At 35.7% G+C, this 144,179-nt stretch overlaps 2 protein-coding genes and 1 pseudogene across 6 annotated transcripts in view; 2 read left to right on the top strand and 1 right to left on the bottom strand.

Annotated features, from left to right (window-relative positions):
* AsnRS (asparagine--tRNA ligase) overlaps positions 1-19,061 on the top strand; it is a 30,618-nt gene extending 11,557 nt beyond the window's left edge. For all 4 annotated transcript variants that reach the window (XM_069841160.1, XM_069841157.1, XM_069841159.1 and 1 more), the window contains exons 7-12: positions 5,911-6,059; positions 8,571-8,699; positions 8,780-8,915; positions 15,134-15,247; positions 16,355-16,618; positions 18,344-19,061. In XM_069841160.1, the coding sequence (XP_069697261.1) occupies positions 5,911-6,059; positions 8,571-8,699; positions 8,780-8,915; positions 15,134-15,247; positions 16,355-16,618; positions 18,344-18,475 (924 nt within the window). In that variant the 3' untranslated portion in view covers positions 18,476-19,061. The remainder of the gene's footprint in view (positions 1-5,910; positions 6,060-8,570; positions 8,700-8,779; positions 8,916-15,133; positions 15,248-16,354; positions 16,619-18,343) is intronic.
* Positions 19,062-32,020: 12,959 nt separating this feature from the next.
* Mat89Ba (nucleolar protein 6 Mat89Ba) lies at positions 32,021-122,328 on the top strand. 2 transcript variants are annotated; one of them, XM_069841155.1, is made up of 21 exons: positions 32,021-32,208; positions 39,603-39,854; positions 42,622-42,759; positions 48,717-48,836; positions 51,016-51,198; positions 62,582-62,888; positions 72,318-72,478; positions 79,217-79,337; positions 82,409-82,551; positions 84,762-84,877; positions 86,338-86,632; positions 89,628-89,858; positions 98,248-98,530; positions 106,767-106,921; positions 109,202-109,365; positions 113,732-113,985; positions 114,663-114,874; positions 117,493-117,690; positions 119,939-120,040; positions 121,082-121,221; positions 122,224-122,328. In XM_069841155.1, exons 1-20 carry the CDS (start codon positions 32,164-32,166, stop codon positions 121,211-121,213), a joined length of 3,612 nt encoding a protein of 1,203 aa, XP_069697256.1. In that variant the 5' UTR covers positions 32,021-32,163; the 3' UTR covers positions 121,214-121,221; positions 122,224-122,328. The 2 variants fall into 2 exon arrangements, with proteins under 2 accessions (XP_069697256.1, XP_069697257.1); XM_069841156.1 differs by lacking the exons at positions 32,021-32,208; positions 39,603-39,854; positions 42,622-42,759; positions 48,717-48,836 and adding an exon at positions 49,106-49,117.
* Positions 122,329-126,594: 4,266 nt separating this feature from the next.
* LOC138709953 (SRSF protein kinase 1 pseudogene) lies at positions 126,595-137,904 on the bottom strand (annotated as a pseudogene).
* Positions 137,905-144,179: the final 6,275 nt, after the last annotated feature.

The raw sequence follows: 144,179 nt of genomic DNA, 5'->3' as shown, positions 1-144,179 counted from the left end.
GGATTGAATTGTATATGTGAACTGATTTTGAAATTAAGGTGAATTTATTTTCACTTTATTTCTTTTGACGAATATAGTCCACACCTGTGGAGTAATGGTTAGCATGGCTGGCCGCGAAACCAGGTGGCCCGGGTTCGAATCCTGGTTGGGGTAAGTTACTTGGTTGAGGTTTTTTCCGGGGTTTTCCCTCAACTCCAATTGAACAAATGCTGGGTAACTTTCAGTGCTGGACCCCGGACTCATTTCACCGGCATTATAACCTTCATATCATTCAGATGCTAAATAACCTAAGATGTTGATACAGGGTTTGGAATTGAAGGGATTACATCAGCTTCTTGTCTATGCAGATGACGTGAATATGTTAGGAGAAAATTCACAAACGATTAGGGAAAACTCGGAAATTCTACTTGAAGCAAGTTGGAAGTAAATCCCGAAAAGACTAAGTACAGTGGAACCTCGATTTATTGTTCCCGGATGTATCATTTTCCCGGATCCATCATTCAAATTCGTTGGTCCCTGAACAAATGCTATTTAAACTACGAATATAAAGCCCGCATCTATCGTTCCTCGATTTATCGTTTTCCCGCATCTATTGGCCAGATTTTTTAGCCCTGAAGTGTGTAAATCCCGGATTGATCAGTTTTAAGAAATTGCAACAAGCTTACAAATGCTTGTAGCAGTTGATGTCTTCAGAATGTTGTGCTGCAAGCTCCAATTGTAAAGTTTTATGGTTATTGGCCTGCTTACGCACCGACCTTCCTCACAGCTTGCCTGGCAAGACAATGTAGAAGGGTCCATGTGTCCTATCGATCGTTTTCTATTGTAAACCATTCCAGTCCGCGCTTCTACCAAGTTGTGTACGCAGTCTATCACACGTGTTCGATTCTCGACAGTTCTTATTTTTAACTTGGCAGTTTCTAATCTGATTTTCTTAGATATGGCATTTCCTTGTAAAGAAGTTCGGACTTTAGAAGAACGACTTCGTATTATAGAAGATGTGAAGAAAAATCCAACGGAGAAGAGGACTGACATAGCTAAGCGTCTTGGCCTGCCACCTTCAACTCTAAATTGCATTATGGCAAAGAAAATAGAAATCAGACAGCAGGCTGATAAATGTGGTACAGCAGCCAAAAAGAGGAAGACAAGCAAGGAGTCAATTTACAGCGAGCTAGAAAAGTCCTCTTTTCCTGGTATCAACAGGCACGAGCATCAGGCATTCCCATTGATGGAACCATCTTGAAGGAGAAATCTCCGAAAATAGCTGAAACAATGGGGATTGAGAACTTTTCTGCATCGAACGGCTGGATCTCTCGTTTCAAACAACACCATGGCTTGGTGTTTAAGAAACTGGCTGGGGAAAGTGCTGCTGTGGACACCAACGCCACGGATCCCTGGTTCCAAAGACTCCCGGAGCTGCTGGAAGAGTACGAGCCTCGGGACATCTATAATGCAGATGAAACAGGCCTCTTCTTCAGCTGTCTTCCAGACTGTACGCTGGCACTTAAAGGAGAATCCTGCCACGGAGACAAAAGTGCGAAGGAGCGACTGACTGTACTGCTGTGCACAAACTCCGATGGCTCAGACAAACAAGTTCCCATCGTTATTGGCAAGTCTGCAAAACCACAGTGTTTCAAAAACGTGAAAAAACTACCTTTGAAATACTATGCTAATTCCAAAGTATGGATGACATCGGAGATTTTCAGAGACATTCTTCACGCTCTTGATAAATTCTTTGGTGCAAAAGGCAGGAAAATCCTCCTTTTTATTGATAATTGTGCTGCACATTCTCCAGACACATCCTCGTTGAAGAATGTGAAGGTGATATTTTATCCCCCAAACTGCACCAGTGTTGTACAGCCACTTGATTAGGAGTTATAAAGAACTTCAAGCAGGTGTATAGGAAGCAGCTAGTACAGAGGGCTTTATGTTTGATGGATGAAAGGAAAGAGGTAAAAATAAAGATAGACGTACTACAGGCCATTCACTTTATTGTTTCGGCATGGCAACAAGTGACTCAGTTCACAATTCAGAACTGTTTCGTAAAATGTGGTTATGGGAACAGAAATGAAGAGTCAGACATGTCGGAAGTGAACAGAAATGATGAAGACGAAGACTGGACTCAGCTGGAGACAGGAATCGCTGGCGTTGATTTCGACGCTTATGTGTCTGTGGACCAAGAACTCGCGACATGTGGCGTGCTGTCTGTGGAAGAAATGTGTGAGGAAGTGGCGAGTGGAAGTCCCATGGAGGAGGGACAAGTCGACAGTCACGATAATGATGAAGTTGATCCCAAACCAGTGCCGAGTTTTCAAGAAGCACTAAGTGCGTTCGAGACCATGAGAGCGTTCATACATGCTCACGAGATCGCCGACAGAGACCAAGTGAACATTATTAATATTGAGAAGCTACTGTTTAGCTTAAAAAGTAAAGATGCAAGTAAGCAAATGAAAATTAGTGACTTTTTCAACAAGAAATGAAGTGAGTTAATCAAAAAATCATTCATATACGACACATTCTTTAGTATATGAATACATAACATTATCTTGTCAAGATAAAATTATTCATATGAATAATTTTCTATCCCACAAATAATAATGTGTGTACTATAAGGAAATTTGACTGCTTATATTCATTTTAGACAGGTTCCCGTGTCAATCGTTTTCCCGTTTCCACCGTTTTTTTCAGAAGTCCAGAACAAAACGATGAATCGAGGTTTCACTGTATATGATTATATCTCGTGACCAGAATATTGTACGAAATGGAGCTATAAAAATTGGAGATTTATCCTTCGAAGAGGTGAAAAAATTCAAATATCTTGGAGCAACAGTAACAAATGTAAATAAGACTGGGGAGGAAATTAAACGCAGAATAAATATGGGAAATACATGTTATTATTCAGTTGAGAAGCTTTTGTCATCTAGTCTGCTGTGAAAAAATCTGAACGTTAGAATTTATAAAACAGTTATATTACCGGTTGTTCTGTATGGTTGTGAAAAACTTAGACTCTCACTTTGAGAGAGGAACAGAGATTAAGGGTGTTAGAGAATAACGTTCTTAGGAAATATTTGGGTCTAAAAGGGATGAAGTTACAGGAGAATGGAGAAAGTTACACAATGCAGAGCTGCACGCATTGTATTCTTCATCTGACATAATTAGGAATATTAAATCCAGACGTTTGAGATGGGCAGGGCATGTAGCACGTATGGGCGAATCCAGAAATGCATATAGAGTGTTAGTTGGGAGGCCGGAGGGAAAGAGACCTTTGGGGAGGCCGAGACGTAAATGGGGAGATAATATTAAAATGGATTTGAGGGAGGTGGGATATGATGGTAGAGACTGGATTAATCTTGCTCAGGATAGGGACCGATGGCGGGCTTATGTGAGGGCGGCAATGAACCTCCGGGTTCCTTAAAAGCCAGTAAGCAAGTAAGTATTATAACTATGGCTAAAAACATAACATTTACAGATATTATTGGGTACATAATGAAAACATATTATTTACAGGAAGGAATATTTTAAAAGATTCATGTAAAATAAATGACATAATATACTTAATTCTTTTTTTAAATTTGTTATTGATGAATTTCATTAGTTCACGTTTTTTAATAAATGAATTTAATAACTTAGGATAAAACTTGAGCTGTTCTTTAAACCAGCAGTTGTAAAACATTAGGTTCAATTAATGGATTTTTCTACGGTTTCTCACATAAATTTTTTTCTTATTCGTAAATTAAAATATTTAAAAAAATGAGGAAGACAGTTAAAAGAAGGGAATGTAAAATGTTGAGCATGAGAAGCGCTATTCTTACATATGTAGTCATGTGAAATATTTAAATTTGATTTAATGCTAATATTCCAAAATTTGTTCTGGACGAATGTAGTTTAATAAAGTTAGTAAGAACAGAGTAAAAAACATACAAAAAATCACTTTATCCCAATAGTAAAATTTCAGAAAATTTTACTTTCAAATGCACCTTTTCTGGAGAATGACCCATATGCAAAGGTGCAGCTACATGGTTCAACTTTAAGCAGTCAACCAATGCATGCAAGAGTGAACGAAACATATTCAATTTTGCATGCTTTTTTTGCACTAAAAATGAGGGCGCATGCAGTATTTGAAAGCTACCCATTCCCGGTGGGTATCTCGTTCAACAGTAGCATGTAGCGAGCAGCTGATTGTTTTAGGTGGCTGTGAATCACTGAAAATTCTTTTGTTTAGTGATGGTGGACCTTTTAAGCTGAAAATGGCGGAAAGTATGATTGGCTTTATTGAAGATTATTGCAAATATGAGTGCCTATGGAGTGTTCATCCACAATTTTGCAACTCAAGTAGGCCTAAGTATTGGATTGATATTTAATATTTATTAATTAATATATATACAGGGTGATTCAGACCACCCGTAACAGTCATTTATTTCGGAAACTAGAGCATGAAAATTTTCGAGACTAAAATATTTATAACTAAACCACATGTGAACTTTCACTTGAGCTTGATTTCATCAATTAGCCCTAACAGGAAGTAGGGTCAGTGGCGTATCACTTTAAAATTTCAAATGGGAGTCAGGTCAAATAGGGTACCATTTGATAGAGCTTTTCAAAACAAACAACTTTCATGGGAAACGTTTCAGTAATTCCTACTCTGCCAGTCACTTGACCACGCTGAAGTATTAGGAGTCACTGACAGTGTTAGAAGAAAAGTACAGGTGTGTGCTGCTCAGAACGGCAGATAGTTTGAAAATTTATAAAAAGTTAATGGAATTGTCAAGCCTTTCAGTAACATGTCAACATTAATTGTCTTTTTTACATTTTCGTCTTGTAACATTTCTCAATATTGGTGGCATTATCTTTTTGTACATTTTCTCATTTAAAGAGTAAGAATTGGTAAAAACGTTTCCTATGAAAGTTGTTTGTTTTGAAGAGCTCTATCAAATGGTACGGTACCTTATTTGAGCCGGACTCCCATTTGAAATTTTAAAGTGATACGCCACTGACCCTACTTCCTGTTAAGGCTGATTGATGAAATCAAGCTCAAGTGAAAGTTCACATGTGGTTCAGTTATAAATATTTTTGTCTCGAAAATTTTCATGCACTATTTTCCGAAATAAATGACTGTTACGGGTGGTCTGAATCACCCTGTATGTAGTGAAGATGAAGTTCAACGTAGTGCACCATGTAGACACAAAATCTGCATGCATCTTAATTGAATATTCGTTTTCAACTGGATTCTTTCAATATTCTCCCCAGATTGCATGCATAAACGCATGGAAAATTGAACCGTCTAGATACACTTTAAGTATATAAGCAGCACTAGCTACAAACTTGGACAACATCTCCATGTGAGCTAACTTCGAATGTTTGGGATTTGGTTGTTTGCAGCCAGTTAATTGATGACACTTAGTGAGACATTCTGCTTAAATGTTGTTGTTATTTTCTAATGCCAGGCGTTTGACAGCAAAGTCATTTGACCTCTTGCACTCCAATATTTTTCAAAGATATTATCATGGTCAGCCACTGAAGCACAGATTTTGAGGTGTTCCGAATCCATTTCTTGGTGTGAGTTGCACAATGGGCAGTTAGGGGACTGATATGTTCCAATTTTATGCAGGTGTTTGGCCAAACAATCATGGCCTGTTGCCAATCTAAATGCAGCTCAGACGATTTTCGTGGTAAATCGGGAATTAACTGTGGATTATAATGCTGAGAGTTCCATTTTTTCCCTTGAGATTGTGTTATCAAATTTTGTTTGTTGAAGTCTAATATTTAGATTTAATAAATCTTTTCACAGAATAATACGTGTTCAAATGTGGTCACCATTATATTACATGATACAGCGTGGTAATGAAAACAATGCCTTAATGTCTGTTGGGACATACTGCCATGCAAAATAATGGTAATGTTGAATGCACACAGACTTCCAAAATCCTGAGGATGAGATCCATAGTAATGCAAGCATTCCGTGACCACTATTTCTCCAGAGGGTACTCTGAGGTCACCCCACCAACTCTCGTACAGACCCAAGTTGAAGGAGGCTCAACACTTTTCAAATTAGATTACTTTGGGTAAGATGTTACACCATCATGTTTATTTTATTACGTTTCATATAATTATATACTAAATGGAATGGACTTAGAAGTCAATCTTTTGTCAGTATATATTATACATTTTTATTTTTGTTAATGGAAATGTGATGGCAGTTTTAATAAGTAATGCCAAGAAATGTGACATCTAAAATACTTTGGTTCTTTTTTTCAAACATATTTCAAATCACTTTAACGTTCACTTGTCATGCATTACAAAAAGAAGATTTAGCCTATATCACATGTTTTTTGTATTTACACAGGATAAATTATTTTGACAATTATACTGTATGTAACAATTGCTTACCCTTACAGTTAAAATCTGTAAAAGTGTGTGGTGATATTAAGAGTGTCAGGTCATAAGGGATAGATACAGATATTTGTGTTTGAAAAATTCTCTCTGTAGTCGTTTTTATTATGGCATCATCATCATAATCATTGTTATCGTTTGTTACTCTTCATAATGATAATAATCGCCACCCATTTTATGCATTAAGCCAGTGGTTGTCAGCACTCGCTGAAATGGGTAAAGGGTAAGCGGAGTCATCCTGTGTGCCCCGTTGTGCAGCAGGAAGAGGTAGAGAGCAAACCTGCTAGCAGCTATGAATGTACCATAGGCAGTGTGTTCTCGGTGGATAAGAGACACTAGCCCCAGGGTGCTCTGTGCTGGTGACCGCTGTATTAAGCCTCTGTCGGTCTTCATACTGAAACTGTGACAATCAAATATTGTTGTATGTTTTCTTCTCTTCAGTTCCATCATTGAACTGTATATATTAAATGGTACTTTATTTACCTTCAAATAGTCATCCTCTGTTGCCTACTGGCTAATGCAGCGTTTCTCAAACTATGGTCTGCGGACCTGCGGTCCCCGAGGTCTGCCCTTGTGGTCCTTCAAAAAAGGCAGAAGGAAAAAATAAAATTCAAACGAATTATATATCTCTGTATAGCTGAAAATCTCAGAGTTTAGAAATGACACGTGGCAATCACCTTTCACTTTTTCTCTCAGTACTGATATTTTATGAAATTTATTACCCTATCCGTCTACTGACTTCCACTTTACTTTCAACAACAAAAGAGGGATTTAAAGCTCTATGAACGTGGTGTTTATCGCCATCTTTTCCCTGCACATCTGGCACTGCCCCTGTAGCCCACCCAGGGACGACCCAAATTCATAACAGAGGACCGAACCTTTTCATGTATTGATGACTTTCTTAATAGTTTTGCCGACATCCACATACTATACGTCGTACACCAATAATACAGCTCTGAGGTCACAATTTGAAACTTATTTTCCAAGTAAGTATGACGAATTTTCATGGGTTCGTGATCACTTTCATTGCGATCTTGAAACTAACAGACTTTGATTGAGTGAAAGAGAACAGTTAATTGAACTCTCAAATGAGACCGGACTTAAAATGAAATTCCAAGCGGAAGGTACGGTTAATTTCTGGACCGCATCATAAGTGAAAAGAGAATACAGTGAACTGTACAATGATGTTTTACATATTATAATTCAGTTTGTTTCTACATATCTGTGTGAGAAAGAGTTTTTATCAATAACTCTAATAAAAAAAAAACAAAGTAGGCTACCAAAATCGACTCGATGTGACAATCTCCGACTTAAGCTTACCAGTATATGTCCAAATATAGAACAACTGTGTAAGAATCGGCAGGCTTATCCATCTCATTAATGTCAGTACCAACCTTTAATTTTTTTTTAGTAAATAAGTTAAAGATTATCCAAACTCTAATAGCATTATTAAAGAAACAAAAATGAATTGTCTTCTATTAACATCAGCTTAATTAGTTAATATTAATATAAAATTAATTTAATTAAATTGATTTTACTTAATTAATTCTATTTTAAAATATAGGCCTAAGTATATTGGGATTAAAATGTACTACAAAAATGATAAATTTGCTTTTGAAGGGAAAAAGAGTAAGGTGGTCTGCGGAACTGTTCTGACTTAGAAAAGTGGTCCCCACTTCAAAAAAGTTTGAGAAATGCTGGGCTAATGTATATATATCTTGTTTTAACAGTCACAGATTCAAATCCAGAAAAATAATGGTGGAATTTTTAACATGTGATAATTCTTGGTTTGATTCCCTTTGGAAAAGAAATTCTTAGCTTGATTTCCTTTGCAAAAGCAAGTATAACTAGAGGTTTTATGTTGGAGATTAACAGTATATAAAAGAATCCCAAGTCATTCAGACAAGATTACAAACCAACTGTTTCTCACCCTTACTTTGCAGGACAGTATCTACAGGACAGTGCCTCGTGTAACCTCAGAGATTTTTGTCGGGCACAGGAGGAAATTAAAGAAGAAAAAATGACGGCACTAGGTCTTCACTATGTCACAGTATTAAAGGAACCAAAAATGGAGGCTACTATTATAATTTATTTAAATTTTTTATCTCAGTTCCAGATAGAACTCTTTGTAAGATTTATTTGATTGCAATTGTAATGAAAACTGCCGTGAAATGTATTTTCAGAGAGGAAGCGTACTTAACCCAGAGCTCTCAGCTATACTTGGAAACCTGCCTGCCTGCCTTGGGTGACGTCTTCTGTGTGGCACAGAGTTACAGAGCGGAACAGAGTCGTACACGCAGACATCTGGCAGAGTGAGTGACTAACTGTACTGTTTATGATTGAACATGTACGTAAGAATTTTCGTGCTAACAAAGTCGTTTTGTATGTGAAGGTACACCCACGTGGAGGCAGAGTGCCCGTTCATCTCATTTGATGACCTTCTTGATAGACTGGAGGACCTGGTTTGTGATGTGGTGCAGAGGGTTCTTGATTCACCATGTGGTTATATTGTGAAGGAGCTGAACCCAGTAAGAATATTACTATTTCTTTGACTTAATATCAGGATTGCCACATTTCATTTTTTAGAAATGGGGACAAAATTTAGGGATTTTTTTACCCATAAGTTCCATGTTTTTTTCAATAGCTGCCTACTTTTTAAACAGAACATTAGATAACATCTTGTCTTAGTACTGTAACATTTTCAAAATGTCTGAACATATCTATCATACGAGGCGTGTTCTTAAAGTAAGTTCCAAAAGGGTGTAGTAAGTAAACGGGAAGATATTTACAAACCATTTTTGTTGCATTGTATTCCCCACACTTCAATTACTGCTCAACAGAATTTCCATCATTATTGAGGCACTTATAGAGTCGTGGCACAAGGCTTTCTATCCCCTCATTGTAGAATTCGCCCGCTTGCAATGCGAACCACTCCCGCACTGCTGTTTTTACTTCATCGTCGCCATCAAAACGTTGATCACCAAGGAACTGCTTGAGGCGCAGGAAGAGATGAAAGTCACTCGGAGCCAAATCCGGGCTGTAGGGGGGATGGTCAATTTGCTCCCAGCCAAATTTCGAGATAAGATTTTGGGTGTCAAGAGCTGTGTGTAGTCGAGCATTGTCATGAAGCAACACAACTACGTCGGTCAGCATCCCATGTCTCTTGTTCTGAATTGCGCGATGGAGCTTCTTCAAGGTCTGACAATAGGTTTCTCTATTAATGGTTTCACCCCGAGGCAAGAATTCGATAAGTAGGACTCCTTTTCTGTCCCAAAAACAGTGCACATGATCTTGCGTGTTGACATAGTTTGTTTGAATTTCTTTTTCCTTGGCGGTGCAGTGTGCCTCCATTCCATGGACTGCTGCTTCGATTCAGGTGTCATGTGAGACACTCAAGTCTCGTCACCTGTCACGATATGGTCAAGAAACTCATCGCCTTGCTCACTGTAACGTGTGAGAAAGCTCAATGCACTGGAAGCTCATTTGATTCTGTGTTCCTCGGTGAGCATCTTGGGTTCCCATCGTGAGCACAATTTTCGATATCGTAATCGATCTGTCACAATTTGGTAGAGAACACTCCGCGACATTTGTGGAAAATTCAAGGAAAGCAAAGAAATTGTGAACTTCCTGTCTTCTTGAACTTTTTCATCGACAGCAATCACCAAATCGTCATTGATCAAAGGTGGTCGTCCGATACGCTGCTCGTTATGCACAGAGACGCGGTCCTCGTTGAACTTCCTAACTCATCTCCTGACCATTCCATCACTAATGGCATCATCACCATACACCTCACAAAGTTGATGATGAATGTCAGCTGGTTTGATGTTTCTCGCATTCAAGAAACGGATAACAGACCGCATCTCACAGTCGGCGGGGTGCTCAATCACTTTAAACATTTCAACTGATCACAACTAACCCCACACACGGACTGAAGCTCTGAAACTGCATGCACAGCTTGCCTGAGGACTGGAGAAGAAATCACGCATGCGCAAAATGATTGCGACGGCTATAATTGAAAACGGAACTTACTTTAAGTACACAACTCTTACAAAGAAATGAACAGCATTGAGTAATTTTATTCACATTAGAGTATTGGATTTCAAATAATGATCTTACCTTCTGAATACAAAGTCATTGAGAAGCCTTCCATTCACATCAACGAATTGTATTTTTAAGGCTGTTAATGTCAGGAAGGGCGTAAGAAAAAATTTCGGCCTTCAAGTGCCCCCATAAAAAATCTGTTGGAGAAACGTTGGGGGATCTGGAAGGCCACTAAATGTCATTGTAGAGAATGCCCAGGCAAAGCAGCAATGTTTTCTGATGAACACTGTGTTAATCTTGTGATTATTATTATTTCTCCTAAAGGTGCAACTCCAACATTGCTGATTACTCATGCAGGACAGATGCAATCGACTTACTTGACAGATATTGTTCAACACAGAAAATGAGTTGCTGCATAGACCAATGTTCCATTTCTAACTGAATTCAAGGCCACCCTAGACCCAGTCATTGTTCAGAACACAGTATTATGTGAAAATATAAAATGTTAAATGCCCACCCTGTACATATACCTAACCCAACTAACCTTGTAGCAGCATGAATGAATTATTGAAATAAAACTAATGTAGTAGATCCCAAAATAATTCTGAATACAGCAGATAATACAGAGAACTTTGATATATTAATATTACATTCATTTAAGATGCTTCCATATATACTTTCTATTGCTTCTAGCAGATTCTAGTAATTGTTTCATTTTAAAATTTATATATAATTCTGAACAAGTCATATGAATGCTCATATTAATAAGTTCTGCTTTGATCAAATCAACAGAACATTTGTTCCTAACGTAAGCACAATTTAAAGTCATATGAGAGAAAACCCTCTTTACATAGGTATCACCTCTGCCACCAGCAGGCTGACTGCACTGCTTAAAATTTCCACCCACAGTCTAATTGCCCTCTTCGCCTTCTAAAATTTCTGGCAGTTTGTTTTTTAAGACAGTATAATCTACAGAGCATCCAAATTGACACTAACTCCCAGTGCAGTAGTTGCTTCTTGAATGCTTTTGAAAGAAATTTGACTGTTTTCTTTAAATGATAATAATTGAAGTTTCTGTAGAGAGTTGTTTTCAGATAATTGAAGTTCTTTTGCAAGTAAACAGTAGCATTTTTATATATATTATGAGTTTTAAAAAATCACTTTCTGATGATTTTTGGAGACAGCTTTGCTTTTGCTCATGAGTACATGTATCCCATAAAGAATAATATTCAAATGTTAAACTAAATTAGATGTAATAAAACGAGGAAAATTACTTTAGTGAATTAAATTGTAACAATTCCCAAAAATCGGAATAATTAGCATTCCCACTGATATCATGGCAGGACAGCGAAGTCGAAATCAGTACTCTTCCGCGAAAATCGGGATGAATGGCAACCCTGCTTAATACATTATAGTGAAAGTACGTTCTACACCAGGGAGCGTCAAGTGACTACACTCTCGTGCGTATGTACAAACCCTCAAGCCCTGACGTACGGCTGCGGGCAAGGGTAGCTGCTTCCACAGTGGCGGAGCTAACAACTTGTATATGAACCAAATTTGTGATAAGAATGTAAATTAATTTCAGCTTTTAACTGAAGCACACTTTCACTGTTAATTGCACTCTACTGAAAACAGTACTGTATACAATTTGGTACAGTTAACCAACTACATCTATATCTATATTAATAATAAATCTGTAGCCGAAATTTTTCTGGTAATTTTCGATTTTCCAAAAATAATTGGTCCTAACATATATAATTAATCACCCTGAAACCGAAAATCGCTTTTTTGAAATTTTTGTTTGTATGTCTGCCTGTCTGTATGTTTGTTACCTTTTCACGCGATAATGGATGAACGGATTTCGATGAAAATTGGAATATAAATTAAATTCGTTGTAACTTAGATTTTAGGCTATATGGCATTCAAAATACATTATTTAAAAGGAGGGTTATAAGGGGGCCTGAATTAAATAAATCGAAATATCTGCTTATTATTGATTTTTGTGAAAAATGTTACATAACAAAGGTTTCTTTAAAAATAATTTGCGATAAGTTTTATTCCTTGAAAAATTTTGATAGGACTGATACTTAATGAGATAAATGAGTTTTAAAATTAAAATAACTGCCATCTAAGGCCATATAATGAAATAAAAAACAAATGACTTCGTCTATAAGGGGCCTTGGACACAACAATCGAAAGCTATGAAAGATAGCCTACAGAGAATGTTTCTGTGTTTGTATGAAGTAATATCGGAAGCTAAATTAACCGATTTGTATAATTAATTATTATTTCACCATTGGAAAGTGTAGTTTCTCTAGATGGACATAATGCTATAATGTTATTACAGTAACTTCTAATATAATATAATGTAATATAATATAATATATAATATAATATAATATATGTAATATAATATTATATAATATAATATAAGTTAGTTGAAGGATTCAGAACCATAGTGGGCCAAACGCCATTTACTGAATACGTAGAAAACAAGGGTTAAAATTAAGTCATTACCATAATTCAATGGAAAGCTATAACAAGTAAAATAATGTATACACATTAAATCTAAATGGTGTCAATGTTCATTAAAGTATGGATGCATGTAATAAAAATTAAGAAACATGTTGAAGGCATTGTCATTGCACCAATGAGTGGTCTCTGGACCAAAATGATCGCATTTCAATTATTTGGATGCAATTTAAATTAAGTAACATATTAAACGATTTATCCTTCTATCAAACACGAATGTTCCCTAGATCAAATGTCCTATTTTAATTATGTAATTACTTTATATTTATTTCTAACCGGTGCAGCGGAGCGCACGGGTACGGCTAGTACGAAATAAATTTTTGCATGTTTGCACAACAATGAAACAAAACAAAATACTGTATACACTTTTATACAGATTAACATACTACGAAATAAAACTCTTCACTGTTTGTCTTCTTCTCATTGCTATACAATTCAATTAACAAAATAAAACAACAGCACAAACGTTGTTATTCAAATATCTAGTAATAGTAGGTCTACTTTTTCTTATACATCAGAGATCTGCGGTGATTTTTGCAGTTTTCTGTTAGTAAGCAGCTTTTCAATTCGTGGAGCTATTGTTTTAGTATCACCCAATCGCAAACATGCTTTGAAGTGTTCATCATTTAATTGGCTTCTGTGACGTGACTTTGTAAACTTCATTAAATAAAACAGTGTTTCGCATACGTAGGTTGTCCCGAACATGCACAACGTTCATGCAGCGAGATTGTGCAGTTTAGGAAACCTTTCTCGTGGAAAACAAGTATAGAAATGGTTAATACTTTTTCTGTTTCGATACCTATCCTTTAGCTCAATATCACTTTATAAATCAAGTATTTCTAATTGTAGTTCAGCAGGAATATCCAGGACACTCACTGAAAAAGGTGTTGCAGATATCTTAAATTGTTGTTCAAGTTCTCTAATTTCCTGATATCTACGTTCGAAGTCTTCGCACAATTGTTGCATTATTCTTATATATTCTTCCATACCCAAGGCTTCTAACAGGTTTCCCATGTACATCCATAAATAAGGCAATTTCATTCCTAAGTGGGAGAAAACGTTCCAGAATGTTTGCTCGACTTAACCACCTTACCTCGGTATGGTAGAGTAAATCCCCATACTCACTGTTAATATCATCAAGCAGTGCCCTGAACTCCCTGTGATTAAGTCCTTTAGACCTTATGAAATTAATTGTTCGCACAACAACATCCATTTCATTGCTAAGGTTCATGTTTTTAGCACATAATTTTCCTGGTGCAAAATGCAGTGCACCGGTGCCCCCAAGCGACCTCGATAGGCTCCACCACTGATAGACTGCAGTGTACAACTGTACTGCCCGCAGTGGAAGTCGTAAGCAGGCCTGTACGCCCTCTCGCAATCTTGAGTCGACCTGGCGGAGCCTGTTCTACACACTCCAGAATTTCCAGAAATTAGTTGTGTGATTTTCGATTTGTATTATGTGGTACCTATTCATTAAAAATTTGTTTTATGATGCAGAGAAAGAAAGACCCAAATCACAGCTGATGGTTTTGATTCCCAACAGATCTCTTTGAATTTTGTGGTTGACAAGTAGCTATAGATAGGTTCCTTTTGTTTCAGTTCCCACATCATCTTTATTGCTATCTTGTGATGTCATTGACTCTTGTAGTGTGGAGTAAATGATTAGATATGGAAAATGTTAAATCAATCACACTTGAATGAAAATGGTGACTAAACTTAGTAATCATTGTGGTATCTTATTTAATTTTTATAGTCTCAACCAGGTTCACCATTAGCCAAATGGATAGAATATGGCCTTTCCACACTTGTAACCTGGGTTCGAGTCCTAATGGGATCAAGTGGAATTTGTGGTGGACAAAGATGGCGCTCAGTGGTAGATTTTTATGGGGCTCTTTCTGTTTCCCCTACTGGCATTTGCCATTGTTTCTTCAATTATTATCATCCCATCACAGTTATCTGGAACTGTGTAGATCAGCTGCTATGGTGCATCAAGGGCAACACTACATCAGCAAAAAGATATACAATTATAGCATGTCACTTCTATACAGCAGAACATTGAGGCCAGTGATGGTAGATTATTACCTGTCATTTGAAGAAAATATATATTTATATTTATCCCTTTCCTCTCCCCTCCCCCCCACCAAAAAAAGTAAATATACTGTGATTGTTTCAGGACTTCAAGGCACCAGAGAAACCATTCTTGCGTATGAACTACAGTGATGCAATTACATATCTCAGAGAGCACAAAATTTGCAAAGACGATGGATCTTTTTACGAATTTGGAGAGGTAAGACACATGTAGAATTGTATGTAATGACTTCTTGGCTGTACATCTGATCTATGTTTGCATAACATTTCCAGATTATGACTTACTAGGTTATGGGTATTGATGTAAAGCCTGAGCATTAGCTGACGGTATTTGGTTTCTTTTGTGTTCATTATGGTTTGTTTTTAAGTAGTGTATATTGTGTACGATTGCTATATTGATTGTGACAGTTGTAAAATATTGCAGTTCAACTGAAAACACAAAAAGCAATTAAAGATCTTTTTAAGAAAATGTACGCTAACAGCACTTGAGTAGTATATGCTAGTTACAAACGAGAGACCCTGTATTTACACTGTAATAGCAGTGTTTGCTAGCCCCTGACACTTTCTGTTTACCTTTCAATAGTTTTCAACAATTTTAGAATTGAAATCTGGAATTAAACTTAGGCGATAGTTCTGTTTGCATGGATATGATCTGTTCATTCCATATAGCAGACAGCTGTCCTATGTTTTATAAAATTATGCTTTTATCTTTTTAACTATGGAATGAGAGCTCACAATAATTTAGAGATTTGTTTGTACCACTCCCCATCTAAGGTTGGTTCCCTACCTCCCTATCAGTTGTATAACATCTTGTCTAAGTGAGCAAGTTAAAGCACCATTAGACATTGTTAACTGTTTTAAAGTGGCCTGTTCTTGCAGTTGCACAGTCGTTGGTTAATTTCTATTCTGACATACTACACCATTGCATTTACTTCATTGTAACTGGTTAAATTATATTGTTTATAATATACATTTCAGGGCTCTGACATTGTTACTCCACGTTCCAACCTTTATAACCTACCAATTAACTGCTTTTGTTTGTATGTTGAATTCTTTAAGATAGTTTTCAATATAAAAAAAATAATATCTCATTATTGAAGAGGCTGTTTGCATTGTTGTAAAAGGTCTGGGGGGGGGGGGGAGCAATTATGGAGGTTACTGCTCCAGTTAATCCATAGCCGATCATTTTTTTGTTAAAATAAATTCATATTCTGAACCATGAACATATTTTTTACTAGAATGGAAATAGACCTAAAGAAAACGTCTCTTGAATGACAAAATTAATTATCCCTCCTTTGCGTTGCAGGATATTCCTGAGATGCCAGAGAGGAAGATGACTGATAAAATCAACAAACCAATAATGCTATGCCGTTTTCCTCTTGCAATCAAGTCATTTTACATGACAACATGTCCAGAAGACGATCGTCTGACAGAATCTGTTGATGTTCTGCTTCCGGGTGTGGGAGAGATTGTGGGAGGATCTATGCGTGTTTGGAACCATGATGAGTTGATGGAAAGATATAAGAAAGAAGGTATCAACCCAGCCACTTATTATTGGTACACAGATCAGGTGAGTAACATTATTTTGATTGTAAGGCATTACTCTTAGGCTCAGGTTTGATTTTATTCTCATGTACTCTTATTACGGATGAGACATAGTTCCAGTTAAAGCAGTGTAAATTAGAATGCTTTGCCAGTGGAAGACAGGAAGAGGAGGAGAAGCAAAGAAGAGTAATAATAATGAATTTATTAAAAATATACCTTATTTCTTCCCGTAATTTCCCCTCTCGAGGTTTTTAGGACATGTTTTTCAGAGTGTTATTTTCTTCTCATAATATCTCCCTCTTACTTTGGACAAAACTGGACACTCTTTTTTCCTTCAAGAGTGTCTTTCATGAAGATTCCAAGTATGGATGGGAAGCCCAAGAAATGATAAACGTCTATGACGACAAGGAAGATGACTTGGATTTGTTGTCTCTTGAAAGTAATATAGTGTAAAAATACATGTACATTTATTTTCTTTGCGCAATTAAAGAAATTAATTTTGATTCTAATATTTTACTTACCATGATCTTAGATTAGTTAAGGTCAGGCTAAATGCATTAGAACTGACGTATAGCAGTACAAAAGAAAAGTCATAAAATTGTCCATAATTGTAGTGAGGGTTACATAAGAACAGTTCCTAAACGCAAATATTGCCGTCTTGTCAGTGTTGCCAACTGGTACCAGCTATGACATGATCCTTCGTACTAAATGACTTAGTTACCTAGCGTACTTTAGGCTGGAAGGTTATTCTAAATAATTCAATAATTTGTAACATATTTTCGTAGGCAAACTATACGAGAAAGGGATCAACATGTCAAGTATTTTGTCTGGCAATACAAAATTATTGGTTTGATAAAACAATTAACTCACGAGACCTAACCTAAAAATGTATTTTGACCACATGAAATTATTAGTACTAACTCTGAAAACTTACCTGACTATAGTCTTGAATTATAACCACAACGCAACACATAAAATAACTATTATGTAATAATATTAATACTGATATTAATTAATTATTAGTATGTTGAAATTTCACTAGTGTCCAGTAACAGGCTCAGATATCTAATACAATTTCAATTTCATGGAACTCCAGTACCGACAAATATTGTCAAAATTTATCTCGGTTGCCAACATACTAATTACAAAATCACTACCATTTGTAGTATTTGTCAGTATCGAAATTCGAAACGAAGTTGGCAAAAGAAAATTCAACCTGCAAACTAGAAATTATGCAGTTTTTAAGCTAACTATCAAAATTGCAGACTTTGCTGGTGCACACCTTTACCAGCCTTAATTTGATAGTTTACATGCGAAGTTTGGCCTCCAATGACTTCCATCTCTTTCCTTCATTGAAGGAAGGCTTGAAAAGTCTCCATTGTTGGAGCAATGACACTAGCTAAAGAAGCAGTATGACCTGTATGACTTTATTTGTACTGTCAGAGTTCTGCTTTCTTTACAGCAGGTTTTAAAAAAAATTATGTGGAGGTGGGACATGTGTTGTAAGATTAAAAATTATTATGTGGAGAATTAGGCTAAGAATGCTGACGTGGCATTCACTGTAGAGATGTCATATTTAAATAAATCATTATTGATTTATCAGATCCAGGAATCTAACTTATTGTATTTGCTATTGACAAAAGGATTCTGGAGAATTTTGGAGATATTTTTCTATGCCATAATTTCACTTAGAATATGTTGTGCATATTGTATATAGAATATAGAAAAAATACTATCTGTTTTGTTTCAGCGTAAATATGGTACATGTCCTCATGGCGGATATGGCCTGGGTCTCGAACGGTTCCTCTGTTGGCTTCTGAACCGCTACCACATCAGAGAAGTCTGTCTATATCCTAGATTTCTGGAGCGATGTCGTCCATAAAGTTGTTAAATTTCTGTTTTCACCTTAACTTTTGACCTCAAGGACAGCTTTGTAGGTCTAGTTACCTGATTCCTATTTTGCTTGTATAATAATGTATACAAAAAAAAAATTAGGAATATTCAACAATGTCTTGTCTGTATATTCTGCATTACTCCACCTTAACTTGCTTGTTTATCACATTTTAATTTTAAAATAGCAATTGCTTGGTATGCTATCCAAAATTTGAGTTCCTTGATGACTCTTTGCAGGAAATAAAATTTGTAGAAGTTATGAAAAAGATCTAGTGTTTATCAACAATTTGTTGCAAGAGTTTGGATTACACTTTTGCCATTGCTGATGTAATAAAAGAATAACAACATTACAAAAATTGACTCTGCTTTCATTTGCTTCTTCCACTTGAAGAAGGTAGATATTTTATCACCCATGGAAAAAAGTGCAGTCCAACTCCTCGCCTAAGCCATCATTCCTTCCTCATTAAAAGTGATGAAGTACAATTTGTTTTGTAAAATTTTTAGTGATGTACAATAAAGTTGTATTATATGGAAATGTAATATATAGGGCATAAAATATATAGTTTATTATTGCATTGGTTAGGTATAAGAGATTATAATATCATACAGTCCTAAATGAAGAAAATATGAACCAAAATATAGTAGCAGGCAAAAATATTAAAAACAAAACTTCACAATTGGTACTTAATGCATCCACACATATTCAGATATTGCTTTCGTAAAGTTGTTTGAATGGACAAACTTGACACAGATATTGTAATGTAATTTAATTTTTTGCTTGTCGTACTTTATCTGTACAATGAGATAATGTACTTGGAAGACATTTCTTGGATTATTTGTATTGTCTTATGTACTGTATGTGTAAAAATAATTCTTTTGAAAACAGGATCTACTTTCGTTATCAGGCAAAGAGAAGGTATTAAACTTTCTAACCCAGCGTGGATAATGCATCGACATAACACATTTCTTTTGGGGGATGGGAGGGACAATAAATGATATATCCAACATCTACGAAATCAAACTGAGATAACTTTCACGCAACTGAAAACCAATTCACTTCTACATTACAAGCCATATTTGAAGTAAGGACATCAGTGGCTTGAACTGCAAATAGGCCTTGGAATTAATGTGCTGCAACTCATTTTTCAGAGACAGGGATGTATTTTCTTTCTTTCAGTGAAATATTTTCCCTCCCCTGGAAATTTTAATATCTATGATAAATATTAGGGCATAATTATTTTATGACATATATAAACTGAGTATATAACATAGGATGGGTAGTGGCAGAATACCCAAACAACTCCTAAAGAGAAAAGTATTTGACGACTGAATAAATGACTGATTTGAGACTGAACAGGCCGTGAAGCCTAAAATGGGAGAGGAAGAGGAAGATTATACCATATTGGCCCGAATCTAGTACGACCTCGAATATAATATGACCCCAAGTTTTCAGATGTTCTTTTTAGGAAAATAAAAATATTACATTATATACAATGTACACATTAAAAAATATTGTAGGATGAACGAAAACTAATAAACTGTACTTTAATACGATTAAATAACAGGATCTGCAACCAGAAGTTACCACTATGTTTTTTACAACAATGTCAGTTTTTATAACAAATTTTTAAAATTGGGATGACTGTGGAAGAAAGTGCTCCTAACGAAATAAGAATATTTTTATTAAAGTGAAAGTTAAGTTTAGGCCTAGAGATAACAAAAATAATTTGAAGAGGAAGGAACAACATTAAAATTAAAAGTAATACTATATATATATATATATATATATATATATATATATATAGAGGGAGAGAGGGGGGGAAGGGGAGGGGGGATATGTATATATCAGATTAAACGTGTGACCATAACAGTCCTGTATGCGTCACGGAAGAAGAAGACATTGTGCGATACATTGATGGTACAGTCTGCAGAACATATAAGTAGACTTCTTTTACACTTGAAATGGCTTAGGCCTCGATTATAGCCCGGTTTTCACGGATATGTTTTTATGCAAAAAACGTCATATTAGATTTGGGTCAGTACAGTAATTGTTTGCATGAGCGTGAAGGGGAGGGATATGAACTTATTCTTGTGATTCTTTCAAGAAAATAGCACCCTCAAAGTGAAGTTGTCATAACTTGAATTAACTGCTTTTGACCCTGCCATGCATAACAAGCAACTGTCATTATCAGTAGGAGGATAAGGACTAGAGAATGAATAAAATTAACAAACACAGTAAGTGTATGATGGCTGTGGTGAATTAGTTCTCTGCTGGCAAGTTTTGTGTTGGATATATCCTCCTTGCACTCATGAGTACTTCTAATGTCAAGCAGTGTTGTCACATTTTCGTTGTAAAGATTATCCCAAGTTACAGTAATTTTAATACTGACATCAATACATTGATTTCTACTGTCATCATCCAAAGTGAATAAATTTGAAGCAATAGGATGGCTTTTAATTACGATTAACCTTCTTAGTCATCCTCAGTTAACTAGAGATATGACAGTGTTGTTCTATACTTCGTGTGAATTTGACATGAGCATATCATTTGGTAACCTCTTCTTGTGATTGAAGCTGTATTTGAGAAGGCCTAATCAATAAACACACTCTCTATCTTGTCTCTTCAAAGGAAACGGTCTGCTTTGAGTATTAATATTGATCTAGGATATATATTAAATGTGATATACAAGCCTTAATATGCGGTCAGTTTTATACATTCTCTTAATTTTGCAATTTACTTTATGTATTTGTGACATGATCTACACAGTGGTTTCCAAATTTCTGAATTTTGTGGACTACATGTCTTCCATTACATTAACCCATATTGTGGGGCAGCTTTAAAATCTCATGTACACTGTACATGTACATTTACACTGGAAAGAAATAGAAAATACCAATTATTTGTTTGAAATATACAGCTGATTCTGATATTTTCGGAATATGATATTCAGCCAAAAATTTGTGTTAAAAGACACTTGCTAGTAAATAGTTTCTGTAAAGCCTTTATTTAATATTTTAGAACATTGAAGACTTGTTAAGAACCACTGCACTGTTTTGTAGGAGGTAGTCAGTCACTGATATTGTGTCTGTTGTTCCATTGGCATTGGATATGGATCATTTGCTGGCAAATGAGCAATGAGCTTCCTATAAGGAAATCGATCATTGGAAATCAGTGCCAGTTGTCAGTGGAATATTCTATATAATATTTTAAGAATTTGTCAGAACCCATTTTCGACGAAACAGAGGCATTGTTTTTTCTTCAGTTAAAATAATTTATTACATGTGTTGTATCTTATATATGTAAAGAATTGACATAGTGTTATGATATATTTGTGATCCAATACATAATTGGCAGGATTAACATTTGTATTTTGTAAAAAGAGCATAAAATTAAGTTTCTAAAAATTCTGTTGTAAGAGCTATTGTAAATGTATTCGGAGACCTCACAATCTTTTTTGGTTATGTATTTGCCTGATACCAGTATGGTGTAAAACACAGACTTTTACTGTGAGTGTGACATATTTCTATGTAATATGTATTATTACACGCATATTTTCAAAAGAAATGTGTACCAAGAGGATAGTGTGCAATTTAATCACATCAAGTTTGCATTCTTAAGTAAAGTGTGTGTATTTTTGAGGGAATACATGTTCTTGGTATTCACGTAGAGATGGGTAAAAAAAGCTGGAACAGTATATTTAAAACTGTTTCACAATTGAAACTGTTTTGTATCGAAACAGTTTCGTGATATAACCTGTTTCAACTGTTCCAAAGAGTGTTACACTGCTCCAGTGATCACTTCAGTGTTCCACATGGTTCCAACAGATAAACAGTTCAGTTTCTAAACAGTTTTCCTCTTCTTTGTTGTCTGCAAAGGCCATGTGTAGCGCTATCATTGACCTCCAATCGAAAGTAGATATATTATCAATGTTCCACACAGCCTTTGTGCAACAGTAGCCTATGTAGGATTGTGCAATTTAAATGTACGAATCAAATTCCCTAATAATTATTAGCTGTCTATCAATGGAGAATATGTTCATGGTGCCCTAACATAGTGTTAATTATTAATATACTGCAAAAAATATCATCGGCTAATGTCATCGTTATTAAACTCTCCTAGGGTATTATGCGTAATTTTTACTAAAAGTGATTTATTTTGAATTGTAATTATTTACTGTACCCTTAACAGTAACCTACGAAAAACTATCTTTCGTTGTCATACACTGAACAGCTGATTTAAAGACGATTCAAGGGCCTTGAAACATGTTCCCGAAGCAGATGAGAGGTTGGAAACACTTGGCACTGATGTTGTAAACATATCCTCATGAAACTGTTCCTCTGAAACTGTTATTTTGGAACAGTTTCGTTCATGAAACAGTTACAGTCGAAACTGTTTCTTAAAAAGAACAGGTTATCCCATCTCTAGTATCCAGTATGTGAAACATGCTCTCTTTGTCATGATAGAAATACATGTTTTACATCATAATATATTTTAATATTTATTGTATTCAGTAGAATCTGATGGGTGATTTGAGTGTATAATTTGCAATTTCTGATGTAAATTAATTTTAAAGGCTATGAAGTCTTCTTGTGATGTCCTGTAACTGAGCTTGATCTGTTTCGTTATGGGTTAAATAAAATATTATGAATGAGAAGAACATTATGAACTCTTTACTTGATATATCTCAGAATACTGCTCTTGATACCCAAACCTCTTCTGAAAAAATTGTATTTCATCACAGAGCATTAATTGTGGCAACAGCATATTATACTGTGGAAGAGTCTTAACTTACACATTGTATGCGTTTTCAGTAATGTAATCAATTGCAATGGAATATAATGTGGAGAGTGCACTTCTTATTTTCAACTTGTCATTGACCATCATCTTAGCATACAAAATAATGTAGTACTGAATCTGCAGGCCATACAGATTACTAACACGTTTGATCTCCACAGAAACTTACATGCTTTTTCTACCATTATATAAGTTTAAAGGCACTTGGTGGAAAGTGCTTACCATGTTTGCAAGTTCAAATCTTGCCAAGGGTAATAAAAATCATTAGCATGACTGCGTTTGGAATAGAAATAAAACTAAAAGGTCCTTGCAAATGTACAGCACATGACGAAAAACCAAGCAAAATTTATCACCTATTTTCTACCCATGTTGAAATTCAACTGTCCCGATAACTAACAACAACCTATTCCTTTTTATGAATGCTCTTGGCACTTAATTTTCCAGTTTCAACCCTTTAAATTCAGCTTAATACAATATTTATCTGTGCAGTGCCACTGAATTCAACTGAAAACAGTACATAAAGTATGTTGAGTAACCAGTAAATTGTAACTGTAATTAATTAAAAATATATCTAAGAAATGTTTATTGGTTCCTATAAATTAAAGACTTAAATTTGTACTCCATGTATGTATGTATGCAAACGAAGCATTAATACTCTGAAATACATTAAAGGTGATATGTTACAGTTGTATGAACACTAATAGTGTTAGTGTTCATACAATTGTAACATATCACCTTTAATGTATTTCATAAGATCAATGAACACTCTATTATTGACCTAACATGTGTTTTATCATTAAACATTAATACTCTATTGCATGATATAACATGCAAAGCAAATAGGAATGTTTATTAGAGGAGGAGAGAGATTTTTATGAATTGACATCATATAATTCACAGAACCTGTTACATTAAAGCTATTCACTAAAGTTATTACTGTTATTACAGAATGGGTCAGCCAGGAAATTGTAAAGCTTTCCTTTGTTCTGTTACACAATTTCTTTTTCTGTATGTACAGTAATGGCAAAAAAAAAAACTAGACCGACTCTTGTAGCTGATTTCAGAGCCTTGTTCACTCCAGAGTACGATAGACTGGTAACTAAGACCTTCGTGGTTCGAATCCTGTCTGGGAAGGAAACTTTTTTTTGTTCCTTACTCAAATTTATTCCCAATACTTTTCAATTGCCGGTAAAATTCATGTTCTGGGAATAATAAGTTAAGTAGTAAAATATCGCTGCATTCGAAAAGTACTGGGAATAAATTTGAATAAGGAACAAAAAAATGTTTCCTTCCCACGCAGGATTCGAACCACGAAAGTCTTAGTTACCAGTCTATTGTGCTCTGGAGTTAAGAAGGCTCTGAAATCAGCTACAAGGGTCGGTCCGGTTTTTCTTGCCACTACTGTATGTTTTCAAAATTGGGCATCCCTGTTGTGTATCTAACCACTAAAGATGTGAGTTTGACTATCCTTGCTAGTTCGTCTCTGCTTATCTAAATGGCTGGTGAATCACCTAATGCTTATCTTATTTTATCACTCCTGACTGGTGTTTGTATTCTGTATTTTCCTGTAGGCATTAGCTCTTTCTGTGTGTGTGCCAAGAGAGAGGGAATGAGAGAGAGAAAAGAGAGATCACGTAAAAGGTACATGGTTGGTGAATCCCCATTCCTCAAAATTAACTGTGCCAGTCTCTAGTGTGTCCTTGACAACTAGTAGAGACACACAGTGACTCAGCTAAGAATAAGTGCAGTTTATTACATTGTGTTGTGTTTTGCAATAGTTACGTGTTCAATGTGTGAGCATGTACATATGGAAAAAGAAATCATGTGGCAGACAAAGGAAACTTCAGACATAAATTTCCTGTCTGCCCAATTCCATGTTGAAAAACAACACAGAAACATGATGTACCCAGCAGTAAGGGAACTGCATTGTAGGTCTACATTCAAATCATATTAGATTTGTGGGAGATTGTGAATTTAAAAACCCCAGGTAAGAGCAAGAGTTAAATAATGTCTTTAGTGTTCTGTTACAGGGGAAAATGATGAACACATCCAATACTTGAATACATTTTTGAGTTGGCTGTGTTAATGGAACAAAATGAATACAGTATTGTGGGATCATTGTCAAATGAATCCATGAATGCTGTAATAATTACAACAGATGGTTTGAATAATTTCTAGGGAAAAATTCTTCCGGGGCCGGGTATCGATCCCGGGACCTCTGGTTGAACGTACCAGCGCTCTGCCAACTGAACTACCCGGGAACTCCACCTGACACCATCTCAACTTTTCTCTTTATATCCACACAACTCGCATGGGCTGACGAAACGCCAGAGATCCACATCGAGTGCACACAAACTCTGTGTGACTTGAAATTGTGGTTTTCTGTTAACGTACACAGTGACGTATATATTATCAAATCTAATCTTTCAGGTAAGCTTCCTGTAAAGCAGATTTGAATAATTTCAAGGGAAAAATTGTTCTGGGATCGATACCCAGCCCCGGAACAATTTTTCTCTTGAAATTATTCAAATCTGCTTTACAGGAAGCTTACCTGAAAGATTTGATTTGCAACAGATGGTTTATTGAAGATCTTAAATTTAAATATGTTTTGCTTGGGAAGTTTCAGACAGACTCGCAAAGGTGTAGGTTCAGCCAGTATAGACAATTTAGTGGTTCCTAGTACAATGTTTCTATAAGACAAATATTTGAAGTGGAAAAGATAAAAATAATACAATCCTCAATGTCATTGAAATTAAAATCAAATACATTTGGTGAGATTAAAACTGCTGAGTTTTCCAAGCCTCTTTTACAACCTTGCAATGATGTTGCTGATGACATAGAAGTAGAAATGTAGATGATATAGACTTGTATGAAGATTAACATGCCCATATTGTTTTATTTATCAGGATATTGCCATCATTCCATTCTTAACTAATTACACAGTTTTGATTAGTGATGAATTTATCGATGTTGATAATGAGGATATATAGGTAGTTGATAGCTGTCCCAACCAGGGTTTAATAATAGGCCTCCTAATCAATTCTAAATGAATATTTATATTGAATTCAATTGTTTCTTTAATAGAAACCCTAGTTAGGTAGGCTATCATTGAAAAATTTATTGGAAATGCAACAAACAATGATGATATAGATGATATAGACTTGTATGAAGATTAACATGCCCATATTGTTTTATTTATCAGGATATTGCCATCATTCCATTCTTAACTAATTACACAGTTTTGATTAGTGATGAATTTATCGATGTTGATAATGGGATATATAGATAGTTGATAGCCGTCCCAACCAGGGTTTAATAATCGGCCTCCTAATCAATTCTAAATGAATATTTATATTGAATTCAATTTTTTCTTTAATAGAAACCCTAGTTAGGTAGGCTATCATTGAGAAATTTATTGGAAATGCAACAAACGATTTAGGCTACAAGACAAATTACATTTTATAAAGAATATAAATGATGATTAATTATGCTAATCGATGACTTCAGTGCAGTGGAGGATATGTCCAGGGTGCTGTACAGGAACTTTTCATTTTCGGAAGACTTCTAGGACTCCCGTGGGATTGTGCCTCTAGCCCCAATCATAATTCTTATAACATTCCATGTCTTGATGTTGTATTTGGTCCCCAAATCACTGCAGCATGGCAGATAAATTGCCCGTTTTTCTTTGCAGACTTCTCTAGGTTGTTCCTCGCTGTTCTCAAAACGGACTGTGGGATCGAGAATGAGTCCACAATTTTTTTATTGGTCTATAATAATGATGTCTGCTCTTCGAGTTGAACCGTCAGCAGAAAGGCATCCAATTTCCTCGTACACCTCATACTTATCACCCCGGCGCAGTTCATTGGCAATCATGGAGCGAATTTTATTATGACAGTCAATTATGAGTAATTCTCCCTTCTGGCAAAAACGCAGTACATGGGCTAAGGTTTCTTGCTCATCGCATCTTCTGCAATGGGTAGTACCAAGGCTTCTGCCTGGGAAGGTTCTGACTGGAATAACGTTGCAGCTCAGTTTGATCGCTTCAGTCCATTGGCTGCAGGAGAGACCCTTCTTGTTGGAAATCCATACATTTTCTTTCTTCCAGTCAAAAGTAGAGGTAGTTTATTGCATTGCATCCTCAGTTACCAGTTGTCAACATTATAGTGCACAACTTACAGTAGTTTCCAAACTTTGTACTGTATTAGGGTACGTACATGTTGGAACGACAATAAACGATAAAAGAAGTAGCGATGCTATATCAGAGAGAATTGAAGCATGCATTGTTATTGAGGTGTGCATATTGGAGTAACGATAAAAGTGACGAAAAAGCAAAGTTCCATTTCCTTCGCTCTTGTCATTCATATGATCTCTAATTAAGATAATATTAATCTGTATAAATACCGGTGATTATCAATATATCCGAATATTAATCGATTTATTATTATTTCGGCTTATTAAATTAATTATTGTAGATATTGACAAATTGAACAGTTGTGTATTTATTCGTCCTATGTTATGTGATCACAAGAACCAATCACAACACAACGAATTTATACTATATTTGGGATGAGAAACGGGTTTAATTTTGTACGTATTTAAGTTATATTAACCTTGAACTTGGCAGCTGATACTTTCTATATATCTTCTCTCATTAAGTGGATGCATAGAATATCCTCTATTGATAAATCAAAATGTTCGCTTCCCGCGTTCTCATTGCTCTGATATGAACACTTGATTCTTTGATAATACCAAAGCGCCGCTAGATCATTTCTCTTATCATTTATCGTGGCTCCAACGTGTACGTACCCTTAGAATCCATATTTCTTAAAATGAGAACTCAAAGAGAGGTTCCATTTAATATGACAATACTTATGGCTTTTAAGGAACCCAGAGGTTCATTGCCGCCCTCACATAAGCCCACCATTGGTCCCTATCCTGAGCAAGATTAATCCAGTCTCTACCATCATATCCCACCTCCCTCAAATTAATTTTAATATTATCCTACCATCTACGTCTCGGCCTTCCCAAAGCTCTTTTTCCCCTCCTGCCTCCCAACTAACACACTATATACATTTCTGGATTCGCCCACATGTGCTACATGGCCTGCTCATCTCAAACATCTGAATTTAATGTTCCTAATTATGTCAGGTGAAGAATACAATGAGTGCAGTTCTGCGTTGTCTAATATTTTTTATTTTATTGGGTTATTTTACGATGCTGTATCAACATCTCAGGTTATTTAGTGTCCGAATGAAATAAAGGTGATAATGCCGGTGAAATGAATCCGGGGTCCAGCACCGAAAGTTACCCAGCATTTGCTCGTATTGGGTTGAGGGAAAACCCCGGAAAAAACCTCAACCAGGTAACTTGCCCCGACCGGGATTCGAACCTGGGCCACCTGGTTTCGCGACCAGACGCGCTGACTGTTACTCCAAAGGTGTGGACTTTGTCTAATATGACAGTGCAGATAATAAATAAGAAGGAAATTCCATGGGAACGAGAAGTATGAGCAAATGGACACAGTGCAGAGGATGTGTGTAAAAGAATGGTTTGGATATGAACCAACATTTCCTTGCAAGAAAGAAAATGTGTCTACCAAAATTTCATCTGTGAAAAAGCCAGAGCAGGTTCAAATCCTGGTGCTGGAGAGAATTTTTCTCCGTTCCACTCATCTTTCATCATATGATGATGCAGAATATCTGCATGGAAAATAATATCATATATACTTCGGTACATCATAATAATAATATTACTTTATAAAGATTTTTTGTATTAAACAATTATATTTTTTGAGGGGGACAGAAGTTATCCCTGGCAGGGATGTTAATATGAATTTATGAGTGGGGGATAACTTTCCAACAGGGAGGGAAATCCCTCCCACTCATCCCCATTAATTCGCACCCTGGAAAAAGCACTCTGTTTTCTGTAACAGGCAATAATGTTAATTTCAATTCCTCATAGTCACCATCCATTTTGTTATATATAAAAGAATATCTTGTTCCTGTTAAACTGTACATAATCCAGATGCTTGCCACTCTCCTGTCTAACACTTTTTATTTGATAAAACTGGAAAAAGTGAATTAAAATTATTTTTGTTTTGATCCCCTAATGTAATTAAAGTCTGTGTGATGTATGTTGTCTCACTGTGAAAAGAGAGAGAAAGGAGATATGTCTTACTTCGTCTGTATTGTTATGGTGATGAGGGAGTGGAGCGATGCCGTCCATCCATCCAGTGTCAGAAGGGACCAGTTGATACATTCTGTAGCGCAAAATAAAATTACAAAATATCTCTCTTTGTACTGTGTAGTTCCGTCACTGAGCTTGTCTTTCAAGAAATTGAGTTCCGGTAGCCTGTACAATAACAAGGTTTTGAAAGGAATCCTGAAAATTTACAACCCTCCTATAATCTCCACCCTCATTTGAAGGGACTTGGTTTTATTGCTACTGAGACAAGATAAACCTTACCGAGTGGCATATACTGGTTAAAGGGTTTGGGCTACCGCTGACCCTATTATTACACAAAATATATCTAACAATTACTTTAATTTTAATTACTATGGTAAAACTAATAATACAAAATTATTACATTATGTTATATTATAAACTTTTTCTTTCGTAATTTCCTTGGGCTACCGCCGGTAGCCCGCAAAATACACCCCTGACCTTACCAGGTATAATTAGCCTTTATAAATTTCTAACGTATTAATAAAAGATTTATTAAAAATATTTAATCATTTATCCATAATAATTGTCATGTATGTGTTTATGTTTAAATTTTGATGTTTAAAACAGTTTTTTTTAATTTAATAAAGTTAGTTATACTGTATTATGAATAATTTATTTTAAATTGTTAAATTATGATTCTTTCAGCCACTGAAATGTTTTATTGCAGACAAGTTTATGGTGTGTACAAGTAGAAGCTGTTCCACTGTGACTGAAGCATGACCTTGAATGCGCTGTGGATGAAAAAGTAAGTCTTCCACGTGCTGCTACCCACATAACCTGCGGGAGATGACTAGGCCATGCTTCAACCAGAGCGTTTAGAATAGAAAGTGTTGTAACTCGACAAGGATCTAATGGGACTTTTTCTCGTCTAAAAGCTGTCAAGTCGGAAGTAGTTTTGATCATAGACAAATAAATAGAGGTTTTGATCGTCAACAACAATGTTGCCAATGGGACGGAAATTCCGTCAAAACAGCGGAATTTCAATGTAGTGGACAAGAAAAGAATGGTTTTGACGGCTGACGGATTTTCTGGCGGAATCGTCTTTTGACTTTTTTACCTGCTGTCATTTTTAATTGTTTAATTTTTGGGGGAACGTAGATCTACCTAGCACATTAACTGCAGAACTATACTTTTTTTTTGAAAGATGGGACGTGACAGTTACGCGGCCGAGATTAGGCTAATTCACACGGAGATAGTTTACAGGAGTCAAGTGCTTGGAGCAAGCCGACTTTCCTTCAACTTTCCCCGTGTGATATGGTCGAGACAGTCAAGTCGTGACTTGGCGGTCAAGCAGAATTTGAGTTGACAATCCATCAACTTTTGTGTCCACTTTCCCGTCACGTGACCAACTTGACTCCACCACTTCCCGCGTGTGAATGCGAACTTGTAGCAACTTGGTAAGTAGAAAGTTTGTAGTTTTAGGCCTATTGTCGAAGTAAATTAATAATTATTAATAATGAGCGCTCCTAAGTGGAATTCCAACGATATCATAAAGTTTTTGGAAGTGTATGAGAAGTATGAACTTCTATAGAATATACGTGACAAATAAAAACAAGCGGGAATTATTATTCCAGAAACTAGTCAGTGAACTCATGAAACAAGGTTTCGAAAACATAGACGTAGAAGTGGTTCAAAAAAAGTTAAAAACCCTTAAAACAGGACTCATTCTAAGATGTTTCCTGTATTCTGCAGGACCTTCTTCAGCTAATTCTTTCAACAAGGTATTACAGTTTCACCAAACTAAAAATGCCAGTTCACTATTGATTTTTATTAACTATAACAATACAAGAATTCAAACTCCACTACGAATACAACATTCAGCGCGCGTTTTTTTTCAAGCATGGTTTCAAGTTTAATATGTCTCCGTGTGATCACAAATATAGCAACAAGTTTAGAGGCTTCAAGCACTTGACTCCTGTAAACTATCCCCGTGTGACTCGGGTTATAGGAACTACAGTGCCATGTTGCCAATATGGACTACCACGCTGCCAGCGATGGAAGCTAGCAATTATCGTTAAGATGGCTGACGTTAAAACATTCATTGACAATTGACGCGAAAGTAAGAAAACAATACAAAAGTCGACAGAGAATCAACGACGAAACGTACATGCTAACATTGTGTGCACAACAAATGTCGTCAAGAGAGCTATTAAGCACTCACCACGTGGGAACTGTAAGTTTGGCAACTCAACCGTTGTTACCATAGCACCCAACGAGTTAGATACTAGTATCTAACTCGTTGATAGCACCAGACCTGAGAGGATAAAAAGACCTACCACGCTATGTGACATTCAGTTGTTTTTCTAATCGCAACGCTCCTGTCATGTCCCATCTTAAAAAAAAAACTAGTTCAATGAAGATTGGTAAGGAAGTTCGATTTTGATTTTATTTGTATATTATTTATTGTGTGGATCATTTTTTTTATCTTGACGAATTCTGACTGATTTTCAGGTAGACTGACGGGAATACAATTTTGTGTTGGCAACACTGGTTAACAACGAGACGTTTGGCGAGGGAATCCAGACAGCGGTGGGTGATACCACGTGATACATTGGACTGCGCGGGAGTGAGTTAGATGTCACGTTTGTGCTGAAGTTGTTTTATAACCGACTTTGATTAGTTTTTATTAAATATTTTTGTACACATTAATATCAGTAATGAAATTAAGAAAGTCAGGAGCTAACTTCAGTCGCAAGAAAGAGGTAACTATAGTTGTTAAGGTATCAGTGTGCCAAATTGAATGACAAAAAACACGTGTAGACTGTAGAAGCGTATCTTCAAAATTAAATGACGGAAAGGCTATATTCATGACAGACAGTTGTATAAAGTGTCACAGGCAGTAAAACAAACATTCTCCAGAAATGTTGTGAGGAACCTAACATTAATAGTACAGGACACTTGTTCCTATTCCTCTCATTGTATGGGAAGAAAGGGGTAATGGGTCTGATATTCACTTGCTGTAATTTTTGCGCGAAACAGTTATCATTGTTTCTTAATCATACACTCTACCTTTATCACTGATAGTGGGACTACTTGTCACTAATATTCTCCTCAAAGCCTACTTAACCTTATCACTGACACTAGGGTTACCATGAGAAGAAATTCTATAGGAGGACATGGAATCTAAAGTAAGAGAACATTGCAGAAAAAAGGAGGACTTTAAAAAAATTGATATAAACAAAATTAAAGATAAAAACAATGGCTCACCTTAGTCAGTTTTCTCACTAGTTGCTGAATCAGTATTATATCTACCCTACTTATTTGTGGAGCCCACTTTGTGCACAAGAGCCTGAAGGGGCCGACATATCTTGTAACAAATAACTATGGAACTGTTCACAGGACATGTCCTTGAAATTATATTTCACCATGATGATATCTCTGACTTTCCATTAGCATGCGATTTCGATCTTTTGTCAATTGAGTTGATATTAGGGAAAATACTGTCTCAGAACTTCCATTGTGATTTGGGATACTCCGTTGCTAGGGAAACGTGGACAGCAAATAAGCGATAATTTCAGTACTGTTTGTTTTGGCGCATACTGTATATCAAAGTCAGGAATTCAAAATCTCATTTCAATGCAAGACAAAAAAATTAACACCTGTTAATGTAGGGACAGTATAAAATCAACATTTATTAACTGGTTTACTTCCACTGCATTTTTTCTGAAGCTACTTATAGTTAAAAATGCTTTTTGGTGCTTGTAATAAAGTTGCAATCTATAGATCCAAAGTTGGCTTTATTCGACATATAAATGTAGCTACTTGGTTACTTAAACAAATACTACCTTGGAGACATAAACAAAAGAAAACAGAAGAATCGATCATTATGGATATGGTCGATTTAACTATAAAACTCATTACATTCTCCCCCAGATCAGTATTGAATATAGTCCTGTAAGTAACTTGGGGGTTTCACTACTCTGCCACGACGAGATACATTGTTCTCGTTTGACTTAGTCTTGCTGTTTCTTCCATAAGACTCATTCAGATTGGAATCATCCCTTTCTGTCATTCTCTGGCTCTCTGTTGGTTTAGAAATAAGTTAGCTGTATTCTGATTGTCATCATTTTCAAAGTCTTCCATTTGAGTTTCATCCCGTTCCTCAAAAATAGGCGTCTGTTCCTTCAGAGCAAGTTGTCGTTTGGATAAAGTCATCCCCCTTCCATTAGATGTTCGGACATAAGAATAGGTAGGGTTTGCCTGTATCAACTGAACTTCCTCAACTAACGGATCAAACTTGCTTGCACAAACGTTTCTTCTCATGAATATAGTGCCTGGTGTTGTCAACCATGTCAGTAGCATTGATCTACAGTAGCGTGCAAATTAATCCGAATACGACATATTTTTACATTTTCTGTCATTGTTGGCCTCACAGCTGCTCATACCACTTTGACATCTGTAGTACGTGTAATTCCATTGTTGAAGGTCTGTCGTTATTATTTTTTTTTATAATATGTGACATTTTGCCTGTCATTTTGTACTTATAAGCATTTCAGTTGTATTGAAGACTTAATACTGCAATCCTGTATAAGCATTTCAGTTGTATTGAAGACTTAATACTGCAATCCTGTGTACATTCTGTCGTCTTCACAAATGGATACAACTCCACGAAAACAGTCTAAAATTATAACATTAGCAGAGCATTCTTCTATGACACAGAGGCAAATTGCTGCAGAATGTCACATCGGTTTGGTTACTGTTAATTCGATCATAAAACGATACAGGGAGACTGGATCCATCACACCCCAGAAAAAAGGAAACTGTGGCCGGAAAAGGAAGACTTCACCTGCAGATGATCGTTTAATTGTCAGGAAAAGTAAATTAAATCCTAGACTAACTGCTGTCGACTTAACCCGCGAGTTAATGGCTACCACTGGGGCGAATATTCACATCACAACAGTGCGGCGTAGGCTTTTGGAAGCCGGACGAAGGGCTCGTAAGCCTATTAAGAAGCAACTGCTAACCCCTGTTATGTGCAAAAAACGCTTAATGTGGGCAAAATTACATCAACACTGGACAGTGAATGACTGGAAGAATATACTTTTTTCCGATGAGTCTTATTTTGAGGTCCATGGCCACCGTGTTTCTTACGTACGGAAAGGATCCGAAAAAGTAACAGCAGCTCATCTCCAACAAGCACCCAAATACCCCCCTAAAGTAATGTTTTGGGGTTGTTTTACACATGAAGGGGCTGGAGCATTAATACCTATCAAGGGAATGATGAATTCTGACAAATATATTCACTTATTGGAAACCAGAATCGTACCCCAGCTGCAAAAATCATTTCCGGATGGCGGAGGTGTGTTCCAATAAGACCTGGCACCATGCCATACGTCTCGAAAAACTACAGAATTCTTCAACAAGAAGAATATTCAGGTACTCCCCTGGCCAGGCAACTCACCCGACATCAACCCCATTGAGAACTTGTGGCCAATTTGCAAAAGAAGAATGCAAAAAATGGATTGTTCTACAAAGGAGAAGATGATTTCTGCCCTCATTGGTGTATAGTTTCGCGATGAAGAAATGAAGAATATTTGTGGGAAGTTAGTGGAATCCATGCCAAATCGTCTCAGAGCTGTTATTAGGAACAAGGGAGGCCACATAGATTACTGTGTTATGTCTTAGAGCCTTTTTTTATCCCGTTTGAGTGTTTTTGCATAAGTAATTACGTTGTTCAGATTAATTTGCACGCTACTGTATTCTCAGAGTATCTAGCAGAGGTCTGCATCTAAAGTTTTAGCTCGATTGCCAAGTACAGTAAAACCTCAACAAGATGCGCCCGCTTATTACGCCATCCCGTGTAATACGCTTTTTTTTTGTCCAGTCTCTGCACATTTCATATATAACGCCTTTATAAAATACCCCGTTTGTTGTGCTCAAGTCCCGCATAATACGCTGTTTTTGTGGAATATTTTCGATGTAATTTTCAGCAATGTACTGTAACAGCAATGAAACACCTTGGTCATTGAACTCACTGGTGCCATTAACCTGAAAAGTATTGGTATTCACCCTTTACCTGCACATTTAAACCTTCATACCTTAGTATACCCCACCCTTTGTTATGCTCTCTTATTCCACTCTTTACCTGTGTGGTTAAAGCCTACATACAGTTACAATACCTCACCCTCTTGCTAACCCTCTCTCTCAAACAGCATTCCTCACTCGGCCGTAATAAAATTCTGGAAATTGTTGCTGGTCAGTTTGTTGTCCTTTAGTGTATTGAAGTGTCTGTGAATGTAATTACAATGAGTGTTAAACGAAAAGTGCTTTCTGTGTCGGAAAAATTGGAAATCTTACGAAAGTACGATGAGAACAGTACTCTTACTCAGAAACAACTCTCTGATTCATTAGGAATCCCATCATCGATATTAAGAACAATAATAAAAAAATCGCGACTCAGTCACTACAGCTGTGACGTCGGGAGGATGTAATCGCAGAAACTGAAGTGTGGTAAACATGAGGACTTGGAGAACACACACACAGCAAACAACTATAAATGGTTTTTTTTTTTTTTCGAAAGAATTTAGTACAGTTCATTTTGTAAATGTCTTTGACGTACAGTACAGTAATTACATAATGGTGTAATACTGTATTACCTTTCATTAATCATGAATTTCAATAAAGAAAAATGCTAACAGATATTGTATATAAGTCAAAATTAATATACCTGCCTAATACGTGGTCCTGGTTAGTACGTGTTTTACACCCGGTCCCTTGAACAGCGTCTTATCAGGGTTTTACTATAGTTCATAGCATAATCCAATAGGTAGCGCACATACATGATGGGTAAAATGCTCGCAAGCGATAAATTCTTGAATGTTACAAGCCGAGCGTTAGGCATTCGTTATTGTTACTGGCAAGTAGTACATTGTCAAAATTGGAGCGCAAACTAAAAGGTGTGGTGAAGTTGAAACTACTCAATAGCCATTCCATGCGAAACTGAGCCTGGACATTATTTTTTAAAGTTTAGTATTTCTTTCTGGAGACTAATAATAATAAACCCTTATTATTTATATTTTACAGTAGAAATAAGTTCATCGACTTAGTTCACTATATTTGTGTCTATTTTATGAACAAATGTGAAGTGTTCACATGCTGAACTTCAGTGTGAAAAGTGATCTATGTTGAGAGTCCTTGAATTGTTCCCTCTTTTCATCAATCAGCTGATTTGGTGTTATTTATAGCAGTAGTTTTCTTTCTTATTTTAGGAATTCATTCTAAAAGCAGGTGAGGTAGATAACGGGTTTTACTTTCATTAATGGTAACAGTTGTGTATGTCACACCCATCTCAAAAATTACTCTGAAGTTTTTTTATTTAGGCTATTAATAATAAACTGTAAAAGAAATAAAAGTTTACAGAAGTAAGGTTTAGTCACTGGTCAATACAATCTCAATATTACTCAATCAGAATTAAGACATAATAAAACTCTGGTTAATGTCTGCCACACCCGTCCTACAGAGTATCCCTGAAGTTATTAAACTTTATTTACTATTACCTATGGAAAAGTGAATTAAATTAAATTAAGTTGAATTTTATAAGAGACTTCTTTGGTTGTATGTGTTCATGTCGTATAGACTTATTCTCACAAATAAGGATAATTAATAAAAAAAAAAAAAAAATTGAATGAATTTTGTTGTTGCTCCAAAACATAAGACATTTCAAATGTTTTTATTCTTATTATTATTCTTCGTATATGAATACAGAAAAGTGGAGAACATCGAAACAAAATTGGAGAAAGAAACTGAATGAAAATGAAGAAGCCAAAAAAGTTCACTTGTTGAAGGAAAGGGAGAGGTGAGCAAGTGCAAAGAAATGTTTACCTGCAGACATGAACAAACTGAAGGCCTGTGGACGTAAGGATGCTGAAAGGCAGAAGAGAGCAGCAGGCAAAGGCTGGAAATGGAACTCTTGAGCTTGGTTCTTACAAGTGTGTCCGGTCACTTCGTTTGTAAGGCAGTTAAAAGAGTGAAGAAGGTGCTTCCTACAAGCCCGAGTAAAAAACAGCAGTTATTGAAAAAGTTTTGGAAGCAAATCCAGATGTTCCAAGTACATTATTAAAAAAAAGGAAGAAATCTTGGAACGAGATTCTGGCAGCTGAAGAAGCTGGTGAAGTTAAAATTATATGCTTGAGAGTGTGTGACGGAGAAAACACATTTTCAAAATCGATTAAAATGATATGTCTTAGGTTTATTTTTATTTTATGAGGTAAATTTTTATGTAACTATGTCTTGATCTCATTATGTACCTAAATCGTATCAGTATGTAATTACTTAATTCCGATCCAGTTGTATGTTCAACTATGTAAGCAAGTTTGAATCCTGGTTGAGTGTAAGAGAAGACCTTATGGCCTTAATCTGCCAGGTTAAATAAAGCCATTATTATTATTATTATTATTATTATTATTATTATTATTATTATTATTATTATTATTATGTTTCATATGAACAACTGATAGGTATTCTTTCGAACCAACTATAAAGATTACAGTACAGGAAACAAGACTCTATTATGTATTTTCTAGAACTATTGATGTTCTTGAACAATCTAAGTACTACTTCAGTTGAAAAAAATTATGTTTTGTTTAACGACGCTCGCAACTGCAGAGGTTATATCAGCATCGCCAGTGTGCCGGAATTTTTGTCCCGCAGGAGTTCTTTTACATGCCAGTAAGTTTACTGACATGAGCCTGTCGCATTTAAACTCACTTAAATGCCATCGATCTCGGCCGGGATCGAACCCGCAACCTCGAGAATGGAAGGCCAGCGCTATACCAACTGCGCTACCGAGGGCGACACTTCAGTTGATTTCTATGTTTATGTTTGTTGTAATGTTGTTAAAACATTTGATTACAATTACTGCTATTTAATTTAGTGCTCCCTAAGATCATATGGGTCATTTTTAGTTTTAAATGTTAACTATTTTGATATACAACACATAGGTCAAATATAACTTCACAGTGTCACACCCGTCCACCAGAAAAGTGTCACGCCCGTCCTGTGCATAATTATTTTTAAAATGTTAAGATCCAGGTATAAATGTGGAATTATTACAGGAAACATCTATAACATTAAAGAATTTTTAGTAGAAAAGTTCTCAAGATATTTGTTCTATTAAGTTCACAGAATTTTCTTGTTTTCATTAGAGGTGTTCACTGCAAGTGCATTTTTTTGTCACACCCGTCCTCGGACATTTACAATGCTGCTATCTTAAGTATAATTAGAGTTCTGAGACAATAATTACACAGTAGGTGCAAGGTTTAATGTATTACACTGTGATCCATGTATGAGAGTGAGATTCGAACTCGAACTGTCTGCATAGAAGTTAAGTAGCATAACCACTGCTCCACGCCAAGCATGCTGTGGAGGTATTAAAATGCTGAGTTAATTATTTTATTAATCCCTGCTGCTTTACACTCTATTGCCTAAGGAACATTCAGTAAATAATATGTTGACGGTTAAATAATTGGCAATAATTAATTTGCAAGTTGTGCTACAGGGAATTTGATTATTATACTAATCTAAATCCGTCATCATCAAGGCCTAAACGTAGTAATTGTAACAAGAAGGAAAACCATAATTCTGATGACAAAATATATTGTGATTTCCTGGAATTATAACCACAAATTTTCACCAATTTTGTAATTATCTGTAAGTAACATGAATTAATATAAACAAAATTATTTTACTATATTACACTAAAAGGAGTTGTAAAAAATAAAAGAAAGGAAAAAACAAAAAATTCAGTATGGAGATTTGAAGCATGCTGTGGAGGTAGCCCAAATCAGCGCCTTGTATTATGGAGTTAACTAAAGTTATGCAGTGAGGTTTACAGTAGTGAACTGCATGCTCATCTGAAGAGACCGGCCACTTTCATTTTGACCAAGTGTACATATTTTACCGAGTTTCAGTACATAACTATCCGGGCCCTGGTTATGAAGTATGAAACATTTTATGATGTTAATTGCTTTCTACATAGTAGAATTGTGAAAATCCTTGTTCATATACTTCTAGCAGGAAAAGATTAAAATGTTAAATTTTTGCTTGTCTCTATAACACGTTAGATGTATAGATATTAATATATTTATTCTTTTTACAGTGTCCATCATCAGAAGAAAGTAAGTTTGATAATGATGACCTTGTAGGAGAAGACGTGAATTCTGGTGATAGTTATGAGTCAGGTGATAGTGGCAGTGAGCATAATGATGATATAGTCAGTGAAGAGGACCTTGATGACGATGTTGATGAAGCTGAAGGAGCAGAAGAAGAAGAAGAAGAAGAAAATTGTGATGGAAGAGAAGGAGATGTAAACAAAGATAACAGAATATCACTTAAAAGGAAGCAAGTGGGGGTATGTTGAAAGCTGTGATCTTCCAATTTGTATAGTGTTTTCATTAATGTGGAAGCTTTAAGTGAATTTACTTGATTCATTTCTTGATTATAAGATAAAGGAATCGAACATAATTTTCAATGAATGTGAATTAATTGAAGAGTTGAACAGTCAAACTAAGTAAATCTCTTACGATTTTTAATTTTGCACAACAAATTTCTTGGTCGTAATGACAAAAAAAAAATCACTGAAGTTTCTTATCTTCTAGTTTAAATTAATTCAATGTGTACAAGGAATATTAACATAAACTATGTTTAAATTTATGAAGAAGACAAATGACAGCTGTTGAACTGCATATGTCCGTCTTATTTACATTTGTCACCAATTGACTTATTGGTTGTTCTAATTTATATTTAATTAATTTCTGTATTACCATTCTGTAAAATAATTATTGTTTCATGCTTTGTACATATTGCACATTGGCTTCCTCTATTCTGCTAACTTTAAGAGGGAGGTCTCCATATTTCGCATATGCATCACAGGACAGCCATATGATTTCCCCACCTGTAATTTCTGGGCTTTTGACCTTTTCAACCACACAAAATTTGCAACATATTGCTAATCACTTGCTGATATATTTTCAAGATGAGCTATATGAGTCTATACATACAGAGTTTCTCTGACTTATTAATAACTAAAATCTGGAACTGTAGGTACACTGAGTGTAGTTAAACAGATGCGGTGTGCATTAGATCAGTTTTTAAGCCTAGTTCACAAGAGTGCGATATGTAATAATAGAGAACTGAGTCATACCGTATGCAAATTTGTAACAGGCGGTTAGGAGCATTAAAGACCATTAACCCCTTACCGCATAGGACAGTTTTGCACACACCGGTTTTATATTCCAATAACTTAAGTAGTTCTATCTTTCTCAACTGATGTCACGTATGGTCAAATCCAGTTATTGACAGTGTGCCATATCTGTCCCAGTATGCAGTTTCAAATATTATAAGTTACATGAAAACTGGTATGTGCCATATCTGTCGCAGAATGCGGTAAGGGGTTAAAAGTACCAAAGGGAAATACTGAAAGACGAGAATGGCATCTAAAGGGAGTGGGAACAAGGCTTGTATATTTATTTTTGTGTCCTATAAATCCAAGCTCTATTCATAACATTATCAATTGATTAACACAAAATAAATTTCATCATTTTGGTAAATGATTTTCAAGATATTAAATGTTGTGGAATATATTTAATTTATTAATATTTACGAAATAAAATAACGTTATACAGTGATAGATGACAATAAGAATGACAAGAACAGAAAGAAAATTTCAGGATGACTCCATGTAACTTGCTTTCTTTTATAAACAGCCTAAAGGTACGGTCACACGTCGCTACTTTTGCTGCACAACTTTTGTACTGCTGCTCAACCCGAGTGCAGCAAAAGTTGCACCTGGAGGTTGTGAGTCTGTTCATACACAAGGCGCTACTTTTGCAGCCGCAGTCATGCTGCAGGTTCCCATCTCCGTGTTGACTTCTCAATATACATTTTGTGGTTATGTTCGCATTATTAATAAACTCATGCGAAAGCTTCCTTATCTATTATTTACTTTTCTGTCGTATCTAGTATTCAGAAATTGACATTATTTTTACTATAAAGCTTTTAAAAATGCCTATATATTTAAATGATAACCAACAGCATATTCACGTAATCAATGTTGGCAACCCTCCTGTTTGAAACTTCGCTACAGAAAACAAAAAAAGTGAATTATATCGTCAGCAAATATGCTCAGACTGTATTGTGCATTTAATAATTGTTACAAATAATTTATTTTCATCATATCTAATATTAAAATACATCCAAACAATAAAAGTATCATTGGCACATTTGGGTGGCAACACTGGTCGCAACCGCAGCAAAAGTTTCAACAAAACCGATATCAAAAATGCTGCGTCTGCAACCCTGAGAACCCTGTTCACACATCGCTACTTTTAAGCTGCACGCAGCATGGAAAAGTAGTGGGCAGCAGGTTTGGCAGCCACTACTTTTCGAGTTGCACCGTTGTTCACATGTCACAGTTTTTTGTACTGCATTGCTGCAAAAGTAGTGACGTGTGACCGTACCTTAAATAAAATTTGAGAAAAATTCACTTAAAGAGATGACATCATCAGATTTCGAACTAAGTTCTTTGCAAGCATTTATTTTTAACATCATGTTAAACATTTGCATTAAATGTGCGTTTTTCATTTATTGCTTTGAATTTTCAATATATGAAAAATTGACATCTGATGTGAGTTGTTCCATGATAGCTGGAAACTGACAATTCGTGCTCACTAGTGCACATGCGTAGGGTTTTTGTATAGTTGTCAGTTTCTGAAGGACAGCCTATTCCTTTTTGTACAGATTAATAATAGCTTTTTCAAGAAAGTTATGAGTGAATGTACATGGAATTGAGGGATGATTATACTAATAATATAGTGAACCACTGGCATAACTCAGGTGGTAAGTGCATTTGCTTGCTGATCTGAAGCTGCACTCGGACGTGGGTTCGATTCCCACTTGGTCTGATCACCTGGTTGAGTTTTTTCTGAGGGTTTTCCCAACCATGAGACAAATGTCAGATAATCTGTGGCAAATTCTCGGCCTCATCTCACTGTCACATATTCCATCAATGCTAAATTATTTGGTAATTGATACAATGTTACTGAATAACCAACTAAAAAAAATCGTATAATGTTGTCATATGGTGTACTGCAGTAAATGACTGTGATCTCATTTCACAGGAAGAAAATGGAGATTCGAATAAGAAACAAAAGGTGAAATCAAGAGACGCAAATTTGTATAGACCTCCAACTGTGAAGGAACTGAATCAGCTCAGAGAAACAGAGAACTTGTTCCATTCAAATCTTTTCAGAATGCAGGTAGGAGCTCAAGTTGTGAGTTACAACTGTGAATCAGGTTGCAGCTCCCTGATTCCTTCTGAAAACTAGTGCACACATTCTTAATACTTAGCAAAATAGTTGTGTTTTCTGCCATCTTTTTCACAGGTATTTGTATATTTTACGTGGGACAGTCAGAATGTAATGCCTCCTATTTTTTATTCTCTTTTAATTTACAAGAAAATTAAATGAAATTTACATAGCATAATAGCCACAACTACACTTTTCAATATAATTTCAGTCTTTTTCCACAGTTTTTGTCCACCTTGAAACATCATCATCATCATCATCATCATCTTCTTCAAGGTTTAGCCTTTCGGCCTGTTCCACCTCCATTAAAATTGATCTCGCCAACGTTTTACTGGTCTTCCTAATGATCTCCTTCCTGATGGATTATAATTCATGGCTGCTGTCGTTATACATGTTGTTGGCATTCTATTTACATGTTCTTTCCAACTATGTTGATATTCTTTAATAAGTTTAATTGTACTGTCTATTTTTAACTCTTCTAATATCTTCATTTCTTTTTTTTGCCCAATAGTGTATAACCCGCAACATATCTAAGAAATTTCATTTCACCTGCTTCAATTTTTCTTTCTTCATTTTTCTTTAGAACCCGAGATTCGCAGCTGTATAGAAGGGACGGAATTGCCATTACTTTGTAATATTTGAGTGATGTTTCCTTTCTCACTTTCTTTCCCAGTGTTCTACATATTGCGCCACAGAAATAATTGAATTTATTTAATTTTTCCTCGATTTCACATTTTTTGCCATATGTTATTGAACAACCTAATTATGTAAAAGTGTTGATTTGTTCTATTATTTTGTTCTCTATAACCAGTTTCACTCTTATTGGTTGAGATCCAATAAATGCCATTGCTTTTGTATAGGTAGCAGATGTGGACCCTGATACAGGTAGCCCTATCAAAGGGGATGGCGTCCCTTCCTTTGCTAGCCCCAGGTCACAGTGACCTGCTGTGTAGTACCTGGTCTAAGGGCCCCATGTACAGGGTTACGTACAAAGTCAATGGTCTAGATAGATAACTTCTAGAGCAGAAGAGGCACCCCTCTCTCTCTGGGGTAATGCACATGAGAGCTCATGCCCAGAGTTAATAGGCAAAGTCCTTAACTGTGCAACATAATGCAGTGGAGGAGGCACCCCCCCTCACGGGGATGATATGTGAGTGGAGCTAGATCATAAGCTCTAAGATGACAGCCTCATCATTGATCTTACCCTGCAAGAGGTTGGTAGCCTCTCCAGGGGACATTTAAATTACTCGAATCCTCCGAATTAATTCTCGTCGGACCTTGAAACAAGAGCATGTATTCCAATGCTGTAAAAATCACGATCCTTCTTCCTCAGCCATTGGCACATGTAATATTTCATGGTCTCGTCATCTTCAAAGTGGTGCCCACAATGAGCTTCCTTTACTGGACTGAACAGATGGAAGTCAGATGGTGATAGGTCAGGACTGTATGGTGGATGAGGCAAGACTTCCCAACCAATTTTCGCAATCTCGCCAGTGGTGTGTTGACTGGTGTGTGGTCTTGCATTGTTGTGCAAAAGAAGAGTATCCGTTGTAGCTTTTGATAAGCAAAGTCGTTGAAGATGTGCTTTAAACTTCTCGAGCATTTCGACATAGTGGACAGAATTTATTGTGTGCTCCTGATTAAGAAAGTCAACCAGAATTCTACCCTTTGCATCCCAAAAGAGTGTTGCTATAACTTTCCTTGCAGATTGCACTGTTTTGAACTTTTTTCTTCTTTGGCGACATAGTGTGATGTAATTCCATAGACTGCCTTTTGGACTCAGGTTAAAAAAAAATGAACCCAACTCTCAGCTCCAGTCACAATTTTCACCAAGAACTCCTCCCCTCCACATTGAAGCACTGCAACAGATCGGAGGCTATTGTTTTCCTTGCCTCTTCATTCTGGTCAGTCAACATTTTTGGTACTCAGCATGCACAAATTGTAAAGTAGCCTAGTTTATCAATAATGACCATCACACTGCCTTTACTGATGGAGAACATGCGACAATTAATTTGTTAGGTGTTGCATGGAGTCACTGCAGTCACTGGCTGGCCACTTCACTTTTCATTAGTCCATGGTGTTTCCATTTCAGCTTCTTTACAGTGACGAACCCATCATTTAACAGTGCTGACATCTACGTTGTATCTCCATAAACCTTCTTCAGCTTTTCTTGAATGTGAATGGGCATTTCACCTTCCGCATTCTATCACAGCACACTGTCTTATAAGTGTGTCAATATCAGCCATTTTCTAAACTGATGCAGTACTGCCATCTGTTGACTTAGAAAGCTGTTACTGCTGTGGACTGTAGAAGGAGGTTTGAGGAATCACGTCAAATTCAGATTTTTCACATTTAAGGAGGAAAAAAAAGGCATTACTTTCTGACTGACCCTCGTATATTATTTTATGGGCTCTGCCTATATTTTTTTCATTTCATACTATGCTATTAAATGCTCCTTTAAATGGATAATATAAAACTTCTGAAAACCAGCCAAGTTGAAGTTCAAAGTAGATGGTTAACACTTATGGAATTGATTATGTCGTGATTTTTGTTAGGGCTACTTTATCAGATTCCAGACAATGTATTCTAACAGTCACTTTTTATATGTTGATAAAGGTTTAGCAAACTTTAAAGTCGTCAGTTTTTTAGAAGTTGTCGCTGCTTTGATAACAGCAGACTATGTACTACGTCAAAAAAAGTACTAATTTTATCACAAAATACTGGAAGTGAAGATAGCTCGATTGGTAGAACAACTGGTGGAAGTTGTAATGAAATAAAAGTTTCTATTAAATAAATAATACAAAAAACAATGGACCAACAATAAATAATAAAATCAAAAACAAAAGAGAAATAAAATAAAAATTGAAGTATCAAAGCTTTAGTTCTTCTGTATCTTATATAGAAATTTTTTTTTTTTTTTTTTTTTATCCAATGCCACCAGGTTGTCTTTTCGACATTTCTGGTTTTCTCTCCTGGCCGTGGCTTAATTGTAACCCACTTCTGAGGTTGGGGTGCCTGGAAGGCGGAGTTACATTACCCCGATGATGTGATAGGATGATTATGATAATGTGGTGCCAGGAGAGGTCTTAAATCTAAACTAAACCTAAATTCCAGACCATGGACGAACACAGGAATAATCCCCTTTAACCCATTAATGCCCAGCGTATGATTAAAAATATGGGGTGAAAAACATTTTTTCATTAATTTCCCTTTGACATCAAGTTAACAATTTTTTTCGTGTAGGGAGGACATGGATGTGGTTTAAGATTCAGGCATTGTTGAATGCTCTGTGATCGTTTCTCTTGTTGGTATGAGGTTTCTAGTTTGGATCTTAAAGAAAAGAAAACATTGATTGGAATAAAGGTACTTATTTTCAATATAAATTATATCATGAATTATGAAACGAGTTCTAATATTACTTGTTAGGTATTCGTGAATAATTCAGGCCATTTGGTGTACATGTATCTTTGTATAGAAGCATAGCAATTTCAGTTTCTAAATATGGTATGATATATCATACGCTGAGCAGTAACGATATCAATTTCTGTATATTCTGTTAGATGAATTCTCCTTGGAGCATATGTAAAATGGACGGCAAAAAACTTACAAACTATAAGCCTAGAGCAGAGGTGTTCAAAAGTGGAGTTTTAACTCCAACCTCCTGGAAAGAGGTCAAAGGGGTATACTACGGAATACTGACGTATTATCTCTTCCGCGCAGGATGAGTGAGTAGGCTACTCGAGACAGTGGTGGCATTTAGCTTACTGTTGTTTATTACACAATTCGAGAAACTGTGATATATGCCGTAATGAAAGATTATCCATATATCATAAGGTCTATGGAAGACATGTATCAATACCTTGGCATTTTGCTTTTGTCTGGATATCTCTAATTGCCTTCGCAAAAAATGTACTGGGAGATTCGTCCTGATAGCCATAACATTCTAGTTGCAAACTGTATCACCAGAAACAAATTTGAAACAGTTCATCATTTCATTCATTTCAATCACAATAACACAGTTGACAAGAATGATAAAATATACAAACTTAGGCCACTCTTCAATCGTCTAAATGAAATGTTCCGGAACATGGTTGACATTGATCCAAATTCATATTCAGTTGATGAAGCAATGAAACCATATTTTTGTCATCATAGCATCAAGCAATTCATACGATGAAAAGCAATCAGATTTGGGTATAAACCTTCGTGCTTGACGATGCCTGCAGTGTACCTTATAAAGTTCGAACCGTATACAGGGAGAGTCGAACGAGCACCAGGGATGACTCTAGGAAATGCTATTACATAGATGCTTTGTGTTGGATTGCTACCTGATGACAGTAAACTGTTTATAGATAATTATTTCACTTCCTTTGGGTTATTGTAAAAATTTTCAGCAGTAAATATCACGTGCTTTGGAATTATAACAGCTGATGGAATTGAAAAAGCACCTCCAAAGAATCTGAAAAAAAATCCGTTAGAGGTACTTGCCATGCCATCAAAGACACATAAAGTAATTTGACAATGGAATGACAATGCTCAGGTCACTATAGCAACAAATGTAGCAACACTAGATGTAGTTTCTTTAGGCTTATGCTCATGGTGGAGAACTAAGGATAAGAGGAAAATCATTGTTCAACAACCGAAAGTTATAAAAATGTATAATGCGTGTATGGGTGGTGTGGACATGTTTGGCAAATTGAGAGGACTCTATCGACTTCCACTATGGTCCAAGAAATGGTACTGGCCCCTTATCAGATTTTATATCAATGGATCATTAGTCAACTTGTTGATGCTGTACAGACAATATCAGAAGGCAGTATCTTTGCTGGAATTCACAAGACAAATTGTAAAGTCATTGCTTGCAACACCACTAATGGGCATTTCTAAGACTGTAACACCTAAAGAGAGAAACCAAGTTCTCAATGAAACACATTATAGACTTGATCATCTAGTTGTCTGGTAAAGCACTTGGCGCAGATGAGCTTACCGTGGGAAATGTGCTAAATTTTGTTGCGTTAAATGTAATGTTGATCATCTTGATACTTGTCTTCTAAAATATCATATAAAATGAAGGAAACCGAAAAAAAAAAAATGTTGTTGAAGTATCTAAAATAATAATTAAAGTGATTAGACAAGGATGTATTGTTCAAATATTAGTTCAAAATTCCTTTCTTACATTGTAGGGGCCTAATAAGTATTTGTATGAAACTGATACTGTAACTGCCCAGCGTATGTTATATCATACAGGTCATATCTACCATACCGGAAGAGAAAAAATTGTAATTTTTGTGTATTTGTACTCAGTAAGGTGTAACAATTATAATATTATAAAATTATATGATTATGAATTCCTTTTTTTATCTGGGCATTAATGGGTTAAGGAAAAATTCCTGTGCTCTAACCGGGAATCGAACCCGGGACCTCATGAACTATAGCCAGAAGCTCTGACCACTAGACCATGAGGCTGGTCACACTTTTAAATATTGTGATCAATCTAGGTGGCTCCATTTTGAATTGTACTGGGTAAACAATCCTTCGTGCGCCTGTGCTTTCATGGCTTACAGGTAGTCCGGAGAACCAGTGTTATTGGTGGTTTAATAACTGTAAGATATTAAGGATTCTGTGGATCTTATATCAGCTTGTAGCAGAGTACTAGTGAAGGTTATGATTAAATAAAAGTTAATTTCCCTTCATACCAGTCTATGATCACTTCTGCCACCTAACAGAGCATTAATAGAAGTTGTGAAATATAAAATCTTTGTCCATTCATACTAGCCTTTGGTGACTTTTGCCAGTGTAACTAATTTTGCTAATTAAACTGTACAGCAGAAAAATGCAGAAGATTTCAACTGTGGGTTCTTTAGTGTAAGTTATCAGATGTCTTATTTATGCTTGTTTGATGTTTCCAGATACAAGAAATGTTAAAAGAAGTTACTATAAAAACGAAGTATTCGACTTTGTTCCTGAAGTGGCTAGAGGAGTTTAAGAATTTCCTTGTAAGCTTGCCTAAGACAAAGAAGCTTGATGATGTAAGTAAAGTTGTCATACCTAAAAGGAGTTGATTTGTTAACTATACACAATGAAGCGAAAAGTCATCAGTGAAAGATAGGGGGGAGAGCAAATATGGCTTGCTCTGGATATTGAAAGACAGTTGAAACTGATGGTCATGTATTATGTGACTGTGGGGCTTTAGCACAGCTAAGAGCTCATATTTATGGAACTTATTTTGTGAAAATAATTGATTCTCTCTTAAACCCAATTAACAGTGTTGTATTTTTTCCTAAAGATGACCGGCTGTTCAGGGATTAAGGTAAGTGATGCCCATATTTTTCCTAGTCACAGTACAGAAGTTAAATTTTTGGCTTTCCCTTCCTGCATTTTACAGCAAAGTGAATTAAAGATGATTGTTGTTGCACTGAAGGCCATAGAAGTTATGTTTGTGAAATGAACAAGGAATATATGTATCTGTAGGTTTCTTGTGTTTCATCCTTAAACATAAAATTGTTCAGTGTAGGTACTCTTGTGCAAAAAAATTTATGTTTGATTACGTATTATGTGTTAAAATAGCTGATGTATGATTATGAAGCTCAAAGATGGTTTCAAGAAATATTCATGGTATTAATGTATCAGAACACAAAATTGTTCATGACTTTATGAATACTATACATTTCTAGAGACAAGAATTATCAAAAATAAATACAGACGACAGCTTGGAATCTCCATTGAGGAAAATTCGGATGACATTACATATTGCATGTAAAATTTTCCTAAAATCACTTTGTTCATCTGAAACAGCTGTGTCATGATTCAGTACAAAATGCTGCTAAGTTATTGAAGCTAAAATTATACAAAATTATTTTAAGAGACAGAGCGTATGCTAGGTAAATAGATGAATAGAAAAAATAAAACCCATCATTGCCCCCATTTCTCAGAGGGAAGTGCAGGAAGTGTTGGGTAAGTTCGTAAATGCATACGAAAAATATTTGAGAAATGAATGCAGGCCGTTTCAGCATCTCCTTAACTTGGGTTAGTAAATGACGTTTTAATAGGTTGTATTTATTGATATTAAATTTTAGATGTACAGTTTTATGTTCTGTTCGATTAAGGCTGGTTCACAATAAACCGGGAACGAGAACCAGAATGAAAACAAGAAGCAGAGGACGTGAATATGAAAATTTTTGATTCACAATAAATCGAGAATGCAGACGACTATGCATATCGATATGCATGTCAATGACGATATGTAAAGTCGATATTACGCATTCTGATGTTATTTGTGTATAATTGACCAATGGCGTTCTCTCATGAGTACAAGGTAGCCACAATAAACACAGGTTAACCAACTTCGAAATTTCAACTGAAACATTTCATTAGGTACGGTACTATAAATATGCCCATGCATCTTTATTATCACAACCTATTTTAAGTCTACCATTACGTAAAATAATTAGAGAAGAAACATTTGTAATAGAATAAAAATGAACACAACAGTAGTTATTGAATTGAAGCATGAATATGTAGTGTGTAATACGACCAACCAATACAGTAATAAAATATGTTTCGCTTCCGATCGCTGTTCAAAGACACAGCTATTGAAAGCCACGTATTCTCCTTCATTTTCTCATCTTTATACGAGGCGCGCCGCTTATCTTAAACGTGAGGATTTTCCTCAACACTCAATATTAGAATGTCATCAAATAAAACTTGCTCCATGATGATGCACAACACAGAACAAAATAATGCATAGGTTATATCACGATCTTCTTGCTACAAAATATACGACGACAAAATAGCTTTTAGAAGGCAATAGAATGAATCTAGTAGGCTGTGATCGGAAACGTGAACGCCAAAGTTGAAACTTGGCCAACTCTCCGTTCCCGATCCTGGGCTCCGGCAAGCTTTTCGTTAATTGTGAATGCTCACATTTAAATGTACACATTTTAACAATTTTACCGTTTTCATTTTTGTTCTGATTCTCGTTTCCGGTTTATTGTGAACCAGGCTTTTACTGATGCCAAATTTTCCTTGTAACCAGTGTCCATTGATGCTGACTTAATGGATAAGTAACAGCTAGGAAATTGTTGACATAGCTTGCCCTGTATAGTCCACTGTAATCTTTCTTTGCGTTATTTTATTTTTATTTTAAACATAAAGCAACCTTATCATTTAATCTGTGTCATATTTAATTTCACTGTAACTCCTTTACAGGTGATGGACAAAAAGTGGCTGAAGAAATTGGGTGTACAAAAAATTCCACTCCGTCCTTTGCCTCTTGTGACAGGGGGCTTTCACTTCGAGGCTCCCTCATCAGTCTCATTGGCTGGATCATATCAAGTCGGCTGTTGTCTTGGCCCCAATGTAAAGATTGATGTGAAAGTTGAAATACCTGAAGTAAGTGAATGCCTATCTGTTGAAAATAGAACAAAAAGGTAAACATTGTGAAAGTTGCTGTTAAAACTTGCATAAAATGAAAACATTATGAAATTTCTTCTTAGTCATAACATACAAATTGAAGCATTACGAAAATGGTTCATAAAAGTACCTGTAGCATTAAACCTGACGCATTACGAGAGTAACTCTTAAAAATAGCATAATAATTTAAGCATTGCGAAAATGACTCATAAAAGTAGCATTAAACCTCAAGCATTATGAGAGTAACTCTTAAAAATAGCATAATAATTTAAGCATTGCGAAAATGACTCATAAAAGTAGCATTAAACCTGAAGCATTACGAGAGTAACTCTTAAAAATAGCATAATAATTTAAGCATTGCGAAAATGACTCATAAAAGTAGCATTAAACCTGAAGCATTATGAGAGTAACTCTTAAAAATAGCATAATAATTTAAGCATTGCGAAAATGACTCATAAAAGTAGCATTAAACCTGAAGCGTTACGAGAGTAACTCTTAAAATAGCATAATAATTTAAGCATTGCGAAAATGACTCATAAAAGTAGCATTAAACCTGAAGCATTATTAGAGTAACTCTTAAAAATAGCATAATAATTTAAGCATTACGAAAATGACTCATAAAAGTAGCATTAAACCTGAAGCATTATGAGAGTAACTCTTAAAAATAGCATAATAATTTAAGCATTACGAAAATGACTCATAGAAGTAGCATTAAACCTGAAGCATTATGAGAGTAACTCTTAAAAATAGCATAATAATTTAAGCATTACGAAAATGACTCATAAAAGTAGCATTAAACCTGAAGCATTATGAGAGTAACTCTTAAAAATAGCATAATAATTTAAGCATTACGAAAATGACTCATAAAAGTAGCATTAAACCTGAAGCGTTACGAGAGTAACTCTTAAAATAGCATAATAATTTAAGCATTGCGAAAATGACTCATAAAAGTAGCATTAAACCTGAAGCATTATGAGAGTAACTCTTAAAAATAGCATAATAATTTAAGCATTACGAAAATGACTCATAAAAGTAGCGTTAAACCTGAAGCATTATGAGAGTAACTCTTAAAAATAGCATAATAATTTAAGCATTACGAAAATGACTCATAAACCTGACGCATTATGAGAGTAACTCTTAAAAATAGCATAATAATTTAAGCATTGCGAAAATGACTCATAAAAGTAGCATTAAACCTGAAGCATTATGAGAGTAACTCTTAAAAATAGCATAATAATTTAAGCATTACGAAAATGACTCATAAAAGTAGCATTAAACCTGAAGCGTTATGAGAGTAATTCTTAAAAATAGCATAATAATTTAACCATTGCGAAAATGACTCATAAAAGTAGCATTAAACCTGAAGCTTTACGAGAGTAACCTTAAAAATAGCATAATAATTTAAGCATTACGAAAATGACTCATAAAAGTAGCATTAAACCTGAAGCATTACGAGAGTAACTCTTAAAAATAGCATAATAATTTAAGCATTACGAAAATGACTCATAAACCTGATGCATTACGAGAGTAACTCTTAAAAATAGCATAATAATTTAAGCATTACGAAAATGACTCATAAAAGTAGCATTAAACCTGAAGCATTACGAGAGTAACTCTTAAAAATAGCATAATAATTTAAGCATTGCGAAAATAGTTCTTAAATGAATGAATTAAAATGGGTTGGGCCCTTTCGGCCCCAAATAACTGCATAGTTTATCAAAGTCCTGAAGCCTCCTTGAATGCCAGGATTGCTCTTGGGTCTGCTTTCCTTATATCTGGTCCCAGCCTATCTAGCCCAAGAGGACATATCTGTTTGTGGACAAAGGATTACAATCCCATAATATGTGGAAAAAAGATTCTACTTCTCTTCCACATTTTCAGCATGTGGGGTCCATAGTCAGTCCCATCGCATGCAGGTGTTTTCTTAGTGTTGTGTTCTGTTAATAGGCCCACTAAACTTCTCAGCTGTGCGCGGTTAAAGGATAAGAGTATCCTTCCGATCTTTCTGCTAGGACCCTCTATCTATGTTCGAGCTTTCCTAGCGTTTGTGAGATTTCTGATAGTGTGCCATGTGTGATTTCCCATCTGGCCCTGTGTTGAGTGATACCAAGGACGTGTTCCGGTCCCCGATGTAGCCCTCCCTCGCCAACCTATTGGCAATTTCATTACCTCTGATCCCTGTGTGTCCTGGTACCTAACATAGCCTTACAGGGCATTAGGAACAGAGAAGATCCAGTGTCCTCTGGTATTACCATACCAATTTGGACATTGCTGCACTTTATGCACCTAAAGCTGCCTGGCTATCGGAGTAGATACAAATCCGGCCCGTAATCCAAGGCATTTCTAATAAATGATATGTAGAGGCCAAAATAGCAAATATTTCAGCCTGAAACACCGTAGTGACACAACCAAGAGAATGAGATAGCCTTTTCTTAGGCCCATGAATGCCAGTCCTGATCCCCTCATCAGTCTTGGAGCCATCTGTATACCAGACCAGCTGCTTGACATGATTAGGAGCCCATGGACCATGAGTCCACTCTTCTCTTGGTGGAAAAACAACCATACATAACGGCTCAAATTTATATTTAGGCCCCATAAGGTCACTTCCCATTGCAAGAATTGGTTGCAACTCCTTAAGATCTGTGAGGACTGCCAAATGACCTTTTAATGGATGTTTAAAGAACCAACAGCCCAAACTTAAAAGTCGATGTGTAGCCATTCTGGCCTCTCCCTGAACTATCAAAGAGATGGGTCCAATAATGCCTCAAGGACTCTAAGTGGAGTAGAGTGTATTGCCCCTATTATTCCCAAACACGCCAAGCATTGGATTTTATTTAGCTTATTTTTGGCAGCCTGTGTCAACACACCAGGCCACCATACTAAAGATGGATAAGTGATAAAAGATCTGATAGGGATATAGAGTCAGTAAACCACTTTGGGCCTTAGTCCCCAGTCCCCCTCTCTTACCAAAGACTCTTCCACAAGCTAACAAAGAATTGTAAACTTTAGTCTCTCCAATTTAGCCGAGATTCCAGAATAACTCCAAGGTACTTGACCGACATTGAGCAGTGCAATTTCTCCCCGAAGAAGAGAGACTCGTACAAACCATCCAGCCTTCTCTTTTTTGTAAAAATAACAAGGTCAGGATTGACTGACAGTTCCTCTTCATGATACAAATTCTCTACAATCTTAAGAGAACTTTGGAGAAGTTCTGATACTGTATCAGGAAATTTGCCAATGATCATAATGCATAATTATATCATCTACATAGCCTTGGGCATACACCCCGCTTTCATTGAGCCTGGCAAGCAGTTCAACTACTAGGCACCATAGAAATGGACATAAAACTTCCCCTCCTGGACACAGTAAAGATCAGTGAACACTGATTAAGTGATACTGTTGCCTGATGGCCCTCTAGAGAAGCCATCATCTATTGGATCACCGTTTGGTTGACTCCTTGTTTTATAAGTCCTCTATAGATGGAGCCATAAGATTTAAAGTTGAGGATTCCCTCTGTATCCAAGATGACAACCATAGCTAGCCAGCCCTCAGTGCGCATCACAAGCTGATGAAGTGCCATCTCAACAGTTTTGTCAGCCTGGTGGACATGCTAATTGGGATGCAGAACCTTGATTCCTGATATGTCTATCCACCAACCTTTCCAAAGCTTTCAAAAGGAAAGAGGTCAGGCTGACAGGTCGATAATCCTTTGGCCTAAGATAGGCATTTGTACCAGGCTTAGGATTAAACAGCACTCTAGCCTGTCACAATCAGATAAATGAACCCTATAGCTAGGCAGGATCGGAAAATTCTTATCAGAAGTGGAATAAGTATATCCTGTTCCTGCTGTAGCATAGCCATGCACTGGGATCCTTCATCAAGTTCCCCCCCCCCCCCCCCCGAACTGTCACAGATGACCTTAAGATAAATGTCAAAAGAGTTGTTATTGTTTTCTAATGCCAAGCATTTGACAATAAAGTCATTTGACCTCTTGCACTCCAATATTTTTCAAAGATATTATCATGGCCAGCCACTGAAGAACAGACTTTGAGGTGTTCCGAATCCATTTCTTGGTTTGAGTTGCACAATGGGCAGTTAGGGGACTGATATATTCCAATTCTATGCAGGTGTTTGGCCAAACAGTCATGGCCTGTTGCCAATCTAAATACAGCTACAGACGATTTGCATGGTAAATCTGGAATTAACTGTGGATTATGATGCAGAGAGTTCCATTTTTTCCCTTGAGATTGTGTTATCAAATTTTGTTTGTTGAAGTCTAAGTATGTAGATTTAATAAATCTTTTCACAGAGTAATACGTAGATTTAGTAACAGGTCTGTAAGTAGCAGTGCTGCCCTTCTTTGCTAAAGCATCCGCATTCTCGTTTCCCAGGATTCCACAATGGGATGGTATCCATTGGAATACAATTCTTTTATTGAGTGATATTGAGAGAGCATTTTAGTTATTTCTGCTGTTCGAGATGAAGGTGTGTGTTTAGAGACTATTGATAGAATAGCTGCTTTGGAGTCTGACAATATAACTGCGTTCCTAAATTTATTGATGTGGCATAGAAGATTCCTGAGACTTTCACTTATTGCAATGATTTCTCTATCAAAACTTGTTGTTCCATATCCAAGAGATCTATAAAGTGAGAAGAGACAGCACGTAACATCTGCACCGGCACCTTGTTCTCTGGAGATCAAGGATCCGTCAGTGTATAAATGAAGCCAGTTTTGTGGAGGGTATCTAATATTAATTGTCTCTAAAGACAATTGTTTCATTATTTCAGTGTTTACTTCTGATTTCAGTATTTCTTCTGTTAAATTTAGATTATATTCTATATTTAATAGAGTTAAAGGGTTTGGTTTAATTTGTAAGTTTTCTTTTAAAGTCGGGATATTGATTTTCTGTTTTAATTCTTGAACAATGGATTTAAGTTTTCAATCTACAGAGAGGACTGTATGGATGCCAATTGTTTCCTGGTAATCTGATAAGTTTTTCATATTGAATCAGTGCTTTTCATCTATTGTCATTTTGATGCTGTTAATATTAGTGAGGAATCTCATAGAATCTATTGGAGTTGTTTTGATTCCACCAGTAATGGTTATGAACATATTCTATTTCGTTTATGAAAGGTGAAATAATTAAAATTTCTCAGCAGTATGTCAGCACTGGTTGTATAAACATTTTGTATGTAGTGTTCAAAGTATTCCTAGAGCATCCCCATTTCTTTCCTGCTAGTCTTTTTAGATGGGAGAATCATTTACGAGCTTTTTCAGAAATGTATTTCAAATGGTTGTTCCATGTTAACTTACTATTGAAAATAACTCCAAGATATTTGGATTCATAAGTCCTAGGAAGGTGATGGCCATTGTATTGGATATTGAATTCTCTTTCTTTTTTACCAAGTGAAAATATTTGGTAGTTACGTTTGTTTAAATTGAGTGTCATGAAATTTGATGTATTCCATTCATGTAGTTGATTTAGAGCTTTAAGAGCAGAATTTTGAATTTTGTCTCTATGTCTGTAAGATCCGGAAGTCCACAAGACTATATCTTCTGCAAATAATGCTGTTTTCATGTTTGATTCCTCTAATAGGGAGGGTAAGTCATTTATATAAATATTGAATAAAGTTGTGCTGAGGACAGCGACCTGAGATAGACCTCGATATGTTTGTCTGTAACTAGAAAGTGAGTTATTGAATTTAGTGGCAATGAATCTTTGACTAAGGAATTCTGATATCCATCTGAACATATTGCTGGAGATACCTAAATTCTGGAGTTTTAGTAATAATTTATTTCTCCAAACGGAGTCATATGCTAACTGAAAGTCAATAAATATTACCAAGGTATCTTCTTTCTTGTTAAAACTGTCTTTTATTTCTTGGCCAAGACTTGTTCATTGGTAGAGTGTAGTTGTCGAAAGCCAGCTTGTCTTGGTGATGAAAGATTTTGGGATTCTAAATACCAAGTTAATCTGTAGGAGATCATGGACTCCATGGTTTTTGCTATCATGCTTAATAGTGCTATTGGTCGATAACTATTAACATCATGAACAGGTTTCCCTTTTTTGTGAATTGGTACAATGATTGCTTTTTTCCAAGCTGCAGGAATTGAGATGTCAAAAGAGTTAAACAAGGGATCAGGTGCAATCTAGAAGCTGCTGGAATAACCCCGAGGCCCAATAAAACAGTCAAGTTTCTCTAAGATAAAGTTTATTAATAAGAAGAAAGATTAATTCCATAACAAGAACTGAATACATTAGGTCTCAGAGAATATCACAGTGATTTCATTTTTTCTAGTATAATAGTACAAATAACATGTGATCGAATCTGATAGTAGATGAAACAGTATTTACGTAAGTTCAATACACATAATGAAATCTAATATTAAAGCAGAATGAACTCAATCTGATTGGCCCAGTTTAACTTCACTGTCAGACAACATTGAGGAAAGACAAGGCCTGCAATGAACTCAATCTAATTGGCCCAATTTAACTTTACTGTCAGACAACATTGAGGAAAGACAAGGCCTGCAATGAACTCATTCTGATTGGCCCAGTTTAACTTCACTGTCAGACAACATTGAGGAAAGACGAGGCCCGCAATGAACTCATTCTGATTGGCCCAATTTAACTTCACTGTCAGACAACATTGAGGAAAGACAAGGCCTGCAATGAACTCAATCTGATTGGTCCAATTTAACTTCACTGTCACACAACATTGAGGAAAGACAAGGCCTGCAATGAACTCAATCTGATTGGCCCAATTTAACTTTACTGTCAGACAACATTGAGGAAAGACATTGCCTGCAATGAACTCATTCTGATTGGCCCAATTTAACTTCACTGTCAGACAACATTGAGGAAGGACAAGGCCTGCAATGAACTCAATCTGATTGGCCCAATTTAACTTCACTGTCAGACAACATTGAGGAAAAACAAGGCCAGCAATGAACTCAATCTGATTGGCCCAATTTAACTTTACTGTCAGACAACATTGAAGAAAGACAAGGCCCGCAATGAACTCAATCTCATTGGCCCCATTTAATTTTACTGTCAGACAACATTGAGGAAAGACAAGGCCCGCAATGAACTCATTCTGATTGGCCCAATTTAACTTCACTGTCAGACAACATTGAGGAAAGACAAGGCCTGCAATGAACTCAATCTGATTGGTCCAATTTAACTTCACTGTCACACAACATTGAGGAAAGACAAGGCCTGCAATGAACTCAATCTGATTGGCCCAATTTAACTTCACTGTCACACAACATTTAGGAAAGATACAGCCCGCAATGAACTCAATCTGATTGGCCCAATTTAACTTCACTGTCAGACAACATTGAGGTAAGACAGGCCAGCAATGAACTCAATCTGATTGGCCCAATTTAACTTCACTGTCAGACAACATTGAGGAAAGACAAGGCCTGCAATGAACTCAATCTGATTGGCCCAATTTAACTTCACTGTCAGACAACATTGAGGAAAGACAAGGCCTGCAATGAACTCAATCTGATTGGCCCAATTTAACTTCGCTGTATCAAATGCATGCCGAAAGAATGAAGTGAAACAAGCTTGGTGCAATGGCTCTTGGACAATTTAGTCTGATCAAACACAAGTAAATATTTCAGTAAATACCGCTATTACGCTCCTTAGAGCCAAACTAAATCATAATACAGGAAACATATCACCTGATTTCCCATTGCTGAGCAACTAGCCCAGCCAAGGCTAACTCCCGAGTGTAAGTTTTCCCTTGAACTGGTCTTGTGTACAATACTAACTCCACACAACTAGCTTCATAATGGATGCATGCATGTGCAACAGAGAAATAGATCGTTGGGTCGACCATAAAGATATCGCCAATGTAAGTATGCAAATATACTGTTACAACCATTCATTCCTGGACTCTTAAAGGGGCAAATGAATTAATAGTCCACTTAATCTTCCTGAAGGTGACAATATCAACTGCAGTCTGCCTATCAAGCTTAGGTGGTTGGCAGGCCTGACTGGATACTGCCTTCTCTTCAGTTACCTGGGATCCAGGAAAATGCGTCCTAAGCAAGAGCCTTAACACATTGAATGCCACTTGACGCGTATACACGTCACACGGTCCTAGCGCCGTATGCCAATGACGCATATGCACGTCATAGTTTTCTTCCTTTCCCGCGCATTATTCCTTCAGTATTTTGGTTATCCTATATTGTTATGTAGTATTACTTACTGGAAGGGTGCTGCTACTTATTATCATTCTTGGTTATTACCTTCTGCTCATTTAAGTAGAAGAATCATGGATGACAAACTAGATGATAATTTTGAGACGCCTCCAGGTCCTTCAAATGCAAAAAGTCGTAAAAGTGCGCCAGATAAACTTGCAAGAATGACGAAATCGGGCGTCTAGTGAATACTTCAGTGCCTGATTCGGACAGTGACAGTGATTTCAATTCAAATGAAAGCCAAAGTGAAAGTGAAAATGAAAGTGAAAGTAAGAGTGATAGTGAAAGTGAAACTGATTTTGAAACATCTAATAATTCAAGTACTACTCCAGTTGCCACTCCAGTTCAAAATGTGGATATTTCGACGTCTTATTTATCTCGACTGAATTTGAAGATAGTATTGTTGAAACAAAAGAGGGCAAAAAGTACAAAAGCCGCATGCAATTGAAAAATATAATAACCACATGTCAGGCATCGATCGGCAAGATCAAATGGTTTCATATTACCCATGTGAAAGAAAAACAGTTCGGTGGTATAAAAAAAATTGACATCCACCTCTTCCAAATAATGTTACTGAACGCACATAATTTGCATCCTCGGTACACCACAAGGAGTAGGATTTCGTTATATGATTTCAGACTTTCAGTAACACGATATTTGCTATCGTATGCAACACTCAGCAGTCCAACAATCAAACTGGTATCACCAGCTGTGAAACACCTGTCAGCAAAACAACGCGCTAATGAGGGGGGGGGGAAGGAGGAAACGCTGCAAAGTGTGTCACGACAATGGCAGAAAAAAAGAATCAACATTCTACTGTTCTGATTGCTTTGGTCAACCTGGATTGTGTGTCGATACCTGCTTCGGAATCTACCACAAATGAAGTAAGATAGGCCTAATTTGTTTTTCTCTAACAATATTTCAGTATACAGTCACATAAAAACAAAAATAAGGGTGATGTGTAAACGCGTCAAATGGCACTGATAATGGAATTATTAACGTGGTGCCGGTGACGCTTAAATGCATCATCAAGATTTCAATCATTGTCTGTACTCGAAAATTGTATACGAGGCTAAAAATTATTCATAGACACTATTACATGATAAATAAACACAAAAAACTAATCTGCTCCTGGGGATAGATTTTGCAACAATACAGTCGGCAGCGAACGTGTTAAAGCAGCATTATGAGAGTTTTTTTTTTTTTAATTTGAAGCATTACAACAGTTGCTTACAAAATTAACTTACAAGTAGAAGTATAACTAGAATCACTCTTAAAATGACATACAAATTTAAGCTTTACTAGTTGTTTTTAAAATAGAAAAAGAAATGTAAGTTTGATGAGATTGTAATGAAGGCTTTAACCTCCTTTTTTTTAGGAATAGAACCACTTTCTACAACCGCTAGTTAAGGGCTCTGTCATTAGACAGAAAAAAATTGTTACATACATTGAACAGTCACAAGCTACTATTATTATTTTAATATCGTTTTCTTGTAATGTAGCAGTGTGTCTGTAAACTGTTAAGATGTTGCACTATAGTTTTGATATTGTATCTGTTATGAATATTGTAATTGGATTTTGAATGCTTCATGTTTCAAATCTTCCATATTTCTTTCACCAAATCTACATATTTATTAATTTTTTTCACTACAGCTGCTGCTGGTGCAATTATCAAAATACAGCTTTTGTGAGAGATTTTAAATTGTAGGAAAAGGTTATATGTTGTGAAACATCAAAATCATTGAAAATAAATATCAAAGGTCCTTCAATAACTGTCTATTTTTTAAAACCTAATGCATAATACAAAAGATTACAATAGGTTACATATATAAAACACATATGCGACTAGCGCTTTCGCTATTAAGATAGCATCTTCAGGTCTGGCTTGCACATTATTAAGCTTTCTACATAAAGACATAGATGGAAAAGTAACATAATGAAATATAATAAGGTACACGACGTGAGAGAATTACAATATTAAAATAACAGTGCAAAAAAGCAAAGTAAAATATGACTTGAAAACAAGCAAATATTTGTAATAATTCAAACCTCTATAAGGTCTAGACATTAAAATCATAGAAAGTATGCCTTGAGATAAAAGACTGCAAAACATATATGCAGCTTATAAAATGTGACAAAGACAGTTAAAAGAGTAAAAAATTAAACATATTATTTACATCAGTCAGCACGACGTATGAAAAGGCAGCGCGTAGTGAAATCTGCAAAAATCAATAAGAAAAGTTTTAATAAAGGAACCTATGCGGATCAAAAACCCATCAATAACGGAAACATTAATTTAGTTGCAGAAGAATTTTACATAGCCAAATCGCTTAATAATAGCATTTCGTTACTTAATGAACAATTACCCAATTCTAATAACCCTTTATTCAAATTAGCCAATGGAAACTCTTCTCGCTGCAACATGTACCCCCCTCCACTTGCATCATGACGTGTTTCTTTTATACTGTTTGTCATTGCACCAATCACCACCACGTAACCAGCCAGACAACATCGCCTCTTACCACTACTTCAAATATCTCGTAAGTGGTTTTTCGTTACATTATATTTTTGATCTGCATAAGTTCCTTTATTAAAACTTTTCTCATTGATTTTTGCAGATTTCACTACGCGCTGCCTCTTCATACGTCGTGCTGACTGATGTAAATAATATGTTTAATTTTTTACTCTTTTAACTGTCTTTGTCACATTTTATAAGCTGCACATATGTTTTGAAGACTTCTATCTCAAGGCATACTTTTTATGATTTTAATGTCTAGACCTTATAGAGGTTTGAATTATTACAAATATTTGCTTGTTTTCAAGTCATTTTTTACTTTGCTTTTTTGCACTGTTATTTTAATATTGTAATTCTCTCACGTCGTGCACCTTATTATGTTTCATTATGTTCCTTTTCCATCTGTGTCTTTATGTGAAAAGCTTAATAATGTGCAAGCCAGACCTGAAGATTCTATCTTAATAGCGAAAGCGCTCGTCGCATATGTGTTTTATGTAACTTAATGTAATCTTTTGTACTATGCATTAGGTTTTAAAAAATAGACAGTTATTGAAGGACCTTTGATATTTATTTTCATTTACTTGTTAACTTGTCGGACCAACATGCCTTTCAAATCAAAATCATTGTTTTTACAGGGCTGCCTTGATGTGAAGGACTACCTGAACCACCAGTACCACCGAAAGCGAGCAATGTACCTTGGTCACATTGCTTTCAAACTAAAGAGCAGCGAGTTTGTGGAGGAAATGCAATACTTCCAATGCTGTGGAGATCCTATGAAGCCAGTACTACAAATAAAGCCAGCAGGGAAGCTGGGAAAGCATGTTTTGGTAGTGCTGCATCTAACAGCTCCATCTGGAATCTTCAAACTGGCTCGTTTCTCACCAGAGAAGAATAATGTCAGGCCCAACTGGTTTTTCAGTGAGAATGAGAAGGTGGAAGAAAGTAAGTAGTCCCCCTCTTCCTCTCCTTCCCCCCCTCTCTCTCTCTCATCCAGTCACTTTTTCATTCTCTCTCTCTCTCTGCATTTTCAATAACCATAGATATAAAATATAAGATTTTTTTATATAAAATTAACAATGGTTTATTTATTTAAAGCCAATAGTTTACAATGAACAATAACAAAATTTGATATACCGGAAAAAAATTTGTAGACTAATTAAACTTATGTATGAAAATTATACTCATAATGTCATACATAAAGGTATTACTTACTTACTTAAAAATGGCTTTTAAGGAACCCGAAGGCTCATCGCCGCCCTCACATAAGCCCGCCAGCGGTCCCTATCCTGTGCAAGATTAATCCAGTCTCTATCATCATACCCCACCTCCCTCAAATCCATTTTAATATTATCCGCCCATCTACGTCTCGGCCTCCCTAAAGGTCTTTTTCCCTCCGGTCTCCCAACTAACACTCTATATGCATTTCTGGATTCGCCCATACGTGCTACATGCCCTGCCCATCTCAAACGTCTGGATTTAATGTTCCTAATTATGTCAGGTGAAGAATACAATGCGTGCAGTTCTATGTTGTGTAACTTTCTCCATTCTCCTGTAACTTCATCCCGCTTAGCCCCAAATATTTTCCTAAGCACCTTATTCTCAAACACCCTGAACCTATGTTCCTCTCTCAGAGTGAGAGTCCAAGTTTCACAACCATACAGAACAACCGGTAATATAACTGTTTTATAAATTCTAACTTTCAGATTTTTGGACAGCAGACTGGATGATAAGAGCTTCTCAACCGAATAATAACACGCTTTTCCCATATTTATTCTGCCTTTAATTTCCTCCCGAGTGTCATTTATATTTGTTCCTGTTGCTCCAAGATATTTGAATTTTTCCACCTCTTCGAAGGATAAATCTCCAATTTTTATATTTCCATTTCGTACAATATTCTGGTCACGAGACATAATCATATACTTTGTCTTTTCGGGATTTACTTCCAAACCGATCGCTCTACTTGCTTCAAGTAAAATTTCTCCTAACATATTCACGTCATCCGCATAGACAAGAAGCTGATGTAACCCGTTCAGTTCCAAACCCTGTCTGTTATCCTGAACTTTCCTAATGGCATATTCTAGCGCGAAGTTAAAAAGTAAAGGTGATAGTGCATCTCCCTGCTTTAGTTTGCTGTCAGAAAATATAACAACTACATGCGGAGTGAAACAGGGTTGTATTCTCTCTCCGATCATATTTCTGATTATTATGAATGAAATTATGGAAAGGTCTGTTGGCAATGTTAGAAAAGATATAAGATGGGGATTAAATGATACCTTGGAAGATCTGGATTTCGCTGATGATATCTGTTTGCTCTCCATAGTTTTGGTGATATGCAGAATAAAATTAATACTTTATTAGAAGTAATAAAAGGGGCTCATATGAAAATAAACGTAAAGAAAACTAAAGAAATGAGATTAAATAGTAAAAAGACAGATAAAGTTAAAATAGGCCTAAATAATAATAACAATGATACTGTTCAAGAATTTAAATATTTGGGTAGTATAATTGACAAGGATGGTGGAGCCTTTGTGGCTGTAAAGAACCGAATAAAAAAAATGCAAATAGTGCATTTGTCCAGTTGTACCCAATATGGAAATCTTATATTATACCTAGATTTACAAAAATTAATATCTTTAACAGTAATGTGAAATCAATCAGTCTTATTATATGGCCGTGAGACATGGAAAACAAGTAAAATTATACAAAATAAACTGCAAACATTTGTTAATAGATGTTTACGGAGAATTTTAAAAATTAGATGGCCAGATATAATCACAAACTCAGAACTATGGAAGATAACAAATCAGAAAGAAATCACAATAGAAATCAAAAGACGAAAGTGGAATTGGATAGGGCATACAATCAGGAAAGAAGATGGAGCAGTAGAAAGAATGGCTTTGGATTGGAACCCCCAGATAGTAGAACAAGAGGAAGGCCAAAAAATACATGGAAGAGAACAGTTTTGGAGGAAATTGCTAGGGAGGGGAAAACATGGAGCAAAGTGAAGAAGTTGGCTACAAATAGGGTCCGATAGAGGCTCCTCATGAGGAGATACAGGAGTTTGATTGATTGATTGATTGATTGTTTGATTGATTGATTGAATAGTTTACAATGACGATTTACTTAAAATTCACCTTGCGATTCTGTTCTTCTTGAGCGTTCATACACATACATATGCACAAAGTTAGGTATTTGAAATACAGGATGAACTGAACTTTGTCATACCAAACCTGTAATATTCCTGTCAAGATACACACATAAGAAACATGCAGTCACGTACTAGTGAACAAAGAAAATGTGCTGCATAATAGTAAAGCAAACTTCAGTTCACTCTGCAACATAAATGGCATGTTCCTCAAGATGTTCGTCTTCAGTTCAGTGTAGTAATTGATTAATGCATAATTACATTTTCAATCGAAAATTATTACTACTGCTACTGCTGCTGCTATTGTTTCCGAATTTCTTATCGTAGTTCCCAAATTCATCACTGTGCTGAGTAGGCATTGGTCTCTTACACTGCCCGAAATTTCATGAGAAAATTTCTTCTCCCATGAAGAGTAGTCCCCCAGCTCTTGTTCTTTATTGCTAGTCCAAAGCATGTCGCATATCACCTCCCCCCCCACCCCACCCCTCATTAGGCAATGCAAAGCACGGGATTTTTAGTCAGTCTACTTCTCTTCATGTTTTGTATCCTTTCACATTCTTTATTCTGCACAACTTGTTTTTCCTCTTTTCTGGTGTTATTAAAAAGGCTTTAATGTTGTTTCATTCAGCAGTACTGTATGTTAAGGTCTAGCAAAAGTATGTGTAGCATTCTTGTCAAATAGATCTTCTGTTTAGGAAACGCAACATATAAATTATTTGAAGAAATTAATGTGAAGGTATATAAAGATTAACATAAGTGCTTCAGGTTATTTTGAATAGACTCTTCCACCCATTACTTAATCAGGTAGCAGAAGTACTACATTTAATCTTTTTTACGAACCTTTATACATTTTCTTTTGCCACAAACATCCAAACATTGACCATTTAATGCATAGCTGTAATTTGAAAACATATTTGGATGTAGCAGTGAAATACTTTGGTTGAATTAAAATAGTATACTTTCACTGAAAACAGTAGTTACATTGCAATTTATTAACCTCTACTTGTTTCTATAAAAATTAAAATAGAATACTTTCACTGAAAACAGTAGTTACATTGCAATTTGTTAACTTCTACTTGTTTCTATAAATATTAATAATAATAATAATAATAATAATAATAATAACAACACATATGAGCAAGTTGCACATAGGAGTCAGTAGCAGTCCATCACTCGCTTGTACGCATTCCACTGATACCAAGAGCACCTGACGAGGAAAAGACTACTAACCAAGGGTGTACATGGAAGGAGAGAAGTGTAAATCTTCAAACCGTTTAACTATGACTGGTGGGGGGTGATATTTCTGTTTAGGAATGCAAAATGAGAAAATGCTTAATGTATAATATGCAGGAAGCACATGATATGCAGAGAACATAATTTAAAACAACACTATGTAAATTTGCAGGCTATGTAATGTCCATGTTTGGTAGTACATATGCTTGTGAAAAGTTCTCCTCTACAATGAAGCGTATGAAGCCAAGGCTGAGAGCAAACATAAGGGTACTAAATTAAAAGCTGTTTTGTGGCTTGCAGCATTAAAATATCTTAATCCAGATATTGCGACAATAAATTAAGGAACAAAGAAAGCCTATTCTTAAAAAAAATAAGTTCTGAAGATACACAGGCCTTGTTATTATACTGTCCGAAGAGACAAAAAAAAAATTGTTTTTTCCATGAAATTAGAAGTCACTGTGATGGCAGCCAAAATCAAAACGAATAGAAAATAATTTCACCATTTTTTTTAATTACACAAATGTGTTATTTTTAATCCTGTTGTTTTAGTACATTTCAACTTAAGCATTGTGCAAACCATATTAAACATCTGTTTATTGTGATTGAATAAGAATTATTGGTCTTGTTATATTATGTTGGTAAAATGCTGTCAGTTGTAGTTTCCCAATTTTGTGTGCCAGAAAGATTTAATTAATTTTCCTTAAGGAACATGCTTTGGGTACTGTATATTTTTCGATATAAAATATATGTTTCTAAGAATAAATTCTCTGTGACGTGCAGACAGATTTATTTCTACTACTACTATACTGCAAATAAATAAGATGGGACACAATTTGTTTATTTGTTGAGATTCTTTCAATAATAAAGTTATTTCTGAATCCTGACACGTATGGTGCACTGCCACAACAATTGTTCAACCCTTGCTCAGTACATTCGTCCTCAGTAGCATGCTTTGCGAGGTCGCTTGTGTGCACGAGAGTTTTTGCCGCTCTTGATCTACACCAAATATTTTCCATAATTCGTTGCAGAAAACAGCATCAGTTGCTCGGATTTCTGCAGTGACATTGAGTGTGCATGGTTTGTTAGCATACAGTACAGACTTCTTGTATTTCTATAGTAAGTAATTGACAGCCATTACATCAGTGGATTTTGGCAATCTGATAGTGTCTCTAAATTTGAAAATGGAAAACATAGCTCATACATAGATTCACTTGCAAAGAATTTGCTCTGTATACCATTCTTTTGCAACAAAATATTAGCATATACTTTCATAAACGAAATAGAATAAGTTCAAAACCAAGCTCTAAGGGCTCATTACTGGTGAAATCAAAACAACTCCAATAGATTCTATGAGATTCCTCACTAATATTAACAGCGTCAAAATGACAATAGAAGAAAAAGCACTGATTCAGTATGAAAAACTTATCAGATTACCAGGAAACAGTTGGCATTCATACAGTCCTCTCTGTAGATTGAAAACTCAAAAAAGTTTCATATCCATGGTTCAAGAATTAAAACAGAAAATCAATATCTCAAATTTAAAAGAAAACTTAGAAATTAAACCAAACCCTTTAACTCTATTAAATATAGAATATAATCTAAATTTAACAGAAGAAATACTGAAATCAGAAGTAAACACTAAAATAATGAAACAATTGTCTTTAGAGATAATTAATATTAGATACCCTCCACAAAACTGGCTTCATTTATACACCGATGGATCCTTGATCTCCAGAGAACAAGGTGCCGGTGCAGGTGTTACGTGCTATTTCTTCTCACTTTCTAGATCTCTTGGATATGGAACAACGAGTTTTGATGGAGAAATCATTGCAATAAGTGAAAGTCTCAGGAATCTTCTATGCCACATCAATAAATTTAAGAATGTAGTTATATTGTCAGACTCCAAAGCAGCTATTCTATCAATAGTCTCTAAACACACACCTTCATCTCAAACAGCAGAAATAACTAAAATGCTCTCTCAATTAATATCACTCAATAAAAGAATTGTATTCCAATGGATACCATCCCATTGTGGAATCCTGGGAAACGAGAATGCGGATGCTTTAGCAAAGAAGGGCAGCACTGCTACTTAAGACCTGTTACTAAATCTATGTATTACTCTGTGAAAAGATTTATTAAATTTACATACTTAGACTTCAACAAACAAAATTTGATAACACAATCTCAAGGGAAGAACTCTCTATGCATCATAATCCACAGTTAATTCCCCATTTACCACGAAAATCGTCTGTAGCTGCATTTAGATTGACAACAGGCCATGACTGTTTGGCCAAACACTTGCATAGAATTGGAATATGTCAATCCCCTAACTGCCCATTGTGCAACTCAAACCAAGAAATGGATTCGGAACACCTCAAAATCTGTGCTTCAGTGGCTGGCCATGATAATATCTTTGAAAAATATTGGAGTACAAGAGGTCAAATGACTTTATTGTCAAATACCTGGCATTAGAAAACAACAACTTTTATGATGGATTTTTCGAACATTAATATTAGATGACATTAGATTGGATCTTTATTTACCATTAGAATTACAAGTGTCATCAGTGCACAAGAAAAATTACATAATATAAAATGTAATATTGGATTGGTGCATAAGTTCTTAGTGTTTTTCGGTATTTTCGTTCATCTGCTGTCCATGTTTCCATAGCAACCAAGTATTTATTTACACTATGAATTTATGCACCAGTCCACTACAATGCAAACTTAATTCTAAGTGAGCTTAGCATGAAAAACTACAATTCATTTAATTGAAGACCTGAATTGACAAATATCCCAACCACTTCGTGGGATCAGTTGAAGACATTCTTCAGGCAGTAGATCGCTCTCTTTGCATTGTCGACAGATTAAGCAGTGCCAATGGCATCCGACAGCATCTGCATCATTGGTGCCACATTCTACACAATGCTGGTGACTACATTGAAGGCCTTTAAAACTTAGAACCATGGGAACAGATCACTGCCATCGTGATCTAATACAGGCCGTAAGGCAGACCACGTGACTCGCTTAACAGCTGATCGCGAAGGGCGGTCTTTCAACCATATGAATTAGTTTAGTGCATGAAGAATAACATATATTTCTCTGAAATGCAGTGTAATTGCGCCAGTAAAATTTTAAACAGTGATTGTGAGACACATGAGACACAATTTACTTGCAATTTAAGGTATAATATTATTTTTGGTGTAAAAATTACGTTGTTGCAGGCAAAGTTCGTATGTGTAATACCTGCCTTTATTTCGATTAAATATTGCGCCCTTATGTGGTTAAGTGAAATTTTGGTCTTATAAACAGTAGGCTAAATATGTGTAATAATATATACGTGAAAGTGAAACATTGACTGGCATATGAAGTAAGTTGTGATTAGGCCTAAGTGCAGTGTTACCGATGTTACTCTTGTCTAATCCATTATTGCTAGTTTACCATATTTGTCTTATTAAATTTAAATTATTGCGCCCTATTTATTTGTGAATAACCTACATTATACGAGTAAATAATACGACGTTTGATAATATACACAATTTGAACTAAAAACGAGATACATATAGTATATTACGAAAAATTATACCCTATAGTTTTCATTACTGTTACAGTATTTAGAATTGTAATTAGTTGAAATAAAGCACTCATGCTTCATTACGAAATTCTTGCACATTCATTTATGCACGTTTCAACAATTTTCAGTTGCATCGCACGCATATTTTAATGTGTTGAAGTTATAGGTTATGTTTATTCTATCAGTACTTGCCTTATTTCCATATTCGCAATTATGCGTTATAATTAAGCATAACGCTACGTATAACTTACAAATGCAATTTGTCTACACTTCAATTGTATTTATTCGTTTCAGACGGTACTCCAGTCTGAAGTCTGATTAGTTTAATATGTTACTAGGGTTAAACTAGCGCTGAGGTAGTTCCCTTCGTATTCATACATCTTGCATATACAAATTAGTTTGGTTCGGTCACGATTTTAATATGCCTTGCTTATAGGATCAAATGCATCTCCACAAAAAATAAATTCAAATGTTTTCAGTTCAGAAATTACCGGAACTATACCTCAGCGCTACTAAGTAATATAACGTATGTACATTTCATAGGAAGGACTGTGGTGAATTTTCTACCTATAAGTAAGGACGGTAACCGTGTTCTGAAGTTTATCCTAAAAATATATTATTCTTTATTAAATCTCAAAACAGTTTTCGTTCTCAACTTTAGCCTAAAATGTTGACGCAGATAGGTTATGTTAACATGGTAAATTCTCTTCACATAAAAATAACACAGTTTTATTTATTATTCCTGCCACATTATGCAACACATAAATGGAACTTATGCACATATTACATTGAATAAAAATTTAATTGTAGTATTTATTTGTTCCCTACTATATTGGGTTGTAATGAATTGTATTTATCTAATCTACCAGATTAACACACAACTGTACATACACTAATTTCATAGGCGGGACTGTGGTAAATGTTGTACCTACAAGTAAGGAAGGTAGATGTGCTACATTAAAATCACAATATAAATAATTCTTCTTTATTAAATCTCAAAATAGCTTCCATTCCAAACTTAAAATGTTGATGCAACCAGGTTATGTTAACATGTAAAACTCCGTTCACATTAAAATAACACAGTTTTGTAATTATTTCTGCAACATATTATGCAATAAGAAGTGTGAAGGGGTCTTATACACACATTACACTAAATAAAATTGAGCGCCGACACGCTATAAAGTAATATATTTCACTCAGCTCCGTATACTCTAACAGAAAAGCCCGACTCATCGAGTGACGTCACACAACCTGCATTACGGCCTGGTCTAGATCACGATGGCAGTGGAACAGATGCATTATAGGACCCACCCTGAGTATTCCATAGTATTGATTATATATTGTAATTTTCGATTATTATATCAAGTATGCCATCTTAACAATACTAAATACATAGTACCATAAACATGTATAATGTAATAAAACCAACAATAATGGTATTAAGCTCATATTAGTCACCTTTGTTATACAATATTTTAAATTTTATTCAAAATAAAGTTAAAGAAACAAACCAAAGCTGAACTTAAAACACAGAAACATTAAACTTTCAAACAATACAACATTGGTATTAATACAACAGTAAAATTAATTTCATATTACTCATCTTTATAATGTATTATAAAATACTAATTCTACTCAATTTGTACTGCATTTTTGGTCCAGGGAAAATACTGGTCTTTCACAAAAACACATTTTTACTAGTGTTTTCCCTGGACCAAAGAATTAAAAACAAAATTGATGTAAAATTAGCATTTTACCATGAACTTCACTGGAGATGTTCCGTTTCATCTTCTCCGTTATCTGAGTGATGTCACAAAGTGCTATGATACGGCATTCCTGTGTCTATCATTTAATACCTTGTAATTTCCAATGACATCTCCACAGGAGTTCTTCTCGTTTACTTTTAAATTTCTTTAGTCTCATCCCAGGATTGCATGTTTTGCAAAACACTTCACTCCTAAGTAAACCACAATCACTAAAAAAAAACCATAAACATAGCCTACATGTTTTTATTCATGGATAAAGCTACTGAAAGTTTACAACTTATTTATAATTCCATAATTTCCATTTCGAGGCCTACATTTTAAATCAAGAGGGAGAATTTGATCCACTTTTTTTTTATATTTAACTATAGCATTCAATATTGCCGCCATGATTATGATCAAACTAATTTACAACAATATTGATTGGTTAGCAACATAATGAAAACAATATATATCGATCATTTAATTGATCGAAACGCAACTTCCGTTGACCTTTTTTTGTGGCTTAGCATATTTTTATATTGGGGGTGGGTCCTATAACGCATCTGTTCTGAACCATGTATGTATGCTATGTCTCTAGAAAATGAATAGTTGTCACTACTAAAAAATCATCCCTTGTAGAAGCTGCCAATTTGAATAGTGAATGTTGCATTGCAGGCTCACTTACGCCCACTCCACACTACAGCAGCAGCATTCTTCAAGACCTCGTGATGGTTGCAAATGAGGAGTACCGAACATCTGTGCTGAACAGCCATCCCAATCTTAAGGACGGAATTCTGCTCCTCAAGGTCTGGCTAAGACAAAGGGGTTTGGATCAGGTGAGACCAACAAAGGTTTTGTAGGCCTGTGAAGGGTCTTATGGAGTTCGTCGGTTTTTACTAGCTAGGGCACTGGAGTAGAGAAGATACAACTCTGCAGATGTAGATTTATTGGTGCATAAGTGAGATAGCAATGTATTTGTAACATTGCAATGGAAACAACAACCCAAAGTTGTCCATGTCTGTGGTAGCTTTTCGTAGATTATTGTGTTTCTCAGGTGATCTGCTTTCATTAAGCTGCTTGTACATGATCAAATTTTTCTTTCAATTCAGTAATTTACAAAAAAAGAACTTGTCAAAGAGTGGTCAGTGTTGAAGATTTGTGAAAGATTGATCAGTATTAAAAATGATTTGTTAAATAATTTTTCATATTGCTAAAGATTTGACAAGATTTTGAAACATGTGCTTCAATTTCATTGTAACCTATGTTTTGTTTTACAACGAATTAGAAAAATAACAGGAATAGAAACTGTTACACGATTGTACTTTGCTTATTTTCAGTCAATTTTAAGGTGTGGTATAATTTTTAGGGGAAATTCGACAAACACTAAACTAACTTTCAAAATGCAAAAGAGAGCAGGTCCATAGAAGTATTAGTTGGAAACAACTTTTTAAAATCCTACATATATTACCTTTCCTGTGCATGTATATTTATGAAACTTTATTATACGTAAAAACAAATTTAAGCCTTTATACCACTAATGCATATATGCATACAAGAAATAAGGAGAATTTATTTGTTGCTCCCTGTAATACAACTTCATACAAAAATAGCTTCATTCACACTGGACTGCTTATGTATAACCATCTACCAAAGTATCTTAGAAAAATATCTACTGTATATAAATTAAAAAAAAAAATACTTCATACTATCTATTTGAACAGTGGTAATGTTAATGTTTTGTTTTATACATGTAAATTATTTTATATAAAAATTCTTAATTTTGACAAGTCAAGTAACATCTTTGATGTTCCAATGGATGATAATAAATGAATGCATGTAGGCCTACCTATCAAATATTACAATATAAATATATAAATCCTTTGGAGAATAACTAGGCTATAATAAAACAATATTTGCATGTATTACTTAACTGTATAATACTGTAAAATTAATATTACGATTGCATATTGTTTTAAAACAAAACATTTGCGATAGTATGTGCCTAGATTATAGGGTGAGATCTTCTTTATTAAAAAAAATGCTTGTATTGGTACTTAACTCGAGATAATTCCTTACAATTTCCTATTATATAGTGTGTCCACCATGAACCTGACACATTTTATTTGGCTGCCAAAAATCAATGAATGGAAATAAGTTGGTAACATGCATCGCAGTATGTAGAGAAACTGTGGAAATTTTGTTGGCTATTTTTAAAAACTCGCGCGAGAGGTTGTACGTGGTGCTGCGGTAGCTTAAGTCAAAATGGCGACAGCGCAAGAGCAAGCACAAGCGATCTGGTGGTATGCTGAAACAAATTCGGTGATTCAAGTGCAACGCAACTTTTGGCGCGTGTTCCAGAAGGACCCACCATCACGGAACACCATTAAGACACGGAAACAGCACTTTTTGGCAACGGGAAGTGTGGTGAAATTGCATGGTGGCGGTAATGTGCGCGTATCAGAGGAGCGTGTAGCAGCAGTGAGACAGGCGTATGAACGAAGTCCACGCAAGTCAGTTCGACAAGCGGGACGAGAACTGCAGATGCCGAAGTCCACGGTACATAAGATACTGCATCGCTCTCTTGGGTTTCATGCATACAAATTGCAGTTGGTTCATGAACTGAAACCAGATGACGGTAATAAGAGGCAGGCATTTGCTATCGACATGTTACAGCACATTGATGAAGACCCAACATTTTTAACTTTCATTGCTTTTTCTGAAGAGGCCACTTTTCATTTATCGGGCAAAGTCAACACACATAATGCGCGTATTTGGGGGTCAGAAAACCCACGCTGCATTGTGGAACACATTCGTGACAGCCCGAAATTAAATGTGTGGTGCGGATTGATGCACAATTTGATCATCACCCCCTTTTTCTTTGCAGAACAAACAGTTACGCGCAATACTTACCTCGACATGTTGGCTCAATTTGTTGTGCCTCAGTTAATGCATTTGCAGCCGAACGTCATCTTTCAACAGGATGGCGTCCCACCACATTGGAGCCTGATCATTCGAGAATTTCTCGACACACAATTTCCCGGTCGCTGGATTGGGCGTGATGGACCGACAAGATAGCCACCTCGATCACTGGATATTACCCCTCTAGACTTTTTCTTGTGGGGATATGTCAAGAACAAATTGTATACAGGCCACAAAATTCGTGATCTTCAACAGCTACGCGGCCGCATAAGAGATGCCGTCAATTCCGTTACGCCCGAGATGCTTCAGAAGACCTGGCAGGAAATTGAATTCAGGCTAGATGTTCTTCGTGTAATGAGAGGATCTCATGTTGAGGTGTACTGATTTTTTTAAGAAAACTTGGTGAGTTACTCTTGATATTGCATGCATTCTTTTCTTTTTACCCCAAGCAGTATGAATTATACAGCAATTTCAAATGTGGACACCCTGTACTTTATTTTTCGTTTTATTGTGGTATTCCACAGAACCCATGGTGTACAGGCATGAGCTTAAATTCATATAATTGTATTAACTCCAAAATAACTTTCGGCCAGGATACTATTTTTTTGTTGTTTGTTTTTGTGTGTTTTTTTTTTTTCCCCATAAAATGTTTGAATTCCATTATTGGTCAATTCCTTCAAAGATTTGTCAAATGTTTGATCAATTGGAATATGTTCTTATTTACTTTCAGGTAATCAAAGACTCATTGTTTATTTTACATAGTCATCTTTACTATGTCTAAATTATTGTAGTAAGTTGTGACACTTTTATACTATTTTATTTTTATCATTATTAAATTGCATATTTTTAAATGCTTTTAAAATATTATGTAAACCCATGTTCAAATTTCCAGTGTTCACTGTCTTCTGGAATTCATGGTCCTTGTGGCCACCTGCATTTTGTAGGCTGATGTTTATTCTTTTGAATAAATTATATATGAGGTGCTCAGTGCACAAATGGCCCAACACGCAAAATTTGCTTATTGAGTTCATTGCTTTAAGCTCCTAATATTGTTCTCTTCAAAGTGTATATCGGCCTAATCATCATTCCCAGTTTATCTATGAGATTTCAGCACAATTTTCGTTTGTGCATTGCATTTCACACACTGTTACAAAGAGGTGAAGTGGAAATATGGTTGTGTGGGTTGGCCCATTTGTGTGCAGAGCACCTCGTATATAAAGTATTGTAAGTGATTTGACAATAAAACTTGTGATTAATTGGAAAATCTTTAAATTCTTGCGAAACTCTGAATTTTACGAAAATTTGATCGTGTACAAGCAGCATAAACATAAGTTCTAGCTTCTCTTGCAATTTTTCGTATTATGTAAAGCTTGGTTCTACAAAGGAACTGTGTGCAGAACTCCTGTCCAGGGGTTCTACACACCATAAAATTCCTTTGTCAAAGTATGTTACTGTGAAAGAGCTTCTAGTGGGACCACAGAAGCCTCTTAACAGATAAGGTAGGGAAGTTATCTTGGTAGCTGAGTTACGAACATTCAGTACAGTCCAGTTGAAAGCAAAAAACGTGGCTGTATCTGTTGCCTTTTATCGAGGCACTTGCAAGCATTATTGGCTGTTATTTCAGCACAATTCTCAATCACTGCTTTCTCCTTTTCTCACTTTGTTAGTTTTTCTGACTCACTTGCACCTCTAAATTTCATTAAGAAAACATGCCAACCAAGGGCATACGAAAGGATGGGTTACTGGGTTTGAACCCTCTCCCCTTGAACTTAAAAAAAAAAAAACCATCTACTTGTATATATTTGATCATTTCCATTGATTTTCCTGTTATGTAAAGTAAAGTGTCTTACCTATCATTTGTTGAATATATATATATATGATTATTGTGTAAATGTAATAATGACACAGCATTTTTTACATGAGTCATTCAATATAATTAGTGGCAACATTTGAATTAACAACAAAGAAAACATTTTTGGAACAGTCACATTGTTGCAGTGCTCAGAAGTAATCTCCTCCAACATGAAGAACCCGCCTCCACACCTCAGGGACACAACGGATGTCTTGTTGTACTAATCTTCGAACAGACTGCTCTACTGCTGCTATAATTGCGTGTCTGGTTCTAAAGCGAACTCCTCTGAGTGGTAATTTCATTTTCGGGAAAAGGTCAAAATAACATGGGCTTATATCTGGGGAGTATGGAGGATGCTTCAGAATTTCCCAGTTCCATCTGCGAAGTACATTAACCACAGGGGCAGCTACTGTATGCGAGAGTGAGCACCATTATGTAGGACAATAAGATGAGATTTCAGGAGATTCAGACGTTTATGGCACACAGCTGGTCGTAAATGGTGTTCCAGAAAGTAACTGTAATATGCACCATTTACACGATTTTCGACAGGAACTGAATGAGTGACAAGGACGCCGTCAAAATCATAAGCAGCAATGAACATGACTTTAAGTGGATCTTGCCGATACTTTTTTGGCCATGGGGAATCATTGTGCCGCCACTCATTTGATCGTCTCTTCAATTTTGGTTGGTAGCATCGAACCCAGGTTTCTTCTAAAGTTATGTTACGTTGAAGGAAACGCTCGCCTTCACATCCATAGTATTCAAAGTGCAATCTCGCTGTTTCCATTCTCTGCCACATGTTTTTTGTGTGGAACCCACTGAGCGCAGATTATCCTCATCTTTAACTTCTTCTTAAGTATGTGAAGAATCGTACTAGGAGCAATTCCAGCTTCCCTTGCTAGTTCAATACAAGTCTAACAACGGTGTTCTTTCAGCAGTGCTCTTACAGCGTTCACATGTACATCACCACTTGTCGATTGCTGTCTGCCAGCTCCACTTTTTTTTATGGTCATATTTCCTCCCGTTGCGAAATGCATGTGCCCACCTAGCCACGGTACGATATGGTGAAGTCTCTATACCCCAAGCTTCCAGTAATGCTGTATGGCATTGTCGAGCATTCTTGCCTCTTGTAATCTGAATTTTAATGAAGCATCTTTGTTTGTATTTGGTAAACATTTTAGAGCACTACAGATAACAGTCTACAAATTAAACTCACTACAAATATCTTATAAATGAGATTATTGTCTCCAAACTCACAGATAACACAGATCAGATGCTCTTCATTCTCATTGTTATCAGCTTGCATTATTTACCGCTGATAGCACCGTATATAAATATTATTGTCACTAATTAATTATTGAATGACTCATGTACTGTATTATACAAAATTAAACACATGTTATAATTTGTTAAAAATTGGATGGCTGTGAAAAAATTACGTTTCAAAGATTTTATAAGTATGTTCATGAATATGTTCTATTAGAACATAGTATAATATTAATAAATATACCGTAAAATAATAATATTAGTAGTAATAATAATAATAATAATAATAATAATAATAATAATGATAATAATGATACATAAAATTTAAAATACCGATAATGTACATTGTAAACCATTTTTATAATATCTCCTCCCCCTCTCCCCCTTGATAAAATTCTGCGTACACCAATGATGCCAACACAATATATTTGGAACAGATTTAAACATGATTAATATTGTGGCAACAATGCTGGAAAACCCTCGCTGACTGGGAGTCGAGCATGTGTCGGGCAGAAGGGAGGGTGCTCTGGGGTGCGGCATGGGGAAAGGAGATGCTGGCAGCCGCGCGGTTTGTGGAGGGAAGGAGAAAACCGACTGAGGCGTGACATGAGGGTAAAGCAGCGAGAAACGGAAGTCTCCAAAAACAGAAACTTCGAGGACCGAAGAGACGAGAATGTGTAATGTAGAAATAAAAGCGCGAGCAGTTCAGAAGACCAGTCAGTTTGTTTTTGTGAAGCAGCCGTGAGCGAGCAAGGAAGCCAGCCTTCGAGACCGGGGTTCGACATGAAGCCAGTTTAGTTTGGACAGCGAGTTCAGCTTGTGAATCAGCAGTGCCCAGGTGGAAGCAACGCGTCCAGGAGTCCTGGGTTCTCGAGCAGTGAGCTGAGTAACTGTGGAAGCATCCTGGCGAAAGCAACGCGTCTGGAAGTCTTTGGTTCGGCGTGCAGTGTACTTTATCTGAAAGTCTTGAGTTCGAAGTTCAGTGGACTGTCTTTGGAAGTCTTGGGTTCGATATACTGTGAACTTGAGTGAATGAGCTAGAAGAACTAGCCAAGGCAAACGAACTGTGAACTGAGAACTGACAGTTTTGTTTTGTAAATAGTGCTTTGTGAACATTAGTTGAGATTAGGAGTACATTGTTGTTCTCAATAATCCAAGTGAATTGTCATTGTCGTCTGTGGAGTGTTGCTGTGTGGAGTGGAATACCCATTGTTGATGGGAGTGTTTAAATTCAGTTATAGAAAGTCATTATTGTTGTGAATAAAAGTAACATTATTGTTGAAATATAAAAGTCACAATATTCATACACATTAAGTTCTCTCTTGCTCTCTACCCCTTCACTGAGAACTGCCAAGATAACTGACTGATCCTTTCAGCATACAATATTGGACGTAATAAGCCACAGCACTGAAGGGCTATAAAATGAAGACCTCTGCTGTAAATGATTTGGAATCTATGCTATGCTCCCAAAGTTTTACCAAAATATTTAATCATTGTATATTTTCCTGAAGATGGAATTCTTGTTTTGTGGTTATAGGGTTACGGCTGCTTCAGTGGCTTCATCATGTCCATGTATGTGCTGTACCTGCTGCAGTGCCGACGTGTTAATAGTGCCATGAGCAGTTACCAGGTCGCCAGAAACACGTGGAGCAATCTGGGTAAGATGAGAAAGCTCATATGCACCTATTAATTTCTTGGCTTAAAAATCGATAATGTGTTAAATTGGAAAAATCATATTAAAGAAATTACCCCCAAACTAAATTCAGCTTGTTTTGCTATTAGATCTATGCAAAAGATAGTAAATATCAATACCTTAAAAACAATATACTTTGCATACTTCCACTCTGTAATGAGTTTTGGAATAATATTCTGGTTAAATTCCACAGATAGTAACAGTATATTTCTATTACAAAAAAGAGTAATTAGAATAATAGTAGGTGCCAAATCTAGGAAATCGTGTAGGACTATTTAAAAAAACTACAAATAATGCCCATGGCTTGTCAGTATATCTTTTCATTAATAATCTTCCTCGTGTGTAATCGTGAAAACTTTGTAACTAATTCAACAGTTCATAGCATAAATACACGTCAAAAATGACTTTCATACTCCATCGGCAAGTCTATCGTGCTATCAAAAAGGAGTGCGTTATATGGCAGTAAAAATTTTTAACAGCCTCCTTATCTATATAAAAAATTTAACTCAAAACATAAAATTATTGAGAGCCAAATTGAAGAAGTACCTAATTTCTCATGCCTTCCATTCTGTAGGTGAATTCATGACATTCAATAACGCTTCATGAAATTGATACTAAAACTTTGTGTTGTACTAGTAGACTATATTGTAAATCTCATCTGTATATATTTCATCTAGACTGTGACTATGAATTAAGACTTTATAATAGTATTAAGTTTTTTGACTTGTTCCATATTCTAGCTGTAAGCAATGTATGAATACCATGGAATGTTAATAAATACAATACAATACAATAAAGCTGCTTGTACAAATTTTTCTTCCAATTCAATAGAGTACAAGAAAACGTGTTGAAGATTGTTCAGTATTAAAAAAAGATTTGTCAAAGACTTTTTCATATTGCTAGCATGTGTTAAGTTCATTGCAATTTATCATTTACCTTAATTCCAAAACCTTGTAACTCGCTCGGATGTCATTGTTCGCTTCTTGTGCATTATTGAAAGTATATCCACAATTTCATCTACTGACAAAGCAGTGAAGCTTAATTGAGAATACTAGCGCTAATATTGGGCTATTACGAAACCACTTAAATTCTCTCTCTGGGGATATACTTTCAAAAACGCGCAAAAAGTGAGGCCGTGTCTCAAAGCTCAAGTCTATACTACATGCTAATAACTAGCAACTAGCTGACTTGTAAACTACACACTAGGGAGCTTTGAACACGTATGCTGCCTTCTTCATAGACTATTTTTCTGAAAACCATGAAAGTACGGTATAGCACTAAATTAAGAATGCAGTGTCCTAATGCAGTTTCATTACGAGTTATCAGCTGTTATTTTTTGGAAATTCGAATTCTTTGTTTATAAACAGTTTTCCAGTAAACAGTTCAAGAAACTTAATTCTCAGGTTTATGAACTGAATGGTAATTTCCTGAGACACCAGAAAAGAAACATAGAAAGATGTAGAATTGTAAAAGATGTTCAAAAGATATCTATGAAAATTACGTTTGGCTATCAACAATCGAAATAAATGTGGAAAAGTAAGGGCCTAAAATATTACAATATTAAAAAAATGTAACGCAGATACCAACAATGTCATGTTCTAAGTTAACGTGTTATTCTACATTGAACTCACATTTTATTTTCAAAGCATCATTAGATTTCATAACCCCCAATTGTTAATGAGGTATCCATGTTTGTTTAGGCCGTGTCTCAAAGCTACATTTTCAGCTGAAGTGAACTAGATTGTTGACTAAATAGCCGGATGTGACGTCAGAAGTTATGATCCAAAGCTACATAGTGCATAGCAATCAAGTCCGTAGTAGCTAGTAAACGAAAATGCTTGCTTGATTGCTGACTTGTTCACTAAACAAACATGGATTCCTCATCAGCAATTGGGGTTATTAAATCTGAAAATGCTTTGGAAGTGAAATAATGTAAATATAATGTAGAATAACATGTTAACTTTGAACACTGGCATTGTTAGTACGTTCTGTACAATGTTTTAAACATTATTGTAATATATTAAGTCTCTATCTTTACCACATAATTCGTAATGAAACTGCGTTAGGACCCGCCTTCTTAAATTAGTGCTGCACCGTGATGTCATGGTTTTTAGAAAAATAATCAATGAAGAAGGCCATGTTTCAAGCATACATTTCCAAAGCTCCCTATTGTGTAGTTTACAAGTCACCTAGTTGCTAGTCACTAGTATGTAGTATGGACTTGAGCTTTGAGACATGGCCTTAGTATACAAGTCAACAATCAAGCAAGCATTTTCGTTTACTAGCTACTACGGACTTCATTGCTATTCACGATGTAGCTTTGGATCGTAACTTCTGATGTCACATCCGGCAATTTAGTCAACAATCTAGTTCACTTCAACTGAAAATGTAACTTTTGAGACACGGCCTGAAAATCTACATCCAAGCAAGTTACGAAGTTTTGGAATTAAGGTAACGTTATGTAGGTCTTACCTATGAAATATTACTATATAAATACATATGATATATAACCATGAAAGGAAGAATATTACCATTGTGTATTGCTTTAAAATAAAATATTGATTACTATTCACGTAATTGATAGGTTAGAATTTTCTCCATTCAAAAAAATACTCGTACAGGTATTAGTGCTTAACTTGAGATATCCTCATATGCTTTATTGTGGTATTCCACAGAATATATGGCATATGGGCATAGGTTTAATTCACATTAATTGAATTAATTAGCAAACGACTTCTTTCGACCAGACACTATGTTTTTTGTGGCTCTTGATGCCATAATATTTTCGAATTCCATTGGTGAATTCCTTCAAAGAAATGCAAAATCTTTGCTCAATTAAAGCATATTCTTATCTACTTTCCAAGACAATCAAAGACTTCTAAAGTACATAGTATAATAAATGATTTGACAAGAAAACTTTTAAAGTATTAGCAAATCTTGAAAAGATTTATGAAGCATTGAATTTGATGTAAATTTAATTGTGTACAAGAAGCTTAAATATTTACAAACCGTAGTGACATTTTTTTTATTTTACAGCCCAAAGTAACTGGACAACAGAAGCCATCAGTCTGGCACAACCAGAAGTACCCGATCTTCACCAGTACTTTGAAGTTGTGTTTGTGGATGTGACAGGCCACCATAACTACTGTGCTCACATGAGCAAAGAAACCTTCTTCTGGGTCGGTATTTGACATCTATATGTAAATCATATTGTCGTGTATGTAGGAAGAGACAGTGATGAATTCAAAAGGAAAATTCCCTCTCAGAGCTAAGAAATTCCTCTCCTTAGATTTCAGATGCATGTCCATTATTTTAGTTTAATTTTAAGTTATTTATGATAGTCTACGTAAAGATTAATAAATATGAATATTTATGATAAGTTAAACTCCAAAAACTGGATAAAAATTTTAACGAATCCCTTATTTTGAGTAATACTTAAATCATTCTCAATAACACAGTATTAGGTCACTAGTATAGTCTAGGGGTAACAGCAAGACTCGTTCTCTTAGGCTGCGTTTTAGCTTGGGTTCGAACCCCACTGACTGATTATCTGGTTGAGTTTTTTGCAGGTTTTCTCCAGGTATAAGTCAATGTCATGTAATCCCTTGGCGATTCCTTGTACTCATCTGACCAAATACCATTTTGCTATCACCAGTTCCATTGATGCTACTGTACTCCAACCACAAGAAAGTCTCTGGGGAATGAGACGAAATGGGGTAATGCTGTGAATGAATGTTGATGTCATAAGGTCACACACGTGGGTACTCGTATCTCTATTGGCTAGCTCTCACAGCACAAATGATAACATTGATACACACATATTTATACTACCCTAGTTACAAAATTAGATCACTGTTAATCTCCTGGTCTTTTAATCCCTCCATGCAGGAAATAACATATGCAGGAGAGCGCATGGTTTTTAAACTGACGTTATAACAGTAATATTATCTATCTACTTCGCTCCAATAGATGACGCAATAGTAAGCACATTCCTTTCACGGTTGATCTCCTGGTTGGAGAACAGTAGATAACCTTGCAGTTAATAACCGATTAAGAAAAACAATACTGGTTCTCTCTAGCAGATAATATTCTTTTTACTTAATATATTGTGTAGTAACATAGATTTTACTGCTATTATACTGTATTTCGTAGTGCTTTTCTTTGAATTCAAAACAAATAGTTAAATGGTCAGACATATATGCATATGGTGCAAATAATGATGACGGTGGCTAATAATAATAATAGTAATAATATAACAATAAGAATAACAACAAAAATAAGTATAACAGTGACAGTGACAACAATAATAATAATCGGGAAATAGGCAAATCAATCAATCTTCTTAATGTATCCAGCTGTTTACTGACAACATAAAGCCCACTATAGTCTATTCAGTTTCTGTTTGGCCAACTCACTTGAAGAGGTCTTGGCTGCAAATATGTTGCCTGTTTTGCAATGTTATCGACTTTTTCGTTTCCAGGTGTACCACAATGACTAGGTATCCATTGAAATGTTATTTCTTTGTGGAGTTTTTTTTTTAGTTTACTTGTTTCTGAATTGGAATAATTCTGTGTGCGTATAAGTTTGGTACGTATTGATTATATTATTGGAGTCGGTAAGTATACAAATAAATTTTTCAGAAATTTGAGTAACACACTGAAGAGCAGCATCAGTAGCTAGCAATTCATTGTCAAGACTGGGGAAGGATTTACATGGTATGAAATAACTTTACCCTGCTTCTGATATCCCATCATTAGGGTTTAGCATTTTCATGGAGGAATTTCGTTCACAACTAGAGTTTGAGGAAGAGAGAGAGAGAGAGAGAGAGAGAGAGAGAGAGAGTTGTAAGCCTCATCCAGATCTCATATGTTCTTAAAACTGTCAGTTAATATCCTCTGTAATTTCTATAAAATAAACAAAGAAAAGAGAAAGAAAGAAATAGAGCACTCAAGAAATCTAGAAAGAAAGGAAACCCCAAAAAGGAAGAGAAATGGAGAAAGAAAGGAGGAATGAAAAAAAAAAAAACAGAAAAATGGAGAAGTAAACGAAATACCAATAAATAAAAGAAGAAATAGAAACTGAAGAAATGGAGAAAGAAAGGAAAAGGGAAGAAAGAAGAGAAGAAGTGGTGAAATAAAGAAAAGCAGAATGAACTCAAGGAGGGTAGAGCAGGGAAGAACGTGTAATGCGACTGCGGGCCATTTGAATGTCATTTTTCCAGGACACATATGCTATATATGCGGCAGCTATATATTTTAATGACTCTGTATTAGGTGTCAAGTGCAAATCCATCATGTTTCATTTTGTAATGAATAAAGAAGGGCACGCTTTTACATGAAGGTTGTAATAATTATATTTTGATGAATTATAATTGTCATCTTGTTTACAGGTGAAAAGGGAGAGTGAGTTAGCAGTTAAATGTTTGGACAATCCTAATATTAACAGTTTTCAGGCCCTCTTCATGACTCCCATGCCTTTCTATCGTCAATTCGATCACATTATAAGGTTGGTATCCTATATTAATAGTTCCCACACACTGTTAATGATTTTCTTTGCTTTTCTATCATCAATAAGATCATTTTGAAAGTTTTTATTGTTCATTGATAGTTCTAAGAGCTATTTCGTGAATTTGAGTCAACAGTTTGATACATTGCAAAGTAGTATAATTTCTTGTTCTTGTATAAAAAGTAGTGAAGGTATTATCACAGTCTAGTACATGCAGTTGCGAAGCTCAATAGTAGGGAATATGCATCCATTGACAGTTGAACTTGCTAGTAGCTAGCCATTAGGATCGTAGGATCGCTACTATCACCTAATCACATGCCTCTTCCCTAGCAGATGACAAAATATATTACGCTTTTGTTATCGTGTTCTTTTGGAAAAAGTAGCACCTTCCTTCCATTATTGAAATACTGTATTAAATACATAAGCTTTATCACCATTAAATCGAGAAAAATTCGTTCCGGCACCAGGAATCGAACCTGGGACCTCTCAGCTCTGTGCGCTGAAGGCTCTTCCCAATTGAGCTATGCCGGGACTCGATCCATGGTCCTGGTCGAACTCCTCTCATTGTACTGTTTTATGGCCTACTACCTGCATTTAAACCTATGTAAGTCAATAAGCAGGAGCGCATATTTAAATGACTTTTATGGCCATATTCAACAACAGTTTGTCATAACTGTAAACATTTAATACATCAAATATTCATTATATGAGGTCTCGCCATCCTCAAACAATTGTTCTTCCCCTGACACATATCGTCAAGTGAGGTGTACTGCCTGATATTAGATGTACATATCAGCCAGAACCTCAATCAGAGGATTAAAAAAAACTTAAAAGCTTTAAAATTACTAAAATATTATTATGCTGACAAAGGTGCAAAACCAGTGCCGAAACAGTACCATCTGGTTGCAGAAGGTATATTATCCTTTTTAATAATTTTAACACTTTAAAAATTTTGAAGTTGTTTTTATGAAGTTTTATATTTTAATAACAAGTGTTAATTGATCCTCAAGAAGAATGAACAATAATCAAAGTATTTACAATGATCACTAACTTTTTTTCCCAATATTACTGAATATGTGGGACCACCAGATATCACTGATACCAAATTATCTAGACACTAGAGGAGTATTTCCTAGTTTCGTCCACCATTGCAGTAACAGTTAGCATGGCTTACAGTGAAACAAGCAGACCCAGGTTTCAAATCCTGGTTGGGACAAGTTACCTGGTTGAGATTTTTTCCGGGGTTTTCCCTCAACCCAATAAGAGCAACTGCTGGTTAACTTTCGGCATTGAACCCTGGACTCATTTCGCTGGCATTATCACCTTCATCTCATTCAGATGCTATATAACCATAGCAGTTGAAAAAGCGTCGTAAAATAATTCTCTGAAACACATTTGCATAATTCATAGATATTTTTGTTGTGTGGTCTGTAATGTACCATAACTCGTATTTCTTTCAGGTTACATGATCTGTCCATGCTTGCGGATCTTGTACAAGAGAAAAGTTCGAGAGCACAGAAGCTCGACTACCTGGGCCATGTGTATCCTCAGGCACTGTCTCTAGTTCTCAGCATTCTGCGCAGAGGCCTGGGCAGTCGAGTGTGCAACTTTGGCATCCAGTTGCCAGCTGTACAGCACTGGCCAATAAACGAGTGTCCACCTTCACCTGTTGAATTCGTCACTTTGGGCATCACCTTGAACCCTGAGTTTGCTTTCAGTGTTTTGGAAAAGGGACCAGGGGCAAATCTGCCAGAGGTATGTGCGTTCAATGTCACTAATGTTAATTTTAATTGTGAAAAAATGCAGTTGTAATGGTTTCTCTGCAAAGTATGTAAATATGCTTCCTCCATTCTTTATACAATTATCCTCGTTGATCTGGACATTCTTGTGTTATCCTCTGGACTCAAATATCAACCCAGCTGAAAGCAGTGGAGGTCATCTTTAGCATGACTTATGGTATGTAAAAGGAAACTGAGTCACTAAGGCAAAATTATCTTGCTGATTTTTAATATCCGGCATTTATAGTGAGGGTCACATAAGAACAGTTCCTAAACAGCAAATATTGCTGTCTTGTCAGTGTTGCCATCTGTTACCAGATATCACACGATCCTTCGTACTAAATTACTTATTTACTCACCGTACTTTATGTTGGAAGGTTATTCTAGATAATTCAATAATTTGTAACATTTTTTCGTAAGGAAACTAAACGAGAAAGGAATCAACATGTCAAGTATTTTGTCTGGCAATACGAAATTCATTGGTTTGACTAAACAGTTGACTCACGAGACCTAACCTAAAAATGTATTTTGTTTGATCATATGAAATTATTAGTACTAACTCCGAAAACTTACCTGACTGTAGTCTTGAATTATAACCACAACGCAACACATAAAATAACTATTATGTATTAATATTAATACTGATATTAATTAATTATTAGTATGTTCAAAGTTCATTAGCTTCCAATAACCGGCTCAGAAATCTAGTACAATTTTAATTTCATGGAACTCCAGTACCGACAAGTATTGTCGATATATTTTGTCTCAGCTGCCAACAAACTATTTACAAAATCACTACCATTTGTAGTATTTGTCAGTATCGAAATTCGAAACGAAGTTGGCAAAAGAAAATTCAACCTGCAAACTAGAAAATCACCACAATCCACTAGCATATGTAGTAATGGGGGAAAAATGATTAGGTTTCACCCTTAGGGTATGAAGTAAGCTGACCCAGACTACACAGTAGGTGTTTTGTTGGATAGTGACATTGTGTAGTTTAATCTTACTATTGCACATTTTTGAACTCTTGTGGGATGATTTCTGGTTTGCTTAGGATATTTGTCATTGGATTTGTTTTGCTTCTTGGTTGTATAAGTATCTGTATCTGTTTTTAATGACTTTCTTTATGAATGTAACGGATAAATTCTTAATCCTATTTTGGAGTAGTTCAGAGTCTTTTTTCTTCTTCTTTTCTTTTGCAAATATGTCAATAGTTTCATTACCAGAAATGCCACAGTTTTCTGATATGTATAGTAATTAGTATAATTTTGTATAATATTTCAAGTTGTTGAATCATTTGGTGACTTAACTTCTTTAATTTGGACTCACAGTATTTTGCTTGAGTTTATTGCTTGGCTTGCTGCTTTAGAATTTGATGGGCTTACAAATTTTTAAAATGTCTGTTCAATATAAGTTTATTGTTTCAGCACCCTGTATAAACTGATGATGTGTAATATGTTTCGTGAATACTCATCCACTATGTCTACACCCAATATTTCGAACTTCGAGTGTTTAAAATTTTCATTGCTCTGCAGGTACTCTTTTACGCATATAAAAACCCCTCCTCCTGTTCCTACACGGTCGCGTCTGTATGTTATATAATCGTTTCTAAATACTTCCGAGTCTGTTACTTTGGTGGAAAGCCATGATTCCATTGCTACTGTACCTTTTAATTCAACAATAATGTTGTGACTTTTATTTCTATACTGCCGCACACCTGTCAACAATGGGTAATCCACTTAACACAGCAACACAGTAGTCGTTATTGCACTCGACAGAGCGACAATGACTATTGACGTTGATAATTGAGAAGAACAACAGTGTACTCTAATCTCAACTAATGTTCACAAAGCACTATGTACACAACAAAACTGTCAGTTCTCAGTTCACAGTTCATTCGCCTTGGCTAGTTTTTCTAGCTCACTCACTCAAGTTCACAGTACGTCAAACTCAAGTTTTCCAGAGACAGTCCACTGCACTTCGAACCCAAGACTTCCGGACACGTTGCCCTCGCCTGGACGCTGCCACAGTTACTAAAGTTCACTGTACGTCGAACCCCGGTCTCGAAGGACTGCTTCCTCGCTCGCTGCTGATTCACAAACTGACTGACCAAACTAAATTGAACTGACTGTTCTGGCTCACTTGCCTCTTTATTTATTAGATCACACATTCTCGAATGTACCGCATCCCGAAGTTTCTACAACAATCGGTTCACGTGGCTTGCGAACTTTCTGGGCCTCCCCAACACTCGGACTCCAGATGTTTCCCTTATGTCTGTCCCCTCCACTCTGTGCGGGCCGCAGTCTTCTTTCCCTTCACCGCACCGCACCTCCCTCACACTAGATGCACATGCAACTTCCCCGACGCGACTAGGTTTTCCAACATGATGCCACACTATTATGACTTCAAGATTATGCGAATCTACTAGGTTCCAGAATTCAACTTATTTATTATAAATGCTTCTACAAATTCACCTGCAGCACTACTAAAGATTTACCATTACACGACATAATATTGCTGATCCCTGTTGTTAATGTACAGTAAAATAATCTACTAATCTCGTTTATTGAATGTGTAGTTAAATTTCACAGTATATTGTAATAACCAACATAAAGAAGCATGGAAACATGAAATATTAATGCAAAAAGTGCGTGTATGCCAGTCCAGTGGATAAAAGTAAAGCACAGCGATCTTAATGCATATGCGTCAGTGTGATTTGAGATTGGTTTGTGCTTGATTCACAAATTTTTTTGACTGTGAGGAAATGGTTTGATGGAGGTTTAGTATGCTGCAAGAATGTCTGACTTTAATCAGCAAGCAGTCAGAGTTTGAAGTTATCGTTGCACGAACAGTGAAGTCGATGTGTGCATGCTCATGACTACTGCAGAAACAAACCTGTTATATTCGAGTAATAAAATTATGGTATATCACAGACAGCTGATGGCTTCTTCTTGTTTTACCCTTTCTTTAAGGCATTTGAATTCAGAGAATTCTGGGGCAAGAAGTCGGAAGTACGTCGGTTTCAAGATGGAAGCATATCTGAGGCAGTTGTGTGGCACAGTGGTCCGGCAACTTTGGCTCAGAAGAGATTGATATGTAAGCAAATAGTCACCTATCTCCTGAGCGAGAAACTGGACATCCCTGTGGATGATGGGGTGGTCTACTTAGCAGATCAGCTGGATACGTTGTTGGAGCAACACACGGTAAGACCTTTCAATATAAAAAGTGTATAGTTATGTCTCAGTCATTTTGATCTGTATGATGGTTATGTTGTTGTTGTTTTCTAATGCCAGGCGTTTGACAATAAAGTCATTTGACCTCTTGCACTCCAATATTTTTCAAAGATATTATCATGGTCAGCCACTGAAGCACAGATTTTGAGGTGTTCCGAATCCATTTCTTGGGCAGTTAGGGAACTGATATATTCCAATTCTATGCAGGTGTTTGGCCAAACAATCATGGCCTGTTGCCAATCTAAATGCAGATACAGACGATTTTCGTGGTAAATCGGGAATTAACTGTGGATTATGATGCAGAGAGTTCCATTTTTCCCTTGGGATTGTGTTATCAAATTTTGTTTGTTAAAGTCTAAGTATGTAGATTTATTAAATCTTTTCACAGAATAATACGTAGATATAGTAACAGGTCTGTAAGTAGCAGTGCTGCCCTTCTTTGCTAAAGCATCTGCATTCTCGTTTCCCAGGATTCCACATTGGGATGGTATCCATTGGAATACAATTCTTTTATTGAGTGATATTAATTGAAAGAGGATTTTAGTTATTTCTGCTGTTTGAGATGAAGGTGTGTGTTTAGAGACTATTGATAGAACAGCTGCTTTGGAATCTGACAATATAACTGCATTCTTAAATTTATTGATGTGGCATAGAAGATTCCTGAGACTTTCACTTATTGCAATGATTTCTCCATCAAAACTTGTTGTTCCATATCCAAGAGATCTATAAAGTGAGAAGAGACAGCACGTAACACCTGCACCGGCACCTTGTTCTCTGGAGATCAAGGATTCATCGGTGTATAAATGAAGCCAGTTTTGTGGAGGGTACCTAATATTAATTATCTCTAAAGACAATTGTTTCAGTATTTCAGTGTTTACTTCTGATTTCAGTATTTCTTCTGTTAAATTTAGATTATATTCTATATTTAATAGAGTTAAAGGGTTTGGTTTAATTTGTAAGTTTTGTTTTAAATTGGGGATATTGATTTCCTGTTTTAATTCTTGAACCATGGTTAACATGTATATCTCTGAATTCAAGGTGCATAGATTCAGTCCCAGCTAGAGAAAATTAATATAAGACACGCTTTTTAATATAAACAATTAATATGTATTACTTTGCGTTATAACCCTTCTCCAACGTGTTCTTATGTTGTAGCTTATTGATTTAAAATATTTCTTTCGCATTTATATGCGTCTGTTCACGATTTGGAATACTGTGGGTCTGACAGAAGGAATGGGTGATTATAAATAGTGGTTGACTTGAGAATTTACTTTTTAGAATGACATTCTACATTAGATCATAAAGCACATAATTTGCCACTTATTTCTTAAAAAGGACGCCCTTTAAGTGACTACTGCTAAGATGGAAATGTGCTTCGTCGGACATCCACAAAGTGCCAATGAAATCTTCATCTTCTTCCAAGCAGTTTAAAATCTCCTCACAAAATGCCGTTCTGTTGAGAATGTCGCGATATTTTAATTGATGTAGTACCTGAATTGTGTATGGATAAAAATGTAAGTCACATGAGTGTATGGGATGGAATAATGGCGCCATAAATCAAAATGACGAAATTCACACCTAGTAGCCTCAAAACTGTCGTTCCTGTAAAAGCTTTTAATTGCAAAAGCTCGTTGTGCACTGCTTCAGTTTTCCATGATGACTGAAAGGCAACAGAATATGTCTGCAGTTTATCAACCCTCAACTGTGCTGTGAGAGATAGACACTGTTTAAAATTGTCTGTTCCTCAACTGGACCCTGTACATCCAAATAAAATATTGACGACACATATTAAACAAAATATTTCAGCTATATATACATGTTTACAAGTGCTAATTTATTTGATAAACACAGTATTGTTCGCCACACCATGTTTGTTATGTGTTGACATGACAAACTTTTGTTTATCAGTAATACAGAAATATATGCTGTTATACTGCCATTGCGCTTTGTGCACCTCTAACTTTGAGTACATCTCAGAATTGGGGTGAGTTAACGCAGTGTGTTTCGTTCGTTTGAACTCTTTCTTATCGTCATGGTATGTTAGTCCACAGCATTTGGGTGGTTGAAAGCCACCCGTTTGACTTCGAAACACAACTATCTCCTAAAGAAGAATTACATGTACTTTAAAGACATTATTTGTTTTGTTAAAGAATTTGTACTACTTTAAAGATATTTTATTTTCTGTCTGTAGAAAATAACACCTAATATAACATTGACAAGTATCAGTTTTTTTATTTCACTATGTTAATTATTGTTTTACATAATTTTTAATTTCATATATTGTTGCAGTGAATAACAAACTACATTATTTTCAAATGAGAATGAGAATGATTGCCTTATATCTAGAAAAACTTTGATCCACTTCTACAGAAATAATTGGGGCATATTTTAAATATTTTCACAAGCATTATTTATCTCAGAATTTGTATCAAATTTCCTCATTTTAAATTTAAGTCACGAATTTTACATAGAGCTAAATATCCATAATTTTTATCCAATATTTTTTTCGTCTTGTCTGCTACACTTTTTTCCTTCCAAACTATTCACTTTCCTCACAATATCACTGACTACCATAATTTGACCTCTCAAGCTTGAACCTGACTTTTCCAAAACTTCAATAGAAGCACATAGAAATCCAAAATTTGATGTTATACATTTAAAATCACTTTCAATCCTTGGGTTACATAGTAAATCCTGCGAAATCTGTATTGAAGCTGCACCGCTGGTATCAAATGACTGACTCACTTTCTTAATGTGGAAAAGTATTGGCAATAATATTTGCATGCATATAGCCACGATCCCCATCTCGTTGGAATCAGTGATGGAGAGAGAGAAACTCCAGGGCATTGATTTCTGATTGCTGTCATATGTGAAGGTAATTTTACAGACACTTTCGTGACATTTGCAATTAGTTTGTCGATCTCTGGGAAATTACTTCTCACCTCTTCAGCAGTTCTGTGGCAGGCATGTTACATGAATGAGATTCTTGTAAGAACCTTTTAGGAACTTCCCTGCCTTAATCATATATGGCGCGGAATCAGAAAGGAAAAGGAGCACTTTTTTCTTAGTCACTTTCAAAGGCCACAGCAACTTCAGAGCACTTTCAAACACTGAATTAATGCTGAAATAATTCACAACACCCGAAGATTCACATGTGAGAAGGTAAGGCTTTGTGGGGCCCTCTGGATTCAAAGTTCTTACAATTATATTCACTACATGTCTAATGGAGTCTGTTGTTTTGTCCATTGACACCCATATAGTGCTGTCTTTTAGTTTGTTGTGGGTGTCACTAATACATACATCATAATTTGTTTTCATATAATTCTTTCGCAAAGTTGTGTCATGCGGAATTGGCTTTTGGGTATACTTTTCCATAGATGTTGTTCAGATGTGCTCGTACAACCAGTCTGCAGTGCATTTGGCGTCATGTTGCAATCACATGTTCCTGCACATTGTGAAGAGTTCTCAATGGCGCTCCATTCAAACAGGGCAGCAAAATGACAGGACACTTGTAAACTGTCTGCAAGGGTACTTGAAGAAATAAATGAATAATTCATTTCATAATTAATTGTAAGTATCACTAAAACCTGTCTTTTTTCCAATGTCGCATAGCTCCTAAATGAGGCGTCGGAGAACATGGATTATTTCATGAAAAATTATCCGCATTGCGAGATATATCGATCCCCAGAGTTTGTCACAGAGGTCCTGAATCACCCTGTATAATGAAAAATGTCTATGATTCCTCTGATGACACAATGGATGATCTGGCTTTGTTGTCTTTTGAAAGTAATAAAGTGTAAAATACATGTACATTTATTTTATTTACGTAATAATTAATCAAATTAATTTTTAATATCAATATTTTATGTGTTAAGTTTAATGCCATGATCTGAGATTAGTCAAGCTAAGGTTACTGGCATTAGAACTGATACACAGTGGTACAAAGAAAAGCCACAGAATTTTCCATACTTATACAAATTGTATATATACTTGTAGTTACTTAATATTAAACATTAATTTGATGAGGACATGAATAAAATTGTTTGATGGTATTTTTTTATGATTCACTGCTTGATGCCATCTTATCAATTCAGCCACAGCTTCCAGGTCTGACAGGGTCCGCATGAACAGGAACAGCCTTCTGCCTTCCTTTGATGTTCCTCTGTAACCTCCTCAGATCGATGGCATATTTCGCAATTCACGTGCTTGAATTTGCTGCATCCTTAACCAGAGGGATATGCAGCCGTCAATTTCGCTACTCACCAAGACGCCATCTATCTGAGGGAGCTACACTCCCTCTGTCTACTCCAGTCTTCTAATTGAAGCTCCTGCAGCTTCTTTGGATATATGCAGCTTCCACAGACAGATGCCATTTGTAGATGAATTTTGGAACCATGTTCGCATGTCCTTTTGGTCAACCTGGGATAAATCGTGAAACAGCAAATGCCAGTAGGGGAAGTTATCCCCATCCTCGCCGCTCGGGACCTCGCTTGCCTGTTCTCTCTCTCTCTCTACTCTCTGCTCCGCTTCGGTGGATCACTGCCTACCGCCTCGCACGTATTTCATATTTTACAACACAATAAGTTTTTTCCTCGAACTAACACGTACTAATACACAATACAACCAAATTAGGACGCATTAGACAACAACCACATGTAATGTGGGTTTTTCATAAAACAACACTCACCTATTAACTTTGCACTGTCCTCGAAGTAACACAATAGTCACCAGACACGTGGTTCCGTCTGTACACGAAGCTGGACACAGACACAATGAAGCTCTACCAGCGCGCGTTAACACTTATGCCATCCCCACAGTCAATCCCTACCAAGCTAAATTCACAAGCCCGCCACTTTCTATCCACCCTATTCGGTCATTGTCCCCCGCGCCATTTCACCAGACACATATATTGCATTTCTGCAAGACATTATGGCAGTTCCCTTGAACATAAATATATTCATTTTCCCTTCTACCACCAACTCGCCTCGGTAGCCGAGAGGTCTAAAGCGTGACCAAAAAGCGTGTGCGTTTCGTTAGGAAGGTACCCGGATCGAATACTACCCACTGCGAAGTCATAAGAAAAAAAAAGAGAGAGAGACATGAAGCAAGGAACAGAGAAGGAGAGGCTGGAGAGAGAGAGAGAGAGAGAGAGAGAGAGTGTGCCTCTTTTGCTTCATAGATGCCGCATTCACTCCTTTTGTTCCACTTTCCTCCACTAGATGTCACCCCCACCCTAAACCCCTATTTCCACTCTTTCCCGCTAGAGTGTGTTGGGAGCTTATAGGGGAAAAGTGGAAAGGGGTCGTGGGTGGAGCTTAGCGTTCACTGTTTTACGATTTGCCCTCAACCTGTAACTATTAAAGATGATTATTGAAATGATGCTAATGAAGGCGTCATGAGTCCGAGGCCCAATGCCGAAAGTTACTCAACAATTCTACTTCAAGTGAGGGAAAACCTCGGAAAAAACCCCAAACCTGGACCTGCTCGTTTCACGGTCAGGTTGATTAACTATTACTCCATAGTAGTGGACTTTGATGGTATTTAAGCTATATTTTGTAGTGATCACATAATTTCCTCCCCCTCGATTTTTCTCAGAATTTTGAGATAAAGTAGGGAAATTATACGAGTAAATATGGCATCTGGATTGAATTACTGATAGAATACAAGCTGTAACTCGTGTAGTCAAGATACTGGTGACGACATCATTTCAGAAAGCCATTTCTGTAATGGTTGTTTGTGCCTGTAACCTATATGTGTAGAAATCTACTATTCATACTGTAAAACTCGGTGTGGGTTTATTAAAGTACAGGTGCCTCAAACTAGCAAGCTGCCTCGTTCGCGCAGGCGCATAAAGCACATCTCCCCTACCACTGTCCGCCTACTGCTGTGCACTGTGGACTAGAACGGTACAGCTCAGTTCTAATAACAGTTGAGAAGGCTGTATTCTGTGTAAGAACATGTCTATGTGTGGCTGTCATTTATGATGAGTAGTACATTATCGGGCAAAGTTCTTCATAGTCAAAACTCGCGAGGTCATTTATAATGTGATGAAATTCATGGAAAAAGAAAGCGAAGCCGGGATATTTCTCATTGATGTTATGAAGGTGCGGGAAAGAGTGACAGCAGCAATAGGAGTTTCAAAGATGACGTTAACTATAATTGCTGCAAACAAACTACATTCAAAATGGATGACGACATAGCACTGACAAGAAAAAAAATTAATGAAATCACGGAAGAATCTTGGAAGAAGAAGTGTGAAAAATCCATGAATATGAAGAGGAATATGTGAAGCAGATTCTTCTAATAGAAGAAGCTGTGGACAGTTGCATTATTCATTTAGGTGAGAAGTCTGGAGAATAAGAAGAAGAATCAGAAGATGAAGTAAGCAGCAATTCAGATGGAGATTTATCGGGAGTAAAGAAGATTCCTTTGGAATGACTAAATAGAAACTCAATTGTCTCTTCCTTTAATTGTTTGTTCATATTGTGCAGATAAATAAGTGATCTGTTTTCCTCCATTTACAGTGAAAAATTAAAATTTAATGACAACATTATAATCTACACTTTGGGCACATATAAATAGAAGAATGATGGGACATTTAGATCAATCATATATTGTACTAATGAATATACCTTTGCAATTAGAAAATAAATTTTTAGCACCAATAATATTAAACGAATTATTATGTATTAAAATACTGCTCGATATATTGTAGTGAAGAATGTCAAGAGGACAACTTTTCAGATAATGTGACTATACATAGGTATTGGAGCGTAGGTGGGCCCCCTTTGTTCGCTTACTACAGGGATGTCAAGGTCAGAGCACGCAAAAGACACTACGTGCTCCCAAGCATGCACGGGTTCCAATGAATCTGTTCTACAAGCAGTAGCGGTGAACAAGAAGGGGTGAGCAAAATGAACTCTATTGGCCTACCACTGCAAGATGAATTAAACTGCTCTTCAGTAATAGATAATGTGTTACGCTCATACAAGAAAACAAGAAATAAAAGCATGTTTTGCAACATGTACCTCTCTAATAAATGCAATTAATTATGAAATAGTAGGATATAGGCTAACAAATAATAAACATAGCTTCTCTTTAACTTAAGCAGTTTTACATAATGAGGCTTATAATTAGCCTAGGCCTAATTATTTTATTAACTGTTACATAATCATGTACTACTTATATGAGCATCATCACACTTTTAGAAAAAAATTTAAATTCCTGACTTCTCGCGTAATTCAGAAGTGTTTTTTTTCTGTTTTTTGCCAACACAAATCCAACTCGAGCTGGAATAGATGAGTATCTTTAAATCGTCTATGGAACTCTTCCCAGAGATTTTTTAAAACATTGCAGTATTTTACACTGTTGAACAGAAGGTCAGTGACTGAAGGCGTTGAAATTATAAACATTGTACTGTGAGATCTGCGACATCCACAATGAAATCTTCATCTGAAAGCTTTTAACAATATCTGTCAACACAGATTAATTGATTCTTTCCTTGCGATCTCAATTTAAAAACGTTCAGATGCTCTAATACGTTAGTTACGTTCCTCGGTCCATGTAGAGTCAACTAGTTCTGGACTGTCTCTGTTTTTCTATTATGAATTCTGATAAATATTCACGTAATTCAAAATATCTGGACAGAACAATATCGTAATAATAAGAAACATAGTTAAACTGAGAATTTATGTACGAAAATGTGGACAATTTATAGACACAACTCGTAACTGACATGTAACGAATTTACGCCATTAGCAGCACACACTTTTGTTTGTACTTTATTCTGAAAACATAAATACAATGCTGTGAGGAAGAAGCTCTACAATACATCTTTACATACATTTACTACTATTTAATGTCAATAAAATCAAACTAATTTGAATATTATATCATTCTTTAGATGAACTAATAATTTCAGGCGTTCGACACTGCTTGTCTTTATAACTAAATAATTTCCACAAACCAACCTCATCTTTCACTTGCACAAGAAGTCAAGAGTCCAGTCAGCCTGAAACTTACTGAACGACTTCTTCATCAATGTGTAATGTACAACCCTTGTGTTCACCAGTGACTTGTACCTGCGTGCCTTACGTGCTCTGATCAGCGCATACGGGCTATGAGCACGTTTGCTCTCTCGTTGACATCACTGGCTTACTACCTCTCCTCTCCAGGCAGCTTCCTAGCTTGAGTTATCTGTATTGCCTTTCCAGTTCGTAACTTTCGCATGTTAGTTTTTTTAAGTGCTCATTATTGAAAACCAACCAATCTTTATCATGCCTCATTAAAAATACTCTCCCTTTTTAAGAGAAATACTGCATTCTTTTCCATTAGCTGAGGGTTCTCTGTGTGTCTGTAGGTGCAGCCAGCTGAATTCGACTATGGAACAGGAGAGGAGGCAGCAGCGCGAGTTATTGGAGCATTGGACAGTCTGGGGAAGCAGCTGCGGCAGCTCAAGGACCTTCCCCTGGAAGTGAGTGGTCTGCAGGGGACATCGCCTGTGTTCCGGTACTCTGAAGTGTTTCCACCCCTTGCCACCACACGCAGGGTACCCAAGCAACAGTTGCTAGATGGACGCAGCTTTCTGCTTATGATGCAGAGCCCTACTGCTGTTGTCCCACGTTGGGTGCCTCCTGTTGAAGGTACTTGTCAGTGGTTGTTCTGTCACATTTCTGCAGTGAATTGTTTTTTTGTAATATAACTGATAACAGTATGATTCTGTCTTCTAAACTATTTCCAACTAAAGATTGAAGTAGACATAAACAAAACCGAAATGTTGTTGTTGTTTTCTAATGCCAGGCGTTTGACAATAAAGTCATTTGACCTCTTGCACTCCAATATTTTTCAAAGATATTGTCATGGTCAGCCACTGAAGCACAGATTTTGAGATGTTCCGAATCCATTTCTTGGTTTGAGTTGCACAGTGGGCAGTTAGGGGACTGATATATTCCAATTCTATGCAGGTGTTTGGCCAAACAATCATGGCCTGTTGCCAATCTAAATGCAGCTACAGACGATTTTCGTGATAAATCGGGAATTAACTATGGATTATGATGCAGAGAGTTCCATTTTTTCCCTTGAGATTTCATGTTGGAGTGAAAATGGCAAGTTGTAGCTGATTTAAGTGAACACCATATTTTAACGTTTTGATGGCTACTTCATTTACACACAACCCCCAGAGTGTCTGGAGGACCACAACTGCTGTTGGTCGACGGGACGGGTCCATTGGACCTAGCTGGGAGATCTTGTTGATCACCAGCTTTCCCTCCTTAAGCCACTGGAGGACGATTTTAGTGCCATAGCAGGTCAGCACTAGGAACAGAAAAGTAGAAAGAGGAGGAAGGAAAGGGGAATGAACCCCTAGGCCTCGGATGCTCTAATGCCATTGGGTTGAAGAAAGTAAGAGTTCAGTACCGAAATGTATTACTCCGCAATCACAAGCTAGCTACCAAAGCAGCCACCAGGGTGCATTATTTTCAGCAAGTGAGCACGCAGGGCAGCCATCATCTGATATATTGCAGACAACATTTCAACACATTCATTAAAGTAACCAGTAAAATGCTCACAGAGGGTTAATAACAAGACTTACATGCAGGGTTGCAGATTTTAGATCTACCAAAGAGGGACATTCTTTTTTCATCATAATATACAGCACTTACGTTTCGTTTTAAAGAACGAATAGTATGAATATGGGCAGAGTTGACATTTTCATGACTACAAAAAAAAAATAAAAAACGAAATAAAAATATCTCTTTATATACAGTTGAAGAAACTAATATGAATCTCAAAATTGAAATTTTAATTTTAAAAACCATATCGTAGATACATGTTTCCAATACAAAATAATATTTATCTGGCTGTAAGTTACATCAAATTTGGTTACATCACGTTTCTCTGGCGTCTTTCTGAAGGGTTGTAGCAATAATATGTTATGCCAAATTAGTAACTTAATGACTTAATAGTAGTTCTGTCTCATAGATTTCTCCAGCTGTTTTTTATTAATTCTAAAGCACAAATTCCAAAAGATGACACCAGATGTGACAAAATATTTAAATTTCAGTGTTTATTAATTGATAACAAAACATCAAATTTACTGAAACCTGAATTCATATTTATTTTATGACACCATATTACTGCTCGAAATCCATAATTTAACATACCGTGCAGTATACATTCTGAGAGCTTCCTACATATTTATTACTGGACTTTAGCATTTTTAACAAGCTTTTCTCCATTCTCTTCGCCATGCATTTGGGATGAACGTCTCTGTTTAGATGTTTAGAAATATATTCACCACTGAATTAGCTGTTACAAACCTTACATTTGCCAAAATATTCGTTTTTTCTAATATGAAAACCTACATTGTTAAGAAAATTAATTTAAATTTGTTGTAATTATTTAGGCCTAGGGCAAAATAGTTAGCCTACTAGGTAACGATACAATTATACAAGTGACGTTAATTTTCTAAAAGAGGGACATTTTGCATCCCGCCTCGAATCGAAGCGGGACTTGGGACTTTTATATGAAAATTGGGACATGTCCTGCCAAATCGGGACATCTGGCAACCCTGCTTACATGATTTTAATAAAGATGTTAAAATGTTATTAATATAATAATTAGATTCTACTTACGTCACTGTGTGAACTAATATACCATTAATCAGAACTTAATAGTGGCTCTATTCCCTGCATATCTGACACAACCACAACACTATAACACACGCTTCGTGTACTGACTGCTTTAACAATAAGCTACTACAGTACAATACAATAATCACTGTCATCTGCCACGAACAAACTATAACTGAGACACTGATCTCGACCTCATATGATGCGAGAAAGACGAAGTTGAGGATTCACAAAGGCATCTTTCATGTGATCGTTCTCAGAAAGCACACGTGCTAGAGGCAGAGGGGAGACGAATTTTGTGCTGACAGACACGGTGATTCAGTAACACAGGGATATAGGGATATTGAAGAATTTTCATTAGTTAGATATATGCGCGTTGGTATCGAAGAGTTCATTATTTCTCTACTGGGAATAGTGGCTTTTCTTTTTCTGTAGGTTCGTGATTAAATGTTATTCTTTGAAGAGTGGAGAATTTCTTTAATTCTACAGAAATTTCTTTGAGGTTGGCAACACTGAATCTCGCACTGTGTTATACGAGCTGTGCTGATGTGCTCTGTGAAGCTGCACATCGCCTTGGGAGGAACTTAATGCCTATTACGCATGCACGTTGCCATAATACACGTTACAATGATTGATCATGCAATATCTGAAACTATTAATATAAACATATTGTTTAAATCTTAAGAAAGTGTTCTTATAAGCATGTTTAATTTATCCATATTCCATGTATATTATACATTTTATTATTTTAGAAGGAACTATTTTAATGTGAGGAAGAAGATGACAAGCATGAGCTTGGAGGTGTTGTGCGTTCAATAACCAATCAGGAACCATTATGCCACGTGCATTTATTTACATTTACTTCAATCTTTAGCTGGGAAGAGAGTATGCATTTGTCATTTTGTATGCTGGATCCTTGTAAACTGAAGCTTTGCACAAGCGACAGAAAAAATTCACTATGAAAAGAGAAGTGTTGTTGGCCATTTTCAGGTGCTTGATAATGGTTGGTTTACAGAACTTCTTGGTTAGTTTACTCCTCATGATAGTTGGATAACTTGACCGAGATTTTCTGTCAGACTGTTGTCATCTTCATTGAAACATTTAGACTAAATCAATGCATTATTTCCTCATCTTCAAAAAATAAATAAAGCACATTAAGAGCCAAGGCCGACTAGCAGATAGCTGGCTTCATGTCCACATGCTTCTGCACAGAGGTGAATGATCGTCCAGAAGAGTTGGAGTATTGTGTGGTTAGCACCATGATCCCTTCAGCCGTTCTAGCTGGTCGTAACCAGATTTCGCTCCCCAAATGCATATAATGCTGGATGGAGACCAGTTTCATACACTGAGCGAAATTTTAAATGAATCGGGGAATACTAAAACGTTCTAAGTCATCCAACCTTGTTTTTTGGAAAACTAAAAAAATTTGTTTCTTTACTTTCAGGGTTTGTTTAAAAATATGAAAAAATTAAATTTTAATATATGACCTAAACTTGAGCTAAATCATGACCAAAATCACTTTTTTTTTCTTCTATAAACCTAAAAAAAATTCAAATTAGGGTGTCTGACTTAGAACCTTTTAGTTTACTTTCAGGAAAATTAATAAGAAATTGAAAAATTGTTAATGGAATATTTATTTTCTATAAACTGTTTTGTGTACGAACAAAAGTGTCAACTAAAATTCACATTTTAACAAAATATATGAGAAAAAAATTGAATTGGGTTGTGTGACTTAGAACCTTTTAGTTTACTTGAGGGAAAATTAATAAGAAATTGAAAAATTGTTAATGGAATATTTATTTTGTCTAAACTATTTTGTGTACAAACAATAGTGTCAACTAGAACTCACATTTTAACAAAATGTACTGGATAGAAACGTATTTTAGGCCAATTTTTATTATTTTAATCAACTTCTTGCTCCTATGCTCCACTATCTACGCCTCCAGTGGGCAAGTTTAACAACTCTTCATAAAAGTCCGTGTATGCTAGAGGTACATATGGCAATAGTGATCTAATGTCTTTTACTTTTTGTGGTTTTATATGTACTTTACCTGTCTCGTACGCTAATCGCACTGGAAAAGATGGTCGAGGGTCACTGTTGTGCAATAGCTTGTACGTGTTTACTAACAACCCATGAATGTGGCTTCTTGTGACTATGGTACCTTTAACAGCTGTGTCACCATCATAAGTACAATGCATTACAGAACTTATACCAAATTGCACTTCGTTTCTTTTTCTGCACCTGTCGCCCTCTTGTTTCCTCGGATACACATGTTTTCTTGTAAAACTCTTGCCACCAGTCTTTAAAATTTTTAATGTCACATATTTCAACTTCTCCTACTGTAAACTTTCTAGATAAACTTGAAGTTATAATAATTTTGGTCAACTGATGCATGCTGTAAAATCTGTCATGTTTTCTCGTGGTCCTTTTGACAATTGCGAAATCCCTATCGCAGGGCAAAAAAGAATGCCCTCTGATAGGATAGAATTGTCCAATTTTCTCAAATCTCCCCGAATCTGTGAAGGCCATAAATACACTATTGAGAGCGTGGCTTTTATTCTGGCTTCCACAGTTGTCACAGTAAACATGAACTTCTTTTATATCATTTAGGACAGAGCTAAGGTATTCGAAAACGAAAGAACACACCTCATTAGGGCCTTTTTTTGCTATGCCTTCATTGTAAATATACAAATTTGCATGGTTTTTCTTGACATCATGAATGCAGAATTAGTTGACATTTAGTTGTCTCAGATAAAAAGTGCCTTGTACAGGGATAACTGGCAATGAAATGTTCTGCATATAATCGAATGCAATGGCAAGAAAATGATGTTGATCTTTAGAATTGTCAGAACATATCTCAGACTGAAGCCGTGAATAAAACTTTTTTGATTGATTAATTCTACTTATATTTTCTCCTTCCATTTTCAATCTCTTACTAACACTGAAATCTTACAAAACAAACTCAGCTGTCACCATTTCAATTTACTGGGAGAACAATCTAGCCAATACAAACAAAAACCCTCTGAGTCAGTCTGGCCAATGGAAACAAAATGGTTCTGTGTCACTGACTCACAACGTTTTTGTTTTCACTACGCAATACAGAACTCTTATATCACCATGCAAAGAGACTTGACTTAGAATATTTTTGCATACATAGTTGTATTTACCTTCAAAGAATGACTTCCCGCCATTAAATCAATTTCGTAAAAATAGTGACTTAGAACATTTTAGTATTCCCTGATTCAAATACAGTATAACCCCGTTAATACACTCGTCAAGAGACTGTAACCTTAAAGCATTATAAGCAGGACAGCACTATAGACGGGAAATGATTTATGAAATGGGGAAAACTACTTAGTTACCACTTCATAGGAAACATATTTTATTGTGCATTAGAATACAAAATGCAAATAAAAGTTCATCTCATATGGAAAAAAGTATTTGATTGTTGTTTGCCTTGTGTTTGTACTGCTATTAACATTTTCTATGTGGTTGAAGTCACTATAAATAATTTCAATTGATACACTGTTAGGAGCAACACTAATATAATAGAGATTTCCGCTTTGTCATTTTGCACTATCAAACTTGCTGCACAACCCACAGAAATCAAAGGATGATTAAATTTTACAGAAAGGACAGGAATGTATTAACAGGGAGACTGTTGAGTGTTTAAAATCCTTTCATACAAACGAAAGTACTAGTAGATACAACTTCCGACAGTGCTGACCGCAGGTTTTTTCAGCTAGAGGGTAAAATTTCTTTCTTGTACTCGTGGTGCAATAGTCATTAGTACAGTCACAGCAACATATTTCTTCACCACACATTTAAAACATAAGTTTCGCAATTTAGCCTATACGAAACTTTTTACTCATTTCCCATCCAAAAAAAGCTCTACAAGTGGGATTTGGGAGCATTACAAGAGGGTAAAATTATACAGAATCATATTGAAATATCCAAGGACCAAGGACTATATAAAGAGAGCATAATAAACGGCATAGCATTATAAGCAGAAGTGTATTAACGAGGTTTTACTGTAATAATAATAATAATAATAATAATAATAATAATAATAATAATGTTAAGGAATCTTTAAGATATCATTAAAAGATAAGTTTATGTCTAATGACTTTTGAATTGACCTAACAAAAATACAGAATACAAAGGCAGGGTTGGTTCATACTTAGTACTTAAACCGTGAGGTCAGTCTGTTGTGCCTAACAGATTTTAATAGCTCTGAAATCTTACTCAGCTTCAACGGTTGAATTACAATCTTTTCTAATGACATCTGTATTATATCGTTTATTATAACCATAACCAAACATTTGATTAGCATCCAAGGCTTAATGAATGTCATTCGTAGATGTCAGGCAGTTTCTTCTCCAAACGCACAGAATTTAGATTTAGGACTTGCATTGTGCATATGTTTTCTAAAGATACAGTGCTTGTCTTAACTAGCTCGTCATAATTCTCTAGTCAGTTCTCAGGGCTGGGCAGTATTTGAAATACATTTGTATTTTGTAATTTGTAAGGATTTTCGAAAGTATTTTGTATTTTGTATTTAAATACATAAAATTGATGTATTTTGTATTTCAAATACTCAAAATACTTTTTTCTTCTTTTTGTTCTTCAAGTTTTGGATTTCGATTTGAAGAATGAATTTTTGTCTTATTTGCCTACCCATTTCAGTCGTGCTAGCCAAACACTTAGTTTTCGTGCCACAACTGATTTCCTTAATGCCATGAAGAAATCTCCAACAGCATCAAGGATCCATCACCCAACACTTGCTAAATGTTTAGAATTATGGAATGCGTCTAGGAGACTCAAATACTCAGAAATTATATCAGATGTCTTGAAATATCCATTAAAGTTTCTTTGCCCAACTCGTTGGATTTCTCTTTATGACTCAATCTCTCAAATATTGCAATTCAAACATGATATAAACAGTATATGTGAAAAACTGGGATTGCCAACCTTCAAAGATGTTGAGTTTCAGTACCTTGAATAATGGTGTGCAGTTCTGAAACCCATTGCCGTAGCCCTTGATTTAATGCAAAATGAGAAGACGTGCTATTACGGCCAACTTTGCCCACATTAATTTCCCTTAAAAACAGATTACATATTCTGTTACCTAGTAATCTACGCCATCTGTTCCAAGTAACTCCAATCCTAATAAGTTCACTTTCATCAAGATTTAGAGTGATGTTTGATCTGATCCCAGAAGCAAATTGAGCTATTTTGGCAGCTTGCTCCACCCATCATTGAAGATGAGATGGCTACCTGACATTTCCTCACTAAGTGATAAGGAGAGAACACAGAATATGTGTGTGAAATCAGCTGAGCAATTGTCTGCTACATCTTTGGTCAGTTCAGACAATGAAGACGATGAAAACAATTTTTATGTTTTCAACTCAAGTAAAACAGACTTTGAAAAGCAAAAAGAAAATAACTTGTCTGCTGTGGAGTATGAGCTCATACAATTCCTCAATGGCAAAGGGACAACCCTGTGTACTCTAGAGAATTACCCAACAGTGAAACAAGCTTTTATAAATATAATACAAGTTTGTGTTGCTCTACGCCTGTAGAAAGACTGTTCTGTTTTGAAGGATTTATTCATTCACAAGCAAGGGGATCCTTATCTTATGAACATTTGAGGAACTGGTTGTTTTCAAAGGGAGCAGTAATTATTCATATGTAGCATAATTTCATTGCTGACTGGGAAAAGGAAGAAGTTCAGTTACAGTGTTTATATAAAACTTCGAGGTAATGTTAATATAATATTTTATATTTTCAGTAGTATTATTATTTCTTTAGACCTATGTATTTTATCGAGTATTTGAAATACAAATGTATTTTGAGTATTTGAAATACAAATGTATTTTGGTTAATTTTTTAAAAGTATTTTGTATTTCTATTTCAAATACAATTATTTTGAGTATTTTATATTTGTATTTGAAATACTTGGATGTCAGTATTTTGCCCAGCCCTGTCAGTTGTTATCAGGGCCAAAGCCTATGTAGTGATTCAAGAAAGCAAATTAAGAACTGAATCTGTAAATTTTCAGGAGAGATGGCAGTGCAGTTATATCTATTTTCCTCCACTACATATAGAGTTTAGAACTTTGTGAGTCAATTTAGCACTAGATAAAATACTGTTTATGGAAAAGTAGTTAGGTCTGTTTTGATATGTAGTATCTGTGCAAAATATGAAGATATATGATCACTGTTATTTTTCTTTTAACCTTGTACACAGCTGTTATTCAGCTGAGTATGAGTGGCAAGTGGCCGAGTGATATTCATGCTGTGCAGAGGATCAAAGCTGCATTCTACATTAAGATTGCAGACAGCCTGGAAAAGCAGTTCCAACTAACAGCTCAACCCTATCCTGACTGCGTCCGCATCTTAAAGGTATGTGCATTGAAAGCTATCCTCTATGCAAGAGTTGCAGTTACAATGTGCAATGTACAGAAAGCATATTGTTGTATCCAAAACTTACATTAAGAGCATTCACTGATACACATCATGGAGAAATACCATGTTAATAATTTGTAAGTATTGTATAAATGCTTGTCATTCTTAAGAAGCAATTTCATAATTGCAAATAAAATTGTGTTTAAAATTGTGCCATTTATTTTAAAATCTTTAGGTAAAATATTTTTGTCATTTTCTATAATATAGCATAGGAAAGATTCATTATGGCAAAAGAGAACTTGAGAATAATAATAATAATAATAATAATAATAATAATAATAATAATAATAATAATAATAATAATTTATTATTATTATTACTTACTTACTTACTGGCTTTTAAGGAACCCGAAGGTTCATTGCCGCCCTCACATAAGCCTGCCATTGGTCCCTATCCTGAGCAAGATTATTATTATTAGTATTATTATTATTATTATTATTATTATTATTATTATTATTATTATTATTATTATTATACAGGTTAGTTAAAAGTCCCGCACCATCTAAATAACTTTTGAAGCCTACGGGTCAGTGACATGAAACTTGGTATGTGGGGATAACCATATACTAAGAACACAATAATGGTATTACCGAGTTTTTTCTACTTCCTGTTTAACCGGAAGTAACTCCAACTCTCTTATTTTAAATGGAACACCCAATATATTATTTTATTTTTGAATAGTACTCATTAAGAGCTTTTAAAAAATTACCTACACTTGATACTTCTGTACAAATTCAGTGTTACTAAGTCAAGGAAACAGAAAAGTGTATCGAATATTAAAATAATAAACACGCCACCTAAATAACTTTTGAAGCATACGGTTCAGTGATATGGAAGTTGGTATGTGAGGATAACCATATGCTAAGAACTCAATACTGGTATTACCGAGGTTTTTCTACTTCCGGTTTAACCAGATGTAACTCCAACTCTCTTATTTTAAATGGAACACCCAATATATATTTTTATTTTTGAATAATGCTCATTAAGAGCTTTTCAGAAAGTACCCACACTCAATACTTCTGTACGAATTCAATGTTGCTAAGTCAAGAAAACAGAAGTGTATCAAATATTAAAATAATAAAATACTTCTTCTTTAACAAAAACAAAACAAAGCTAGCTCACCTTCTAAATTATGTGTTCAAATTGGTAGCCCTCAGCTGCTTTACAATGTGTCACTCGATCATAGAAACCATTTAAGGAATGATTTAACCAGGCTTTAGGAATATCTTGCACCACTTCCATTTTTATTTAGCAACACTGAATTTATACAGAAGTATCAAGTGTGGGTACTTTTTGAAACATTTAACGCTCTTAATGAGCTTTATTCAAAAATAAAAAAAATATATATTGGGTGTTCCATTTAAAATAAGAGAGTTGGAGTTACTTCCGGTTAAACCGGAAGTAGAAGAAACTCGGTAATCCATTATTGAGTTCTTAGTATATGGTTATCCCCACATACCAAGTTTCATGCCTCTGAACCACATGCTTCAAAAGTTATTTAGGTGGTGCGGGACTTTTAACTAACCCTGTATATCTAATTACAATTGAATTTCAATAACATCGACTTGAAAGAGATTATAAGCAAGGTAAAAGTGATTTATCTTAAAAAGTTACACTGAAGACCACCTACCAAAAAGACAAATACTATAAACCTAGAGGCTACAGAAATGTGTAATAATTAAACTTTTATTGTTATAAATATCTTACAAGTGATTTAACATGAAGATGACTTTTATTTATCTATTTAAATGTCTATTCCCTCTTCCCTAGTTACTCAGAACCGCTTGCAGCAAATTACCTGACATCACTTTGTTAATCTATTACTATTGCTGCTTTTATTTTGGTAAATGAACTTCAAAAGAGTGATTGACTGCATTAACAACACAACATTTACAGCTTAATTGATCATCATTGTGGTGAACCTTCCTGTCAAAAATACAAAGGGACATGTTTTGTTGTTCGGCATTCTAGCTTGTAAATGTTGACATCTGTATGAAAGGCTACCATCATAAAATGCTCGAGTCCTCATTTCTTGCCACCCTCCTGGCTGTTGACCTTGTGTTCAAGTTATTCCATTCTCTCTACCCACTGCCAAGGGTTGGTCTAGTTATCTTAAAAGTCTTTGGAAAATCATACTTATCTGTAATCATAAGTCCATCACCTCTGCATAATTATATTATGGTAATTAAGTAGTTATCTTTCTTTGCGTATTTTCAGGACGGATTTGTGTTTCAATTGAAGGTGGCACATCAGCGTGAGATTGTCCTTCTCAAGGAGACTGTTACCCCAGAGGGAGTCACAAAATACCGGGACACTGAGGAGTCCCTTGCCCTTGAAAAGAGCATCATCCACCTCCCAAAACTGACAAGCGCCTTGCATGGGTAAGTGGGCTGCATCTGAGATCCATTGAGCAAGTTTAGCATTAGATGTCTGCCAGTTAATGTTTAGTAAATTCGTATCATTTCTAAGAGCTATTGAAGGTTATGCTAGATAAAAGATCGATGAAGTATAAACTTCTTTACATAAATATAAAGGACTAATTTATAAATATTGGTTAATTTTAAGAGCTTCATACCTTATTGAAGTGAGTGGTTTTGTTTTTTGGTACTATAATTTCACTAATGATACATCACAGTTTTATATATATATATATATATATATATATATATATATATGTATTTATTAACACTACAATTGGGTATACACCTGGTGGCACTGATATATAATATACAATAATACCATTATAATTATACAATAATTGCAGCAATAAAAGAAAAATAAATAAAATGGAAATAAACCTAAATTTATTTCTAACTATAAATAAATAGATGCAGTAAACCTAGGACTATAAATAAAACTATTCTATAATAACGCCTACAATAAGCAAAAGTAAACTTAACTTATAGGTACTTCTATTTCACCCAACTATTACCAATTCAAGTAATTACATATCACCTTAATTAATTACAAATCAACTTAATTACATATCATCTTAATTAATTACATATCACCTTAATTTATTTACATCTCAATTACATATCATCTTAATTAATTACATATCAACTTAATTAATTACATATCATCTTAATTAATTACATATCAACGTATTTAATTACATATCAACTTAATTGCATATCAACTTAATTAATTATATTTCTTAATTAATTGCATATCATATTAATTAATTACATATCATCTTAATTAATTACATATCAACGTAGTTAATTACATATCATCTTAATTACTTATCAACTTAATTAATTACATATCATCTTAATTAATTACATGTCAACTTAATTAATTACATATCATATTAATTAATCACATATCAACTTAATTACATGACACAACTTAGATAATTACACTGCACCTACAATTACATTTTCAGTCTAATCTTCTCAACCTTTTCTTAAATGTATTGATTTTGAGAGGACCACCCTGAAAGATTGCCACAAGTAAGCTGTTCCAGTCTACTATTGTCTGGTTAACAAAGGAAAATTTTGCCACGTCCGTTCTTTGTTTTCTACATTTAAACTTCCTAATATGATCTGCCTTGCCTAAGTATGATGGTGTTGCTAATCTAGCATTGATGTCGGTCCATGCTTTGTGTCCCATTTGTGCCTTAAACAGTGCGGTGAGTCTGGTTTTTTGTCGCCTTGATTTGAGAGATTCCCACCCTAAGTCCTTTACTATCTTTTCACCATGACCCTTTCCCATTTTGACATATTTTGCTGCCTTGCGTTGGACCTTTTCTATTGAATGGAAAAAAAATATATATATATATATAAAATAATAAAATTCTGTAGTGTTAACAGCCATGGTACAAGTCAAGGAATTGTCATCTCTGGTTGTGATAAACAGCTTATGTGAATCAATCTTCTTAATGTATCCAGCTGTTTGCTGACAACATAAACAGATTATGTAAAGAGAAGGTGATATTTTGTATTTAACAAGTTTTCATATCATTTCACTTGAACTGCAGAATACCCCAAGGTTGAACTTAATGATGATTAGAGACCGGCACAATGTGAAGGAAATTTTGTCAAAATATCAGAATATGAAATTGAATTCAGTAAAAAAATAAAATAAATAAATAAATAAATAAAATTAATGCTAAAATATCTTCGTTCCTAAACCATTTGCAACTGGTTTTCAACATTACCTACAAAATAAGTGTTTAGAGATTACTAGTTTTGTTTGTTTTAATATGCTACCAAATAAAATATAATAAATCTGCATCATTAAAGTTTTTCAGCATCGTGATATGCTTATTAGAATGCAAAAACTAGGTAACTCAATTTTATATACTGAATAAAAAATAGTTCTTGCATTGGCTGGACTCAACACATTACAGTATAACACAAGTAACTTTACTATATTTTCTGACAAAAGATTAAAACCCATGTAGTTGCAAAAATAGGAGAAATTAAGTAGACAAAGATGGTTGGAACCTGTTTAAAATATTTTACTGGATTTGAAAGAATGAGTAAAGGTGGAATAGAAACCACTTATTTTGGCTTCTCGAATTCATTGATGCTACAAGTTTGGAGGCTCTAAAGTAGGGTGATCAGACATTTCTGTTTTACTAGGATATTCACAGTATTTGCTACTTTGTCCTACTTTGCCTCAAAATGTTTACTCAGGATGCAAAAATGTCCTAGTTTCCTTGCACTGGTGAAAATGTTTTGAGAGGTTTTTTATTTCTTTGGAGGAAGGCCGCAGGCAAGCACCCAGCCTTAAGCTTATTGTGCAGCCTCCTTGTTGGGATGTTTGGTGAAGTCCATTCAGGATCGCTCTTCAACCACATGATTCACTGCATGGTGTCATCAAATTGATTCAGCCACAGCATCCAGTCCTGATCCTCCGCCTTCCTGTAATGTTGTTCTGCGGCTTCCTCAGATCAATGGCATCTGTTCTCAATTCATATGCTTGAATCTGCTGAATCCTTAACCAGAAAATCATCATGTCGTCATCGATTTCAGACTCACCAAGGTGCCATCTGTCTGAGGGAGCTTACACTACCCTGGTCGCCAACAGTCCGGTTAGAAGCCCCTGCGGCCTGGCTGGATGTGTGCAGCTCCCGCAGACATATGCTGCCTATAGGCAGATCCTTGAACCATATCCGCCATGTCCTGGTAACCTATTAAGATGATTAATAAAATGATACTATTGAAGACGAAATGGGTCCGAGGTCCAATGCCAATAGTTACCCAGCATTTCTGCTTCGAGTGGTTGAGGAAAAACCTCAGAAAAAACCCAACCAGGATTTGAACTCGGGCCTGCTCGTTTCACGGCCAAGAACGCTAGCTGTTACTCCACAGCGGTGGATGAGAGTGGTTTTATTTGCGCGCGAAATGTAATGAGATTCACTGAAATTGTATTGGCAGCTTCGGTTAGGTGAAATTGTGCAAAAATGTATTTGCTGAGATTTTGTTGTGTCTTACAGGGAGCAATGCAAGTCTGGAACAAGTTTCTAGCCTCATGAACATGATGAAAATAACTGTGCCTCCATAAATTTAGTTAAAGCAGCATTAATTGTTAAAACTCATTTTAATCTGTCTTGTGTTGACTTCTACACTTGGATACAAACTGAACAAGTCAATAGTTTTGAGAACTACATACAACCAGGGTGCGAATTAACAGGGGGGATGGGGATGATTTCTCTCCTTTGTTGAAAAGTTATTCCCCTCTCATAAATTCATATTAACATCCCTGCCAGGGATAACTTCTATCCCCCATCACAAAATATAATTGTTTTTATGAGTATACTTTATAACGTACAGTATACAGTAAGCAAAGAAAATATTATTGATGTATTATCATCACAGGCAAGCTGACAATCAGTAACTTAGGAATTACACATCTTATCTTAAGCCTGCTCATGGATATAATTATTATTATAATTAAGATGCAAGACAAACAACTCAGTGCGACCAAGCGTTGAGCTGTATCGAATGAGGATAATAATAATAATTTTATGTATGGTATTCTCTGTCTAGAATTCTATCCCCCCTCATCAGAAATAATAATTCGCACCCTGCATACAGCATACAAGATTATAGGGTTATCAACTTATTGTTTTTGAGATACGGTAAGTTATATGTATTGCTGTTGTTGCATTAGGATTAAAATTATAGATCTAGGCAAATTTAATATATATTCTTTCACAACAGCATACATTTGCAGTTGTAATTGCCTAAATTTTAATATTTATAAAATTTGTGTTTGATATCTCTCATCTTAGAAGGAGTGATCACACTGCTCTAAAGGAGAATTTGAAGCTTTCAATTGCCCTTGGAAATCCAGAAATATTAGTGGAATGGGTAGCTTTGGTTATTCAAGTTTTTCCTGGAAAAACCTCTATTGTCTCATAATGTCTGGAAAGCCCAGTTCAGTGATAATTACAGAAATATTAATGGATGGAGAAAAAATCGTGATATTATAAAAGCATATGAGATTTTTATGAAATACGAAAATTGATAGAAAGAATATGAAATATGAAATTTTTTTGACATTAATTGATCTGTACACATCGTGAATCGAGAAAATGCTTGTTCCCATACCGCTAGCAGAAATGGTTTAAAATATTAAATTTCATATTTTGTCTGTCACTAATAAAATTATTATCAGCATCATTATTTTCCTGCTATAATTACTACTAGTATTACTTGTAGAAAAGTTTAGTAATGTCTTTGAAGTGTTTGCTTTCATAATTATATTTAATATTTAATTTTTTTTTTTCTGCAGTCTGCACCAGCAGTTCCCTTCATATGGCCCCACATGCTGTCTTGCAAAACGATGGCTCTCTGCACAGCTGCTGGACCCACATCACTTTCCAGAAGTGTGCACCGAACTGTTAGTTGCATCGATATACCTCATGCCTGAACCATTCAGCCCTCCAAACCAGCCACAGCTCGGCTTCTTCCAATTCCTCCATCTTCTGGCAAACATTAATTGGAACACAGAACCTGTCATCCTCAACCTGAATGGCGAAATGAACAGTGAGTATCTTGCTGAGCACTGTGTCCAGTTGAGCATCAAATGAGTTATGATGTTGTCTACTAATGCTGAGTTGTTGACAATGACAGTATTACCCTCACCATATTCACCTTCAGCACCACAGATAAATACGTGTACAATTCTTACAATTGAAACAGTATGGCAGTATTGTTATTGTTTGTTACATTTCTAGGAATTCACGGATTTAAATAATTATTATTAACAGACGGAATATGATATGCGTAAATCACTTCGTGATTTAAGACGGCGCTTATTCCATCGGATCTCGGCCAACTAGTCACTCATTACGAGTGCACCTCAGCACATGTGTGGACTTCGGTCCTAGGTTCATAGATATCTATGACGTAGTCCAGCGGGCGGCCACTAGAGGGAACCCAAGAGTTGGAACTTAAAACTGAGATGATTCTGTCCGACGCCGGGGTGGAATCCAGTGTGGCTTAGTGGATAAAGCATCAGCACATAGAGCTGAAAACCCGGGTTCAAGTCCCGGCTCCGGAGGGAATTTTTCTCCGTTCCATTACTCTTTCATCGTATGATAAATGTAGTTTGTGTTATTAATTTTAATTTTATGTTAACTCTTTCTTGTGCTAACCAAAGCAGATGTTTTAATAAAAGCAGGATGGAAATTTTTAGAGAATATATCACCATTGTTTCACAGGAGATGAAATCCTAGAGATTGAAACTTGGTTCCGTAGCAGTCGTTCAACATTGCCAGCTCTATTTCTCTCCACTCCATATGACAAGAAGAATTCTGTCTGGACAAAGGAGGCTCCCACATTACAGATCCTCATGCGTGTGGCTGCTCTTGCAGAGGAAGCACTCAGAGTCATAGAGGGTCTTCTCTTTTCACCAGTTGCATCTGACTGGAAGGTGTGTTTTGGGCTATTAATTTACAATATTTAAATCTTGAAAAAGAGCCTAATAATTGGTATTTGATTGTGTCCAGTAGTTTCTTCATATCATAAAGACATGTTGAAAATATTTGTGTGGCTGTTAATTTTTTCTTGCCTTTAAGTCATTCCTAATTCTTTTAATATTCATTTTACCATCTAGGTTTGGGTATTCTATTATTTTAAGGCCCAATTGTATAAAGCTCTCTGAGTAAAGATCAACTTCGATCGAAGATCGGAAAGTGAACCGAGTTCAGACAGTTCTTCTATTGTATAAAACTTTTCCGCAATCAAATTACCTTGGTTCAAATGCAGTCTAAGTTCACGTGAAAAGGATTTGGCAACATCGCATAAACAGATGAAGTATGTGATGCGCGGGCCATGTTGTACAGGTTTGTTCAGTGTCTCCAATTTAGCGACTTTAACTCTTTTTCAACCTGCTAATGGCTTCATTGCCAAATGCAAGGCACTAGACAACAACTCTTTTTCAACGACAATTTCTTTTAACTTTTATATTGCTTAAATAGAGATTTAGCACCCCATAGTGACAAAATTGAATCTTTCTTTGTTGATAATGAGAAATCTAGCAACTTTCCAACTACTTTTTGGCGACTTTCCGTGCACTCTGATGGAGAGACTGGTTTGTTTTGTGCATTGTAAATAATGGCGGACAATAAGAAGAAGATTGACTGTTCTGCAAATTGTTATCATGTTATGATGTTTGATACTGCTAAACATAATAAAGCTTTATAAAACGACAATTTTCCTTTAGTAATACAGTTATTGAAAATTTATGAATGAACCTATATATCCATTAATAATTAATGGTTGTTATAAACATAATATAATTATAGGTATATTATTTGATACTGCTGAACACGATAAAGCCTTATAAAATATAAGAATGTTTGTGTATTAAGGCAAGAAACTGAAAACATATATATACCATATGTATTAATATTAATAATGTTGTTGTTGTTGTCTAATGCCTTGCATCTGGCAATGAAGCCATTAGCAGTCGTGCTTTCCAATACTTTTGAACTGTAGTTTCTTCTGATCTTAATGCTTCACAGGTCTTCAAGTGGTCTTCATTCATTTCTGCTGGATCGTTACACAGGACACATATGGGTGAAGCTGAGATACCTATTCTGTAGAGATGACTTGCTAGACAGTCATGATTTGTCAATAGTCTGAAGGCTGCAACTGCTGTTTTCCTTGGTCTCTGGGGGATTATATCTGGGTTGGAAAGTAGTGTAATCCATTTTTTGTCTTTAGCATTTGATTCTATTTCTTGTAGGTATGAATGAGAAAATTTTGTAGTGATCAAGCGTTTTATTGAGGAATATGAGAAATCAAATTTAGATTTTTGTTTTATTGTTGTGCCTTTCTTGGCAAGTGTGTCTGCGGTTTCATTCCCCATGACTCCACAGTGTGCTGGAATCCATTGGAGACGGACAATCTTATTAACTTTTTGGAGTTGTGTTAACATTTTGTAGCATTCTCTTATTTTTGTTGACTTCTTTGTAGCATTTGAACATATTTCCTGAATTGCAGCTTTAGAATCTGAAAGAATTACTGTCTTGTTATATTTATTTAAGGGAAGATTTAATAATTGTCGGAGAGCAATGTGTATAGCCTCTATTTCACCATCATAATTTGTTGTGTCTCTGCCAACAGAATGATAAAAGGAAAAATGTGTACATGTAACTCCAGCTCCAGTAAGGTTTTCTGTGGTTGATCCAACAGTATATATGTGTAGCCATTCTTCTGTAGGGTATCTAGTATTGATCATTTCCAGTGCTAGAAGTTTTTGTATTTCTTTTGGTGTGTCTGATTTACTTATTTCCTCTGTTAATTCCAAACTGAAGGTAGGTTGCAATAATTCCATTGGATTTTCTCTTATAAGTAAATTTTCTCTTTTGTTAGGAATGCTCAATTTGGATTTAATCTGTGTTACCTTTTGTAGGAAACTACTATGAGTTTTAAGGATTGAAGAAGGGAGGTTCTTTTCTGTCCATTTAGAGTTTGGCAGTCGTAACATTTTCGTAATATTAATAATAATGGTTATTCTTTTTGCACAGTCTGTCACTCGTATATTTCAAATAGAAAAGAAATAACTGAACTTGTATCATCTAACTTAATCGAAGAAATTTCTTCAGTCAAAGTTGGCTTTAGTTTAAGACAAATTGAGTAGCTTAATATCAAAGACAGACATCTGTCGTCTCCATAGTTTTGATCTAGAGGCAATGTTTTAATTCACAGTGTTCTTTGTAATATTTAACACAATTTATTTTATAAATATAGCATTAGAGTTTGCATATGGTTTCACTAAAACTGGAAAGAACATGAAAAATTGTATAAAATACCACGGCTATCTAAATTTCGACTGAGGTCAGATGTCCGTCTTTGATATTAAGCTACTCAATTGATCTCAGATTAGACTTTATACAACACAAAATTCCAAGTTCAGCTAGAACGAGGATCAATTTAACCTCTGATCTAAGATTAAATGGTTTATACAAATCGGCCCTAGTCTTATTTCTGATATTTCAATTCTGTCCTAGATCTCTTTGTTCATTGCTTTGTGTGTGCTTGCAGCAAATTTTCCGCCCCCCATTGGAAATTTACGATGTAGTAATTCATCTGCTTCCACGTGTTAATCCTCGGCGGTATGAAGCAGTAGATGTGAGATATGAGAAGTCGAAGTATCAGCTTCCAGCATACAAGCAGGAGCCTGGAGAAAAAGTTCCACTCACAGGATTCAACCCGATATACTGCTTTTTAGCAGAGTTGAGGGTAAGTTGAAGCATGGCACAAGGTATATTATTCAGTCCACTTTCCTTTTCAAGTCAACTGTAGTATTTGTGTGCAGGATAAAACAAAATTGGTGTATTTCTATGTAAGGGTTTTATTGTGCACAAAAAATACAAGCCAACAATGGTTTAATGATTGTACAGGGAATGCTAGAGTTATGGAAATAGAAAGTAAGGAACCATAGGTTGCCAGAAAAAGAATATTATTGTATTGTATTCAACCCAGGACTGTTTATTAAACTGCAAGGCTATCGTGAGTATTGGCACAGCATAGATCGTTGCTCAAAAGAAAGAAGTTTATTTTCCAGCAAAAACCTCAGTATTTGGATGTAAATACTCGTATCTCCTGAACAAACAGATTTCTGAATGGATTGTAAAACAAGATTTCTGACTGGATTGAAAAACATTTTGTTACGCTCTTTTGATCCTATTAAAGATCAGGAGGTGAGACCTGGCATATGATCTGTGGTGAGAGGGGAAAGGATGAGCGAACAGAAAAAAGAATTTGATTCAGAATGCCAGTGAAGTGGGTCCTCCGTAATCCCACCATATTCACTTCCCCCTTTTTCGAAAAAAATCAGATTTTAACCATATTATACAGTTACTCGTATACAGGTAATTACATTTAACATCTTAGCGCTTTGGGGCATATTTTGCATCTAACAGCTGCTTTTCTGCATATTTGTTCCTGAAACATACTTCTCTTGTTTTATCACTATTAATAATGAATGGCAAAATTGTTTTCCAATTTCACTTGTCCATATGTTTTATGCTTCTGTGAATCACTGTATCTTCTACAGTCATCTTGGCCACCATGAGTTATAGAAAAATGTCATGAGCACACACTACAAAACATGTGAAGCAACTAAACATGGCCTTTCCTTTATGTAATTGTCTTGATGTTTTTGTAGTACTGCTGCTGTCTTATTGGTGGATGCAGTTTGAGAATGTATGCTTCATTTCAGAAAACACTGTCTTCTGACTAATGGATGTAATTTGAGAATGTACACTTCATTTCAGAAAATCAGTAATTGGAAATTAAAATTGGAAATAACAGTCACATTATAGTATATGTAACAGATAAAAGCTGAACATAAAGTGCCGAATTTATTAATTTTGTTCACAATTTCACAAACCATACCATATACTGGCAACGTAACATCAGATTAACCTACTTTCTTGTTTTAATATCAGTGATTCTAGCAGATGGAAGTGATTTCACCGTATAGGTAAAAGATGTTGATAACTAGAAGCAAGCAGTGTGCGTGTAACATGAAATAAATGCAGGAGATCGGAATTTAGTAGGTGGTATCTTAATAATAATAATAATAATAATAATAATACCAATGGGACGAAAACATAATTTTAAACACGAAAGTTATGCAATTGTCTCTAAATCGCGAAGATTATTGTATTAATGTGAGAGAGTAGAAGACAGGAGCTAATTGCAAGTGATTTACACATTATGCATAAAAGTTAGTAGGCCTGTGATTTAACTACAAGCTGATGATAGCAAATCTACAATAATGAGCTGCTTTCTTCCGATACAGCTCGTGCTTTGGCCACACAGTACAATCTTACACAGTCAACCTGTTCAAAATAGCAGACATCCAAGCTTCTAATATAAATGAAACAGTAGAGCGAGGACACTAAATTTTTGTAGTAAGTGATTATCAAATTATAACTTGTATGAAATTTGTTTCTTAGAAGAATTAATTGTAATAGAATCTTTTTGTCCATAAGCTTAACATCATGATCAGCATTTTGGAGGAGAGTAGGCTATGAGTTTGACTCTGAGCTACATATGTATATGAGGAAGAAAAAATTCGCTGCATTATGTGTAAGTGCACACAAGAAGCTTTTGTGCGTTACTGAATTATTAAAATCAATAGTTTGTCAGAGGAAGAACACTTGTTTATGTACATTTTCAGTTGATCAGTGAAATATTTTACTAGTCAGTGATGTATGCAATGGAGGGGGAAGGGAACCCATTATCTCCTGGCTTATTTGCTTCATGAGTGATGTCTTATTGGTGTCACATATGAAGTTATGAGGTTTCAACCTGTTTCAGGACAGTTGACTAAACAACAATGGTACACTTATTCAACATTTTGTTCTCAACAAGGATTAGTAAAACTTTTAAAAATATTGTTTGTTATGGTTTTTCGCTAAACTTCATGCATCATAGTAATTTCATTTGCAGCAGTACATTTTGAATGTGTCCTTTGCAGGAAAACTATGGTGATTATGCTCTGTTTTTCTACGACATCTATGGTGGTGACGTCATCACAGTGTTGTGGAACCCATCAGTCTTGTTACCAAGGGATTTTAAAGTAAGTGAACAGCTTTACATTATTCCATTGTAAGATGACCATTTTTATTGAAAGTAGAAGCGTAAATCAATTTAAATTATTATGTTGAAACTTCGTGATGCAGAAATATTGTTTAAACAATTTTGACATATTAGTTTTGGCACACACTTGTGTTTTGCGCAGTCCCATACTTGGCATTTTCCACAGCCTGTCAAAACTTTGGATTTTCTATAACCCACTTTCTTTTTGGCATAAAGCAGTTACTTTTAAAAACAAAAGAATTCGAGATTTCTGGAAAGATCCTGAGGTTTAAAAGACTATAAATATGAATTGTGAACTCTTGGTACATAAGACTGTATTGGTTCACCAAAGAGATTTACTTTCTCTGCACTCCGACCAAGCCTTTGGTTAGCCTTGCCTTCTTTCGGGAGTTTACACAAATTCTAACTCCCCTGATTAAATGCAATTCTTAAATCTTCCTTGTCCCTCCCTAAAAGTCAGTGATGAATTTTATTGCATATGGGTTTGTAGATTAGCCATTTCAAACTTGTGTTACAGTAAGAATCAGATGCTCAGTTCAAGATACTGAAATTATGTACAACATTGAACTTATGTCGATTACAGTATTTCACTACAGATGTTAGTATTTTGTGGTCAAAAATGTTTTAATTTCTTCTTAGAGTACTGTGTCATTCTTACATAGCATTTGTACAGGGACACAAATTCCACAATTTGGGACATCTGGCCGAAATCTACGGCTGACCACTAGGATCCAGAATACAAAGCAGAGGTTAAATTAAAAATACAATATGATTGCGGAGAGAATACGGAACAATGATAAATTTAAAAATAAAGTACAATTTGATTTCGGAGAAACATGAGATGAAAATACATTGAAGGGTAATGAAATGAAGTAAAAAAAAAATTACATAGTATTATACAAGTGGTTTTGTAAAATGGATAATGAATCTCTCAATACCATTAGAATCTCTCAATACCATTAGACAAATTTTGTTAATGTCCTCATTAGATTCTTTTGTTTTCATCATTTCTTCATTTCAGGTTTCACATGTAAATTGCCATAAGCCTTCCCAGGAGGACTCTAAAATAAAACTGAATGTTGACGCCATTGTAGAGGACTTCCACATCTTGGGAACAGGCATTATTGCGTCGATAGATGTGAAATCCAGCTAGCACCAAAGGTGAGAATATATGCTGTGCTTACATTAGGACAAATTTTATTTCATTATCCAATATATATTTTAGCGATACTAGCTTCATTTATACTAGAGACCATTTAGGATTTGAGATAAGGGCACTGATCTCATGAGAATGACAGCACGAAGTTCCCAAAGAAAATATTATGCTTTCCAATCTTTTTCTGTGATGAAATTGTTATATCTTCATCAACCTGAGAGGTGTAACTGATGTATTTTCAACAGGCACAACTTCAGAAACAGCCATCGGGCGTGGCTCAGTCGGTTAAGGCCCTTGCCTGCCGGTCTGCTCGGGCATGGGTTCGATCCCTGCTTGGGCTGATTACCTGGTTGGGTTTTTCCGAGGTTTTCCTCAACTGTAAGGTGAATTCAGGTAATCTATGGTGAATCCTCGGCGTCATCTTGCCAAATACCATCTCGCTATCACCAATCTTATCGACGCTAAATAACCTTGTAGTTGATACAGCACTGTTAAATAACCAACTTAAAAAAAACTCCAGAAACAAAGCAGTATCCACTTAATGTACTTAAGTTGACTGCTTTATTTCGTCTTCTTGCTATACATTTTCATTTCCAAGTTTGCTCTGTTGTCCAAATTTTAATAGTTAGATTCTTAACTCCTTTATCTGAAGTGTCTTACCACGCCAGGAAACTCTTACTGATATATCTTAAAAATTTAAATTATGGTTTATTTAACGACGCTCGCAACTGCAGAGGTTATATCAGCATCGCTGGTGTGCCGGAATTTTGTCCCGCAGGAGTTCTTTTACATGCCAGTAAATCTGACATGAGCCTGTCGCATTTAAACACACTTAAATGCTATCGACCTTAGCCGGGATTGAACCCACAACCTCGAGCATAGAAGGCCAGCACTATACTGACTATGCTACCCAGGCTGATACTGATAGATCTTATAACTATGAAAGGGCAGTAGAACATTGGTAAAAAAATTATAATGAACTAATAAGTAGTTTTCTTTGTTCACAGGACGGAAATTTCGAGGAAGATCATTTGTTGTAGTTTTAAATACTGGATACTTATAATATGTACATAAGTCTAATATATTTATTAATAAAAACATTTGGAACTATGTGTACTGTTAAATATTCTTATTGTCATAACAAAATAAATGGAAACTTACTTTACGTACCTACTCAAACTGTATGTCAATTTATTTTTTTCAGTAACTTATACAGTGTCCTCGCCCTTGGCAGAATGGTTAGGGTGACCAGATGTCGTCTTTTGTCCAGACATGTCCTCCTTTTTACGATTTTGTCCAGGGTGTGGGCAGGTTTTTTAAAAATCAAGAAATATCCTCCTTTTCGTAACTTGTACGCCTAATATTTTGAAATTATCTGATTTGACGCCTTTTTCGAGCAGTTTGTCTGTAGGTGGCAGCAGCATCAAAGAAATATACTCTTTGCCAATGATCGGGTGAACGAGTGGGTGAAGACAGAATGATGCTGAAACTGATCAGAAAGCGGAAAAGAAATTGGATGGGTCACTGAGAAGAAACTGCCTACTGAAGGATGCACTAGAAGGAATGGTGAATGGGAGAAGAGTTTGGGGCAGAAGACGATATCAGATGATAGACGACATTAAGATACAGTATATACTGGGTGTTCAGTTCAAAGTGTGTCATGGCTCACTGTATGCCGTCATGTGGCTAGCCAATGAGCCTAGAGAATTCAGTCTTCCTACACTTCCACAGAGGTGTATTACCTATGTGCGAGAGAAGTTGCCTAGCAAGTACGGCGTTCATTCTGAAGAGTACTTACCGATACATACGGTAATGCCGGTAGTGGCAGGGATGTGAACTGTTTCGAAACATGTACTGTACAGGACTGGTAACTGTGTCCGCGGTCTTGTTGGTGAGGAAAAGGTTTTCTGAGGGAAGCGAAGAGGGAGGTGGGAGTTGAGCTTATTGGTAAACGTACTATTATACGTGCAAGAAACATTTCCTCTTACCTTGTCTTCGCCTAGGCTTGCAGTGGGTTGCAGACGGAGTCGCGTTTCACTCGGATTCTTCAGAAGATGAACTGCCATTTTCACTATCGCTGCTTCACTATCACTATCAGTGTTCAAGTTGATTGATATTTGGTCAATTACATCTGGAACTACTCCGTCCTTTTCCCAGTATTCTGCTTCTAAATTGGCGACGTGGTGGCAGAAACCTGCCCAATCTTGTCGTGTTACCTCCTGTATTGCGTTCTTCGTAGTTTCGCGCAGCTTTGTTAAAGACAAATCTCCTGTAACATTCGTGTCCCTTACAATTCTCTTGATTTTCGACCATGCGAGTTCGATGGCATTTAGATCACACATATATGGAGGAAGACGTATCACAACATGTCCACTACCTGACAACATGTTATCTATTCTATACGTCTTCTCCTTTGGTTTCAGTGGAAGAATCAGTTTATAAAGGTCGTTCTTACGCATTGTCTCATTGCACTCGACTCCTTTCTTTCTCAGCCACTCTATCATGTCCCCTTTGAGGGCATAGGGTGATGGCGCTTTATCAACCTGAATACAATGGTATGGTGCATTGTCTAAAACGACAACAGAATTTGGCTGAAGATTTGGCATAAGTTGATTAACTACCCACTTTTGAAAATTGCCGCTATTCATTTGCCCATGGTAGTCTCCTGTTGTAGAGCCAGCTTTGTATATTAGTTCTGCACCGGCAAGAAAACCACTTGCGCCCCCGGCATGTAGTATTATCAGTCTGTTCCCCGAATTCATATTGTCCTGAACTCCCATTACGTCATCACTTTGCCAACATCTTCGGTGAGTTAGATTGCTATCGACCCACGTCTCGTCTACGTACACAATTTCACGTCCTTCTTCTCGATACTTCTTCATTTTACGCAGATAGTTTGCCCTCCAATCTATAATATCCGGTCTTTCTACCAAGATTTTTCTTTTGACTGGCATTTCCTCCATCGAAACCCCATGCTTTTCACGACTCTGTTTAGTGATTTTCTGCCCCAAGGAAAATTGATTTTTTCTTTAATTACCGTCGAAAGTTTAGGTATTGTTGGCACTCTCTTTTCTTGAAAAAGTCTTGCATTGTATTTCTTATAACACACTTGTCGAAGTCGTCTACATGCAGTATATTACGAGATATTATTCGTCTCTTCTTTCCTGGTGATTTCAGAAGTCTGTCCGGACTGTTTTCTTTTCTTATCTTATGTTCCTTCTTAATCTTCTTTATTGTACTATACCCTACTCCAGTGTATTCGGCCGCTCTTTCAGTTGATTTATTTAAGGGAATCCTCAAATGTTTTTGCACTCTTTCCTCATCGCACTTCTCTATGATGTTAGCTATTATTTCTCTTGCTTCACTATGAATAGTTGTGTTTGCCTTTCTATTAGCCATACTAAACGAAAGTGTTTAAGACTATCGTTCTTGCTAATATCACTGCTCTATAATCTCGCACTATTATTCCTATACTATAGCTATACACATCCTATACTATTTTATCACTACACTACACTATACTAATCCTATACTAGATATACGCACTACACTGAATTACACAGATTTACTGTAATTACTGTATAAGGAAGTTCTGAATTCAACAATGTAAAGAATATTGTAAACTCAAGTTGACTGCACTCTCGCAATATATATTCAGAACTGGTAGTTGTCTGTCAATGTCATAGAAAGGCCACCCCCATCCCGAACCTTTAGTACCTACCCTCTTCCCCGTGGTTACGGCAGACCCCTCTCACACGGACACAGTTACTAGTCCTCCACAGTACTGAGGTCAGTTTTTTCTTTACTGTCGAGATATGGGGAGAGGGTTAAGACAATTACTTACGTATTTGTGGACATTAATTTCGACAGTCAACATGGATATGGAGCATTTGATTCGTGTTGTGGATTGTTGTGGTACGCAACCGAGATAACAAATATCCTACGTACGACTTGGCCGCGCAAAACATAGTTCGAAAGAGGTTATGGTAGTACACAGACCGTACAGACCGACATCTGTTGCCACGATGTTCAAGTTATACCGTACACGTTCTCAAGTTCAGATTGAACGCCTTGATTAATAGGCAACTTCTCTGACATAAAGGCCGAAACTCTCTTCAAATCGCTGACTCATCAACAATGACGTCATGAGACACTTTGAAATGAACACCCAGTAGATCATATGTGGAGACAAAGAGGAAGGCAGAAAGTAGGAAAGACTGGAGAATGCTGGGTTTGCAGTGAAAGATTTGCCCTTGGTCAGAATACTGTGAATGAATATATATATAAAACAGAGGGAAAGGCAAAAAATAGGAAAGACTGGAGAATGCTGGGTTTGCAGTGAAAGACCTGCCCTCAGGCAGAACACTATGTATGAATGTATGTTTCAATGTCAAATACTGACCCATATAGAGTTCACTTAACACTTTCCCTTGTATCATTTAAGTTCATCTTACCTCCACCATCATTTTGATTTAAGTTAGGAACTACAATACAATATTGAAAATATATTGTTTATTGTTGCAATTTTACATTTAATCTTTCGACTGTTATGATGATAACTTCAATGCTAATAAGGAATAAACTATTAAAATTTAAGTAAGTGTAGTGTAATAAATGTACACCTGCAAATGTAATTGTATTAGTATCTATTAATTTGCTTAATAGCGATATATTGATAATCGTTTTGATATACCGATATATTTTTTGCAATATATATTATCGAAATTAGGTTTGCAATATCAATATATCGGTATTTAAATTATTTTCTCCATCTCTAGTACTGAGATTAAATACTGAATAAGAAGTTTCAGGAAATGGGGAAGGGGATATGCAGTTGGAAGGGGGGGCTTTCCCTTAGTGCACGGTGGTAGGTGAACTACACAGCACCATATTGTGATGATTAATAAAGCAATGATGAAATGCCAGTAGGGAAAATGGAAGTAGTTGGTTACTCAACTATTTGAAGACAGGTCTGAACCTCATAAGTGACACCAATAAGGCATCACTCATGAGTTCCTTCCCTCCCCTCCAGTGCACACATAGCTGACTAGTTACATATTCCACTAATCAGACTTCAGATGTATACAAACAATTGTTCTTCCTATGACACATATCAAGCAAGATATACTGCCTGATAATAGGAGTACACATCAGCCAGAACCTCAATCAGAGGTTGAAATGGAAGTATCCCACAAAAACATACCACCAAGCACAGTCTCTGTCCACTATAAATTCCATTTGGGACACCAGGATTCGAACCCAAGTTACCAGTGTGGAAAGCAGACAAACTAACTGTTCTGCTAACGGTGCACCACATTCAGTTACAAGTTGTGGTGAAAATTTTACATGGGGGCGGGGGGGAAATGAAAGTACACAAATTGTTTCTCAATTTTTATTCGAATAAAAGAATGTCAATTATTATACAGTTCCGAGATGTTACACAGATGCATTCAATATATCTGTCATGCTCAAATAAATGGACAATAATGGGAAGAGTAAAGAAAAAGATAATTGTAAAAGAAGTTGGTTAACAGATCAACACATAATCAATGTAGCAATAACTGAAACATTTAAGATATAGCTAAACAGTAAAAAATATCACAACTCGTTACTATTTTCTTTAGTTCTCAGGTTATCACTAGATTAACCATAAGTCCATCTGTAACAATCTAATCTAATCTACTTTATCTAATTTTTCAAACTTCATTTACTTATATCCGACTCAAGTTCTATCTGGCTGGTGTGTGTTAATACCCAACCATTTATGTAAAATTAAGCCCTGTACTGCAATGTGTGCAGGTCCTTGACATCAAGATCTGCTAAGGTGATTCAAAATTTTCTCTATGAACGCTATGCTCAGATTGGTTCCTGTACATGGGTCCACATGCATTTTATTACACCATTGCACACTATACACATAGATCACAGTGACGATTGTCGTCTTCAAGTATATTCAATGATAAGGAATGAAGTCATTACACCTCCTGATAGTCAAGCAAGAGTAAATTATTGCAGGTAGTTTCAGCAGTAAACTCAGAACAGCTGGTACTGGAGTTCCGAAAATCCCCATGTATTCTTGGAAAGGGCACTACATGAAATTTTCTCGAGTGGGTGCATTATTCAACCTGAAACATGAGAAATGCACTTTGTTCACAAACTTGCATAACTTTATTCATATACAAGGTGCTATCAGAAATTTTCTGGACTACTGAAAGCTTAGCAATCTTGAGAGAGACAGAGTTCCTATGCTACATGTCACCAGCTGCATGCTTTGTGAGTCTATATATCAAGTGGTGTCAACTTGTGTGCAACATCATTAGTACTACACGTGTTCATGGTACTTTGCAATAGCAATCATGACAAAGAATATGCGTCAATTTTGCATAAAACTCAGAAAATCGTCCACAAAGATAATCAAAATTATTCGTCAGACTTGTGGTGACTTTTTCTATGAGATTCCTCACTAATATCTTAGATCATATATGTAACAGATATGTCGGGCTTATAGGCTTTGAGGTTAACAACTTTTGACAGGTTTACTACGCTGCCATCTAGTTGTTACATAAGGAGTCACATCATAATTTCCATTTGAATTGCATTAGCAACTGTGCTGCCATCTCGTGTTCGTTTACGGTGGACGGGTGGCGATCCTGGCGGTTGTTCTCTTCAAAGTGCTGCCGATTTTAACATAGCGAGGAGTTATCTGTTGCATATATGATCTAGGCTAATATTATCAGCATCAAAATGACAATAGAAGAAAAAGCACTGATTCAATATGAAAAACTTATCAGATTACCAGGAAACAATTGGCATTCATACAGTCCTCTCTGTAACTTAAAAATCAAAAAAGATTCATATCCATGGTTCAAGAATTAAAACAGAAAATCAATATCCCGAATTTAAAAGAAAACTTACAAATTAAACCAAACCCTTTAACTCTATAAATATAGAGTATTATCTAAATTTAACAGAAGAAATATTGAAGTCAGAAGTAAACACTGAAATAATGAAACAATTGTCTTTAGAGATAATTAATATTAGGTACCCTCCACAAAACTGGCTTCATTTATACACAGACAGATCCTTGATCTCCAGAGAACAAGGTGCCGGTGCAGGTGATACGTGCTGTTTCTTCTCACTTTATAGATCTCTTGGATATGGAACAACAAGTTTTGATGAGAAATCATTGCAATATGTGAAAGTCTCAGGAATCTTCTATGCCACATCAATAAATTTAAGAATGCAGTTATATTGTCAGACTCCAAAGCAGCTATTCTATCAATAGTCTTGAGACGCACACCTTCATCTCAAACAGCAGAAATAACTAAAATGCTCTCTCAATTAATATCACTCAATAAAAGAATTGTATTCCAATGGATACCATCCCATTGTGGAATCCTGGGAAACGAGAATGCGGATGCTTTAGCAAAGAAGGGCAGCACTGCTACTTACAGACCTGTTACTAAATCTACATATTACTCTGTGAAAAGATTTATTAAATCTACATGCTTAGACTTCAACAAACAAAATTTGATAACACAATCCCAAGGGAAAAAATGGAACTCTCTGCATCATAATCCACAGTTAATTCTCGATTTACCACTAAAATCATCTGTAGCTGCATTTAGATTGGCAACAGGCCATGATTGTTTGGCCAAACACCTGCATAGAATTGGAATATATCAGTCCCCTGACTGCCCATTGTGCAACTCAAACCAAGAAATGGATTCGGAACACCTCAAAATCTGTGCTTCAGTGGCTGACCATGATAATACCTTTGAAAAATATTGGAGTGCAAGAGGTCAAATGACTTTATTGTCAAACGCCTGGCATTAGAAAACAACAACAACATATTAATATTTTTATTCGATATACTGTACATTATAAATATACAAGCCATGTTTCCACACCCTTTTAGATGCCATTATTGTCATTCTGTATTTCATTTCGGTCAAAACCTAATCGTGATACATACAGTAGTGAATCTGTTTACAACACATTTGACTCAACCCCCCTACACCACTGAGCTTGCAGTATCACTGTACCTTTCCTAGTTGCTTATTAGCTGGTATACATGGCTGAGTACAATGTCACTTTCAAAATTATCTACCTCTAAAAAGCGAAAATTTCATGAAGAGTGGGCATAAAAGTTTTTTTTAAATATGGGGAAAACATAAAGTGTCTAATTTGCTAAAAAGTGCTACTTGGAACATTATGGTGCAATATAACATGTCTGTACAATTGCCAAGTATAAAAACCCTCGTAATAGAAGTCACATCTATTCCAGTACACTGGATACCATTCTTAACTATCAGTCATATAAATCCAGGCTCTAGTAATCACTTATACTAGCCATCATCCGTGAAAGCAACCCTATTTAGAATGCTTCTACACAAGCACAATTACGTGATTTTGCGAGCCTACTGATTTAGTCAGTTACTTTGTATTAAAATATTGATACTACAGTTTCCAGGTTCAGAATGTAAAGAAAAGATATATATATATATATATATATATATCTTTGAGCGCCATCTCAGAGCATATACTACCAAGTTCCAGGACTGTATAAGGAAAAAGTACGTACCTTAGTCTTAGACCATTGAAAATGTGACATTGACCAACCATTAATTTATTGTATTAATGAAATTTAGAAGGGATATTAATGATACAGTTTTTGAAGAGGTTGGCCATACAAATATGAAATAAAAGTTCCATTCTTCCCGTCCTCTTTGTTTCATGCGGAGCAGAACACTCATTTTGGTTTGAAACATTTTGCGCGTCTTCACACATACATAATGTACTCTGCACAATTCAACAATTACCATACCAATAGTCAAGAGCGCTATTGCTTGGGCAGGAAAGTGGTTTTAGCTGAAACAGAGGCAGCTAAAAATTATTTGCTTCATTATCATATTTCTGAAGACATTGAAAGACGGGGAAAATAATAATAAAACTTGACTATCTATGATGTGTCCGTAAATACAGGATTTTTGGTATACTATGTAATATGGATTTCATGCAGGATAAGTTTTTTCAGCCTCAAATATGGGACATCCCATACAATATGGGACACCTGGCAACCTTAAATTACTGTCTTCTGCAATATATACTGTACTATCCTCATAGGGAGAGGGCACTGCCCCCCCCCCAAACTTAGCCAAACTCATTTTTTTCTATTAACATTATACAATACTGAATTCAAAAGATTTTTCTTGGTTTTGTTTATGCTTAAGTTTCTATGCTTAAATTGACGAATTAATGTCATCAGATCATGTGTCTGGATTATAATATTTATTTTAAATTTCTGAATGTTTAAGAATTATTATACCTTATTTAAGGAATGGAATAACTGTAATTTTTTTTCTGATGTGTTAGAACTCTGAAGGTGTTCAAGCAGTCACTTGGAGAAATATGAATAATATACTGCACAACAACGCAGAAAAAAGAAAAGTGATCCCGGTATAATGTGTAAACTTAAAGACGAGACCTGTTACTAAATCTATGTATTATTCTGTGAAAAGATTTATTAAATCTACATACTTAGACTTCAACACATAATATTTGATAACACAATCTCAAGGGAAAAAATGGAACTCTCTGCATCAAAATCCACAGTTAATTCCCGATTTACCACGAAAATCGTCTGTAGCTGCATTTAGATTGGCAACAGGCCATGACTGTTTGGCCAAACACCTGCATAGAATTGGAATATATCAGTCCCCTAACTGCCCATTGTGCAACTCAAACCAAGAAATGGATTCGGAACACCTCAAAATCTGTGCTTCAGTGGCTGGCCATGATAATATCTTTGAAAAATATTGGAGTGCAAGAGGTCAAATGACTTTATTGTCAAACGCCTGGCATTAGAAAACAACAACATTTGATATGACGTCTTGCTTTTTTAAGTAAACAGATAGAGTAAATGTAAAATTGGTCCACCCGCTGTTTAGTGATGGTTAGTACGTGTGGCCATGAAATGAGCGGGTTCAGGTTCAAATCCTGGTTGGGGATTTTCAGAGGTTTTTCCTTAACCAATTGAAGCAGAATTGCTGGGTAATTTTCAGTTTGGACCTCGGACTCATTTCACGATCATTAATTCACATATCATCAGCCATCCAATAGCCCGGGTTAAGTTCACGGTGCGGCGTGCTGTACTTGTACAAGAGCAAGAGTCTACCCCATCATTCACAGAATAAGAGTGCTAAGCACAATAAGCCTCAGGCTGCAGTGCAAGCCTTCGAGTCCCTTCTCTGTACAAGAGGGGAAAAAAAGTAAAATTGTCTGTATATTTTGTTACAGTTTTACTTTATTTTACAATACCTTTATTAAATGATCATATCCCGATATGCTGTACCAAGGTCAAGGTATAACGGGGAGGAGATATATCGGGATTCTATGGTTTTGCTTTACCCCCCCCCCCAAGGAAACGGTTCTCTCTCCTCCTATGACTATCCTTATTACAATGACATTTTGTTAAATACCTTGATTAAAATAGATATATAAATCAAGATTTAAGCAGAATAAAACTAATACATCTACTTCAATGTTCAACAACTGAATTACAATATTACGTGGCTATCTAAAACTAATAATAATTTAACTGCAAAACTCAGTTGTTAATCTTTTCTTTTCCTTGGTTATTGGACGATGCTGTATCAACTACGAGGTTATTTAGCGTCGATGGAATTGGTGAAAGATGATATTTGCGAGATGAGGCCGAGGTTCGCCATAGATTATGTGGACATTTGCCTTATGATTGGGGGAAACCTCGGAAAAAACCCAACCAGGTAATCAGCCCAAGCGAGAATCGAACCCATGCCCGAGCATAATTCCGGATCAGTATGCAAGCACCTTAGCCGACAGAGCTTAACGATCTTGACACAAATGATTTCACTGAGCAAATATTTCTGAATATAGAACCAGTAAGAAGTTCTGAAATAAGAAAACATTTTCATTTCATTACACTATATTGTATACAAATTGTATCACAAGTTGTACATGAAATTCAATTTAGTATACATACATATACACAATAAAATGTAGTTATGCTAAGCGACTGAACAGGCTCTTAATTGTCCTGAACAGGGATTTACATAACTAATGACTTTTTTCTGGCACTCCTGTACAGCAATCAGCAATAAAACTGTTAATTGCTTCACAGTTAGTGCAACTAAACCAAGCCCTTTATAAAAGAAACATACATTCAAAAATGCTACTGAATTAGAATGAATAATCAAATGCAACACACAATATAATGTAGTTCGCTCAAAACTGATTCAGTTCTCAGTAATCTGTTTTCACTAGATAAAAATATATAAATACCACTTTCTGAATGCAAGTATTGTTAAAAATGAAAGAAGATTACAGTGATGGGCATGGGATCACCCAACAATCTGAAATAAATTTAAAAAACAACAGAGATTGTCTTTGAAATTAATAAACGAAAATATAAATGTCTATCAGCATTTCTCAAACTATGGTCTGCGAACCACCTGTGGTCCTCGAAGTCTGCCCTTGTGGTCCTTCAAAAACGACGGAAGAAAAAATAAAATTCAAACGAATTGTGTATTTACTATACCTGAAAATCTCAGTTTGGAAATGATATATGGCAGTCGTCTTTCAGTTTTCTCTCAGTATTGACATTTAATGGAATTTATTACCCAACCTGTCTACTGACTTCTCACTACTCTCAACAACCAAAGAGGAATTTAAAGGACTATGAACATGGTGTTTCTCGCCATCTTTTCCCTGCAAATCTGGCGCCTATAATCCATCCATGGACCACCCGAATTCATAACAGAGGACCAAAGTACCGAACCTTTTCATGTATTGATGACTTTCTTAATAATTTTGCCGACACCCAGTCTGCACATTGAAATGGTCACGTACTGTACGTCGTACATCAATAATACAACTCTGAGGTCACAATTTGAATCTTATTTTCCAAGTAAATATGACGAATCCCCATGTAGAGGGGAAGAGAAGGCCTAATGGCCTTATCTCTACCAGGTTAAATAATAATAAATAGCCTAAATAAAATAAATAAAATTTTCATGGGTTCGTGATCCCTTTCATTGCAATATTGAAAATAACAAACTTTCCTTGGGTCAAAGAGAACAGTTAATTGAACTCTCGAATGACACCGGACTTAAAATGAAATTTGAAGCGGAAGGTATGGTTAATTTCTGGATTGCATCACAAGTGAAAAGAGAATATAGTGAACTGTACAATGGTGCTTTAGAGATTATAATTCAGTTTGCTTCTACGTATCTGTGTGAGAAAGAGTTTTCATCACTAACTCTAATAAAAACAAAGTAGGCTACCGAAATCGACTCATGTATGTGACGATCTCCGACTTAAGCTTGCCAGCATACATACAACTGTGCAAGAATCGGCAGGCTCATCCATCTCATTATTGTGAGTACGGTACCAACACTTACTTATTTTTTTTAGTTAATGAGTTAAAGATTATCCAAACTCTAATACCTTGAATTATTAAAAGGAACGAAAATGAATTTTCTTCTATTAACATTAACTTAATTAGTTAATACTAATATAAAAGTAATTGAATTAAATTACTTTTAATTAATTAATTATATTTTAAAATACAAGTATACGGGTATTAAAATATGCTACAAAAATGATAAATTTTTTTTCAAAGGGAGCAAGAGTAAGGTGGTCCACGCAACTGTTCTGACATAAAAAAGTGGTCCCCACTTCAGAAAAGTTTGAGAAACGCTGGTCTATATGAATTACTTACCTTGCTGATAATATGATGATATCCACACTGCTTTGTTTACAGAATAAGTACTAGTTGCAGGTGCAAGAAGTGGAAGTTCAGGGTGGGACTGCTCAAAACATTTTTTTCTTGAACTGCCACTGCGAGAAAAGTTTCAATCAACAACTATAAGTATTTCAGATACTCTGGCCTAGTTGAGTTGTATTATTGATAATAACATTTTAAATTCCCTGTGTTCGTAAATTGAAGACCTGAATTGACAAACATCCGAAGTCCGAAATTTACTGAATTTAACTTTTTCTCTTACATGTGTTAATTTGCATAGGCTCTCATCCTGTAAAAAAGGAATATCCCAAGTTCCACTCTAAGCCTGTGTTTTTTAAATATACAACCTATTTATTTCAGTACCGTACTCTTATATGGCAAGACTACATAGTTTTCTTGCTCTCCTCAACAATTTATTTCAATGGATTTAGGATGTCTTTTTCAATTCAGGTCTTTAATTTTATACTATTGAGCAATACTTCTATAAATATTTAAAATAATAATAAATTTTAAATTAATTGAATATGGAATTTCTTTTTCTATTTCCTATATATGTAACGCATTTATTGGAAAGTTTCGTAAATACCCATCTGACACTATGTCATATAATACGATATTTAAATGTGAAATATATTTTTTTAACCATCTAAATACAAACATATTCTATACCTTCCACCCTAGCACTCTCACAAAAAGCAAACGGAACCATCTGAAGTAACACCATCATTGGTTTTTATACAAGTTGTTCTGAGCTATTATAGCCTATATCCAGACTGCAAGCTAAGACATGCCTATAATGAATATGCATATATTACATAATATATGCAAACTCGGTTTAACTTATTTATTCTTTGTAGGGTAAAAATGTATATTTGGTAATTCTTTACAATTGATTTACCAAAGGAAAGCAGATATCTATCCATACCCACACACCAACCAAATTCAAAATTCATATATGCAAAGCATACCAAAAGCCGAACTAACACCTAACCTGTCACTCACACTAGACCTTACCAAATCTCGCTTTCTATGTACGGATCCTACCAAAAAGCATGCAAGGCATGCGATCCCATGTCTGCACCAGCCACCACTTTCACAGCAACTTTCAGCTCTTAATTCCAGTGCGAAATTGGAGTAGCTGCTCAATTTGCCCTTTGTTTACGGTACATAAGACTCAACTAAAAGCCAAGCATGTAAATATATTCTACCTTTGTTTGGTAACGCAATTGTAAAGAAATACTTTATATATATATATATATATATATATATATATATATATATATATATATATATACTGAATACAAGGGCGGATGCAAAGGGGGGGATTAAGGGGCTATATCCCCTCCCGAAATTGAGAAAAATACGAAACAAGAAACAAAAATAATATTAATTTTAATTCGTGAATGTACATAGGAATTAGAAAGTTTTCCACGTAAATTCTCTTTGCTAAAATGTTAAATTCCAAGAACTGCAGGAAGACAAACACAGCATTCTTACTTCAAGACAGAGAGTCATGAAGAGTATTTTAGGCTTTTAATTTTCCTTCTCTTCATAGACTATTTCATTAGTCAGCTCAAGGACAGGTTTTTAAATCATAAGGGAATCCTAAAGTCCATACAAACTTCGCTGCCTAAAAACATAGTGCGAGCATCAGATGAAGATTTAGAAACTGCTGTTCAAGCTATAGTAAATCAGTGGCCCAATGATGTTGATGCATCACCAGAATGAATTGAAGATGAGGAGAAGAAATTTCCTTGATCAGAAAAATCTTCACTTAATACCTACTGACTTTATATCATCTTTGAACAGGTGCAATTAAATTATTTTTCCCTGCACTCACAAGGCTCTGAAACTTTTCTGCACGTTGCCTGTAACTACAGCAACACCAGAATGGTCGTTCTCAACATTGCAGTGTGTGAAGACTTACTTGAGGAGCATGATGGGAGCAGACAGATTAAATGAACTGGCCTTGATGTATATACATAAAAATGTAGAAGTAAAAGCTCATGAAGTACTGGATGAAATGTCTAAGAAGCCTCGTCGCCTTCTTCTGTAAATGTCATTCTGTCATTGTTTTTGTATTGCAGTCATTGTAAATGTTAAAATTAAAAAATTATGGTTTATTTAACAACGCTCGCAATTGCCGAGGTTATATCAGCGTCGCCGGTGTGCCGGAAATTTTTCCCTCAGTACTTCTTTTACATGCCAGTAAATCGACAGATATGAGGCCTGTCGCATTTAAACACATTTAAATGCCATCGACCTGGGTTGGCGTAGAATCCGCAACTTCGAGCACAGAAGGCTATACCGACTATGCTACTCAGGCCAACTTGTAAATGTTTGTGACTCGGAAACAAATTGTGAGTATATAAACTTATTCCTCATTACTCCATTTTTACTATCTCCTCAAATCCCTCCCCGAAAAAAAATCCTGCATCTGCCCCCCGACTGAATATATTCTCTTAAACATACTGGTACTTCACATACTGCTAATTCGGAAAGAAGAAGAATAAATGTTCAGCCACGTGTAACAATTCATTATGATATACATAAATATTTTTGAATAAGATATTTTGCTAAATTTTACACTTTTCGACATAGATTTTAATAAGGACTAAGAAATTAAAAGAAGCAGCATAACTTACCCTATATTTGTGATGAATATGCTATTAAATGAAATCTTCTCCTAACAGTCTTTACTTGAAATAATATTCAACTCTGTTGCACTGACTTCCACACCATCTGGCATATTATATCCTATCACTTGTGCAATAACTTAAAATACAATGCAGTCAAATTTGAGACTGTTTCCGAAAATTTTCTCAACATAAATAATAAAACATAACCTCAATATGAAATAAATATGGAAGAACTATCTTAATTTTGCTATACAGTTTTAACATAATACCTCCTGAAAGCAGTGAAGATGTTTAGATAAAATCAGTCATATTATGGGGCATCCTATTTGGTTACTTTTTTCAACAATGAATATCGATAATCTATGCAAAAATTTAAGTGCTATGTTGGTTAATTACTAATTATTTTGGTGACAACACAACACAACACTGAGTTCTTGCTAGTTCAGCCAAGAATGATTAAGCACTCTGCTGCTGTGACACGTCGGTTAGGATGAAAGTCCAACATTGGGCGCAGAAATGCGGTAAACTCTGTATGATCCCATTCGTACTTTTCCGTTAAAACATCAAACAGTCCCCAAGGTTTTAATCCTGTTATATGTCGCAATTCACATTTCTTCGTGAAGAACTGACGAGAATGCGTCCCGGACATGTCTATCTTTCTAAGTATTTTACCCAACTTTATGATATGAACCAAGTGATCTTCATCACAAGTGTAATCTTCACCAGAATGTGGTTCGAACAAGTAGTCACCTGTAGCTAGTTCGAAGGCCATACAGGCAGTACTCCAAATATCAGCAGACTTCCATAACTAGCTCCCAAGAAAACGGTACTGTCTTGTCTGTAAGTCTTCAGTAAAATATCTATTCACCCCAGAAGCATTACTCAGGTCTGCTATTTTCACCTCCACATCACTCTCTTGACGTACCTTGGGTTCTTGGTTGAATGCTGTAAATGCTACTGGAGGACGTGGGAATACAGGCGATTTTTTTATTCTTTTCTAGGGATTCCTCAATTATCTTCACTTCATCTGACTGTAGGTCACTTCTACCTCCCTCACAGTTCTTTTCGTCGTATGACTGTTGCGTATTCATGGCTTTACTTTCTTCTATTTCACTGCTCCCCATCGATTTATTACAGAGTTCTGTCTTATTGCAGCCATTTTGATAAACTGTATTTATAACCTTGCATTCACCTGAATTATTGTCACTTCTGTCATCATCCTTCCCTTCTTCATCGTTGTCATACTTCTCTGGCTCTGGTTGCATTGAAGTTGACTCACTTTCTCTCACGGAACTTTGATAACTTACTTAGCATTTGAGTTCGGTTCTTGAAATTCTTTTGGCGCAGTACTTATCAACGAAACAGGCAGCTTTAGACCCATTGTATGCAGTTCTGTGGCTTCTGAAGCTAACCTTCTTATACATGCCTCATCAACACATAACAAAACATTTTCGCACTTAGTATGAAGATGACTTAACACTTCTAGGACTTGCCTGATTATTGATTTTACATTTGCGCGAGGTATGCTACGGTAATTGCTTCTGATTATTAATTTCAGTAAGTTGTCGCCAAGCACTTCGAACACCATACACACGTAAGTGCCATTTTGACTGTGTTTAAAAGTTGCACGGTTTTACTTCTCTTTGGATAATTTACATCACTGTCACAAACAGTTTTTAGAAGCTTTATTTCCTCTAGTGCGGTTTTCGTAAAATGAGATGCGCTTTTAATTACTTTCAAAGCAACGAACTGCTTGTCTACAAGATCCCAGCCAAGAGGAGTAGAAATATATTTCTACTCCTCTTGATCCCAGCATAACCACACTGTGGAAAAGTGAACCCAACCTAACTTCCTAGTAACATGGTATCTGCTTTGGAAGAAGTCCCCAATTTTTACTGGATTATATCCACCCTTGCAATAATCCGCAGGATCTTCCTGTTCTTCATCCGAACTAAAATACTCGTCCTCGTCATCTTCAATAGTTTCATTCGAAGAGGAATGACATGGATCTACCTTGTTTGAGCATGATCGAGCGTCTCTGTTGGCAGTTCAGCCATGCTCTTCGTTTTCCCTTTCCTCTTACCAGGCTTATGGCGTTTCTTTTTGGCCTTCATAGCAAGAGCCCGTCTATTTATTACATTTGTTTTCGAATTCATTTTCAGCGATTCCTAATTTCAATCTAAATAAATATCATTTTCGACAGAAACGTTACTGTTTCAGAATGCCGGCCGGTCACAACGAAGTTGTTGTTGTTGTTGTGGTGCTTGTTTAGCAGTGTCACCAATACTTGTTAATGAAATTATCCACATATAATCCTGAAATTACCCGATTTTGCTCCAAAATACCAGTGATCTCAACATTAAATAAAGTAGAATTGCGTACAAATGTGCAATGAGAGTCTATAAATGGTCTTTCTTGCTGTAAGCATTTAAGCTTTTCATCATTTAATGTTGATCTCAACATTATAAACATTATTTTAGTATAGAGCCATAGCCTTCTTCAGTTACAAGCCGGAGCATGGGTAGGTTTGGCAACTCTGAGTGGAGGCGGCAAATTCTAAAGTGATATTGATGCAATAATTACAATTATTGTGCTTGCTCATTGCTTTCGTTATATGCAACGTGTGTTTTTTCAATATTACTTTATGCACAAAGGTAAGATCAAGATTCAGAGTAGTGATATAAATTATTATAGATTCGAAAATAGTGTTTTATTGCAATCAATTAGCTATACTTCAGGATACGGCGTAAGTAAGCTACTTACATCAAAGACTGCCACTTAAAATAATTACAAATAAAACATATTTTTATTGATAGTACAAAGGTAAATAAATAAATAAGATATTCCTTGCACCGAAAATAATAAAATCAACAATGCAATAAAGACGTTAGTTTCTTAAGAGTCATTTGTATTGTTATTTGAGGTTAGAAGGCTAAGTTGTTCCTGTTTTGGTTTTGATTTCTCTTTTCGGCTGAAATGCCATAAATTTAAAGTAAATCAACTATAGTGAATATGATTAATGAATCAAAGGATATTTTATTCGGTGCTTTTTAATATAGCCGTCACTTGGTTCAAACTGTAAACTGAGATTTAAAGGGAGAAGTTCTTCTGTATACACTTTATTTAGATTTTTCGAGCAATACTTACCTATAATAAAGGATGATTTAATTTTGGGGTTCGAACCGTCGACTGACATTTAAAAGAGAGGTTAAAGTGACAGACGTTCATTGTGTAAATATATTCATAGACAATTAATATAATTGCGCTTTTCATATACCTATAATAAAGAATAATTTAATTTCGGGGTTCGAACCGTCGACTGACATTTAAAAGAGAGGTTGAACCGTCGACTGACATTTAAAAGAGGGGTTAAAGTGACAGACGTTCATTGTGTAAATATATTCATCAACGAGTTAGATCTAACTCGTTGATATTCATAGACAATTAATATAATTGCGCTTTTTATGCCACTCTAGTGTCGGCTTCGTAAACTACACCGTCAATTGCATACATCTTTATCCCTGCAAAACAGTTAATTACGCAGATTTTTGGCGATCGTATCATTAGTAGGCACTTTCCAACAATGTGGCCTCTGCGTTCTCCAGATTTCAATCCGACCGACTTTTGGTTAAAGAACGAATTTCCTGATACATCCAACTGCAACCCTACCTACTGCAACTGAAAGATGCCATCTCGTAAGAAATTGCCAATTTATTCCAAGACATTATCTGCAAAATGCTATGCATGTTGTCGCAGACAGAATGCTATACGTTGAACAAGAGAACGACGGACATCTTCCCAATGTTTTGTAAACCCCGTTGTTTGCCCAACACTGTGATGTTTTTGTTTTTTCCCTATCTCAAATATTATAGTATTTATAGGAGTTTAATATTTGAACTGACTTTTGAAATACCCTATACTTTAGGTTACTGTTTGTCTTTTGAGAAGTAACGAAATTAATATCAAGTTTGTTTGTCTTAAAAATGGTGAATAATAGTTGAAAATATAACATTTCTAATGTCAATAAAACTTCACACTATATAATTAGTAATTCTTTTGACCAAGACAGTGTCAAGCCACAGAACAGTACACATTATACATTAAAATATAAATTTGTAATATAAAATAATAAAAAGTATGTATAATATAGTTCATATTTTCATTAAAAATGTATAAGGGAAATTAATTATATCTATAGAATCAAAATTTAACTTTTTTTTTGTGATTTGAGGATTTGTTCAAACATTCAACTTGCATTATGTCAAAAGTGTAAAAATGTGACTTGGCACTTTCTTGCCGGGACCCCCTCAATTAAAATAATGGAACATCCCCCTTTCACTCTGTAGAGTATTAGTTGAGAGGCCGGAAGGAAAAAAAACCTTTGGGGAGGCCAAGACGTAGATGGGTGGATAATATTAAAATTGATTTGAGGGAGATGGGATATTAATGTAGAGACTGGATTAATCTTGCTCAGGATAGAGACTGATGGCGGGCTTATGTGAGGGCGGCAATGAACCTCCGGGTTCCTTAAAAGCCATAAGTAAATTAGTAAGTCTGGATTAAATAGGTTAACTTATCTGTTTAAAAATACTTCAGGTTATATCCATGTCACTGTATTCTGAACTTATTTCATAATAAAATTGTTTGCCTCATATTAGCTTTCAACTATTTTAACATTCTCCATGAAGAACAACTGTACAATCTGCATCCTATTTCTTTGATGAGTGAATATGCTCTAGAAGTGTTGGCCTTTCCTTCAGGAAACTATAAAAGTCCATGCAAGAAAGGGTGACCAGATTCACATCGATAAAAAGAGGACACAAGGGTTCAAAAAGGAGGATATTGTTCGAAAAAAGAGGACAGAAAATATGTACTTAGATTTAGCCTTAGGCCTATATTATACTTTAAATTACGTCAATATCTGTAAACCAAGAAATGGATTCGGAACACCTCAAAATCTGTGCTTCAGTGGCTGGCTATGATAATATCTTTGAAAAATATTGGCGTGCAAGAGGTCAAATGACTTTATTGTCAAACGCCTGGCATTAGAAAACAGCAACAACAACAACAACAACAACAACAACAACAACAACAACAACAAAAACAACAACAACAACGTCAATATCTGTTTTATTACAAAATATTTACAGTACAGATTTAGGCTTATATCATACTTACAATATCTATTTTATTACAAAATAATTATGTTAAAACTTAATAATAATAATAATAATAATAATAATAATAATAATAATAATAATAATAATGATTTTACAGTTAGAATATGAAAGTCAATGGAACTATAATATTAAAGAGGACAGAAAATACCTACAGTATTTAGATTTAGGCTTAGGCCTATATTATATTTAAAATGATGTTAATATCTATTTTATTACAGCATACTTATGATAAAGCTTAATGATATAAAATTATTTTATAGTTAGCTACATATAAAAGCAACGACCATAACAAGTGGAGCAAAGAGAGTTATGGTGTTGGCAAAGAATATATTTCTTTGATGATACTGCCACATACAGACAAATTACTTGTAAAAGGCGTCAAATCAGATAATTTCAAAATATCAGGCATACAAGTTACGAAAAGGAGGACATTTCTTCATTTTTTAAAAACCCGCCCGGACCCAGGACAAAGATCTAAAAAGGAGGACATGTCCGGACAAAAGAGGACGTCTGGTCACCCTAATGCAAGACACATTTTTGAAATTATATTTTGTGATTAACATGGCCTTTATTGAATTCATTATGGTGACATCTGCTGGAAACAATATGGAATTAATCAATGTTTTACATGATTATTAAATAAAATAAAAGAAAAAGAAATATTTCAACAATAATTTAGGGAAACGGACGTCATTTAAAGAAACGGGACATTTGGCGTCCCGAGCATATTTTTCTCGGGACAGGGGACAAGAGGCTGAAAAAAGGGATAATCCCGTTAAAAACGGGACGTCTGGTCACCCTAACCTAGGTAACAAGAATATGAACTCAATTGATGAATAGTACTACAGTACGAAAGTACCCGTATTTTCTTGCTGAGCATGTTTTCCACCTTTGGACTAGAAGCTTGAGGGTTCGATCCTACCCGAGAGGGATCAAGTTCTTCAGGTGAAACAGTTGGAATATATACCTTCCTTGGAATGGAAAGTAAAGTCTGAGGCAAATTTTCTATTTGTGGGTTCCTGATTGCATTAATCATAAACGTACATTAAAATCTGGCAAAATTATTAACAAAAAAATTTAATTCTGTAATTTAGTTTTAAAATTTAAAAATCTTTGTCTAGTACGGTACCATATTTGTATCTTTTATGTAGACTATTACACTTTTACTACTTTTGAGCAATAAAACGGTACGAAAGGACGTGTTTCAACCAATCATGGCTGTTTATCGCTACAATTTTGTCACTTCCTTAGCATTTGTTTGTTTTTATAACTTCCCTAGCATTTGTTTGTTTTTATAATTTTCCTAGAATTTGTTTCTTTCTTTGTTTGCATGCATTTCAAAATGCAAATTCTTTACTGTACTATGAAACATGCTTTGCGAACGTCATTTGTTTCCCGCATAGATAGCCAACTGAAAATGGCGGCTCCGTTGAAACGTTTTGGTGAAGGTAACATTAGTAAAATAGAATTTTAGTAAGTCAATTAATATTTTATTGTATTAGAGTACTTTATTTCTTCTAATCTTTATATACTTCTTTCTAATCGTGTAATAGTCAATTAAATCCCACTCGAGTTTGACTTTCTCTAGATAAATCAAAACCTCTAGAGAGATTACTGTTGATAAAAAAAGTAAAACGTTTCACAAAACAATAATATTGTATTTCCATAGGACACCGCAATAGAGGCCTATACTGAAATAGATGAAGTGATTGGCAAATAGTCGGCTTCAAAGAATAAAATAATTTGACAAACGTCTTTAGTTTTAAGAAAGGAGAATAGGTTAAAAACATATTGTTATTTAAATAATAGAGAAAAGTAATTAATCTTTAATAAAACAAATAGAGTTGTAGTTCACTCACAGGTGAACCTATGCAAGAGAAACAGAAATTATACTATACAACTAGACAGCAGCACCTATTACAGAGTGACTTCGATCCCTCTGATGTAAACAAAGATCCAGGACCTGATAGCCATGGCAGTGAAGAGGATAATTTAGGAAGCAAGAATAGGCCTAAAGCACGAACAAATAATGAAATAATATCAGAACCACGTGCATGTCCGACATCGCAAGGAGACAGCAATGATAGTGTCGACACGGGCGAAACGCAAAAAGCAGATGTTGAAAGTAGCCTAGTGAAAACTATATGAGCCGTAAAAGGAAGAGATGTCCTGACTCCTGACACATGGAAGAGAAATATTTTGAAAAGAGAGAAGCTTACGTTAATTCTCGTGGTACTGAAGTTAATAAGAAGCAGTTACAACCAGCGTGCGGTTTTAATGTAAGCAGTGATGCTCTTTCCTGATATCAGAGGGAAAAAGCAAGGTAACACTGGATCTATATTGGAAAGTGGAAGATGTGA

Source organism: Periplaneta americana, chromosome 12 (assembly GCF_040183065.1).
Source record: "Periplaneta americana isolate PAMFEO1 chromosome 12, P.americana_PAMFEO1_priV1, whole genome shotgun sequence".
In the NCBI taxonomy this organism is placed as follows: Eukaryota; Metazoa; Arthropoda; class Insecta; order Blattodea; family Blattidae; genus Periplaneta; species Periplaneta americana.
Note: the sequence above shows the minus strand (reverse complement) of the source record. Positions and strands in the feature narration are given on the sequence as shown.

Excerpts from the sequence above, each read along its gene's own strand:
- Mat89Ba (XM_069841155.1), top strand. The coding sequence starts at position 32,164 with ATGAAATTAAGAAAGTCAGGAGCTAACTTCAGTCGCAAGAAAGAG. Across the intron at positions 48,837-51,015 it reads AGACAAAGAAGCTTGATGAT|GTGATGGACAAAAAGTGGCT; the intron begins GTAAGTAAAGTT and ends ACTCCTTTACAG. Across the intron at positions 89,859-98,247 it reads CGTTGTTGGAGCAACACACG|GTGCAGCCAGCTGAATTCGA; the intron begins GTAAGACCTTTC and ends GTGTGTCTGTAG.